General features: G+C 42.2%; 5 protein-coding genes and 1 long non-coding RNA gene across 8 annotated transcripts; 3 read left to right on the top strand and 3 right to left on the bottom strand.

Moving 5' to 3' along the window:
• Positions 1-6,594: 6,594 nt before the first annotated feature.
• On the bottom strand, positions 6,595-19,814 carry LOC310683102 (protein phosphatase 1 regulatory subunit 3E-like). The gene has a single exon (XM_083452641.1). It carries the CDS (start codon positions 18,076-18,078, stop codon positions 16,990-16,992), a length of 1,089 nt encoding a protein of 362 aa, XP_083308767.1. The 5' UTR covers positions 18,079-19,814; the 3' UTR covers positions 6,595-16,989.
• Positions 19,815-26,468: 6,654 nt separating this feature from the next.
• LOC310683092 (uncharacterized protein C16orf46 homolog) lies at positions 26,469-48,309 on the top strand. 2 transcript variants are annotated; one of them, XM_083452621.1, is made up of 4 exons: positions 26,469-26,767; positions 29,959-30,204; positions 35,737-36,846; positions 40,700-48,309. In XM_083452621.1, the coding sequence occupies exons 2-4, from the start codon at positions 29,995-29,997 to the stop codon at positions 41,393-41,395; spliced, it is 2,016 nt and encodes a 671-aa protein (XP_083308747.1). In that variant the 5' UTR covers positions 26,469-26,767; positions 29,959-29,994; the 3' UTR covers positions 41,396-48,309. The 2 variants fall into 2 exon arrangements, with proteins under 2 accessions (XP_083308747.1, XP_083308748.1); XM_083452622.1 differs by having other exon boundaries at positions 26,512-26,767; positions 35,737-36,405.
• ATMIN (ATM interactor) lies at positions 44,659-61,294 on the bottom strand. The gene is made up of 4 exons (XM_083452616.1): positions 60,742-61,294; positions 54,334-54,459; positions 53,127-53,326; positions 44,659-52,450 (listed from the first exon to the last, which is right to left on the bottom strand). The coding sequence occupies exons 1-4, from the start codon at positions 61,045-61,047 to the stop codon at positions 50,632-50,634; spliced, it is 2,451 nt and encodes an 816-aa protein (XP_083308742.1). The 5' UTR covers positions 61,048-61,294; the 3' UTR covers positions 44,659-50,631.
• A 1,202-nt stretch (positions 61,295-62,496) lies between these two features.
• CENPN (centromere protein N) lies at positions 62,497-75,719 on the bottom strand. Of its 2 annotated transcripts, none has more exons than XM_083452640.1 (11): positions 75,338-75,719; positions 73,100-73,280; positions 70,408-70,453; positions 68,898-68,957; positions 68,020-68,096; positions 67,469-67,645; positions 67,134-67,235; positions 66,118-66,175; positions 65,493-65,605; positions 63,995-64,118; positions 62,497-63,003 (listed from the first exon to the last, which is right to left on the bottom strand). In XM_083452640.1, exons 2-11 carry the CDS (start codon positions 73,268-73,270, stop codon positions 62,891-62,893), a joined length of 1,041 nt encoding a protein of 346 aa, XP_083308766.1. In that variant the 5' UTR covers positions 73,271-73,280; positions 75,338-75,719; the 3' UTR covers positions 62,497-62,890. The 2 variants fall into 2 exon arrangements, with proteins under 2 accessions (XP_083308766.1, XP_083308765.1); XM_083452639.1 differs by having other exon boundaries at positions 75,423-75,583.
• A 91-nt stretch (positions 75,720-75,810) lies between these two features.
• Positions 75,811-88,184, top strand: CMC2 (C-X9-C motif containing 2). Its single transcript, XM_083452644.1, has 4 exons — positions 75,811-75,869; positions 83,968-84,092; positions 86,910-86,981; positions 87,980-88,184. The coding sequence occupies exons 2-4, from the start codon at positions 84,012-84,014 to the stop codon at positions 88,052-88,054; spliced, it is 228 nt and encodes a 75-aa protein (XP_083308770.1). The 5' UTR covers positions 75,811-75,869; positions 83,968-84,011; the 3' UTR covers positions 88,055-88,184.
• Positions 88,185-88,949: 765 nt separating this feature from the next.
• Positions 88,950-101,818, top strand: LOC310683115. The gene is made up of 2 exons (XR_014514294.1): positions 88,950-91,172; positions 101,679-101,818. It is a non-coding gene; the product is annotated as an uncharacterized lncRNA (long non-coding RNA).
• The last annotated feature ends 6,650 nt before the right edge of the window (positions 101,819-108,468 follow it).

Below are 108,468 nucleotides of genomic sequence, written 5' to 3'. Positions count from 1 at the left end.
AAGGGGAATGTTTTACTCTGCTGATATTGGGAACTTGTTAGCACAAGTTGGATAAGGATATAATCAGTCAATATATCCTGTCCTGCATCCCTGAACATTCCCACACTTTTAAGCTCCTGCTGAAAACTTTTCTGTTCTGTCAGGCTTATGCAGGCAATTAAGAGTACGTTTTTCCACAATAGCTAGCTTGATTTCTGATTCTATGTTTTGAAATACGTTTTATTGCATTGATTTTTGAACAATTGTTGTAAACTGTTCTGTTGTGGGGGGTTTTATGAATATGGGCATATAAATAAAATAAATAATAAAACATCTTGAGGACACCAAGTTAGGGGAAGGCTGTAAATGTGACCACACTTTCTCTCACCCCTTTCCCCACTCAAGGGCAATCTGGGGTGAGGTGGGGAGGCTGATTACGATCAACATCGGCTTTGTGCCATGCAATCCTGGGGGGGGGGGGGGAGAGACACATTCACCACCAAAGTTTGCTGCAGGAAGGAAGCCAGTGTAGTGTAGTGGTTAGAATGCAGGACTAAAACCTTGGAGACCGGGGCTCAAATCCCTACTCATCTAGGAAGCTTGCTAAGTGACCTTGGTCCAGTCGCAGCCTCTTAGCCTAACCAGCCTCACAGGCTTCTTGTGGGAATTAAACAAGGGAGAGAACCAGGTATTCCACCTTGAGCTCCTTGGAGAAAAATGTGGAGTATATATGCAATAAATACACATGTGATGCAATACTGTTGAAAGCTACCGGTACTTTAAAAAGACAACAGGTATGTTAAATCACTCATTTAATTCTTTCTCACACAAACTAAACTGCTGTTAACCTGCTGGGGCATGACAGATGTCCTTGCATTTCTTTTCTTCAGCAAGTTTAGTAGTCCCAGGGCACAGATTTATAGTGGGTTGGAGCATTAACCTCTCCTTGTCCCCAGCACTGCTGCTCCAACTGAGAGTATCCACAGAAGAATGGAGTCAAGAGATCCAGAATGGACCTTCCATCGTTTGGAGGCTCCCAAGGTGTTCCTTTGTGCTTCGCTTTATTATAGGAAAGCTCAAGTTAAAAAGAGCAGCTCAGGATTGGCTTATGTGAAGCCCTCAAAACCACTTGGATGTGACAAATTCTATGGATGATTGTTGTCCTTGTGGTGAAGGGCAATTCATGGTGAATTGCTTGCATTAAAAAAAAAACCCTGTAAAAAAAACGCCTTTTCTTTCTATCCATTTCAGATCTGTTTTGGTGCACTGGGCACCATTTTTGAGGCGACACCAATGTTCAGTCGAAGTGGGAAATTGCCAGTTTAATTTCACAGTGCATACCAACTATGACCGGCCTACGTGACTTGTGCTTCATTAGACCATATTTTATTTAAGAGCTACACTGAGCTGCAAGCTAGACAATGCCTTTTTAAGTTCCTGCTCCAGGAGTCCTGGCTGCTGCTTAGAGCACAGGCTTTGAAAGTAGGGGTCTTCCTTGGCCCAAACATTTCATTCACAAATGACATTTGATTGAAGACCATTATTTGAGAGACTTGCCTTCAAGGGAATAGAGGTAATCTCCCCTCCTCTTGCTTTACTTAAAATGTGAGAGATGATTAACTAAAAGAAGGAGGGCACTGAAGTTCTCTGAATAAGAACTGAGATTAGTAGCTCACTTCTTCCCCCCCCCCCAAAGGCTTTGAGAGGTAAGAAGAATTGTGTTAAAGCAATTAAGTAAAAGGACACCATAATTAAAGTCATTGGAGCTCAATCACAGAGCTTTTGCTATTACAAACCAGGACTAAAAAGGCATGGATACTTCTTTTAAAGATGACACAGGGGGGGGGGCATGTGGGGAGGGAAGGTGTGTCACCCTTACCCCAAAAAATGTACATAGTGCTATGCTGCTTCAGACCATGGGAAGGGGAAAAGGGTGGGAGGCGGAAGAAGGCTGGCATTGCACTCTCTGGGTGATGAAGTTGAATGCTCAGAGGGAAAAAACATGAAAGATTTCCAAGTACAGTGGTACCTTGGGTTACAGACGCTTCAGGTTACAGACTCTGCTAACCCAGAAATAGTACCTAGGGTTAAGAAATTTGCTTCAGGATGAGAACAGAAATTGGGCAGAAGCACAGGAGGCCCCATTAGCTAAAGTGGTACCTCAGGTTAAGAACAGTTTCAGGTTTAAGAACTGACCTCCAGAACGAATTAAGTTCTTAACCCGAGGTACTATCAGAGGTCACAAAGAGAAAGGAAAAATATATGAAAATAACAACAAGAGATGTGGAAAAACAATAAGAAAGGACTGGATAGTACTGTGAACATCATATGGTTAGATTTGTGGACATTAAAACAGCAGCAAGAAGCAAGAAGTTGATTGGATCCCCTTCGGAACTTGAAATATGGGTACCCCCAACAAAAATTTAAAATTCGGCTGTGTAATTTGGAATTTATGTAATTTGGTTTGATTTGATGTGATTGGTCGGTTAATAAAAAATTATTCTTAAATTTTTTTTTTTAAAAAAATAAAAAGTTCTTAACCCGAGGTACCACTGTATTTGACTTCAACATTCAAGGCTGGCAATCGATTTGGAAGGGGGGGCAGCACTTTGGCGCTTTCCCAACAACAGCTGTGCTTACGTTTCTATTCCTTTTACTGCTTTAATACATTTGATTTCCCTGTGATTCAGCAAGGGGCATTCAGAGGCATGCTGCCTCCGAGAGGGAAGGCAGAACACAAGCATCATGGCTAGCCGCTGCTGATTGCCTTTCCGTCAATGAATTTGTTTAATCCTCTTTTGAAGCTGTCCAAGATGATGACGCCTTGCTTTTTATATAAATGGTCAGTCTCTGTGATAGGGCAACCTGAGAGGTAGTGAGTGACTAACCCAGAATCAGCCAATGAGCTTCACAGCTGTATCCAGGTCTCGTCTCAGCATGGTAGGATCCAGACGTTAGGGGCTACAATTTCCATCTTCTGCCCCAGGGGACTGCTCTGGTTCCAGTCTCACGGTACATATATAAAAAAGGACAATCCCTTCCTGAGAGGAAAAGGCCCAGGAGGTGAGGGGGGGGGGAGAAGGAGGCCTCCCCCCCCCCCGCTGGCCTCCTCCAAGCTAATAATATTGCCATAATTTTATGAGGCATTAAAAAACAGGCGAGGATAACAGATGCTTTTAAGACACTGTTATGGGTTTGTGCGATTTGATTACTGCTTTGCCTGAAGTGCTGCCTGACAGGAGTCAATGATTTGACAGAAATGCCCTTAATGTTCCTTTAGCGGCAGCCAATGCTCTCATGAATAAGCAAAGCGTGGGATCCGAGACCAGCATTTTGCAAGGCTGCAAGAGAAAAGCAGGCAGGGCTTGTTTTGGTTTTGCACATTGAACTTTGGGGACAGAAGCCAAAGCTCTGTGAGGTGAAATGCCCACTCTCTGGCGATCTGCTGCTCCACTGTGGGCATCCCTTGCTCCCAATATAATCTACTTGTCTATTTAGTAAACAAAGTTATGAAAGATGGTGTTGAAGCTCTACAGCAGCCTTCGCCAACCCGGTGCCCTCCCACCAGACAGAATGTGCTGGCTAGGGCTGATGGGAGTGGTAGTCCAAAGGATCTTGAGGGCACCAGGTTGGCGAAGGCTGCTGTAAGACTACAATGGGGAAACTCCAGGCCTGCAGATGTTGTTGGACTGCAGGTCTCAACAGCCAATCAGCATTTATTTAAGATTGTAAGAGCAGGAGGGTAACCTGAACATGCATTTGCAGAACAAGCACATTAGAAAAACAAAGTGGCACCTTAAATGCCATTTATTATTATGGCATATGCCAATGTGGGTTCGAGTCTTCCTCAGACTCAAGTAGACTCCAGCCCATGAAAGCTTATGCCATAATAACATTTCAACTTTTTTTTTCGTCTGCTGCAAAAAAGCTTAACATGAGTACCCCTCTGGGAAAAAAGAAATGTTTAAACAGCATTGTATCATGTCAGCATAGCCTATGTTAAGCCAACAAATACGGAAACATGTACAATGCTCTGTTTTAAAAGCAATGGGGTGAGGAAGGGTCTGGCATACACTCCAAAAGCCAGCTCTGAACACCGAATTTGCATAAAGGGTATTAGGAAGAAAGCAGGTGGTAATGTGGTTGTATAGCACTGAACTAGTGAAGCAGGGTGTGCGCTCTCTCTCTCTCTCTCGTGTGTGTGTGTGTGTGTGTGTGTGAGAGAGAGAGAGAGAGAGAGAGAGAGAAATCCTAACAGCAAAGCACCTTGGGAGGCCTCCATTTTATTACTGCAGAGAATGAGTCAGGAATTTTATAGGCTGCTGCAGTTGCTTGTTAAATCTCTGCTTCTGCCATTGTTGCCTTAACCGTGGCTTGCAATGGCAAAAATTGTACTTGGGGAAAAGAGGAGCATTGGAAAGTGCTCTGATCTCACCTTTGGAGAAAGGGAAGCCTAAACAACAGTGATGGTGCCCCCCCCCCACTGCACCCCAAACATAGCCTACACCTATGGGAACTCTTACCAGTACAGCTCAATTCATACATCACATCAAATCATGCCTAAGGAATCTGAACCATGTTAAGAGTGATGCAATGAACTGACAAAGTGCAGTTGCACATGAATGTATTTGCAAATTAGGGAGGGTTTGCAAAGTGGTGGGTGTTCATTGTGGCTTGGTGGGAAATACACATGTCACAGCTGTTGGTTCTGCTTCCAGAGCCCACCATACCTACAGACCACAAATGGAATATTTAAAGGAGAAGAAAAAACTCGCCCTCATAGTTGCCCTGGGAGAGCAATTTTCTGGATGCTGTTGTGGTTGGGAAAGGTTAGCCCTCCTCTGTCCCTGTGCTGAAGTTTGGCAGATACAATTAAGACCAAATGAAGATATAGCTGCACACGATGCATTAAGGGTAACATATAGTTTCACCCTTAGACGGGCATCAGACTAGAACCAGTTGTCAGACACAGCACACTACTGGTCTTCAGTGAGAACAGGCGAAGTCCCAGCAGACTGGAGGAGGGCAAATGTTGTCCCTATTTTCAAAAAGGGGAAAAGAGAGGACCCAAATAATTACCGCCCAGTCAGTCTGACATCAATACCAGGGAAGATTCTGGAGCAGATCATTAAGCGAACAGTCTGTGAGCACCTAGAAAGGAATGCTGTGATCACCAATAGTCAGCATGGATTTCTGAAAAATAAGTCATGTCAGACGAACCTGATCTCATTTTTTGACAGAATTACAAGCCTGGTAGATGAAGGGAACACAGTGGATGTAGCCTACCTTGATTTCAGCAAGGCATTTGACAAGGTGCCCCATGATATTCTTGTAAAGAAGCTGGTAAAATGCGGTCTTGACTCTGCTACCACTCAATGGATTTGTAACTGGCTGACTGACCGGACCCAAAGGGTGCTCATCAATGGTTCCTCTTCATCCTGGAGAAGAGTGACTAGTGGGGTGCCACAGGGTTCTGTCTTGGGCCCAGTCTTATTCAACATCTTTATCAATGACTTGGATGATGGACTCAAGGGCATCCTGATCAAATTTGCAGATGACACCAAACTGGGAGGGGTGGCTAACACCCCAGAGGACAGGATCACACTTCAAAATGACCTTGACAGATTAGAGAACTGGGCCAAAACAAACAAGATGAATTTTAACAGGGAGAAATGTAAAGTATTGCACTTGGGCAAAAAAAATGAGAGGCACAAATACAAGATGGGTGACACCTGGCTTGAGAGCAGTACATGTGAAAAGGATCTAGGAGTCTTGGTTGACCACAAACTTGACATGAGCCAACAGTGTGACGCGGCAGCTAAAAAAGCCAATGCAATTCTGGGCTGCATCAATAGGAGTATAGCATCTAGATCAAGGGAAGTTATAGTGCCACTGTATTCTGCTCTGGTCAGACCTCACCTGGAGTACTGTGTCCAGTTCTGGGCACCACAGTTCAAGAAGGACACTGACAAACTGGAACGTGTCCAGAGGAGGGCAACCAAAATGGTCAAAGGCCTGGAAACGATGCCTTATGAGGAACGGCTAAGGGAGCTGGGCATGTTTAGCCTGGAGAAGAGGAGGTTAAGGGGGGATATGATAGCCATGTTCAAATATATAAAAGGATGTCACATAGAGGAGGGAGAAAGGTTGTTTTCTGCTGCTCCAGAGAAGCGGACACGGAGCAATGGATGCAAACTACAAGAAAGAAGATTCCACCTAAACATTAGGAAGAACTTCCTGACAGTAAGAGCTGTTCGACAGTGGAATTTGCTGCCAAGGAGTGTGGTGGAGTCTCCTTCTTTGGAGGTCTTTAAGCAGAGGCTTGACAACCATATGTCAGGAGTGCTCTGATGGTGTTTCCTGCTTGGCAGGGGGTTGGACTCGATGGCCCTTGTGGTCTCTTCCAACTCTATGATTCTATGATTCTATGATTCTATATACATTCAGCCTCCGGGGCTGAGGTTCCCCATGCCTGCTTTAGAAATTCTGACCAAGAGAATCTCTGCCTTCCATCTAGAAAGTTTTTGAATGGATATGTTAGCGAGAAAGGCTAAATATAGATGTTACCCATGAACGTAGAATGCATACAGAACAGATATTTTCTCAGGATCACACTCCCATTTTGCACCATTCAAGTTTAATGACAATTAGTAATGACACATTTATAAATTCTACTTTTCACTATAATAGTACAACCAGTGACTGGCTAATTCTTTAGGTAGACAAGATATGTAATGTTGTCATAAGGCAAGATATATTACATTTGTATTCACTGGCTTCAGAAAGAGAAGAAGGCATTAATATCAAATGACATGAAGTATTTTTTTTTAACCAAAATAATACCAGTAATATTAATCTGAAAAAAACTACAAACCAAACAACATCTCAAGTACAAACATTACAGAATTCAGATACCAGTTTGCGTCCAGCAGTTAAGAAATAACTTTGAAGAAAGTCAAGATGTGTGGAAATAAATAACAAAAAAAGTTATACTATCACAACAGGAACATGTTGCTAAATAAGGACTCTTCTCCAAGTGCTAGTAATTTGGGCACAACCCACCCAGAGGCTTTTCTGTGCAAATCCTGCTGAAATGAATAGTAGCTTCAGGACTGAACGCGCTCTTGTACACACTTACCTGGGAGTAAGCCCCAGAGGACCCACTCTTGAGTAGACCTGCACAGGATTTCAGTGCTATGATGACTAGGGAGATAACTGCTTTAAACTAGGCTAGTTTGGTTTCAAAAAGCAGAATGTTGTCCTCAACCCCAGAACCAAATTACTGTGTTTATGTAAATGAAACAAAGCTTTGCAGTCCAATCCTATGGATGTTCCGAATAACATCCCACTTACTTCACCAGAACTTATAGCTGCTGTGGGCATGGGACTGGATCAGAAAAATTCACAGGGCAACCCCTATACCTGTGTACCCATAAGGAACCCCCTTTGAGTCCAATGAGGCTTACCTGCAGCCAGGTAACTGAGTACAGGATCACAACCTTAGCTTTGTCTGTCAAATACACTTTTGTAACCTTGGGATAGGCTTGCAAGACTTAGCCTGTGAGGTCGGAGTAAAAAACAACAAAAACTATTTGTCCAATATAAAAGTGTTCAATATTAAAATTAGTAATTTTAGTCATTGCTACAACAGTGGATGATTGCCAGATTATTTTTGTCTAGCATTAGCACTATCCACAGTACACACACACACAAACACACACACAGGATATAATAGGACTATAAATCCATATTATCAAAAAGGCAACAATGCATTTTGCATTGTAGAAAGGATCTCGTTTACCTTTCCTGGAGAAAAAAAATCAGTTTTCTACAGCACCCTACTGGTGTCTGCTTGAGTGTTAAGACTAATTGCGCTGCTATTAAGCTTTCTGAACCCTTTGCTGTAGGGAATCACAACACAGAAACAATTAACCCCTTGTCAACTTCAAATAAATTTAAAATGTAAGTTCAACAACAGAGCTTGCTGTACAATTGTATGCAAGTTTACTTAGGAGTATGTCTCCTTGTGTTCAATAGAACCAAGTATACATGCACAGAGCTGTAGTCTTAAAAGTGCTTAATTGCAATAGGGTCATGTCCTTTTCAAGTCCTCTCTCTTTTTTAAATAAAAAAACTGAAACACAGAAGCTGACTAGATTATTGCATAGAAAAAGCATTGGTAAATATATGCTTTTATTTTTAGAGATGGTATGTTTTGTGGAACTATGTTTAACTAGAACAAAGGCCAAGCATTCTAAAGTTGCACAAATTACATTTAAATGGAGAAAAGTTTACCTATGCTCTTTGGAACTGCTAGTGTACATACCATATTTCTAAATACATTTACTCTTTTTGCATGCTAACTTTTAGTCAATGACAAGACAATGCTAATGTTTTATGGTTTTGTGTAATGAACTCTTTACAGAAAGTTAAGCTAATCATTAAAGAAATATCCCCCCCCCCAAAAAAAGGGCTACAAAGGACAAGATCACAGCTACCACACTTGCAATGGGCTATGTGACAAACGGACTTGTGATTCAGCCTTTCCCACGACACACAGGGTGCACACAAGATACACTTACGACAGAAGTTTATTCAAGTTTTGCATAAGAGTCGTGCATATCAATTAAAAATGTAAAAGCAAATTCCTTCAGAGAAGAACTTCCGCTTTGTGTGAATGCTAAAAAATGTGCAAGAGAAATAATACCCACCCGGGAGTGCCAATGCAGCGTAAGATTACAACACATTTGTAAAATAAACTCTGCACAGAATCAACCCCATAAAAAAACCCTAAGATTTGATTACATATGTGTGTGTGTGTAAAAATACATCTGCATAAGAGTTGTGCAAATATATATTACGCTATGATCTATATTATTATTTTTTATGCTCAATATATGAATGTGGTTTATAGTGATGCACAAAAAGACATTTCTCACCGCTACATCTTTCACTACAATAAAAGCAAAAGTTTAAAAGCCCATTGGGCTTTTGAAAACACTGGCTCAAATGTCCAAAGGACATTGTTCTGACAGCAGGATGGGGGGAAACGCTAGTCCAGTTTCTGTGTTTACGATATAAACTCATCCTGAAGCCATAAAACATATTCTTTAAGAATTAAGAAAAGCATTTAAGGACCACATCCGACGTTGTAGTGATTATCCTTGGAAGGCACCTAAACAATCTGAATTCACTGCGGATTGACTTCTTTTTTGAGGATATAGATTTTGCAGATTTTTGCCTGCGAGCCTCATCAACCCATGCTTCAGCTGGCTGATAAAAGAACAATGTTATGCATGAACAAACATTTGTTCATGTGGTAGTTTATGAGCAAAAGCAACTGGGTGGCTCCCTTTTCAATAGGCAGCATAGGGGTGCAAGAACAGGAGCTCTCAAATCACTTTTACATAGCTAGGAGAAGCTCATGTTAAAGAGCATAATTTATATAGGGAGGTAGAGAGGGGGCACTCTACATTTTTATCACTCTTTTAAAAGCAATGCTCATGGGTTGACAACACATTTAGTTTAAAAAGGAGCAGCTAAAATCTTTACCTGAGTGCTGTATTTGTTGAGAGCGTTACTAAAGGTTTTCTATATGGATGAAAGGAACCAGGCGAAATATTGCACATTTCAATAAAACATGGCACATTTCATAAAGCTACATCATTACGCTGGCAGTAAGCTTATGAACACAAAAGCTAAACTACAAAGCATCTACAATGAGGAAGCGCACACACTTCGGCTACCTGCTAAGCCCAAGGATTTCAAACATTCCACCTTCAATATGGCACATCTCGCGGTCATCTATTACAGAGCCCCCACTTGGCTACAAAAGGATTCTGGAACATTCTCTAGGGCACCCACACATTCAGTCGTCGCCAGCAGTGGTGCAGTTAGGTAATTTCAGACTCTGGACTTAATGGAAGTCCACTTTAGAAGCAAAGTGCATTTACTTCACACTGTGGTGAGCCAATTGCACCTGCGGTTTAAGATCTCAAAATCCTGCCCTGACAGCTCTCTCCTAGCCAGATATTTTGGCCCTCACTGCTGCCCCTCATGGGCTGAGCAACATACCCAGCAGTCCTCAGAGGCTCTATGCTGTGTGAGTGAAGATTAGTCATGGTGAACAAGCTGTCTTTATCTGGGAAGCTTGCCCGCTATTGCTTCCTCTTCATGGAGGAACCCCTTATAAGCTTCCAAGGAAGCTAAAGGGTTTCACAGATTCAAACCACTGCTCAACATTCTTCTTTGGAGGAAGACATTCTAATGCTATGAGGAAAGGATGATTGGCGTGCGCTGGTTTGTGTTAAGATTAAGACAGATACAGCAGACAGTTTCTCTAAAAATATATTGCATTTAAAAACACTCATGTTTCCTTCCAGGGGAAAAATATATAGATCTATTATATATATATATATATATCTATTAGACTCTACCTTGGCAATATATAGCTTTATAGCTTTGCTTTATGAGAGTACTGTACACATTTGGTTCACATGAATAACTGGCTCGTACCTGGGTCCACAGAAGTTACAGTCAACAAAACCAGGTTTAAGTGTAGCTCCTTGAAAAGCTGTCAATATACAGAAAAGTGCTGCTCGCTGCTCTGTAGGTAACACCACTGAGTTCTAGCTCATTTATCTATCACAGTGCTAGGCAGCAACCTCTTGTAAGCATTTGACTACATACAGACTGCAGCATTATACATACACACAAACACACACAGAATTTGTTTTTAAAAGTGCTCCTCGTCAGTGTTACAGGGTTCTTAGCAGTGCTTAAAAGAAGCTATTTTACTAATGCTCTGTATACAAATAATAGGTCACGTCACTGATACAATATATGGGATTGCTAAGTATTAATGTTGTCGGCCAGTTTTGGTCTCCTTGTTTGGAAAGTAAAGCACAGATCTGCAGCGGTTCCCTGCCTGCTGCCCTGCACTTAAACATATACAGACTGTAGCTAGCTGTTACTTTTAGTCGTTTCCCATATATTCTCTTGGAAAACTGCTGGTTGCAATTTACATGCTGGGAACCCGATCCTGAAAATGTTTGCATGTAGGCTTAAAAATATAAGCATGGGCTCAGAGCATGTTTGAGTATGAAATCAGCCCTACCAGCTCACTTACTAAAAAAAGATCGCTGGGAGATCAAGAGACCCAATCCAGATTAAGTAACTCGAGCAACCTAAGTGGTCCGAGGACTCTTTCTGGAAGAAAAAGGGGAGGGGAGGAAAAGCATTGCCACCCCCTCTGAATACAGTTAGCACACAAGCTTAAAGCATGTGCTGGACCAAAAGCCAAGTATCTCAAAAGAATATTTGTTTCTAGGCTTGTTCCACGCATTATCATGCACACATAAATCCACTGACATTTGGAAAGCTACTGTAAGCATTGGAGAGATACTGTTAATGCAAGTACACGAGCAGCAGCACACAGCTCTCAAATAGTGCAACCTTTCCGCCCCCTTCCTAGTGTTGCTCCTGAGCCTTCAGAGGTGGCCAGGTTCAGAGAAATTAAGCAGTCAAGCTGTTCCTATCATTGCATCAGGATAGGATATCACTGGGCATTTACTAGTGCCCGGGTCCCAGTGGAAGGCTCAGCCTCTGAATTCTTGCTGTTGCTGCTTGTTGCTGGCACTGACTAGAGCAAAGGGAATGAACAGGAACTCCTGCATGCCCCTTCCAATATGGTATACACTGGGTCCAGAGGGAGCTGTAACTGAATGGACAGTGCAACTGCAGTGAAGCAGTGGAGAAGGGGGCTCACTGAGAATATCTTGTTCAACTGCCCCCCACCCCTCAGAAACAGACTGCTGCCATGCCAGGAACTGTACCACTTGCTTAATTTCTTATTGGCGTTAAAGGCACAGGCACAAAACAAAAAAAGGCGGCAACGCTGCTGCAAGGATACCCTTTAGAAACACAGGATTTAAAACAGCGGCATGAAGCATAATTGTTATTTGCTGGGCATTAACTGACTGGTGCAGTGCTGCGATTCTGCATTCAGTCTTCCTACCCAAAGCAACAGCTGTGAGAATGGCTGTTTTCCAAAACAGCTCCAAAGATGCGGCCATGCTAAAACTACTATAATATATTTTGCCTTTACAAGTTGCTTTATATCCCTCTCATAATTGCAAATTATTTGTACCATGTGTAGTTTTTTTTCTGCTTAAAAACGTACATTAAGCCAAAGCCCTCCCTTCCTAAGAACATTGGTCCTGATATGAACAGGCAGCAGTCAAAGGTGAGTTTCAAAAATAGCAGCATAAGGAATATTTACAAACTTATTTATTCTTATAGCCTAGGAGCATAGGAAGCTGCCTTAGGCTGAGTCATATCACTAGTTCATCCAGCCCACGACCATCCACAATGACCAGCAGTGGCTCTCCAGGGTTTCACATAAGGGTCCCAGCCCTTCCTGAAGATGCTGTGGACTAGAGACCTTCTGCATGCCAAGCAGATGCTCTACCACAGAGCTAACACAGCAGCCTGCCGTGTGCTTGACTTTTTCTGCAGTCCAGGGCAAGCAGAATTGCTTGGCATCTCTTGGGTTGCCATGCATGACTGCTGCATCATCAGAAGTGGTGCTAACTTGCTCAAAGGCCAAGCAACTCTCCCTCCATGAGGAATAGCTAGTGAGTTGCACTGAATAAGGGCTGAAGAAGTTCCAAGGAGAAAAGAAAGGAGATGGCTTGCAAAAATAAATAAATCTGAATGACATTCCATTAAAATATTCCATTAATTTTGCTCTCTTGTCTTAAGGCGCAAAGAAGTGACCCAAACATAAATAAATAAATAAACACAAAAAGACCCAGGCCACAATTCGCTGGAGAGTTCAGCCCTGCTGAAATGTCTCCTGCATCTCCAAGGAGTGCAACAGGAAAATTCCTCAGTGGATTATTCTCCCTCTTGACAGCGTCAGTGGCCCAGGCTCTATTTGTGGATATATTTTGTGCCCATCCATTGTGGGAGGGATTTTGATAAGGGAATAAAGTCAACACAACCAATGTCCATTGCAGCTAAGTCAATGGACTTAAAGTGAGGTTTAAGTTCTCACTGAAATTTATCCACCATCTTGCAACACACCTGAATAACAATCAAGATAAGGCCTCTTTTCTTCAGAAAAGCACACATGATTCACCCCGAAGAGCGAGCAATCTCACTTGAGTCAATAGGATTACAACTCATCACATCCCTGATAAGATATAGGGCAGGGGCGGGGAACATTTGACTCTCCAGATGTTGCTGAGCTCTCTCTCCCATCAACCGCAGCCAACATGGCCAATAGTCAAGGCTGAAGGGTGTTGAAGTTCAACACCATCTGGAGGGCCAAAGGTTCCCCATAAAAGGGCTTTCATAAAAGAAACATCTGTACCACCTCTGTACTGTACTGAGGGGGGGAATGAAAATTCAACACAGTATTTTTCTGTGTGTCCTTCCACACATAACTAAAAACAAACAGAAAGATTCTGAGTTTAATTTCTAGAGGGGACTAGGGTACAGCTAGAGTATCTGGCATCTGATGGGAAAGCCCTTGCCTAAAGAAAATTCTCATTCAATTCCTTTTCACTCTGTTTTCCAAATGTCAAGACTTTTTTTTTCATGTATCCGCATAACTCAGACCTGTGGTTTGCATGCCATACTCCCCTATCCAGTTCACAAGTAACACATAAACATGGCTTTAGCACTATGTGGAAGAAACGTCATGAGCCCGAGTGAAATGATGGATTTGTGCGCTCTCCCCTAGGGATGAGCAAGTACGGTATGTCGACAGTGCTTTCTTTCAATCTCCTGCTATAATACATTCTATGTTATTTTCATTAACAGATGCACTTTACCCTAGTATGTGCATTTTTGTTCACATTACTTGTCTGGGGAACTGTTCTGCAAAATTCATTGAAGTGTGAATTTCAAAGGATGGCTGCATTTCGGTTTGCAGATTGTTGTGGAAAGCACAGATGAGGTATGTTCACCTTGAAATGAACCACCATGTCTCTTCTTCTCCCACACAGGTGGGAGGACTTTTGCTGAGTTTTGTTTTGCCTCCACAGAAACTCAGTTCAGTGTTATGTACAAACCAGGGACCCTGCTTTACAACAAATGAGAGTAAGTTAAACAAGCAAGTTTCATGACCAATATCCTTGATTGGTACATAAAGCTAAGCCAATGTTTTGTTTTGTTTTTTAAAGCAAATCTAATCTTGATAGAACTGCTCCTTCCAACTGCAGGGGTGGAAGAGTGCATAAGCATGATGCTTCACTCTGGCTCATAGAGACTCATATCCATGTAGCACTAAATCATGGTTTAGTGTTATGTGTGGACACAGCCATTGTTTCCCATCCAACTTAAACATGGCTATACTGCATGCATTTCATGATAATAGTGGTTCACAGCATACAGAAGCTTCAGCAGTGACAGAATAACTCAAAGACATCTTTACAGGAATACCAGTTGCTCACCAAGTGTGCACATTTTGATGAAGCCAAAGACTGATGCACACGGAAAGCGAACACCTAAGTTTCAGTGGACTTTTAATAGGCTGATCCGGAAAGCAAGGCTGGAAAAAATATTTCAAAATCATAAGCAGTTACCCAAACTGTTAGGTGCCAGTCCTGAGAGAGCTCAGGAAAACATTCAATTCCCAGAGTGCCAGCATCAGATTCCTGTGGACAAGTGTTCAAGCTAAGAGGAAGCCATAACACCATCAGCTGGGTACAGGATTTGTAGATGAATCTCTAGTCATTTGGAATCAGCAGAACAACTGTTAGAGCACACATGCTTTCATTTTCAAATTCTTGGCCTAAGTCTGCATGCACACTGACTTGAGAGCAAGCCTCAATGCCCTTGCATCAGAACACATATACATAGGCCCAGGTTACATGTACAGCCAAAAAGCAGGTTAGGCTATATGCTTTTTTCACCATTTCCCTTGGGTGTCGTATCCTTTCTGATGCAGAACAGTTGTTTGCTTTTTCAGTCACAATTGGGACAATCTCAGGTAGCCTAAGCAATTACAATTTGAAATAATTATTCAGCCATCTGCAGCGCCGATGCCTCAAAATTTGACTCTAGCACCTAAAAATGGCAACACACTTAGGAATTGGAAATAGTTTTCCAGTTCTGCTCCAAACGCCTAGTCAAAAATAGTATCAAGCCACTGGTTTACACATCTTGTCACTCTGTTACAGTCTGGTGTAATATCTTAGTTTGTTATACTACAAGCAGCTGTTTCATAACAACTGAGAAATAAAGAGGAAGCTTACAGTGTAAGAAATCGTTGCCCTTGCAAGTTATTACAACACTACTTTCCCGTACTTTGCCTGCAAGTTGTTCCTCTGACGGAAGCTTGAAACAGCTCTTCCCCTCCCCCCAATATATTTCTCAAAATATAAAATATAAACCATCTGTATTTAACCTGGAAACACACAATTTTGAAAATATCATCTGATGGTGTATATAAATAAGGGAACATCTTACAATTCAAGACACAGCAAGTGAAGAACGGCAGAGGAGAAGGTACCCGCACGAGAACAGGAGACAAGGTCTCGTGGTCCAGACCAGCTTGAGGAAGAGAAGGCTGTGGGGCTTGAGTAAGTCAGGTGGTCTTCCCTGATCTGGAAAGAAACCTCACTGGATAACCTCTCAAAAGCAGACACATACCAAACCCTCAGTGGAACTGAGAGAGCAGCGCTGTGGTCTGCTCAATTCTAGCAATGAACAGACCACATCCCTACAGACTGGGGTTTCTGTGCAGATTCTTCTCACATCATGGTGAACTGAAACCACCCAGACCTAAACACATTTAACTAGGCGATACAAGTGGACGTGCAGATCATGTGTGTCCCCCAACACCCCCCCCTAGCAGCTTGAGCCTGGCTCACCCCTCCTCCCCCATTCGAAATGCAAGCAAATCAATTGTACTGATTCAGTAATCTGCATTCCCCTTTCCCACTGCTTCAGGCAGGCTACCTGACATCTTTTGAAAGATACTGCTTGCACATTGATTGGCTTAAACGTATATTCACTCCCTCTTTCCTCTTTTTAAAAAGAGGAGCAGATTTGTTTCTTTTTCTTGCTGAAAACCTATTTCAGCGAAAAGGGGAAATGTGGGCTAGTGATGTCACTTAGCTTTCAGCCAATCAGCACTGTGCACAGCCAGCTCTTGCTGCAAGTTGCAGGCTGGTTCTCCCTGATCCAGATATGGGAGAAGATTCTACACTTAAGCAAAACGCAGTGAGTGAGTTTCTACAGTGAGTTCTCTGTTTACGGTATAATGTATGTCACCTACTGTACTCCTCACTGAGGAAGCTAACCTATGTCTGGGCTGGACAGCCTCAAACTGCAGGAATGTCTCATATGATGGGAGTGTCTTTTTAAAATCCCTACACAGAAAACTAGCATGTGGGAGGGGGTTATATCATAACCTTCTCTCTGACATGCCAATTTTCATGGTGGTGGGGATTTCTTATTTAAAAAACAGGAGCATTCCATCATGCCTACCTTCATTGCAGTACTAGGTGTTACTATACCCAGCGATTGCTCTGCTTAAGTACTAAGCTGGAGTTGTCATGGTGCTTACCTCCGGTTAAATATCTAATTAGAACTGCAAGCCTCCTTGCCAAGAGAGATTTGATCAAGGCTGGTTGGAGGGCAACTCAAAGGTGGTTGGAGATGGATAAAGTGAGCCACAAACAAACAAAGCTATTACCTATTGCAATCCAATGGAGGCTAATTTGGAAAGGGGACATTCGGACTCTTGTTTCCACATCCACTGGCCATAAGGAAAGATCTGCGTAACAGAGAAGAGCCACCCCACGGCTCTGCCTTTAACGACGGGACATTTTCCTCCTTGGTCCTCACGACCGACCATGCGCCCTATCCTAAAAGAAACTCTCCTGGGTGTCGCCATATTCGTTGAGGGAAAGGAGCCTGCTGCTCTCCGCCAAGGTGGAGAGGAGGCCCCTCGAGCCGTCGGAGAACCTCGGCGGGGCGGCCGGCGCGCCTCCTTCCTCAGATGAAGTGGATCCAGGCGCCGGCGCCCGGCTCGTGGCCCGAGGCGGCCGCCGGCCTCTGCCTGGCGCGCAGCCGGTAGTTGTGGCCGTCGTTGTTGTCCCAGTACTCGGCGTCGGCCACGCGGTAGCGCACGGCGAACTCCAGCAGCGTGGTGCCCGCGCCCACGGGCAGGTGGAAGGCGAAGCGGTCGCTGTGGCCGCTGGGCGGCGGCGGCAGGTAGGCGGCGGGCACCTCGTTGCAGCTGGCCCAGCGGTTGAGCGTGTAGCGCACCGACACTTGCTTCTCGTAGGCCACGTTGAGGACGCGCACGGCGCCGCGCAGCCCCGACGCCTCGGGGCGCACCCACTCCAGCCGCACCTTGTGCTGCCGGACGCGCTCGGCGAAGCCCGCGCTGGCGCCCGGCTGCGGCGGGAAGAGCGGCTCCAGCACGGGCGCCGGCGGCCCGAAGAGCACCGGCTCCAGCTCGCCCAGCGACGGCGGCTTGCGCGTCTTGAGCAGGTCGGCGGCGCGCGGCGGCAGCGGGAAAGGCGAGGCGGCCAGCGGCGCCGGCGGCACCCGCGGCACGTCGGCCTGGCAGAAGTGGCGCACGGCGATCAGCTCCAGGCCCAGCGAGTCGGCGAAGCGCACCGTCTTGCGGCGGGACGGGCTCTGCTGCAGCGCCGGCCGTAAGCCCCGCTCGCCCGGCGTGGGCAGAGACTTGGCCCGGCGCCGGAGGGTCGGGCTGGGAGGCACCGACGGCAGCGTGGGCTCCCGGCCGCGGGAAGAGGGCGACGCGGGCGGAGGAGAGGTCGGCGGCGACGGGGAGCGAGGGGCGGGCAGCGGGGGTGGTTTCGGGGCGACAGCCGCGGCCCCCGCCTCTGGGGTCACCGGCGGGGAGGGCGGCGGCGGCGAGGAGCACGGCGGAGGAGACGACGACGACGGCGACAGCAGCGGCCCCTCGACAGGCTCGGGCTCCGGGCTGCAGCCGCCCTTGCACTGGTCGGCTAGGCTGCCGTAGAGGCAGGCGCTGCAGCTGAAGTTGCGCGGGAGGTAGAGGCGCGGCGGCGGCGTGGGCACCGACGCGTGCACGGAGCCGGCCTTGTCCATGGCGGCGGCAGTGGCGGGGCGCTCTCCTCGGAGGGGGCCGTCGGGCAGGAGCCTCCCTTCACCAAGCCGGTGGCAGCGGCGGCGGCTACAGCCGGCTCTCCGGCGGCGCCATGGCGCGCCTGGGCACCTTTCCCGCTACCTCGGGGCTGGGCTGCGGGGCTCACCTTGGCCGGCTTGCAGACGCGACGGGTCACGATCCAGCTCGGAGCCCCGCGCGGCGCGGCGCCTCTTCTCTCGCTCGGGGCTGGGAAGACCTTCCTCTTGTTCGCGGCCGCGGGAACAACCGAGCGCGCACGTCGCTGCTGTGACCGTGAGTTGCCCGCTGAGCTCCGCGTCTGGCGGTGGCAGCCCTACTCCCGCAGACCCCGGCACGATGGAGGTGGAGACCACCGTGACGCGCCGCGGCTCCCGGGCTGCTGCTGACGTCGTGGAGTCATGCAGCCGCCGCCGCCGCAGCAAAATATACGCATCCCGGGCCTCGTGTCATCTTTCCAATTCATCACCGCTCCGCTCTCCGCCCCTTCATCTCCGCCTCGCCTGCTCGCTCCTCTGCCCCCGCCGCCTCCCTCCTTGTCATCTCGGCTCACGATCAACCCCCCGCAAACTGTGACGATTGTGCCACCCGCCTTCCTTCCTCTTCTTCTTCCCCCTCACCCCCCCCCGCCGTGTCCTTAAGTACTTGATCCCAAAGCAAAGGGAGGGGGCGGCGGGAGGGATTCCCCCGGAGAAGGCTCCCTCCCTCCCCGCTCCAGTCTGTTACCGGAATAGCAGAACCAAAGGCTCCCTGGGAAACCTAAGTCCGCGGCGGAGAGGAGATGCAGCTGGCTTGTGCGCCGGATCTGGCAGCGTAGATTTAAAAAGGAGGAAATCCAGTTTAATCCCATGTAATGCATTTTTCAATAAATCGGCCGCGCTCGGGAGTGCAGAGCTGCTCAGTCACGGTCAAGAACAAAAGGTACTCATTAGGCGCCGAATGAGCTTGATTGGTTCCATTTTCTTGACAGAAAGTTAATTATGGTTTTAATAAGGAAGATCAGGGGAGGAAAATAATGCTAGTTCAATGGGAGCAGAAGGAATTTTGTCACCCGTTCAATATTCCTCGGTTAAAGATAATGCAGCCTCCGTGTTTTGATTTGTGAAGGAGATTTATGGAAATTGCATAAATAACGGAGAAATTAATCCTGTATTATAGTGAATGGGAGCAACTACGCAAATTGTGCTTGACTAAGCATAGGAAAGACCAAGCACCACTGCCATTTTGATGTCTCTCTGAGTTAAGATTGTTGTCGTTTCCACCTGAACCCTTAATCTAACAAAAATTTTTTAAACAGGATTCAGGCAGTGGACTCTGGAGGTGGCTAGAGCAGCAATAATTATGGAAATAATTATGGAAGAAAGAGACGTGACAACAAAGGAATTCCATATTATCTTCTATATTAGTGCAAATAACAACAAACCAAAATATCACTAAGTAGGTTTCTTATCCGCCATTCCTGGTCTAAATGCACGTATCAGAGGCAGATTTAGGGGTGCATGATCAGTTTGGTGGCACTGGGTGTGGAGCTTTGGGAACGCCACAAATATGCTTTGGGATGGAGTCTCAAATTTTGGCACTGCACAAAAAACTATAAAGGGTTAGCCGAGTCCTGTGTTCAGAGTCTTCAATTGCCTGAAGTTTATGCTGGTCATCTGCCAGAGGGAAGAAGGAAAGATTGATGATTTTAGGCTGATCCATGTGAGAAGTAACTTTTTTTTTTGTTTATTTTAATACAATTTCATGTTCTAGATATTCTAGATATTCTGTTAATAAAACAAACATTTGTTTAAAGTACAGCTTGTGTGGTTTGATCAAAGGGGAGTCTATACAACCTATATTATCCGGCATCACACCTTGGGCCTTTTAACCATGGTAGAGTTGAACTGCTCTTTATTCCGCAGGTGATGGTATCTGACTCTCTGATATGGTGGTTATTAAGCTGCTTGTGGAGAAGCTATCTAGAAAATCTCTGCACTTTTTGTAAAAAGGGTCATCCTTTCAGTGCTCAGGAGAGCAATTTGCACACAATGTACAAATAAAGCATAGGCTCTTAGGATTATTAGATGCCTGTGATAGCTCATGTAAAATTATGCATCCTCAGATAAAGAATAGCCAACGGTTTATGTCTGAAAACTCTTTTATGTCCACATACTTTGACAGAAAGAGCAGTGTTCCTTGGGGACTTCTCATTCTAAGCAAGGCATGCTTGCTGAAAGTGTGGAATCCATTATCTGGCAAAGGATTTTGCATCCTAAGGTGCCAAACATCAATACAATACTTAATTAAACTAATTAGGTTTTTGTAAACAATTGGTTATCCTTATTCAAACACTGAGAAACATGGTCAATTTTTAATGAATTTCAGATCATTTACAAAGCTGCTATCTTGTGTAAACCACTAAACTCTAATGTTAGTGTTTATGTCAGAAGAGGAATTGCAATATATGTAGAAAAGAAGCAGCTTTTAAAGCATGTTAAAATATTTCAGAATTAGTTAATAAAGTCCCCCCCCCCCCCCGTCTCTTACTTGCACTGTAATTTGGATAAATATAGAAGGAGAGAGGACTAAGTAAGTGTAATTATGTTTTTCCTTCTGTATTTTGGGGGCGGGGAGGGAAGGGATGTTGCCAAATTTCTGTGACAAAGATTCTCTCAGTTCTTGTATCTATTTGTTTCAGAAAGTAGTTTTTTTCCATTCATCTGTTCTCTATGCATTTGGACACCTTTTAAGCCATCATTACCAAATTTAGCATGATGATGTCTGTGATCAAGGAGCACATTTTGTTCTATGTTTGGGTATGATTGGATGCCATTTTGATTCAAGATGATGGACTGAATGTTTCTAAACCATTGCTTTTAACTACTGACTTCAAAACTGCACTGATTTTTTTAGTTTCTCAGAATTCTTGAGCAATGTCAGATACACTGTTGCCAAACCTCTATAACTGGAGAAATAATTTAGCAAAGGTAATCTCTGTGTATAACTATTTGAAACAGACACACACACGCAATTTAGAACATTTGTATCTTTCTTTTAAAAAGTTTGAGATGACTTCCAACAAAATAACACAATATTAACAAAACACAATTTAAAATTACATAAATGGCAACAGCCAAAAGCGGTGCATTCTGTAGCCGTGCTCTTGCAGAATCAGAAATGCCCACTTTGTCAGAGACTTTTGGGAAAGAGCTGGGTTTCATGGCCTTTCTGAAAGACAATCACAAGAACTGTGTGACTTCGGACTTTGGCGTAGTGATTTTATAACTTCAATGGCAGTGAAGTCCCTGCTCTCTGTCCCTGCTCACTTCATGTAGGCACATGGAGCTACCCACCTCATGTAGAAAATGGATATTTTTTTTGCGGGGTGGGTGGGTAGAAAGCAGAGTTTATTTGTGAGACAAACATTAGTGTAGCAGAGAAAGCAGTCTGCAGTAGATTACATTTGTTGTGTTTTGGTCCACTCCCATGGAGCAAGGCAGGTTGCAGGACCACTCATAGACCTGAGTCGGTGACTTGTTCTGAACTTCTGACAGAAGCCAAGATCACACTGGGGCCTTCTAAGCCTCTGCCTCCAGACTACCTTTTTGCCCACTTTTAGAGGCTTCAGATTCTTAAAGGACCAGCCCTCTAATCTGCCCTTCTCCACCCTTCCATCACCTTCTGCCTTGTGAGCACCCTGTCCTGCTGGAGCACTGAGGTACTGTGGGAGCCATTTGGTTCCCCAGGCTGAAGGGAAGGTGCCTGCCAGAATCCTGCCTCAACATCTAGTGTCTCTGATGGTCCTGGATATTCTTCTGAAGACTCCTATCTGACCTCCTTGGTGCAGTGGTCTCCTGACCTCCAGTCAGAGCCTTCAACTTGGTTGGTCTCCTCATCTGATGCCTCAGCAGCCTCTGACTCTTGTGTCTGGATTGCTGCTGGATTCAAGGGTTGTGACAAACTTAAATCCCGAGTTTCTGAAAAAACGTATCACCCTGCCTGTGCACAAATATCTCTAGTGGAAGCCCTGGGTGATCTCTTCACCCAGTGAGATCCATGGGGTGGGGACTAAGTGTGCTTTCTTAGTGCTGGCTCCCTGGCTCTGGAATGACCTCTCTTCTGAACTGCAACTCACCATGACATTGTTCTTGCTTTTTCATTGGGTGAAGATGCATCTCTTTGCTCAGGCTTTTGGGGAAGGGTGAGGTACACTGGACTGGATTTTTAAAAATTGCTGCTGCTGTTTTGTTTACACATAATTTATGTTGGCTTGTTTAAATATGATTGTTTAACTTCTGGTTTCAATTGTATGCATTTCCACCCTGCAACCTTTGGATGAAGGGCATACTATAAAAATGATAAATAAATAAATAATAAACAACTACAATACATTCTTTGTTTTGATAATACGTATCTTTAGCTCGGGGGAATATGAAGGCACTTCTTTCAGAGTTTCCTGAGTCACTCTGTTTTTTCACTGCAGTCTTGTGCTCATGCCCTTAGTGTGGTGATTATCATTTTCCTCTAGAGCTTGTTCCTGCTTAGACAGACATGCAGGATTTTAAAAAGAAAAATCTACAGATGAGCCAAGGAGGTTTAAATGGTCTCACTTCACTTTTGATTATGTCACACTGCTTTGATTAAAACAATGAACACCCTTTCTGCTGTGTAAATAACAGTCATGTTAATGTTCACTGAAATGACCTTATTGCAGAACACACCTGTTCATAACTGTTTATAAAAGTTCATAGCAGAAAATAAAATATTTGAAAAACTGAAGGACTGAGCACAGGGAATACAGTATATGATTGTCACTCTCAGTCACAGAAACATGTTTAGCATCTTTATTGACCAGACACTTCTAAATTGTAAGCCAGTTTTGTGATCATGAATAGATCACTCCATTTTTAGTAAGACGTTCAAAGAACAATTTTCTTTCTGAATTTTCAAACCTGTTATAAAAATAAAACATGCCCATGGACTCTTATTACAGCAACAAGTTACAGGTATGTGAATTCTTACCGTAAACTTTGTAACAATATGAACCTAACTTTGTATGTGCCAGAAATATCTAGTTATAAACCTTCTATAAACAGGAACCAGATTTCACACAGACAATATCTCTTTTAAGATTAAATTTATGATCCAGGAACTGTAAAGGTAAAGGTTGTGTCCTCTTCATTTCAAACTTGTGCCTCAGCAAGGTAGTAGTAAACCAGAAGTTATGTACAAACAACAGTTCAAAGGTTTTGGTGTTCTGTTATTCACTCACTAGGTAAGCCCCTTCCCTTCCCATAGAAGTTAGGTTTGATCGAAGTATACTTAAACCCCAAGCAAACAGCTCCAACCACTCTTCCTTTGCTACTTACCTTTACTTGACTGCAGACCAAAGGAACAGGTGAGAGATTTGTTTCCTTGCTGGTGTAGGATTCTGAGGAAGAGCCCAAGGTGACTTCACACCATACATTTAAAGCACAACTTAAAACAGTCGTGGCTTTTTCTAAATGGCCTTGGCCCAGTATACCTGAAGGAGCATCTCCACCCCCATCACTCAGCTGAGATGCTGAGGTCCTCCTCCAAGGGTCTTCTGCTGGTTCCTTCACTGTTTTTATTATTTTTTAGATATGCTATATCTAATGCATATATATATATATATATATATATATATGCTTTCGTAGATTTCCAAATTGCTCTTTAACATGGAACATCACCACAAGAGAATAATCATGGAAGCCATCGAGATAGAGAAACACCCTCACAACATGAACAAGCGTGACGACACATCCCGCTTGCCAGACATCTGGAAATTAGCCCTCCCCACAAAATCTGACACCAGATCCAGAGGCACACAGAACGCCATCACCAATCAACCACACCAGACCCAAACCCAGACCCTCTCCACAGATAAATTACAGACACCATCCAGTAGCCAAACCAGGGTGGCACCTCCGGATGCTGCACCCCCCTGCAATCCCTACACAGATTTGGCTGGCACAGGCCACAAAACCACAGCTCGCCCCTATACACGAAGCCAAGCCAGAGCACAACCAAGTGCAGTACAGCCATCTTCTCAGAAAAACTCTTCACAAAGTTCAAGAGTTCAAGACACGAAGGCTTTAGCAACTAATTCACACCTAATGACCCACCTAAGTGGGATTCAGGAAATCACTCAAGAAATCACTCAAGATATCCCTCAAGTAATTAAGGAACAAAAGAAGAAAAGGCACACTAGCCTGGGAACCTCCTCTCTGCCCAGAACATTGGAGGCTATACACCACACCTCCTCAACAGTATTTATAGGAACTCAAACACTAAGATCCTGCTCTGTTCCAGTAACAAGAAGCCGAAAGCACCAGCCTGAAGATGACGAGTGAGACCTCGTCGAAACGTCGCCTAGACACCCCAACTTTTACACGGGAAGACACCCGAGGACACCAAAACCTGCATATATATATATATATATATATATATCTATCTATCTAATATATGGGGTGTAGTGGTTAAGAGCAGTAGACTCGTAATCTGATGAACTGGGTTCGCGTCCCCACTCCTCCACATGCAGCTGCTGGGTGACCTTGGGCCAGACACACTTCTCTGAAGTCTCTCAGCCTCACTCACCTCACAGAGTGTTTGTTGCTGGGGAGGAAGGGAAAGGAGATTGTGAGCCGCTTTGAGACTCCTTAGGGTAGTGATAAAGCAGGATATCAAATCCAAACTCTTCTTCTGGAAACCCAGCCAGATGGGTGGGGTATAAATAATAAAATTATTATTCATTATTTATTTTCCTATAGGAAACACTGGGGATCGTAGATATGCGTGGGAAATAGGGGTCTCCTAACAATTCTTAGGACCCTTAACAAACTGTAGCTCCCAGAATTATTTGTGAAAAGCCATGACTGTTTAAAGTTGTATCACTGCTTTATATGTATGGTTGTGAATGTGGCCTGTCAGAAGGCACAGATTTCAAATTCTTGCTCATAAGATCAGTTACACTTCGACTCTTATTTTAATTTCTTTAATTTCTCTTTAGTGTGAATCTGTTTCTCATGCTCCAGGTTTTTGGATAGCTGGGAACTCTTTTTAAGACTAAGGTGTGTGACTATGAATCATATTGGCCACCTGCATAACTGTAAAACTTGCTGTCCAAAGCAATACCCATATACCCACTGTCTTTTGTTTCTGTGTAATAAACTAATATGCTTATACTTCCTGGTGTGACAAGTTCTTAGCTGAGTATATGGGTGAAAGGTATATATGCATTTTAAAAAGACACATGTCCTGACTCCACACAAAAGGCTTCATTTCTCTCAGTAGGGTATTGCTGGCTTCATAGACATGATGTGGGTTCAAACACACCTCATAACACACTTTTCTGATTTCTTCTGAGTGCACTGTGCTCACTGTATGAGTCAGCCACATAGGAAGCTGAACTGACATGTTTACTCCCAGGTGACGAATTATCTCGACATAGCGGAAAATTGCTAAAGAAGTGACTCTCTTGACCCTCGCTGCTAGTAGCAATACATTTTTGAAGCTGAATTTTGTTGCATGTGTGGCCTGTCCCATCTGTGTTTGCGATGGAAGCACATGTTCAGACTTCTGATGGGGAGCAGGGAGGGGCAGTTTTATGGGGCGAACAGTTGCCAGGGGAAGGGCTAAGCTCTCCTTTCCCTCTGGCTGCTGCAAAGCTCCCTCTCCTAACAACTCTCGACCAAGAAGGGCCATTGGTCTAGTAGTGTTACACGCAGAGTCTGGCCAAGATCATAGCTGTCAACTTTCAGATTTGAAAATAAGGGATCAGCAGCCTCACCTGTCCCGGGGACAGTCTACGGGATATCTAACAATCCGGAATAGCAGCGGGAAACGGCGCTGGAATAAGGGAATTTCCCGCAAAAAAAGGGAAGGTTGACAGCTATGGCCAAGATCATCTATGGTGGAGGGACTCTTTATCTTAATATTCTATCTTGGCTCATTTCTTGATGTGCTAGCTTTCAACTTGCAGAGCTTATGGGATGATGCTGATGCTGAGAGCCAGTGTGGTGTAACGGTCTGTTATCATGTGGGACTAGCACCAGGGAGACTGGGGGCCACACGGAAATCATACGCTGGGTGACTTGGTTCGGGCCAGTAACCAGCCCAACCCACCTCGCAGGGCTGTTGTGAGGATTAAATGAGAGCTAACCGTGTGGCCCACCTTGAATCCCTTGGAGGAAAAGGTGGGATATAAATGCAAAGAATAATACTGGTAATGAGCCCCTCTCGCCCCGCCCGCCCTCAGGCCTGGCTTCCTAATCGCCGCCTCCCCTTGGCCCCGCCCCCTCTCATCCCGCGCGCCGCGCCTTCCTCCCCTCCCTCACAACGACCGCTCCGGTCACCCGGGGCAACGGCTTTGAGGCGGGAGGGGGCGGGCGGTGACGGCGACAGAGGCGCGGGGCGGCGAGGGGACTGTGAGCGCAGCGGAGGCCCCACCCACCTCCCGGAGCAGCGCCGCCGCCGCCGCTCAACCCCCTGGTCCGTCCGTCGGTGTGCCCTCGTCGCCGTGTTCCCCTCCTTCCCTCTCTGGGTCCCGCGTGGGGGACTGGCAGGCGGAGGAGGAGGCTGAGGCGGGTCACAAGACTTGCGGGGGGAGGAGGAAGGGGCACGAGGAACGCCAAAAGGAGGCCTTATTATGGGGTGAGTCCGAGGGGGGGAACGGGCGGAGGACCCGGGGCGACACTGGAGCCACGCCACGGGGACAGTAAGGGAAAGCAAGGCGAGGCGAGGGACCTCTGAGCGCGTGCAGAGCGCCCCCACAAAGTAACTGGGACTCTTACTCTGCCCCGAGTGTCTAGCCCAGTGTTTGCCAAACTTGGGTCGCCAGCTGTGTGTTGGGCTACAACTCCCAGCATCCCTAGCTAGCAGGACCAGTGGTCAGGGATGGTGGAGATTGTAATTCAAAAACAGCTGGAGACCCAAGTTTGGGAAACACTAGTCTAGCCCAACCTTTCTCAACCTTGGGTCCACAGATGTTGTTGGACTACAACACCCAGCATTCTTAGCCAGCAAGACCAGTGGGCAAGGATGAGGAGAGCTGGAGTACAACATCTGTGGACCTAAGGTTGAGAAAGGTTGGGCTAGCCCAGTGTTTCCCAAACTCGGGTCTCCAGCTGTTTTTGAACTGCAGTTCTCGTCATCCCTGACCAATGTTTCTGCGAGCTAGGGATGGTGGGAGTTGTAGTCCAAAAACAGCTGGAGACCCAAGTTTGGGAAACACTGGGCTAGCCATACACAACTGGGATTTTTAAAAAGAAGGATGCTCCTGACTAGCCCCAATGTCTTCCCATAGGTAACTGGTGCTTTAAGACAAGGGTGCCCCTGACGGGTGCACAGTCTCTGCCTTCCACCCTCCTGCAGTTACTGGGACATGTCAGCATGTTCTGAAATGAGGGGCTGAACTATGGGCATGGTTGCTGTGAGAAAACTTGACAGCTTGTTTTCTGAACAACAGTGTAACTGAGGGAGGAATAGTCTTCTAAAAGAATATGAAATTGTATTAAATTATGGGAAGGAAGAACGTAAGGGGGAAGTAGGGAAAGACAGGTGAAGCTAAGGGTGAAGACAGCAATTCATTATACTGCAGGGTACTCAACGTTTTTGGGCCTGAGTATATTTGGAAATGGAAGAAACTCTCATGGGCACCACAAGCTACCCATTTCGCATAAGAACTGTCAGTGCTCAGACCCTGCTCCCTGTCCAATCCAGGCAAAACATCCCCAAAACTAATAAAACACTTTGCAGACCCCAGCATTATGTAAGGTGGTGAAAATTTTAATGCTCTTCTCTTCATTGAAGACAAATGCCTAGCAATGCAGTCTTTTCACTGGACTTTAGGAAACAGGTTTCCATCACACTTTAGAACTGATGTCTGCTTTCATTCTAAGGCAGGGGTGGACAACCTTACTGTTCCTCAGGGGCACATGTAGCTGATGGGCGATACTCAGGGAACTTGTGCCAGTTTGTGTGGCTGGTCCAGTCTTGGCAGTGGGCTGGAGCATTAACATCCACACACCCAACTTACACCCACATCAAACCACAGGATTTTTTTGGAAGATGGGGACAAAGTAATACAGTCGTAGCTTGGATCCCAAACGCCTTGTGATTTGAATGTTTTGGCTCCCAAACTCTGCAAACACGGAAGTGAGGGTTCTGGTTTGTGAATGTTCTTTGGAACCCGAGTATCCGAAGGCTTCTGATTGGCTGCAGAAGCTTCCTACAGCCAATCGGAAGCCACGCCTTGGTTTCCGAGCGTTTTAGAAGTTGAACGGACTTTTCAGAACAGATTCCGTTTGACTTCCGAGGTACCACTGTATAGGGATGATATCTGTAAATAAATCCCCATTTCTTTGATCTATTTGAAGCATCTTGGGCTACTGGGTGTAGTCTTTCTGAGGGAAAGGTCCCAGTTAATTAGTATAATGTGCCACCAGTGTGGAGAGCTTGCTGCCAGATTGCTCAAGGTCAGCATTCGGCAACCTAAGGCCCATGGGCCGGAAGCGGCCCACCAAGGCTGTTTAACAGGCCCACGAGCCAGCCACTTGGCAAGTCCCTGCGCGCTGTGCTAAACCGACGCGGTGCAGGGACTCTCTTCTGTGGCTCCGGAAATTGCTTCTGCGCATGCGCAGATGCCAGAAATAGCGTCTGCGCAGGCGTGCTTTTCGGCCTCTTGGCATGTGCAGAAGCGATTTCTGGTGCCACAGGCATGCACAGACATGATTTCTTGCATTGCACTGGCCTGGCCCACGGAGGATCTCCGCAGGAGTGATCCGGCACATGCCCGGTAAGCCTTGCTGACCCCTACTCAAGGTTGTAGAAATGGTGCAAAAATGAACTTTGTAGTAGCAGCTGGATAGTTTTCCAGTATGTACATTATCTATTGTTGGGAAAACTAGGCTGTGATTGGCAAAAATCTGCCTTGTAACCAGGCTTTTTGGTATTAAAAAGTAGCCTTTGATTTATTTTGGGGGGGCCCATTCAGATGAAGGATTGTGTTGCAATAACCTGGATGTAGCTTGCTGGTGGGATCTGTGACTATGGGGTTGGTGGTAGGGTGAGGCAAGCTAATGCTGTTCTTTTTGGTCTGTACCTGAATTCCCAAAAGTTTTTTTGTTTCTTAAATTGTAATTTTTAGTATGAAAAGGATTCTATTTTAGTCTTGTGGTCTCTTAATAAAGTATTTGTCTTTATCTATTGCTGTGGCTTCTTATGGTAGGCTTTTGTCTAAATCTGGCACATGGTTTTCACTACTGAGTAATTTGTGGGTTTGGGGCTTGGAGAACAAGGAGTGAATATTTGGCTCTTGGCTAGGTGAATTCCAAGGGCTCCAAAAAGAAATCTGAGTGTCCCCTGACTTAGATTTGGAAAACTTTTCAGGAGTGGAGGCTGGGCAGGATTGATTTTCCCTGGGCATCATTCAGCTTGGCTGCAGAGTTGAGAAATTAACCCTGGGTAGAGAGGAATAATACCTGCTCCTTTGTTCTGGGCTAGAAGGGGTGAGATAGGAATAAGGAATGCTTACCATCATAGCTCCCATCTCAAAACAAAATTTTATTCAATCCCTTCTTTATCATACAAGTCTAGAAATAATGTAGGTGCTGTGATCCAGAGCTGCTATGCAGTTCCTGAGTCAGCAGGACTTCTGTCCGATGGGGTAAAAAAGCATGTCCTTGTATTCTGTTAAAGGATTTTAGAGGTAAAAGTACTTATCACCCAGCAACAGCTGGTCAGTAAAAAAATAAACATACCAATTTGTTTCATTCATGCTATTATAAAATAAATTGTCTAACTGCAGTATTATTATTATTTTTTAAAAAATCCTTAAAACACAGGCAGAGCGTGTGTAACCTACAGAGTCAGCAAGTGTAATGACTTCCTCTGAACAGAAGCAAAATGAAATAGAGTCTGAAAGAGTCGCTGGAAATACAAGAATTGTGGAAACAGAATTGCGCTGCACCTACCCAAATGAGAGGCGGGAGAGGAATCAGATTTACACCCTTCTAAGCATCAGTAACAGCATAAATGAACAAGAGGAAAGGTCCTTGGATTGTACTAATGGAACAGGATGGGAGGAAGCTGTGAGTAAGAATTTTATGTTGTGAACATTTATACTCTCAGTCACCAATTATCCATTAAAAAGAATCTGCTATAATATAATGCAGTTTATAAATGGGCACCACTTGTCTCCTAGGGGCTGGTTCAAATGTAGTATCAGTTGAAGCATCTTGTGTTCAAATGTGCATTCTGATGAATATAAGAATTATACCCTTGGTTTCAAATCCATGAGGTGATACCGTTGCAGAAGTCCATTTAGTTATACAGGTCTCTCTTGCTGAATCTTTTTAATATACGGTAAATGTTTCAGCTGCACCTTCCCTCACCTTAAGTTGCAATGCTACCTATGGCCCTGCCTAGACAGAGTTAGCTTTGCCTTGTCCATACATGCTGTGGAAAATCCAAGTCTGACTACTATAGTGGACTTGGAGAGGCCTTTGGAAACTATTTGTTATCTTCAATTACTTCAGAATATGGCAACTAAACTGTTGACTGGAAGAAGCCACTTGGAATGTAGCTTGCCAATTTTCTGTGGCTTCTAATTTGATTCCAAGGATTTTCCAAGATACTGGTTGTAACAGGTTTTAACATATAAAGTCTCATATGGCTTCGGAGCAGAGTATCTGAAGGCTTGACTGCTCCTATATGAACCTGCTTGATTTTTAAGACATTCATCAGAGGCCTTGCTTTGGGTGCTTCCATTTTCAGATGGAAAGTGGGTGGCAAGCAGATAGTGGTATCCTGGTTTTGGAATATTTTCTCCAGGGACAAATTGACTGGCACCTACTCTTAGCCTTTAGAATAAGGTTGATTCAAATGTATTCTCCTGAATTTTTAATTAATTGTTTTAATACTTCCTTTGCTGCTGGGTACGTTTGTTGACATTCTTGTGGTTTGTATTGTTTCTGTATTGTAGTTCTTAAACTTTCTTAGCTGCTTAGAAAGTTTATATACTCAGATGTGGGAGAAAACTATTTTAAAGAAAATATTTAAAAACAAAACTCTTGTGACACGTTAAGTCCATTTAGCATGATAAAAACATTTGGGAGATAGACCTTCCTTTATCCATAAAAACTTATGCCATGATAAACGTGTTAATCTTTAAGGAATGGCAAGAATCTTGTTGATCTATTTATAAAGGAATTAATAAAAATAAATTATAGGTATTAATAATTTCACCCTGTTCAGACTAAAGTCAGTGGTGTTGGGTTCCTAAATTTACATAAAATATAATCCTTAAATTAGACAATGCTTTTGATGAAATTATTATAATTACAGTATTTGTGATTTGGTTCAGGTTAGTATATGAAGCCTGGGACACAGGTGGCACTGTGCGTTAAACCACAGAGCCTAGGGCTTGCCTATCGAAAGGTTGGCGGTTCGAATCCCTGTGATGGGGTGAGCTCCCGTTGCTCGGTCCCTGCTCCTGTCAACCTAGCAGTTCGAAAGCACGAAGTGCAAGTAGATAAATAGGTACTGCTCCAGTGGGAAGGTAAACAGCGTTTCCATGAGCTGCTCTGGTTCGCCAGAAGCGGCTTAGTCATTCTGGCCACATGACCCGGAAGCTGTACGCTGGCTCCCTCGGCCAATAAAGCAAGATGAGCGCTGCAACCCCAGAGTCGGTCACGGCTGAACCTAATGGTCAGGGGTCCCTTTACCCCTTTACCTTAGTATATGTAGCAATACTTTAATTCTTTGCTCAGGGTACTCTACACTTTCCCATTATATGTCATTTTAAAGATGTGCAGCTGGCGCTATGCATGGAAATAAGTCAGCCTGCATTTCCTGGGGCTTATGCCCAAGTAAGTCTTCATATGACTGCAGTTGTGTAATTACTTTTACAGTTTTCTTGTATTTTGGATTGTGAAGCAAATGTCAAAGCTTTTCTTCCTACTGCCATGCCATTGTTACTCTATTTTTAGGCTCATGTTTACTACATTTTTTTGAGCTCTGCTTTGTGTCCTGATTTCTGTATCTAATTGAGAAGCCCTGTGGTCATGTCCACATGGTACTTATTTTTAGGGCTGCAATCCTGCCAGTGGCTTCATCCAGTTTCCATCCTTTCCTTGTATACATGCTTTGCATTTCCTAGCTTATAACACCTTGCAAGTGTTGGGGGAAGAGAATGACCAGCAAGGTCTAGTGATGCTTTCTTGTGAGAGGGAGCAATCCGAGCCACTTGAAGGAAGCAGATATGTACCTTCTCTTAACCTGCAGACTGTTCCATCTATTGGTTGCTAATTTCTCATTTGTGAATAAAAGTTATCTAGCAGGTAATTATCACAACCCTGATTGCAACCCTGCTGTTTTTCCTAAATTTCTTAGCAGTTTTTGTTACCATAAGTTATGATATTATTCTGGTGTATATTTCCAGGGACATTGTGCTTCAGTTCCTATGTGGAGAGCCATTTTCAGAATGTGGTGCTGAGAGATCATCACTATTGTATTATGCAGGGATTTATTTTGTCTCTTATGCTGTTTAGAATCTCTTCTGTATGAAAATCCTGAGGTCCTTTGGAATCCTGGAGTAAGGTGCCATCTGTATGCTGCTGACATTTTTTTGTAAAATTCAGAAATGGTGGTGGATAAGATGAACTGATGTCTGAAATGAGTAATAATAATAATAATAAATTTATTATTTATACCCTGTCCATCTGGCTGGGTTGCATGAACTGGATGCATGCTAACTAACTGAAGCGCAATCCAAACAAGATGGAGGTACTGATTATAATTGATTTATAAGTGGTTTAGCCTGATATGTTGAGTCTATTTTGGGTGGTTTTGCATTTCCTTGAAGAATTAGATGCAGAGCTTGGAGATTTGTTTAGATCTGTTCTTATATCTGGATGCCCAAGTGAGATGTTGCATGAAGCACTTTCTGCCAGTTTCAGCTGCCATGCCAGTTTTCACCCCTCCTCTTGATGACTCTCTTATGTTAAGCTAATGCAATGTCTTCATAGAATCATAGAATTGTAGTGTTGGAAGTGACCCTGAGGATCATCTAGTCCAACCCCCTACAAAGCAGGAATATGCAGCTGTCCCATAAGGGGATCGAACCTGCAACCTTGGCATTATCATGCTCTAATCAACTGACCTATGCAGGCTCAGATGGAAAGGGATGCCTTAGAACACTACTAAGAAGCCACAACTAGCCCATAATATGTTTAGTCGAGTGGAATGCATTACACCAGTGCATAAACATATTCAGTGGTTAGATGTATATTTCCAAATACAATTCATAGTCCTGTTGTTAACCTTTAAAGCTGTGTAGCTCAGGTTGCAGATATCTGTAGGACTGCTGCCTGAATGCTGAGATTCTCTTCAGAGGCCCTTCTCTGGGTGTCCTTTGCCTGTTTATAGCCTACTTTTCGAGGCAAAATACATTTTTAAACCAACTTACAATGTAGCAGAGCAAGTATAACAATTTCAAAACAATAAAAATTCAGTTCTATTAACTAAGATTCTAGTTAGGAGATAATGCATCCTGATTCAGAGCAAAAATTGGACTGGATCATCTTTGAAGGAGTTTGCCATAGTGTGGTCTGGTTTTCTCATAATCAGGAATGTGGCAGTAGGCTACTATGCAATGGTTGTCTTTCATGGGCATGAGGATATAGTTTACGTTACTCCAGTGGACCAGGAATTATTGACCAAACAGCGAAGCTGTCCTTGAAGAACACTTTCACATAGTCAGGAGTACATGATCCAGCTTTCCATCTTGTATTCAAACTTGGGCTCATAACAGGCACCACTGGAGAAGTTACTGTGGAAGGCATTTATGCTGACAGACTAGTAGGTAGGTGGCAGCTTTCAGAACCATAACTGTTCCCAGAAGCAAAGCTAACATAACCTAAGGGTTTGCTTACAAGAGCTCAGCCTGACTGCTGTGATGGTACCTATTTTGGCTTTTATATGGTACACAGGACTCCATGCTAGCAATGCCACTATGCTTCAGTGTTTTGCCTGGCACAGATTATTCAGACTTTTTTTTGCTTTGGGTGAAGTTCTTTCTATTTATGACTGTCTTTACAGATAGACCAATCAGATTTCTGGACACCAAGTACAGGGCCTTTTCAGTGATAGTCCTGCATCTTTGGGACTCCCTCCCATAAGAACCTCCTGGCCTCCTGCTTCAGAGTTTTCAGAGGGCCTTAAAGAGTTTTCTTGGTTGTTGTGTGCAACTTTTTAGGGATGGTGTTGCTGGCTTTTATTTGTGTCATGTGCTCTATTCTGTTTTTGTTTATATTAATTGTGGTGTGGTTTTAGGATATTGGTTTAAATGTGATGGTACACTGCCTTAGGAGGACTTGTCCTTAAAACTGAATTGAAAATAACTTGTGAGTTTACTGCAAGGTGCTCTGAGAACTTCATGGTAGATATAATATTCACTATTTTTTAAAAAAACCCCTGAAAGGATTGATCAGAACACTTGTTGTGCCAGGGTGAGATTACGCAGCCTTCACACCTGACTTCCTACTACTGGCAATGGGGCTGTTCTGGAGAAAAGCAACTTGTGTTTTCTAGAGGTATAGCACTTCCAGTTGTGCACTGAAGTATAGTGTAGTGTAGTGTGTGTATGGAGCACTGAAGTACAGATAATTGCTTTAGCCCATTGTCTGCTTGTATGAAGTCTCTTCCTTTCTTCTATAAAATGATATTTTATACTTTATATTACTTAAAAAAAAAATTCAGTATTGAGGCTAGAATCCCATGGTCCCTGGGAGGGTGTGCCAGGGGGGCATTGGGTGTTTCAAATCTCCAAGTTGAGGGTGGAGAACCTCATAAGGCCTTTTCCAGCCACTATGGAAGTCACTGTGGCCATTTGTCTTACCAATGTCAGAGTTCAAATATTGGTTGGAGCAAAGAAAGGGGTTGGTTTGGATCTAAATCCTTTCCATATCCCTGACTCCACCCCTGCCCAATAAATAAATTGAGATAAATATATGTCAGCCTTGGAACTGACAGATGTATTTTCCTTTCTACTGGAAACATTAGGAAAGAAATAATAAAAACCTAGAAGACAAGCACTTAGAAGGGACAAATAAAAAAGAGCACCACGCTTTCCACCTTTTTGTTTTGCTACCATGTGCCCAGTAAACTGTCTTTGAGTTATTCAAATCCTCTGCCTTCTGCTGTCCCATTGGTAGGAATGCTGTGTTAGTGAAGAGCTCTAAAGAAACCATTAAGAACATGAATAATAGCTTTTGGTCCTCCCATTTGAGACTAAAAATTAGCCATAATATGATATGCACAGCTTTGTTATTTAAGTAGACTGGTATGAAACAAAAGTTGGGCGTTGACTTGTGCTGGACCTTCTTGTTTAGTACTAAACTATGATTTATTTAAGGTCTGCTCAGCAGTCTTATCTGACTTTCTTGATAATGGGGCATTATTTTAGAATGGTCTAGGAACCTCATTTCAATGACACTTTTTTTGAACAGAGAAGATCTTTTCTGCATATTGGCCCACAGTTAAAATTAGCAAAATATTACCAGTAAATCTAGTTGCTCTGCTGCTTAAAATACTAACTTATATTCACATCATTTTGCTCTCAGGTCCAAGGCTGGGGCAAAACAGCCCCATTTGCTTATCTTCAGCTACAGAAGAAAGCTAGAAAAGCAAAGACAAGTGAGTCTGTCAGTGGATGCCAGTCTGTCAGTGGATGCCTTTACTGCTTAGATCTGAATCAAGTTATTGACAAAAGTTTGGAACAAGACCCCAAGGGTACAGAACCATTGAAAACTGATTTCAAATTAAGTACATGTGCTGCCACAGATCGTATTCCAGAAAAACAACAGACTCTGCTTTTACAGAGTGCAACCATAGACTCTTCTGCAACAGAAGACTCTAAAAAGGAAAACTGTTATGGCAAAATATATTCTGGTCAGACATCCCAAGGAGAAAAGAAAAAAGTGTCCTTAAAGGATGCTCAAGCTACTTTAAGTGAAAGGAGATTTTTTCTAATGAAAGAGAGTTCTCTCTTCCAAGGAGAAAAGAGAACAGTGCCAATAAAGGAGTATAGTATACTGACTACAGGAAAACCCAAAACTCTAGAAACTGTGAAATACAAAGACACAAAAGGCTACGAGCCTCACATATGTAATCATGTTGGCACTGAAACTGCTACTGTTAAGCCATCATTAGTACTACCACCTCTGAAAGATGCAACTCTCAAAACCACCCTGGATCCTTCAGCAAAGAAAAGCAAGACTGTTACTTCCCAGGCAAGTGAAAAATCATTCCATGCTGTTTCTGAGACAAGTTGCTGTGCTCAGGTTTTTAAAACCAAAGAGCAAAAGAGTGAAAAAAGAATAGACACAATGTGTAATGCAGTGAAGGAGCAAATAAAAATGCATGAAATAGCCTCTTTTGACTCAAGGCTTTCCAAGACTTCATTCATCTCAAGAAACCCAGATCGTTGCTACTGGCATTGTGCATTTGCACCAGATACAAAAATGGCAACCATGTCTAATTCAATTGCACTGCGAAGACACAATCATCTCAACAGCATGCATTTTCTGCATACAAAAGGAGCGCGAATCAACAAAGCTAATGAGATGCAAGACCCTTGCACCAGAAGCAGGAGTCACACTGGAACCAAACAAGGAAATGAGTCAAAAACACAGGAGATCCCTCTGCTTTCTGGACTATTCCCTTCCTTAACGGTCAGCCGTGTTGCAATAGCTGCATTGCCCTTTAGGCTGACCTGATTTTTTAAATTGTAATTTCTTGTTGGGCTATTCATGGATTTGTTTGGAGCACTCTGTATAATGAGAAAAAATACTGAAAAGTCATTGTAAAGCAGACTGGGCAGATTTGTTAATTTGCATAGGTGCTATTTTGAATAGAGTTGACTGCCACTCATTTCTGTACAAAATTAAAATACCAATTGATTACCTCTTACAATATGATAATGGTTTCAGTAGATCCTTAAATATGTTTAGTTGAACTAGTAGAGTCTGCAGTGTAGACTCAGGCTCTCAGAGATGAGCCTTAATGTGCATTGTCTGGATGATGCCCCCAGTTTGCCGAAAACTTTTTGTCTTTAAAAGTACACCTAGCTAGTTCTTATTTAGAAAATTGGGCATAGCGTTTCAGTACTTGCAATCCCCACTGTATGTATGGTAAATGCAAGCTACTTTGGTCTGTTTTGTTCTTATTAGTCCTTTTGCTTGGGAAGGACCACTACAGAAGCACCATGACCTGTGTAGTTTGTCTTCTCAAGGAATACTTGAACTACTGCACCAAACTCAGAATAGATGGGCAAGGGATCAGATTTTGCCTAAATTAAGCCCGTACAATTTGGAAGTCATCGAGCCATACATAGCCACAATGCCTGTTTTTGCTCTCTGTCAAGGATGGCAATAGAAGGCTGTCAAATATCTGTCAGGCCAGACTAAGTTGCTCATGAGCTATATTTATCTCAATGAGTTGTACAGTTGTACAGGCCTAGACCAAGTGCTTCACCATATGGAACCTAGAAAAGTACCAAAAATTGTCTGCGTAGTCTCTGCCACAATGATGTACTATTTTCAAGCACCCTCCAATTTGTACAAAGCCTTAGCTGTTTTTAGATGTTGTAAAAAGTTTATTTTTAAAGTTTTCTTTTATGTTTAATGTTCAAACAATGTGTAGATAAGACTAAGGAAACAAAATTAATATTTAGTTATATTTGTGTGTGTAGAATTGACTGTATATACTTCTTGATTTGTTTATGTTAGCTAGGACTTGTCCCCCTCTGCAAAATTAGGTAACTCACATTGCTTTATAATCTAGATAGCTTCAATAAAATACTTTTCTGTATGCACAGTGACAGCATGTTCCTCAGTATTTCAATCCAAGAGATTTTCCTGTCAACATCTGCCATAATTATCCTACACCTTATCTGATGCATTTGGAGTAGCAGGAAGGTAATGACATTTCTGGATATCCAATTGCAAGAGTCCCAATGTCACTCACCCATGATTCATGGAATCCACTTATATTTGATCAACTGTACAGAAACTTGTTCAAGTAGTTTTATTATAAAATCTTGCCAAATTCTTTTTAGTTTCAAACAAACAAGTTTGCACATAAACTGATCGTAGCCCTTGAACCAAATATTTTGAGTTTTTATGCAAAAACAGTCTGAGAGCTGAGTGGCCCTTTCCTTTTTGGTTTTGGTGATGGTAGCAAAGGCTCTCATCAGGAATTCATGTGCATAAACCTCATGCAAGAACTCAGTAGGCTAGTTGAAAAAATGAACTTGCTTTCTTGTTCTTAAAACAGGCATGAAATTATTTAAAGCAAAAGTGTTCAATAGCATGACCATTTTTTCAGGATTCATCAGTGCCTACAAAGAAGGGATTAAAACAGTGACTGACAGAAATGTTGTAACAAACATGCAATATATTTAAGAAACCACACCTGTTTCTACAAGTGTAGGGCAAAGATTTTGGGGGTGAACCACCAATTAAATGGTGTCAATTCCTCACCACCACCACCCGTTATAGGAGACAAAATTGCTTGAACCATTATAAACTGTTAATTTGAACTGCCTTTTCTTGGATTGACTGCTAGACTTAACCCTTCCTCTTGCTCCTACTACCACTTCTGTAGAAATGCTGGTTTTAGTGAACACTGTTGAAGGGCTTCCTGCTACCCTCATTGCACATCATATTTACTGCTAAGAATTGTGAAACTCTGTGCTCCAATTTAAAACAAAACAAAACAGGGCTTAAGCAAAGTTTTGGATAATGGATGGATACAAGCAGTTGTTTACAAAGTGGTTGCTTAACCATGCTATAGCCGTAACCACTTGCTGAGTCAGTTACCTGTGTGATCCTGTTAGGCCAAGTGGATGAAAGTTTTATCTCTCATACAAAATACAGATATGTAGTTAAATGGTTGTCAGTCTTCACCTATGTAGACTTGTACCTTGTGAAATAATGGCTTTACGGAAAATAACATGTCATACTTAAGGACCAATTAATATGTGTTTTCATTTTTCAAAATTACAAGCAGAATAAAAATGTCAATAAATTTTAATTCTTTGTGAGCATAAATAAACTTGAAGTTGCTTTTCTAATGATTCCATTGATGAGTGAACCAAAATAAATAGCAGCTACTTTTCAGCGAATCTAAAATGATTGATCTTGTTACTTACCAGCTAAACCAAGTTAGTGAACTGAAAAGCTATGCTTGATAGTACTTACAAGTCATGCTTCCTGATGCTGCAGTTAGGAAAGCTTCAAAAAGGAATTTGGCATTACAATGAACAAAGTATGAATTTTGTATTACTTAGTCGAGGGTGTGGTGTGGGGGGAAGGCTGTGGCCCTCCGGAGACGGCTGGACTCCAGTTCCCCTCCATGAACACAGTGGGGCCCACTTCTGGGTAGGTATGTCCAGGGCCAGGCTGCATAGTCCACTGATTTCAGTGGGAAAGATTTAAGCATGTTCATAACGCTAACTGAAAATAAGTAGGGACTTTAAAAGTTTCTTAGCGTTGGTTGGGTAATGCCCTTTGTTTTAATTCTCCTTTTCTGCCCTGCACAAAGAGAACAGATGCCACAATCCAATACTCAATGGTTCGTGCTTCAAAATAAGTGTATATAGGATTACATACACAAGTAAATGTGTGTAGCATTACATACTAACACAAGTGTGTATTGCTAACTAGCTTTTAAAATACCATATATTATTTAACAGTTTTTTTCTTAGTTCTTCTGTGGACTTTGTCAATGATAACAGTGTGGAATTTAGCTGTGATTTCATTCTTTTTTAAAAAATTGTGTTTTTTTTTTAAAAAAAATCATACTATTGATTTTCTTTTAAACACTTGAGGTTTTTTTTAAAAAATCACCATTATATCAAATGTGGAAAAATAGGGGGATAACAGCATGGATAATGTACATCACAAAGAATGTGAGACTACAGCAGAATTTAATAATCATTTAGCTTTAAAAATATAGAGCCTTCTTTAGATACAAATAATCATTTGATTCCTCCCCAACCTCTGCAAATGCACCCCAAGACCCTCCTGAATTTATATCCATTTAAAAAAACTTGACCAGTTCTGTGGACACCCTACTGTGATTCTGTTATACCAGAATAGTTTTGGTGATTCTCCTGGGACTCCCATGCCGATGTATCCTTGAAAAAAGGACTACACCTGCTTTTACACTTTCGCCACTTTGGCAAGTGGCCCCCAGAGGGCTGACATTGGGTCTTTTTATAGGATTTCATTACTAACTTGGTTCAATAAATCATCACCAGCAGGACATATCCAATATAACATTTAGTGGAAAATTCCCACTTTTCAAATGCAAGTCCTAGATAGCATGGAAAAGTTACCTAACATGACATTGAAAAGTTTAAGAAGAATTTGACCAAAATTCACTAAAAGTTTTGTATAGAGGTTTGGTGAAATTCATTATATTAAGTGTTTTTTGTGAAAGTGAAAGATTCACATTTTTTGTGTGCCTGCGAGACTCTGAATTTAAAGGCACCATCTTTTCCCCTCCCTTCTTTCCTTCCAGGAACAAGGCTGGGGGAGAGCGACTCCTTTCACATGCTGTAAGATCCAAAAAGAGACCAAGAAACCAAGAGTAACCAAAACAGTCTCAAGCATCTCTCACCAGAATATGGTGCCTGCTAATAAGAAAAACATGGCCTGGGTAACACAGTTGGCAAGAGAGAGACAAAAAATGGACGACAAATTTACTGAAGGAGAACCAGTTTCAAGCAACAAAAAGATTGAAGTTTCGTGCATCAAACCATACAACTATGTCCCAATGATGACAGCCCATGCTGAGGGAGACAGAAAGAGAGGGAAATTAGACTCTATCCAAACATTCCTAGGTGAAAAAAGGAGCTTGCCAATAAAGGAATATGAAATCAAGTACTCACAACGGCAGACAGAACCTGACATCCTGAAATATAATGAGATTGGCCTGCCCAGAGTAATCCACGGCAATCCTCCTAACAGCTTGAGCTGTATAACCTTAAATGCATTTTTGGTCTTCAGACCAGACGAAGGCAATGTAATCAATTTGCATCTGGAGCCTCCTTCAAAGCATGAAGCAACGGCAGTCAAGAGAACTGAGGAAGAGGACAGCACGGACGCAGTCTCCTATAGCCACGTAATTAAAAAAGTAAAGCAGAAGAGTGAAAAAAAAGTTGGTATGAATAATACGGTGAAAAAGCAAATACAAAAATCATGTATCGCCCTTTGACTTGTCCATGGTGCTCAGCTATTTTGTCTCGTCTCCAAAGCTGTTTGACTTTTTCCTTTGCCCTGAATTAAGATTACATTCAAGCTATCTTCCATTCCAAATCATTGCTATTCTAAATGCAATACAAACATCTGCATGGTTTGTACTGCCCTTGTAAAATTGTGATAGTAGCAAGGGCAATTGCTTTAATTCAACAGGACTGATCATCTCAAATAATTGGTACTGACTAATTTTAAACCAGTGAGGCCAAAGAGCTGGGATTTAAGGGGTACTCTTGGTTTCTGAGGCTATTTTGGTTCTAGTAGGTTGCTATAATTCAGAATGACTATATATTAAGGTGGTTATTCTTTCTCCCAATATCTGGAGCCCCAAAGCACCATGGGTGGTTTTCACTTGGCACACCTGGCCTTCCCAACTGCCCCTTTGAGTGGTAGCACAAACAGCCAGAGAAGCTCATCCCATTGGGAAGCCCTCCAGAGCACACTCCTCTGGCCCCAGGATAAGAACAACTGCCACCAGAAGGAAATCCCTCCATTCCCTATGAATGAAAGCTTTTTGCAAGACCCAAATGCTACAGGCGATACTGAAATTACTGTCTCTGCAGCAGGTCAAGGAACCATGAAGTTAATCTTACAACAGTGGATGCCAGTTTTGTAAAGCAAGGATGCCTTGATTAGTTTTGATTGATACAGCACATCAGTTACAATTGTGCCAACCCTCCCAATTTCCTCAAAAAATTAGGAAAACCAGGACCAAATCATGGGACATAGTAATTGCTACAGTACAATAATAAGGGACAGTATTTTGAGTCCAACACAATTCAGCATTTGGGGGAGAAAGAAACCTATTTACAGGTAGTTTTCACAGGTTTATAGGGGGGAACCACTGAATTTCCTGTGTTTTAAATATTGCAAATTTCGATGTTACAATATATTATTATTATTAAATAAAAATGCAATATATTAAGACTGCAGACAGGGCACTGAATATTAGTGCTGTAAGGTTGCAGATTAGAATTGCAATCAAGCACAATCCAAAACACTTTTTTTGCAACACTGGGGCAATGATATTTTGAACGTCAGCTTATACCCTAAAACTAATTTACTGAGAATAGGGAGCCTTAGCATTAGAACTCTGGCTGGTTATGAAAATATAATTCTATTAATCCTTCGTGATTCTTCAGTTAGAAGAGTTATTCCCCAACTCCTGTGTTTGTTTGTTTTTTAAAAAGCTTAGAGTGGAATAATTATTTCCCTCCTCACCCCAAAACATAGGTCAATTGTGTGGCAGTATAGTTGTGCCGGGTGTGCCTACCTGAGATGCAGGTGCTTCCTACTGATGAGTAAAAAGCCCTCCCTGCTCAATGCCTACTGCATTTTATAGACTTTAAAAATAATATTCTTATAATGTGGAATTTTCCTTTACAGTAAACATGGGCTAAATATAGTACACAAACTTTTTTTTTAAAAAAATCACCAATTAAGTTAGGATACATCAAGTACAGCCTTCAAACTAGAATTATTCTGTTAGCATAGCAGCAAAATCTTATAATTATTTGGAGGCTTAGTTCTAAGAGGTATGATAACCATACATTAAAATGAGTAGCCTTTTCCTTTTACATGATCTCTAAGAACCTTCATGGGTTTGGTGTTTGTCCTTTAATAAATGGCGCTTTGAAACACAGGGCTTATCCACACTTCCTCTTGCCATGCTGCTTTCCCCCAGTGAAAACCCACTCCTCATCACTCGGAGCAAACAGCAATTTGGGTTTCCCCCAGATTGCCATTTGTTCCAAGCTAAAGAGCGGGTTTCCCCTTGAAAGTGAGCATGGCAAGGGGGAAGCCACTTGGACCTGAGATTTCTAGGTGTGGCACAAACAAAAGTGTGGATGAACCCCAAGGCTTCACAGAGGAGTCTGCAGAACTTTTTAATGTGTTCGAATTACTGTTCTTGCTGCCAATAAAGAGGCTAAAATAAAGACCTTTTTATTTTAGTGTAGACTATTAAGTAGTTTGGTGAAATAGCCAGAATTACACATAGAGGAGTCAGTCTTTGAAATGTTCAATTTGGTCATATTGTTAATTTTTTGGAAAAAATTCTTACCCACAAACGCCTGTATCAAAGAACATGACTGCCACCTGTGGGCAAATGTACCAGTCCCTTGCCATCCCTTCCAACATTTGAAGCTGCTTTGAACAAAACAGCTTCAAGCAGGCATTTGTACACGTGTGGTCAAGGCACAGAGGCTAAGGCACTCCTTCAGAGTGCCCTTGTAGGCCCTACACTCTCCAGATTGGCTCTTGCTGCTGCTGGAGACAGAAAAGTATGTAGGGGTCAGCCCCAGACACAGCAGCTAGCATGCCTGCCTATTGTGGCCCCCTTGTGATCAGGGAAGCATCAAGGTGGCGAAGCACGGGATCCCAGTTACAAAGAGGAGGTGCTGAGGGAGCTTTGGAGGCTGTATACAGCAAGCCTTTCATTTACTTTTGAGTGCATGGATGGGGTTGTGGATGCAGAGGTGGAGGGGCATAGCACAGGTGAGGGGAAAGAAGAGTAGATGGAGAGGGAGGCAAAAATAGCAACTAAGTGATAAAATAATATGATGAATGACAGAGAAACGAACAGAAAAACAGAATGGAAGAGAGGAAGGATAGCTGGTATGAGAGGGTTTGTTTATGTGTGTGTTTGAGACTGGATGGAGGATGGAAGCACGTCTGTTGTGTGTAAGGATGGAAGGGGTTGGCTTATGTGAGGAGGAATGGTTGATGAAATGGGGGAAAGCTGTGAGGAAAAAGGGGTGGGCTATCCGTTGGCTCCAGCCTTGCCTACTGCCGTTATGCGGCTTCTGACCACCTTTCCGCCATGGAATGCAGCCTCTGCATTCAGAACTGTTGGCCACCCCATATTAAACCATAGCCACGCTTGCATAGCCCTGGGAAAAGAATGCCAGCATGGCTACATCTCCTGCAGTCATGCCCCATCATTTGCAAACCCCTTGCTTCAGGGCAAAACCATACCCTTTATCACTACTTTGGTTTTAAGGCAAGGAATAAAAAAGAAATGCTATCTCCATCCACACAGCCAAAGGCTATTGCACTACAGCAATTTGACGGGGGCTAGTGAAAAGTATGACATTGCGTTTCTATTTCACAGTATAATCCACTTTCTAGACCCAACTATTTCTTTTCAATAGAGGAATGAAATGGCAAAGTGTTCAAGTAACCATTTAGTGTAAAACAAAAGAGGCAGGGGGAAAAAACTGGTGAGTTAAGGCAGAAAGACATTTATTTGTTCATCTTTGTGACATAAATGTGTTTCATTATATATACAGGTAGGCCCTTAACCTGAACAGTTTTATTCAAGACAGAGAGTTCATTTATTTAAAGCTCACAGTATTTGCAATTCTATGCATGCAGTTGTGTGTGCAAACACCTAATGGACAGAGAAGAGTCAGTTCTACCATTTTACTGTCTGAAAGCAGAGGAAACTGTGCACTTGCATGTTGGTCTAAATTGTCATTGCATGCACGTGTAAGATTAATGTGCTCTTTGGCATTTCATCTTGATTAGCTGCCTGAAGAGAATATGTATGCATCGGAGGAGAAAAAGGAGGCTTGTGGCTCCATAATGAATAACAGATTTAACTGTAGTTAGATACATTTGATCTTTAACAAAGTGGGCACAAATGAGAGGGGGGAAACCCCTAGAAAAAGAGGACTACTCTGTCCCTAAACATGGCAGAAAGGAGGGTGTAGTGAAAATTGCAGCTGCAAACGAGAATTAGATTTTTTCACTTACCCATATCCAGCCAGATATTAAAACTGTAATCATATGACAACCTCCTCTTAAAGGTAACAGGCCACAGTTTCATTTTTATTCAGGATTCCTCCAGCCCATCTGTTCCTTACCCCCTCAGTGATGAAATGGAAGTCATTCTCTTGGGGCTAGGAAACAGCAGGACTGTATTGTTTCCTTGCAAAAACTCCATAAAGTGCAAGAATTGGATACAGAAAATGTTCAATGATATACATGATCGATGCTGGAATTTAATACGGTGTCATTCAGATGTTTCATCTACATGCCAAGGTTCTGATACAACCCTTGTCCCTTTAATAGATAAACTGGGTTTATTGACTCATTTTCACATTTCAGGCAACTTGCAGTGGACAAAACCCCTTAGTTCACTGGTATTGTTCAATGACACGGTATTGCTTCTGACATGGTATACCCATGCTTAGGCTGCAGGTGGGGGCTCACATTATTGAATGCTCCTCCATACAAAAGGATTCCCTCTTATTTTCTATATGGAAAACTAGGTATTAGGGAATAAAAAAAAATGCAGGGGGGTTGAGGTGTAATCAAGCATACGTGTTCCCATCTGCAGCCCATACACAGCCTAGACACATATGTTTATTCACAGTGCAATCCTACATTTAGTCAGAAACAAGTCCCCAACCTCCAAAAACCCAAATCCCCATAAAGCATGCAGAGGCTCACAGAGTTGCATTTCCAGTGTCTGTGTACGCCATCTCAATCTGCAGTCAGAGGTGAAGCGTGTGTGTGTATGTATGCACACCTAGAATTTTTCTTGAAAATTAGCAAGCATAAGGAAATGAAATACCATACTTTGATCCAGCAAGAGTAAGACATCACACTAAGCTCTGCAACACAGGTTTTTTGTTTTTTAGTGCTATTTCGTGGTGCAAAATGTTATTCAAGAATGTTCCTTTAAAAGTTAATATAAGCTTTGCAAACAATTAAGAGGTGGTTGTCTATTTCCTGCATGCTCATCCTCTTTTACTATTTCATCCCTCTCGAACCAGCTACAATGACAGGCAAATATCCTGGGTGCATCTACTGCCACAGGTAACCTCTAACGCTGCCTTTGCCAACCTGGCTGTGTTGGCTAGGGCTCATGGGAACATCTGGAAGGCACCAGGTTGGCAAAGGCTACTGTACAGTGATTGTGAACGAGTTATTTTACTTTCTAAAATGATACTAAGCAACTCACCCAGTACAGTGAGTGTTAGGCCCTGTTTTCAGATGCTCGAAAAAGACAACTAAGCCCTCTAGAAGCAGGCGTGAGAAAGGAGGCAACCAAACCCTGGGAGGAACAGCTTGCCAAAGTTTCTTGTTGCTTGCCTGAGATGGGTAGTAACTTGTAGTACTTGCCTTATTATCATTGCCGAAAAACAAATATGGTTGGTTTTTAGTTCAAGTTAATTTTAACCCTTAACTGAAGAAAAAGTGAAGAATTTCAAGGATGAGTGTTTCCCTATAGAAGACAGGACTCAAGTTAGAGCTGATGTAAATGTCAGCTGACTATATGCACCATGCATGCTGTATTATACTTGGGATTGTAAGGAAGATCATGCCTGTATATATCAGCGTCCATCAGATTGACAGAAAGGATATCAGTATGTATATTAGCATCTTTCACCTTCTATGAAGTAGAAGATTAGTATGTAGAAGCTGAGCATTCTTAGTTTGCTTTTGACAACAACATGCTGAGTTTGATAGGTTGCAGAGGACTGGGTGGTTTAGATCTAACAAGGGATAATCTCCAGCTCAGAAGGAGGATATGTGGTATCAACCTCTATTCAGGTCAGCTGGTTCATGCTGACAGAAACTTACCTTCCTGTAGCTATTGTGTCATGCAAGTGGGCCCTCTGTGTCTAGGTCATGACAATCATGCTAAACACTTGTATATAAACAAATTCTTTAAAAATTCAAATCTGTTTACTGCTCCCTCATTAGCAGGTAGGTTACCCCGATTGCTAGAAAATACTATGGAATTGGAAAACCAAAGGCAGAAGATGTAGCTTATGCACCAAACTCCCTTTAATTAACTTATATTAATCAAATACAAGGATTGTGTGCAGACAGTTGCAAACATTCTGGTTCAATCACTCTGATGAAATGGTGGGGGGAAACAATCAATAGAAACAAAGAACAAAATGTTACACGATTCATTTCGAAGACAGGTTCAAAATCTCCTTTAAAAGGATGCCAGGAACGTGAAAGATGTTCAGAAACCAGGTCTTTTCTGCAAATATGACCAGGCTGAGTCAATATTTTCTCTCTATAGCAAATATATTCTTGGAATCTCATACTAAAGAAAGAAGATAGCCAAAGGTGGGGCATGCAGGAGATCTGCCATTCCTGGAGGAGAAAATAAGCTACTGTGGTTTTGTACACTGAGCTGTGGATGGCTTTTAAGTCTTCTTCTATGAGTCCAAGGAGTGTGGAACATTTCTTCCCCCACAAGCAGAAATCCATGGATTGATTTAGTCACAGCAGCAGTTCAAGGCGAGCTATTGCATAAGCACCCTATGTAGGATAAGATACCAGTAACAGAATAGAGCCCAAAGGTCAATCTGCACTATTGGCACTGGCAGTACCCATCTATAAGTAGCTGCTTAAAGACAATCACATCAACTTAAGAAGGCGATTATATACCAACATGATCTCCACTGCATTAGTGGTACTTTGTTTAAGGTGTGGGGGACCCAGAACAGCTGCCTGTTTTGTTTGTGGAAAAGCTTAATATATATGCTCATATTAGTGCCTGAACACCCTGACCACAGATACGCATCAACAATTCAAACCCACTTCAAGGTGTCAGTGGACACTTTAATCAAAAGTGCACCTAGGCTACTACATTCTGAACTGCAAGTACCAAGCTGTATACCACAGCAAGCCGGATGACACTAGCTTTGCACTGGAAGCACTAGGAGAGCACTAAGCTTCAGAGGGATAAGGGACTTTTTAGTTGCATCCCAACAAGAGTATAGTTAAATATCTGGAGTGCCATCTTTTTAATGTATTTTTGTAGCCTTCATTTTAAATTGTTGTGAACCAACCTGGGATCTTATGGTGGAAGGGCAAGTAATAAATCAAATAATAATAAATAATTCATGTGACCATGGAGAAATAACAGTACCACTCCTGACTTGCAATTGACCTTAGATCAAAACAACTTGCATGATACATAAAGAGTGCACCCTAGTGATGTCATTACTTCACTGCTGCCTGGGACTCTGACCAAACTGCATCATTTCAGCTTCACTGCTTGTTAAACAGCATCAATCTAGAGACTGATTGAAGAACAGTGTGTAACCTGCATCAACCTGGAAGTTGTTTGCCACTCTTTGGCTGAAGCAATCAGCTGGTGCATACCAAAGTGCTATGTACGTACAGGAGCCATCTTCCAAATGCTTATCCAAGGCTCAGTGGGAAATAGATGCTCAATTCTGCAGAATAAATGCTTGGAGAGAGAAAAAAATAAACCCTGCATACAATTAATGAAGATTGCAAATATCCAGTGTAGGATATTCTCTTCAACAAACAAAAAACAGAAATAGAAGTTTCTGAAGAACATCAACAGATAACACTGAGCAGTTGCTAACACTTTAGAATTTGCACAGAGTATGTTGGGTAAGAGTTAGAAGGTAAGACACAAAGTCAGTGTGGAAGTGATGGGTCTATGCTGACAGACCATTAGCAGCACTATACAAAGACAACAACAGGCCCTACCACTGAACATGGTGCTCTCCAGATGCTGCTGAACTCCCAACTCCCATCAGCCTCAGCCAGTAGGGACAATTGTCAGGGATGATAACAGTTGTAGCCTAGGAACATCTGGAGGACCACAGATCCTCCATCCAAGCCCTAAGTTTTTTTGCTCTTCAAAAGATAAGTTGTTCTTGGAGGAGCTGAGAGCTCAACATGAATTTAAAGAATTCAATCACAAACAGAACTTTATGTCCAACAGCAGGTAAAAGCTGTAGTTGAACACATGCCATCTGCTACTTTGATGAACAATTTCCTTTATCATTTGGTAGAAGAGCTTCCTAGTAATCTTGTCCTGAGCAGATAGGAACTCATGGCTTTCTCATAGTTTGCCTTGCAGCTATGTTTCCAAAGTGATTGTTTGACACAAGCTCTTAGGACAGATTAAAAAGAAAAAAGGTACATTGGAAATTTTAGTCAATAATCCCTTTTCAGAGGCAATAAAAACCAGCAGCTCTGAAGAGTTGCTGACACAAAATACACTGAATTAAATAACATATATCCAAGTGTATATTTGAAGTATTCCTCTCTCATTTCTGCATTGGTGCCTTCCTTTCTTTTCCTTACTTAATGTAGATTTTTGCAAGCCATTGAGCTTAATTCCAAACTGTTTGCTAGAACTTGGCAAGACTGTTCAGAAATGAAATGTCTTGCATGCTACTAACATTGTTTCAAGAAAATTGAATCCATGATCAACAAGGATTTACCCCTGTTAAACATGTTGGGTTGTATTCATCATTAGTCATACACTGAGCAGACCAACCAAAATTAATGGACATGACTAAATTAGATTAATTTCAAGAATCCTAGTCTGAGTATAGCTTAGTTGTACAGAATCCAAAGTGTACTGCTGCACATTTTTCTTAGCATGGTGATGTCAATATTCAGTTGTCCACCTACCCACAGTCACAAGTATGACGTCTTACTAAATTTATATGGATTAGAAGCCAGATGAGACAGAGAGAGAGAGAGAGAGAGAGAGAGCGCGCAAAAACTTGTTCTGTACTTTGGTTGGTTTTCTAGCAAGCAACAAGCTGCTGCAAGTATGTAGGGCACATTCCTGCCAAATTGTTAGCCTATGTCACAGCAACATGCGGAAGCGTGAATCTGTAGGAATTCTTGGGCACACCATGATGTAACCCCTGTAGAACTGAATTGCAACAAAGAACTCCAAAAACAAGAAGAAAAAAGAGAAAAGCTGCATTTCCAGGATTTGGGGAATGAGCCAGAATTTAAAGAAAATTAGGTTTTGGTCCATTAAAAAAAAAAACCTACAGCACAATTCCATGTTTGTTTAGTGGACTTCTTCCCAAATACAGGACTGCTGCGTTAATAGTCAAGATCAGAGGACAGGTATTACTAACAGCTATGAGTTTGGAACTTAAAAGAGTTTTTTTTAAAAATGTAACTCAGCATAGCAGAGAGCAGACACAAGATTACTACCAGTTATGAAGTGTTCAAACATACACAAACACACAGCAGTGAACATATGCACACGGGATTCATATTAGTAAACACAAAACAGTTAAAGTACCTTATAGTAGGACAGAGTTTGTAAACCAACCATATGTGGTCAATTACATTCAGTGGAGGTGACTTGAATGTCAGTTTCTCCTACCCACACATAACCTAATCCTCAAAGAAAAGAGAGTTTGAGAACAGCACTCAATGGTTTGATTTATCAGGACCCTGAAACAGAGAACACAATTCTGCACAAGTCTGTGTTTCGACTGAACTGAACTGTGACTCCATTGTATTCCAGGCCAAGTCAGCCAACAAAAAGTCATCCATAGCAGTCTGAGTCTCATTGCTAGTAAGAAATAAACTGCCAAGGGTTTCAAAGCAGCTATCCATGGTCTGTGTTTCAGCACTATTCAGCTGGACTTTGCTTTCTGCCATTTGGTTAGAGGAATTTTTTGCAGGAAAATGCACTTCTGTCTGTGTTTCTGTATCAGATGAGTCTGTGCTCATAGAGAAGGTAGACTGTTTCAAGATGCTCCCCAAAGGCAAATAGGGGCTGTCTAAAAAGAAATTTAAGTCTGTTTGGGTCTGTGTGTCAAACATCTCCAAACCTAAGAAATTGGGATTACCCCTGCAGCTATAGGACTGGGTGGCATTATCTGAAAATAAATCTGTCTGGGTTTCAATATCTAATAACTCCAAGACTGGCTCAGAGTTCAGTTGGGTCTCTTCTGTTTGTGTCTGGATATTGGAGGCTGTGAAGAAATCCTCAATGTCAAAATCAATTCCTGTGTTCTGCGTAGGGCCAGAAGGCAAGGGTGTGCCAGCATGCGAGCTAGTGTCAGTCAAAAGACTGCGGTTATCCAATGACTGACCCGCTGTGTTATTCGAAAAAATAGTTTCAAGATCGTTCAGTAACTCCATTGTCTGGGTCTGATTGTCTGTCATAACCTGCTGTGGGAGAATATTATTTTGTGCAGTGAAGCTGATAACTGGCTCACACTTAGTGTCTGGACTCAAAGATTTGCAGCTTCCTCTTTGCAGCAGACTTTGACCCAGATCTGCAGCCATCAAGTTGCTGCCTGGAAGTCCTACTGTGGTTGAATCACTGAATGATGAACTAACACTGTCAAAAATGTCATTGCACATTACAGCCTGGTCCATTTGTACTCTCCCATCAATATCTTTTTGTGACCTATTGGTCTGAGTCTCCCGAGAAATTCCACATGACTGAAAGCAAGCCTGTGCAAGTGCATCTGTCTGAGCAGCTATGGAAGAAGTCAACTTTGAACTGGGTAACAGTGTCTGTGTCTGCACATTAATTGGCAACAAAACCTGAGAGCTGAACGTCAGGTCTGTTTGAGAACAAGAGGACACTGATGAATCAGGAGTCCAGGCTGCAGATGTCACAAAGTTCTGCGAAATATAAGATAAGTCCGTCTGCACATTTGTTGAACAAATCCCGTTCTTGTAGCATATGGCTTCCAGATCTTGGATTGTATTATCTGATGCCCCTTTACCCAAATTGACCTGGATACCTGTGCTGACTGGCTCAACACTGCCAGCATTTTTGGTTTTTGAAAGGGGCAAGGTGCTTTTAAATGCAAGTGTTTCAGCCTCCAGTCCTGGTATCATAAATCCTACCGGCAGAGGCATTAAGTGAACAGTACTCATAACAGAGCCTTTGTCATCAACGGCAACTACAACGGGTTTGACAGAAGAGTCTGGTGCTGATACAAAGATAGGCAATTGAGTAAGCTGCATTACAGGGAGTTTAACCAAAGCCACTTTTGGCTTTGGCAGAAGCAACTTTGGTGAATTTTTTGGCTGCGTTTGTGTTTGCTTAGTAGTATAGGAACAGCTAGAATCTTCAAAGGAAGCTGCTGGCTTCATCTCAGAGGTCTCCAAGTCTTTAGTGCTAGTACATCTGGTCTGGACACTGGCAGAAGCTCCTTTAACTTTTTCTCCCACCAACTGATTGGATACAGAGGTTTCAATTTTCCTTTTCTTACTTGGTGGATCCCTGTAAATATTACAAAATCTTTGACTAGGTACAGCTGTAGTACATACTCTTTCAGTCCCTCCAAATCTTTCCCACCCCACCACTTTTACCATTTCTATAACAGAATTTAGAATAATGTGAATTGTTTGCCTTGAAAGCATACTTAGAGAAATCAAAATAGTAACACATTGAATTAAGGTAATTTTAAGAAGAAAACTGCATTGCTGGGTAAATAAGTCAAAGATACAGTTAAACTCTGTGCCCAAGCTATTCAACCAAAGCATAATCTTACAGCAGTTTAGCAGCCAACAATGCTGTCCTAAAAGTAAAACTTGCACTGCAATTCCACACAGTCTATAATACTGTGCATTAAGCATTTTCATAAAGGACTTCAAAAGCAGTAGTCACCCCGCCTCCCCACATTGAATGGAAATGCATTCTGAATTCTTAGATAGTTCAAACACAATCACTTTTACTGGTGGCAGCATGTTGGATAATAATTGATTGTATAAAAGCCTGGAAAAATCCCTGCCTCTTTAGTTATCCTTAAAAAATTTTTGTTGGTAAGATAAGGGAAGCTGTCAGTGGCAGTGATCTGCACAGAATGGTGTTAGAATTCCTCCCCCTTCCAATGTTTTAAGGCAAATATATGTGCACATATATGAAACAGTTAACAAAGGAAAAATGTTGCCCTTACCTATGTTCAACAGGGATCTCATGCTGTGTCCTATAAATATGAGACAATAATGCTGTCCTGCTAGCATAGGGGCATCCACAAGTACACTGGAAAGACTTGCCACAGTCCTCACTATGTCGCTTCAGATCCCATATGGTGCCATAGGAATTGCTGCATTTATCACATTTATGCTTCTTTTCAGCATGCATTTTCATAAAATGCTGAAATATAAAAACAAAAGTTAGGTAAGTTATAGGGAACTGCCTTGGACAGCACTGGTCCATCTAGGTCAGTATTGTCTACACTGACTGGCAGCGACTTCAGGATTTCAGACTGGGCTTTTTCTGAGCCCTACCTGGAGATGCCAGTGCTCTGTCACTGAGCGATGGTCCTTCCCAAACAAAAGAAAGTGGTACTATGTTTGAGACACAAAGCTGTTCAAGTTCCAGCCTTTTCTATCCAAGACAAGGCACTTTTAAGCATGCTGTCAACAACTGAATTTTCCATAATTTTTGATGCATTTTCATGCATTTTTAAATGACTGACTGGAGTTGATAGAGGGGGTTCAAGATTTTTCTGGAATTCCTGAAAATGGTTAAAACATGGGAATGAAAGTCTACATGCGCTATCTTGCTGCACCTCAACTCAGTAAATACTGCAACTGACTTTCAACAATTCCACTAGCTTAACTTTCAAAAGATATTAAGAATCAGAGAATGCATTTCTTAGAAGATCCAGACCTCTGACATTCAGCCTGCATGAAGTTTGCAGTTAAGGTTCTCAATAATCTACACAGGCCCATTATAAGTTTTACACAGTTATGTACTTCTGGGGAAAAGAGGGCATATTACAGAGAGTTAAGTCAAAGGAGTAATTGAATTAACTACTCAGAAATCTACAGCAAAATTAACCTCCGATTTGCTCCTTTCATTTTCAGCTACTGAAGGCATATCTCAGCACATTTAGTAAGTTTAATTTTCTAACAAAAGAGTAGCATATATAAAACCTGTGCAATGATGCTGCAAGCTCCCTAGTTCCATGAGAGCTCTTTCCCAACACACTGATCCCATAAACAATAGACAACTGACAATATGTATACCATTATGATTATAATGGTATACATTTACACAGGAATCTTGTAATTCAGAAAGATGCATGGCTCTTGAATAAGATGTTCCATATAAATTATATTGTTCTATTTATTGAATAGTGTAGTTAGAATACATACCTGTCTTACAAGAGAAAATTGTGAAAAAGGCCTTTCTGGTCCTCTAGGGCAACCTTCAATAGGACAGCAGTAGTATTTCTGTGGCGTTTTCAAGTCTTTCCTTATTGCAGGATTTATTTTTCCATCCTGTAGGAGAAGAATATTATTAAATTGTATCTAATGTTTGGGGTTCAGAAGTATCTGGAATACAAATAAAGCTTGTCTTTATACAGCATTTTGCCTGCCTGCATACTGAAGAGACTCTCCACTTGAAACTTCTGTACATGTTTCAGTTATTCCCTATATGGAATGAAAACTTTAGGTAGTTTACATCCCAGCTCACTCTAATTGCCTAGATTATGTGACAGGTAGTCGATTATTCACTAGCCCAGTTTGGGTCAATCCTGGCAAAATAAGCAGAGGTATGTACAAGGCTTTTGCTCATGTGCTCTATCTCATGTGCTCTGATTTAGAGAAGCTGTCCTGGTTTCTGATTTGATCTGATCCCAAAATGTCCCACTTTTCCTTAGGATATCCCTGTTTTCACTGGAGAAATGTTGGAGGGTATGGAGTTATCTAACCCCCGAGCTGTCTGAAGGCAATACTGTATAGGGAAGGTTTTTTAAATGTTTTATTATGTTTTCATATATGTTGGAAGCTGCCCAGAGTGGCTGGGGCAACCCAGTAAGATGTGTGGGGTATAAATAGTAAAATTATCATTATGGAATGGGATGTCCCTATTTTCATCAGAGAAATGTTTGAGGGTATGCTATCCTCATGCTGCCACTTTTTTCCTTGGCACGCTGTGAGAAGCAAGGCAATTTTCAATTAGCAATAGGTCCCAGCAGCACAGTTACAATGTTCCAAACCACCCAGGATTTTAAACCATGGTTTGAAAATGTTCCAAACCTAACCAGTTTCCTAGTGCTAGTGTAATAAGTGTAGATTTTGGGGCTAATTTTGGGGCACCAAGAAGGAGGGAAGGGTGTGTGTGCACACAAGGCTTATTCATATCTGGGCTTGTTAAACCAAGAAGATATGATTGAGTGAACACTGTCACTTAGGAAACAGAAACATTTTGCAGAAAACATTATGCTGAACTTTTAGACCAACCAATTTAGAACCAAACATCTTACAGCAAGAGAGTGTAATATTAAATTCAGAACAAACTGAAGCTAAGGAGACTAGTGCTATACCAATGACTTGTGATGTCAGAGCCATGAACCAGATCAAGGAACCACTGATTGCTCCAGTCTCTCGATAGCTGAACTTGAGCACGTTTTTAAGCATATTGTGATTCAGAGCAAGAATGGACAAAAACACAGAATAATGAGCATATTATTTCCTATAATATTATATTAAAAAACACAAAGTTTCTGGCACTTCTGGTTGGAAAGATTTGCTTGAAATATGTGTGGATATGGCTCCTAAAATCTCAGAAGCCAGAAGGAAATCAGTAGGATTTCCAGTAGCTTTGAGATAGGGCTTCATTCCAGTAGTTTGGGGACAGGGATTCAGTGCCCAACCTTACAAAATAGTTTGATTGCAGAAGTATATGGGTGTGGTTCAATTAATACAAAGAGACAGCTTTCCTTGGTGTAAAATTTGGACTGCAGAACTTTTAAAGGCTTTTTAAAGTGTGGCATTCTCTTTATACATTAAGGTCCCCAAGCATTCGTAATCCAAGGCTTTCCAAACCAGCTGAATTAGATACATGCTCAGACTGGCTGGAGTGTAAGTTTCATCATCGGTGCCCAACCTCTTCTCTAACTTCTTTTTATCTTCCCTTTCAAAAAGGAGTGGGGAAAGTGTGAGAGAACAGCCTAGAGATGCTAAAACCTGAAATGCAACGATTCAGTCCTGAAGAATGCAGGAAGACTCTCTCTACTCTTCAGGCCCTCCCTACCCTTCTGTTAATAAACAGCAGTGGTAGCATATATAAATCCCTAGGAATGAAAAATATTTCCAAACCTTAAGCAAAAGAATCTTTAAAAACAACAAAAAGCTGCCAGCATTTATTTATTACATTTTTCATCTCAGGCTTCCAGCCATCCATTTTATCTTCACAATTATTACATGAAGTAAGTTAGGCTGAAGAATAATGACTGCCTCAAGGTCACCTAGTGAGATCCATGGATGAGTGGTGACTTAAAACTGGCTCACAGACCCAGTAACTGGAGTCTTCCTGTTTATTTTACAGAGCTCAGTTTCTCCATATACAATGCAAGTCTCACTTCAAAATTCACTCACAACGGTATACAGATTTCCATATACAGTGGTACCTCGGGTTAAGTACTTAATTCGTTCCGGAGGTCCATTCTTAACCTGAAACTGTTCTTAACCTGAAGCGCCACTTTAGCTAATGGGGTCTCCTGCTGCCGCTGGAGCATGATTTCTGTTCTCATCCTGAAGCAAAGTTCTTAACCCGAGGTACTGTTTCTGGGTTAGCAGAGTCTGTAACCTGAAGCGTATGTAACCTGAAGCGTATGTAACCTGAGGTACCACTGTACTCATAGTTCTAAAGCACTATCAGGTATCTTACTGTCTACTGTAATATTGGCACTAAAATATGGAATATCATTTTGAGAAAAAAAATTGTTGGTTGGAGTGAAAATAAGTCTGAAAAGATATTTCTGAGGTAAAAGCCCAACAAGCCAATATGCCACCTTGGGATATGTAAAGGGATGAGGAGGGATCACAAGGAGTCCAAGTAGGACATGTTGCAATATTATTGTCACATTACTTCAAAATCTTAATTAAGTCAGTACTTTCCAAACAAAGTATCTGGCTGCAAGATGGAGGACATTGTTTTATAAACACTCGTTTTGCTCTAAATAGCTACAGCTTCCCATCAGAGGTTTATCAAGCACTTCTGGAAGGGATTTGGCGGAAGCCGCCAGCCACTTCCCATTAAAGGTCACATTTCAAATTTGGAAAGAGATTAAAACTTAAATAATATTATCAACAAAGTACAATCAGAAGCAGGAACCCAACCATAAAGGCAGTAGCAAAGATGTGAGTACTTCCCTTAAATACCAGGATTTTGAAAACAGCACCATGGGCTCAGGCACACAGCTCATTTTCAAGATAAGCACAAGAGAAGAGAAAGTTACAGGAGAAAAGAAAGATTAGCGGTAGGGATTCTGGCTTTGGTGAGAGGAGGTTTCTTTCCGTAGTCTGAAATACACAGAGCAGCTGAGGGAATCTGTAATTAAATACAGTGAGCCTTTCATAGATACAGTGATTAGGTTACTAGGGTTTCAGGCTAGGTCTGGGAAGGTTATGAAGTTGTCCTTACCTGGGGCATACTCAGAAATTTTAAGAAAGGTACAGTGGTAACTTGGTTCTCAACATCTTGGTACTCAAACAACTTGGAACCCAAACACTGCAAACCCAGCAGTAAGTGTTCTGGTTTGCGATTTCCCCCCGGCAGTTGAACATGCTCCGTTTTGAGTGCCACACTTCCGTTATGAGTGTTATGCTGAGGTCTGTCTGTTTTTGCTATTTATTTTGCATTTTTGTAGCTCTTTTTGTTTTGATTTTGTGACAGTGTGGAACCCAGTTCAGTTACTGATTGATTGGTTGTGTGACTGCAGTACATTGATTATTGCTTTCATTTTTTGGATCAATGATATCGTTAAGATAGTAAAATTCATTTTAAATTGCTGTTTTAGGGGTTGTTTTTAAAAGTCTGGAATGGATTAATCCATTTTGCATTACTTTCTCTGGGAAAGCACGCTTTGGTTTTGGAACGCTTTGGTTTTGGAACGGACTTCCAGAATGGATTAAGTTTGAGAACCAAGGTACCACTGTACAGAGAGAATTTGTGGAATGAAAGAGCACACAGGTTGCAGTAAAGCAATGTAGATGGTGAGGGGATACTGTTCATTGAACCTAGAAAGCTTAGATGAAGTGCAGTTTCAGAGCTTAGGAAGGGATTTCTAAATATTTTAAATGGGGATGCTCTTGCCTGATTTTAACAACAGCACAGCTTGGCGGGCTGGATGTTTGGCTGGAGTGAGGAATCAGGAAGAGCTGCAACAAGGCCACATAAAGCTGCCACATGTATCAGTGGGCCATAGTAGTTGAAGGATTCGGAGAGTTTGAAGAAACCCTGACCTGCACCTAGTACATTTATATAAGAGCCTACTGAGGACTCGGCTAAGAAAGAGATTTTAGGGTGGGTTCATTATTTGGACCTTCAAGAGGCGCCTCCTCATATTTGCTTACAGAAAAAGCTTTTTGTGTGTAAATATGTTTGTGTGAGAGCGTTTACAGGAGGACCATAGTGAGGGGATTTGTCAGATGCTTATGGTGAGGGTCACAGATTAGTGGTGCCACTACTTGTCTCCTTTTTGCAGAAAGACATATAATCATATGGGGCTAAATAGGTGGTGGCAGCAGCAAGTGTCTGGAAGGTCCAGTTCAAATTATGTAGTCACTTGAGACTTCTAGTTCGGGCTTTGGTTCTAAACCTGCTTACTATGAGGGAGAAAGATCAGTGGTTCTCCAATATTACAGGCATGTCTTCCCCAGCCCTGTTACTCAAACAACCCTTTACAGTGGTACCTCGGGTTACATATGCTTCAGGTTACATACGCTTCAGGTTACAGACTCTGCTAACCCAGAAATAGTACCTCGGGTTAAGAACTTTGCTTCAGGATGAGAACAGAAATCGTGCTCCTGCGGCGCAGCGGCAGCAGGAGGCCCCATTAGCTAAAGTGGTGGTTCAGGTTAAGAACAGTTTCAGGTTAAGAACAGACCTCCGGAACGAATTAAGTACTTAGCCCGAGGTACTACTGCACTTATGTTACACATTGTTCTAGGTCAAGCAGAATGTGTGGTGGATGATTACCAATTACGGTATGTATTGCAACTCTGTGAATGAATGGTTAGAATGGATACTTTCTGCTGAAAATTTACTAAAGGAAAGGAAGTAGGATGGCAGCTGAGCTGAACTGCTGAGTATCACAAATGAACAAAGCATTAGAATTCTGCCTCTACAGAATCATCATGAAGCTACAGAGCTAAGAACCCACAATAAGAGCCACAGTCCTTGGAAGTCACAGGCTAACCTATGATTAACAGAAATTCCAGAAGCATGAGAGGAAAATAACATTCCAGGGATAGCTGGTACCCAGTCTTCCCCAGGAAGAACAGAAAACATCCTGATAATACCAAAGCTACTTGCAATTATGATGCCAATCAACCAAGTTATGAACTAGAGAATTTTGGGAAGTACTAAGTGAACAGACGAAGAGGCTCAGATGATCAAGTTATTGAGGGATAAAAGGTATTAGAGGGACAGAACCATTTGGGGAGGGGCAAGATCTCTGCAGTGTAAAGCTTCCACCACAAACCCCACTCCATCACAGAGTGTTTGTGAGTGTATGAGACCTCTCTAACTTTGATTTCAATAAACCCAGTGTTTTGCCTCCCCCCCATAAGACCCTCACTAACTTATTTCAGGTTGAGTATACTCCCAACATTTGGAGATACTGATGACTGAACCTGAAACCTTCTACATTCAAAGAATATGAAATGAGGTTACAGTGGGTTGGGTTTCCATGGGTCTTCTCTGAGTAGAACTAACCTTGGATACAGCCCATTATACTCACTCAAAGGACACAGTATGGCACTTTCATATACCATATTCCTGGAGCTTTGTGCATGCAAAGGATGTGCATCACTTTAGCTATGGGCCCTCCCTAACATTTGCTTTATTTAAAAGGTATTTAATTATCATGGTTGTATGGTGTCCTGGCAGCTTTGCTACATATGCCTGAAACCTTTAAATAAAGCTAAGAAGTAATTGTGAGTGGGAAAGGGAGTCTCTGAGGTTTGATTTAACATTGTACTGGCATACCACTTTTCAAGCAAAGAAAATGAACTCAAAGTGGCTCACAACAACAACAACAACAGAGCATTAAAAAGATATTAAGAATGCCACTGGAGGGAGGGAGGGGAAAGGGGTATCTGAGGTAAATCAACCAAAAGGGGGTGGGGTGCGGAGAATAGGAAAAGGGCTTTTGTTGCTGTGATTATTATTAATAAACGAATGTCTATAGCTACCAGTTAATAATTATTGCCTGGGGTACGAGGAGGGGCTGAATATTATAATTAATAATTGAATTTTGTCAGCTACCCACCAATAACTACGACTTGGGAACGTTGTGAACAAAAGGTGCTGGAAGGGAGTGCTTATTAACATTAACATTTGAATTCAGATAGCCGCCATCAACGAAAATAATTGAATTCTGATAGCTACCCATCAGTAGTACATTGTTACCTGGGAAGCTTATAAAGTAACCGAATGCTAAAAAGTGGGGCTGATATGAAACGCCTCTCTGGCGCGCCACTGGAGGGAGAGGGAAGGCGCTGGGTCCCCGGAGGAGCGGGAGAGGGGAGGACGCCGCCGCCGCCGCTTACCTGCTGCTGCTGCACACCGTGGGCCTTGCTGAGGTGCATGCTCAGCGCCGGCGGGTTGGGCAGCACTTTGCCGCAGCCGGGCACCGTGCACAGGATGTTGCTCCTGACGGCCCGCGAGAGCTCCGTCACCGAGGGCCTCACCAGCTCCCACGGGCTCGACGGCCGCTCGCGGGGGCCGCGCGGCGCCGAGCGCGGAGGGCGGCCGAGCCCCAAGCCCAGGCCGGGCCGCCGAGCGGGCGGCGCCCGTGACACGGCTGCTGCCGCGGCTCCTCCTGCCGCCGCCGCCGCTGCTGCCGTAGCCGCCATGTTGCTCTCGGCCGTTCCCGATCCGCCGACCGGCGGGGCACTTCCGGTGGCGGGAGGAGAGGGAGAAAGAGCGTGGAAGGGAACTCGGCGGAGAGACTGACAGGCAGCTCATACATATTTATACCTGGCGTTTTCCATATTCATGAGGGGCGCGCGTTCTATGAAACAAGTCCCACACCCAGTTTGCTCTTAGTGCCTTCCAGATATTATCCGCGGCTGGAAATAAAAGTAGACCAGCATTTTCTATATGGCTTATTGATAAGAGTGTGGACAAAACAGGGTGGTGGTTACCCCCCGCCCCCATTCAGCATTCGCATATGAAAGATCTTGGGTTTTGAGGCCTGACCGCAACTGAGAACCGATAGGTAGAAATTCTTTTGTCATTTACAAAAGTTTGTTTGCAACTTGTGTACATCCATGGGCGTAGCCAGGGTTTATAGGTGGACAGGCTTCATGTTAGGGGGCAAATCCTGAGTTCGTTAACCCCTGCCTATGCCCATGTGTACATCCTCAGATTGTTAACCCCTGCCTTGTTGCCCCCTGCCTACGCCCATGTGTACATCCTCAGATGAACTCAATCCCATTTTACACAGGGACAAAGCAAAAAAAAAGAGTATTAATTTTACCAAATGTATGAAGCTATGGATGTCATTAACACTGGAATACAGATCTCTACATTCCAAATCTACTTGTTAAATGAACTCAAATTTATATGTACACACAGTGCTTTTTTCTGGGGGGGGGGGGGACCACAGGAGTGCACATACCCCTAAACATGTTGTGAATCTTTGTACTTTTGTCTATTTACTGTATTTATTTTTCCAAATTTGTACTATAAAATTGTGATTTTCTTCCAAGTCAAAATGAGAGTACATGTGAATTAACTTCAAAACAGGTTTGGACATTAAATAAGAATAGGAAGAAAATCTAAAAAAGGCTTATATTAAAGAAGAAGGAATACCGTTAACAGTTGGATTAAATATTCATTAATGTTAGTGTTTAACCTTTAAAAATTCAAAATAATGATTTTACATCTATAGTAAATAAATCTTTGATTCTCTAAAATATGCTGTCTCTCAATCTTCTTTGGAAATCTGATTCTAATTCAACAGAGGCACACATACTTGATATAAAAGAGATGCTACCAGTATAATGGGGCCAGTTACATGCTCAGACTTTGCAGTGCTTTGAATCAAGGTATTTTGTTATTCAGAGGGGGTGGCTGCTTCAGAGTTTGTCTCATTATACTGTACACAACTTGAGTTTTGTATGCATCATATCACTATCACTACAGATGACTACATTTGGGGGTAAAACAGCAAGAATGTGTAAGCCACTGGACTAGAGAACAAGGAAATGCATTACTAATTCCAGTTCTTCGATAAGCACACTACTGTATTAAATGTAATAGCTTTATTTACTCTTGTGAAAAAACTTGGACACAAGCAGTTATAAGCTTTCATTTATTTAATCACACAGCTATTTTAAAAACTAATATTACAAGCACCATGTTTATTATAATTTTAATACCATATCAATAAGAATTTTGAAAAGTTGCCTTTAAAGTTAAAAATAAGTAACACTTTCATTTGCTTAAACAATCAAGCACTTTGATATTACATCTAACTTCAGTTATTTGCTAAAGAAGTTCATCTACTCATTGTCCAGGAAGTACATACAGACTCTGGTCAACAGGTCACACCAGCTAGCAGGCTACAGCCTGCTAAGATGTCATATTGTAATCTGACCAACGGAAGTGTAAGAAGTTTATAGGAATACATTCCATGTTGTTTTATTTTGCTGAAGAGAAATAAGTAATCCACTCCTTTGTCTAAAAATGCCATTAGCTTGCAAGGGTTTGTGATAGTGCACTTTTTCTCTCATTAATTCTAAAATAGTTCCTGGCTTTTTGGGTGATGCAAGTAAGTAATGGTGAGGGGGGAACATCTGCCAGCCCTACAATAGAAGAAAACAAAATTAGAATCAGTTCTAAGTTTTGCATATGGTTCCATATTGCCTTGAAAGTACAGCTGTCCAAAGAACAAAACAGTTTGGTGGGACCTGTCTTTTAAGGGTCACATAAGCCTTTTCTTTTAAACACAGCTCTTCACTTGGTTTATGCACTTGCCTTTTATTCTAGATCACTATAATAGTCTATAATCCTCGGTATGTTACACTAGACCAGTACTGGAGAACTGATGACCCTTAATTAGCCATGCTTACTACAACTCTCATAATTTGCCTTACTTACTAGACGTCATGGGGGTTGGTCCAATAGTTCCCTACCCCACACTAGGGGACCTTTAGTCAAGTTCAGCCCCTAATGTCTCCTGCTAGCATAGTTTGATACATTTCAGTTTCTCACTCCCCTGTGCAAGTCAAGCGATAGGAACTGAAGTACGAACATTCAGCTGCAGTGCTTAAGGGCTCTGAAGATGTTATGGAATCATTTGCCTGGATCTTAGCTTATGCTGGAATGTTGGCACAGCCAATATTCCTCAAATCAATTTTTGGCACTTAAATACAGTAGAACCTATACTTACGACTGCCTCTACTTGGGCCTGATCCAAGTTGCGACCATGGCAAACCCGGAAGTAAATACCGGGTTTGCTGCGATTCATGCATGCACAAAAGCGGCTGCCACACACAACAGCGCTTCTACCAGCGACCCAGATTGACTTATGGACAGACCTCTGGAATTGATCACGTCGTAAGTAGAGGTTCCACTGTACTGACAAGTGAAACAGAGTATATTTTGCCAGTTGTCTGATTATCAGCTGTCATTTAAAGCCTAAACCAGTTTTAAAACTTTGAAAGATTAAAAATAGGTTTGGCAGTGGTGGTACTGAAACTCAGGAATTACTGCTTCTATGGAATCCATATGCACCAGATAAGCATACAAAACATAATACTATGAGTGTGCATTCTCAGACACTGGAACACTTACCGGCAGGTGCTAGGGATTTCAGTGACTCTAAAAGATGAGGACTAGAAAACTTGACCATACATCTAAACGGGTCTTTATTGTTCAAGGTACCATTTCCTTGTTCATTTCTAAACGTAGTCTCAAGCTGTAAGCCAAATCAATGAATGGGTTTATAAAAAAGCGCTCTTTGTAGCTTATAATAAGCCGATAATTATTTTTACAGTTCAAAGTGCTAAAACTACACTTTGTTTTCAGCCAACAGATTATTACACTCAGAATCCACTCAGAATTCAAAAGTTATCCTTTCCTGCACCTCATTTTAAAAGAGCTTTATGCATTTTCTTTAAGAAATCGACAAACAGGAACAGCAACTTTTTCAGATTTTACAATCTGATTTTTCAAAGTACTTATGTTTTCTTAAGTATTTGTGTGTATACACACACACAGAGCCAATCAGTGAAGATTGAGCTCAACATATGGAGAACTATATCACTCTGGTGGAATTCTACCTGTATTGTATCATGAAACTCTGCTTTACTTGGGCCTTCTGTCACAAAGACATTAAATAAAACAGGTTCAATAGATGTGCATTAAAAAAAAACCAAAGAGTGCCCCCCTGTGGCAAATAGGCAACAATGCCTAAAACAGCCTCATTCATAGTTTTATAGAACCCAAAACACCGGCAGCAATTTTGATTGCATTTTTATCACTGCACTAAGCTACATATTCTAATTTACTGTCTCAGTATTGCTACAGTATTGGCTCAATTAAAAAGCGTAAGAATTACTTCAGTCTCAGTACACGATCCTCTAGGGTTGTTGTGAATTGAGAAAAGTACTTTAACATTTCAAGACCATGATGTATCAATTACAACATCAAAGGAATATCACCATTCTGTATACAGGGTAATGATCTGCATGCACGGCTGGAAATCCCGTGTGCATGTAAAACAGTTCATTTAAGAAAAGTAAGCCATTTAAGCCCAGGGTTTTAGACTGTATTTCAAGCAGTCTATACAGTATTAGAATGGTCTCATGCAACACTGAGGAACAAATCAATACTCTTTCAGTTAGTACAATGAAATCTGCACGCTAACAGTTGGCCTATCTTTTAAAAATTGCAGGGCTGCTGCAGAAATAGAAAACTTAGTCAATTATATGAATTTTAGGCCACAAACAACTATAACTAAACATAGGAACTTACTTCTGAGTAAACAAATGGGATTGAAGTAGTAATAGAATAAACAGAATAAAAACTGAACTTGTTTCTGCATCTTACACAGGGAAGTACCTCCCCTGAGATGGTGTCTACCATATAGTTTCATGTATTTCTTTTTAATCTGATTAATGGCACCTTTTTCAGTTGATCAAATAGTCTTATTCAATTAATCTAAGTAGTTAACTGACACTTCAGCCCTAAGTATTGTTTTGTGCAAAAATAAATTCTATAGAATACATATACATAATAAATGTATATTTGTGCATTAAATTTATATAATATGCATTAAATATAATTTTACCTTGTATTGTGCAAACTCCAGTTTTGGCTGAGGACTATCACCAAAGGCTTCCTCATTAACTCTTTCAATTCTTTCCTTTTTAAGTTTATCTTCCTTTACTATATTTGGATCCACTGAAAGTACAGAACCATATAAAATCTCATGTAAAATGTTATCCTTTTCAAAGTAGCATTCAGAACTGAACAGAATTCCAAAGATGTAAAGGTCATGATGCAACAGAGTAAGACATACACACACAGTTCACTGTTGTGTGCTTGAAGTACTATATGAATTGTGCTGCAGTGCCCCCCCCATTCATTTACTCTATAACAAACATACTAAAAGTGAACAGATCAACACCAGAGAAAGCTATGAACCTCCAGCTGTGAGTTTAATGCATGCAAGATAAATATTAGCCACTATTTGAAGTTTCTGAATATTTATTTAAATATTTTAGAAGATTGATAAACCTCTCCAACTAGTGCACAACTTGCTGAACCACTTCCTGTGCACACACAGGGGATATGGGCACCCCAAAACCGATAGTCATGTGGTAAACATGGGCCTCCTTACAATGGCCAGACTTCTTAATATTTAAATAAACTGTTTTGCTATATAGAGTTTTAAACCAAGATATTATGGGTACCTCTTTGCAGAATGCAATTTCGTTCTTGTTGAGGTTGTGGGTGATGTGTTTGAAATTTCTGGAGGAGGGGGTCCATGGAGAGATAGAATAGTGATAGAACATTGTTAGTGTATTTTTTGCCTCTAATGAGTGATTGTATGAAACTGCATAGCATTCAATGCTTGTCCTACTTGGAGAAGACCCACTGAAGTGAATGGGCATGACCAAATTAGGTCCATCAATTTCAATGGGTCTACTCCAAGTAGGACTTTGTATACAACCAATATTCCAAGTTCACTGACTTAAGACCCAGTCTGCATGCCATGAGAAACTGTTAACTATATATTATGCTTAATGACTCCATCAGGGCTGTTTTGCTCCTCCTTCTAGTTTATGAAGAAACAAACCAAATCACTGGCTTAGCATCACAAAACTGCAATCTGATTTATATTAAAAATGCTGACTTCTTGTTGTGGTTTGTTTAGAGGAAAACAAACCACAACCTCTGCTTTGAACATTAGACTAAATCAAGTATTTTTCCTTCTCTCCAGTGCTCAGTGAAGGACCCTTGGCTCAATTCTCTCTTCAATAGCCATGAAATGTAGCCAAGAACAAACCTTGGCTACAGCTCATGGTTAGTGAACAGAGATCTTAACCACAAGCCACAGTTCAGACAGCACATCAAGCCAAACCTTGGCTCAGCACAATAGCAAAAAGGACAGGGGAGGAGCAAAGTGACTTAGCAAGGTTCAGCTTAGCATGTAATGCAAAGCAGTTCAATGGCATATTTGGAGATTAAGTGATAACAGACAGAAATGATAAAAACTCAATAATGGCTCTAAAAGCAGGAGGGAAACTAATTCTGGCCCTTATCATCTCTTCCTGATTGTAAGACTGTACAGCTCTGTAGCACTATAAGCAATCTCTTTGAAGGAGAAAATTTCCTTACCTCCTGAGAATTTTAGAAGCAGGCCTAAGATTTTAACCCCACCCCCCCGCCAAGATTTGACTTAGAATAGTATACTTAAATAACTCACCTGGCTACATCGCTTAAGTAAAATATCTTTAAGCGAGTCTAAATGACGACTTCGGAGGTCCATTTCATGGATGTCATTGTAACTGGCGGCAATCAGCAGAGCCTTTAATTAAAAATGAAGGTGCTAGTTTAGTTGGCGTTGAAAGAGTTGTTCCATTATTTTTGTTTTAGAATTGGAATTTGATATTGAATTTCAGAGTATACATCTCTGTAGGATATCATGCAACTGAGCAGTAATTTCTAGTTGCTTGTTCATTCACTCTTACTACATCTAAGTTTAGAAATTACCTTGAAGATGACAGAAAAACAAATCTTTACCAGACATAATGTATTTACCTGCAAAAGTAACGGTTTGCAGCTCTTATTTCTAGAGCTGGATATGAACACATAAGGCGTCTGTGAAATGTAAGCGACATAGGATGGCTTGTATTGGTTGGGCTTTGTATACTGTGTTCCCCATGCAATGCGAATCCAAATTGCATTGTCTTCAAACTCTTTAAAGCTGATAGTTACCTGAGGTAAAGATAAAGGAAAAATATATATTGCAGTCTGAACCCTATATTTAAAGGCCAAGAAGTATAGACATAGTTGTTTCTTATATGTGTGTTACAAAAGGCAGCAAACACATCATGAACTACTTTAACACAATGGTTTCTACAATGTATACAAAGAAGTTATGAGATATGAAGCACACCTAATTACCTTCCAATATGATACTAAATACTGCATTTAAAAAAAAAAAGAAACCCAATGATCACTGCTAAATTGGATAGATGGCAGACATTTCTCCATTTAGTTTCAAATTACTATAAATTTATATTATTTTTATACAACAGGATAACAAAACATTTAAGAGAACCTAAAATATTAGCATTGTTTATGCTCACATTTTTCAAAGCTGACTGAAGACTTCTTTTAAATTTCTTTTTAAAATCTGCCAAGTCAAAAATGTCATATTCATCACCTGCCAATAAAATAAAACATTTTAAAATAAGCTTCATTCCAAACATAACTTGCATTATTTTAGTTCAATCATGCAAAATACCAAATTATTTATTTATTATTAATAATTTTAAAATCCTGCTCTTTAGTTAAAAAACTTTTCTGAGACGGTCTCATATCCCTGCCCTCATGAATGCAATCAAAAATATGAAATACAAAACGAAAAAGGGTTGGGAGAGAAATAAAATTTAGTCACTGTTTCTCAGTTCTTATAACGATCACCTGGAATTACAGGAATTCAAGGAGAGAAGGGGCCAAAGTTTCTGATCTTCCAACAGAGTTTATGGAAAGATCCTGCAGTACCTTCTCCTATAGGATGGAATGGCTGTTGTAGACAATAGTTCTGGAAAGGGCATAATAAAGTTGCTCTTTCCTCAAAGCAAGTCTAGAGCTGGTGTAATGAAAACTAATCTGCCACCCTGGCTGGCATGAGTTGGTGAGGCTTAGGATATGGAGGTGGATCCATAAATACACACATCCCAGTTAGATTGCTCTGTTCATTTCCTGGGGGAAATGTTTTATTATGGAAGGAAGAAGTATATCTTGGCCTTTAAGTAGCATTAAGAAAAACCCAACCCTTTGAGCTCTGCTAAACAGTCAAAGGTCTGCAAGAAAAACAGCAAAATTTTAGATGTTTCCAGCAAGTTTTATAAGATAGCTGACATAATCCACTTTAAAGTGAGGATAAGCAAAATAACACTATAAGAGATAACTGGGCACTTCACTTATTTATATAATGCTTTTGATAATTATAAACACTTACCACCTTCTTTTGTCATTTGATAAACAGTCCAAAGCTTTTTGTCCCTGTATGTGTAGTTGTCTGAGGAAAAATATTTGACAATAAACAGCATTGCTTATTAACACAAGAATCCATAATTGTTATAAGCTAGCAACTCCTCCCTACACAATACAGGAATTTCATATTTCATTTTGCTGATTAGTCAACAGTTTTGCTCTTTGTTACAGAAAGGATGGCTAAGTTCTGTATGCTTGGGAACCGATATCTATTACACATTCTGGAGATTAGAACAATCCAACCCAACCCTTTTCATGGATGATCAGTTTCCATATAATAAAACTGGTTCCACCCAACAATTAAGAGCTTCACAGAAATAGGACATGTGTTTTCAAATGGTAAGATATAAACAGATTTCCAAATAGTGCAGATACATACTATTCTCATTGGCCACATTTGCAGATAACTCTAAGTCATACATTTTGGCTTACTAAACAATACTGTACACAGATACTCCCACTTTCCTCATCCCTTTATGCAGCCAAAATTTACTTCCCTAACAAGTATAATTGCCAGCAAATTTTAATATCATTCTGATTATATTTGCATAGGGCCATTTGTGCCCAAAATTTCTTCAGGAGCCAAATCCAACCTGCAAGTGACTAGTTATTTCTTCTTATTGTTATTTCTACCATAAAGCAGCTTACAAGAAATGTGAATACAATAAAGAGCAAATATTTACCCAAACATTTATTCCAAATTATGAGAGGAGGAGAAATTATGGTTCCTTAACTTGACATTGGATATAGATTCTTTCAACCTCCATTTACTTTTCAAAAATTGAAGCAAACTAGAAATCAATGCATGATCTGGGGTACTGTAGTTACATTTTAACATTTCACAATGTAAACTATAAATAGCTGCAATGTAAATGTTTACCAAATACTACTGATTTCAGATCACAAAGGAATTCAAACCTTCAGATTCTGACAAATATTCAATCTTGGATTTAGTGAGTTATGCAAATACCATTTAATAGTACTGTAATCCTATAAACACTTGTGGCAGTAAGCCAAATTAAACAGTGACACTTGTAAATAAACAGAGGATTAAGTTGAAAAGAGCATCCCATTTCTTTATCTGGCTCTAAATGTAATTCAAGCTACTATACTGCAAAGAAATGAAATCTTAGTCTAGTAGAAACTTCTTTGCTTTGGGAATGTTCATTGGGGAATACGATTACTGGCTAAACACAATTACTGGGTTGGAGAGGACTCTTGTCTTCTAAAGATGATACATGGATAGCTTGGCCTAGTATCACTATGTAATGAAAACAATAACATCAAATTAAGAGGAAAGGGGAGTGATCAGCTACCTTGTATTACCTAAAAGTTAAATGATTTATTTTTTCGACAAGACAAATATTAATTTAATCAAAAGGAAGTGCTGAGTGCTTATCCAAAATCTAACTGGTTTATACTAAAACAGAAACTAACAACAACAACAACAAAATATAAGAAAACACTTCACTTACAAATGATGTCTAGATCTGCTGCATGCTGGATAGTTGCATGGTTTTCCTTCAAGACAATAAGAACAACTAATCAAAAAAGTTAGACAATATTACATAGGCCCAAATTGCATACAATGGTAAGCCACGGCTTTTTCCAAATGTACTGGTGCATGCTGCTCCTTCACACCAGCCCCCTCCCCTCCATGTCATGTTAGGAGAAAACAAAGTAGAACAGCAACCTTGTATTACTTGCGAACCAGCATTAGTGGTTTGTTTTCGCTAAACAGGTAAGCAAATGTGTGAGCATTCGTTCCCACATAAAACCAAGTCTATGCCCTGATTTGTTTTCTCCAAGCATGGAGGAGGGGGTGGATGTGAAAGAGCTGCATGCACCAGCATGCTACTCATTCACAGTAAACCATGGTTCATGGCTTACTCTTATGTCCAGATCTGGTTAAAAACTGCATTTGTATTAAAATAATATTGTTTCATTATTAAGATCTGAATCTGTAAAATCTATTAGTCATTCATTAGTTGCTTCACTGACAAGAAACTGGGGGCACTCCATCACAGATCAACAAGGGCTGCAACAGTCATGGATTTTGTTGAAATTCTGCAGAATCATTATACAAATCAAAATGTATCTACAGCCAAAGTATCCCTGAGCCTCACCACAATTGCTCCAAGGACACATTTACCATACAACATGTACAATTTGTAACAGACTGTCAGCGGGAGGGGTTTTTGGCCCTGTCCCCAGGGTTCCAGTTACACAGCGCTGATTTCTGGATTAGGTGCTAAAAGGAGCTCCATCACATTGCCCTGCTATACTCCAGCACTGGAGCAAGAAGATACAGTATGCTCCAGTTCTCAGAACTGGAACAAGAAGATATGCACCCCAAAGGTCAAAGCCAGTGCTATTTTCTACATCAGGCTTCGTCAAGCCTGGCCCTTCAGATGTTTTGAGACTACAATTCCCATCATCCCTGTCCACTGGTTCTGCTAGCTAGGGATCATGGGAGTTATAGGCCAAAAAAACAACTGTAGGGCTGAGTTTGAGGAAGCCTGTTCTACATCATTGCTCATGCAAGGAATAATAGTGACTGAAAAAAGATGGGGTATAAATGTAAGAAAAATGTGCCCCCTCAAATGTGCATTCAAAATTCTCTCACTGCAAAGACCACTACTTTTCACACACGCTCCCATAATAATAATAATTTTTTTTATTTATACCCCGCCCTCCCCAGCCAAGGCCGGGCTCAGAGCGGCTTACAAGCAATAATAAAAACAAGATGAATGATTACAAATAAAAAACAAAAGTAAAATACAACATTAAAATAATGGAACATTAAAATATTAAAATGTAGCCTCATTGTAGGAGGAGAAGGAAAAGAAAAAAGAAAGAGAGGGAGGGAGGGAATCAAATTGGCTCCAAGCCAAAGGCCAGGCGGAACAACTCTGTCTTACAGGCCCTGCGGAAAGAAATCAGATCCTGCAGGGCCCTGGTCTCATGAGGCAGAGCGTTCCACCAGGCCGGAGCCAGAGTTGAAAAGGCCCTGGCTCTGGTTGAAGCCAATCTAACTTCCTTAGGGCCTGGGACCACTAGGGTGTTGTTATTTATGGACCTTGAGACTCTCCGTGGGGTATACCAGGAGAGGCGGTCCCGTAGGTACGAGGGTCCTAGGCCGCGAAGGGCTTTAAAGTTCAAAAGCAGCACCTTAAATCTGACCCTGTACTCCATCGGGAGCCAGTGCAGCTTGAAAAGCACTGGATGAATATGCTCCCATGGCAGAGACCCCGTGAGGAGCCTCGCTGCAGCATTCTGTACCCGCTGGAGTTTCTGGGACAGCTTCAAGGGCAGCCCTGCGTAGAGCGAATTACAGTAGTCAAGCCTGGAGATGACCGTCGTATGGATCACTGTGGCCAGGTCGGGACGGGAAAGGTAAGGGACCAACTGCTTGATGCGGCGAAGGTGGAAAAATGACGCCTTGGCTGTTGCTGTAACTTGCGCCTCCATGGAAAGGGAGGCGTCAAGGATTACACCCAAACTCTTAACGGAAGGCAATGGCACTAATTGGGCCCCCACAAAAGAAGGGAGTTGGTCCCTCATCCCCATGCTATCCCGACCTAGCCATAGGACCTCTGTCTTCGAAGGATTTAGTTTCAATCGGCTCCCACAAAACCATCCAGCTACAGCTTCCAAACATCTGGTCAGTGTGTTCGGGGCCGAGTCGGTGTGGCCATCCATCAGCAGATAGAGCTGAGTGTCATCAGCATATTGGTGACAGCCCAGCCCAAAGCTCCGGATAATCTGGGCAAGGGGGCGCATAAAGATGTTAAAAAGCATCGGGGAGAGAATTGCGCCCTGCGGCACTCCACACACCAAGGAGTGGCGCGATGACATTTCCCTCCCTAGTGCCACCCTCTGTCCCTGACCAGAGATACTCACATCACCGCCTCATCCTCTTATTAGGGTGAAGACATCACCAAAGCTCTGGTGGGTCCTCTATTAAAGGCACTTGAGAAAGATTTCAGTATTAAGAAACCAACTCCTATTAAAAGTAATTTAAAAACAAAGACCACCAATAGTACAGTCATAGTACTTAAATAGTACACTACTATGTTTCCCAGTAAGCATGTTTTTTATTTTATGCAGAAAAAAACACTGACATTTGTACAAATTTCACAATGATCCTTCAAATACTGTTCTCACCTCACATAGCCGAACTACTTCTTGGGACACATTTTCCTTTAGCTGATGGATGTTTAAAGACTGAAGCTGAGTTTCAGACAGAAACCCCCATGTGGCAAGCATTTTCCCCATTTCGGAACGTGGGATTCGCAGCACAGTTCTTCTAATGTATTCAGCTACTCTCTCATCCATAATGAAGACCCTTCAAAATAAAATAGAGATTAAACATTCAGATACAGTACACCTGGCATCCCCAATCTTCGGCCCTCCAGATGTTTTAGACTACAATTCCCATCATCCCTGACCACTGGTCCTGTTAGCCAGGGATCAATGGAGTTGTAGGCCAAAACATCTGGAGGACCGCAGGTTGGGGATGCCTGCATTACAGACTTAAGATAGACAGCATACAGCAGCTGTGAAAAAGGTAAATCCAATATTAACAATTAGTAGGAAAAAGATTGAAAATGGCAAAAACTGAAAGGCTACTATAAGTACAGTATTTGCTGCAGCCACATTTGGAATCCTGTTACAAGTCTGGCTTCATCTTAGAATGGTATCACAAAGCTTCAAAAACCCCAGCCACAACCCTAAAATAATTACAGGGTTGAAACACCTTCCAAATAAGAGATGAGCTAAAGTTTTAGAGGCTTAGGAGTTTTGAAAATATAATTAAGAGGGTAGGATAATAATATTTACAAAATTATGTTCACAAAAGTATAGGTTGAGAAAGCTCTCAGTGGTAAAGTATATAAAGTAGAACCTACTGTGAATCAGTCATCCTATCCACAACAGGTAGATATTAAATACTTATTTTCTCCTGTGTTTTGGCTACATCAACCTGCTTCAGAAGCCAGTACAGGACACACTACTACAACAGGGGTAATCAGTGTGGTACCTCCAGATCCTATTGGACTCCACCTCCCATCAACCCCAGTCAGCACCGCCAATAATCAGGGATGATGCAAGCTGCAGTTCAATTACATCTACATTCTATTTTTATCTTGCCATTCCTCCAAATACATGTTCCCCGCATTTTATCCTCACAGAACCTCTGTGAGGTAGACCAGGCTGAGAAAGGAAGTGACTGGTGCATGGTTACTCTCCGTGAGCTCTGTGGATGAATGAGGATGTGAATCTGGGACTATCAGATACCTGCTTTTAGTCTGGCACTGTAAGTGCCACTTTATACTGGCTTTTACTCTTGTGAGAGCAGTGCAACATAAGCGTACACTGGACCCTACTTTCTTCTGAGAGTTGTTGAAAGATATATTTTTGTAAGAGGGTATTTTGTTTTTACAATCAAGTGGTCTATAAATGTTATTGAATATAAAAATGCTTGAAGTATGCAAAATAACAGAGAGTCTCCGAGCATCTTGGTGGCAAGAGCCCATGGGGTCCTAGGCACACACATGGGGTCTATGTCCCTTTGGAGAATAGAAGACATGGCAGCGAATGTCATGCTTTATGAAATATGGTTTATTCACCTATTCACACCTTCAGTCTGCATGGAGGAAGTCCAGATTTTACAGCATAGTCATTTCAAAAGGCAGCAGCATAAGTAGCCTGCAGCCAGCACCCTCCAAATGATGGATCTCAGCTCTTTTATCCTTCTTCACCTAGCCCTCCCCCAGAGCTGTTACCCTGGCAACCTCCCAAATCCCCAGTCTCAGTTCACACCTGGGGGCAAGGGAGAAGTTTCGTTGTGTTGTTAACCGTCTCTACTGTACCTTTGATAGCCGTAGCTCCACCAGATTGGTTTGCATAAGCCAGTCCAGGAATTCCCTGCCTGGCACAGCTGTGAAGTTGGTGTCTTAATCCACATCCCATTTAATCAAACTCCTAATAGTTATTTATTCCTAGAGTTTGGGGGGATCCCCCCAGATCTATAACAATTTGGAAAATATCCTCATCAATGAGCAGCAACATTCTCCCACACTCCAACCCACTCACTGACATTACTTTGGGGATTACGGGGCGGGGCTCCAATGCCCTTTATCCCTGCTGGCTGGGGCTGATGGGAGCTGCAGTCTCAAACACCAGGAGGGCTCGACATCCGGCACCCCAGGCCCACAGGCCATGACTCGGGTTCAAACCCTCTCGGCCACGAAGCTCTCACTGGCTGCGACTTCCTCTCCCGGCCCTATCCTACCTCACAGGGTTGTCGCCAGGACGAAATGGGGATCCCACTATGTTAATGGCCGTCCCGAGCTCCTCGGAGGAAGAGCCGGATAAAAATAAACTGACTGATTTACAACGTACCGTTTCCCCGGCTCGCTTTCTTCTGAGGGAAAAGGGCAGCCCCTGTTACCTCAGCGGCGCTCCCCCACCCTCAAGTCGAACTTACTCGGCCCCGTCCTTCCCATCACTGGCGTTCAGCCGCCGCCTCTTTGCCATCTTCTTTATCGGCTTACGAAGCCCTCACGACTGCCGCCGCCCGCCGCGGCCGCCAAACCGTCCCCTCAGCTTTGAACCAGCCAATCAGCTGCCGCCTTCTCGTCCGCCAAAGCCAATCACCGCCCTAGCGGTGCCATGCACCGCGTTGGCGGCTGCGCAGAGCTCGAACCGCGATAGTCAACAGAAGCCCCCTAGCGTTCCTCGTCTCCTGTTTCGATTGTGCCGGCGTTAGTATAATGTGCTATCAGCTGCAGCAGGAGAAGGGGCGGGATTTCCGTGTGACGGAAGCGGCCAAGAAACAACAACTTCCGGGTCTGAACGAAGCTTACATCCGGGTTTTGCCCTTTCTTTGAATTTCCGTCTGTTCCAGGCGTGCAGGGAGTTTTGCAGAACTTAGGTAGGTAGGTGTGAAGCGGGGTCTTCAGTAAGCGGGTGTTTGTGTGACTTTGAGCGAAAATGTGAGAGAGGAGGAAGAATAAGAATGGCAAGGATGTTGAAGTCTGTTGACTGCTCGTTTATATCTATTGTATTATATCATGGGGAAGTTATGTAATGTATATATGTAATATAAGTTGAATTGTATCTGACCAATTCATATTCAGCGTAGATCCATTGAAATTAATGGAGTGGAGGGACACATTTATGCCGTTCGTATCTCCTCCAGCCCAGCGGAATGGGGAGTAGTAATATTTCTGGAATTTCAGTACTTTAGTTGTAATAGCAAATCAGGATTTTATTTATTTATTTTTTGCTGTTTAAGAGAATAAGAAGAGCCTGCTGGATCAGGCCAATGGCCTGTATATAGCATAACATCATTTTCTCTCAGTGGCAAACCAGATGCCTGTGGGAAGCCTGAAAGCAGGATCTGAATGGAGATCCTTTGACAGTGGAGATGGAACCCAGCTGTAGGTAGCCTTATTCAACATGAATTTGCTACCCGTGTTGATGATATAGTTTTATAGTTCCATAGTTTTAACTGTGTGCTATGCTTTTATAAAACCCAGTCTTAAAAAACAATACTGTATGCTGTGCGAAGATGTACTTTCAGTCCTTTCGTTCTTACATTTATGTATTTTTCTGTATACTTTGAAAATGGATTAGATTTATGATGTGTCCGTATGCTAGTATGTTCTCACTAAAACTGTGATTAAAAACAATATTAGGAACAGCAAAAAATCTCAAACTAGGCTTGCTCACTGCATTGTAGTGTTGTCCTAATAAAGCTCTCCCCTTCCTTGTCATATTGTGTTGGGAAATGGGTAGCTATGCTGGATTTGTACTTCTACCTTCTATTGTTCTTTCATTGACTAGTTTATGATTTTATATACTATAAGCAGGTTTTGGTGGGAGAGGGCATTCTCTGTGCCAGCCCTTAAGTTGTGGAATTAGCTCACCACAGAGGTGTGTCTTGCACTTACACTATATAGTTTTGATTGTATGTTGAAGATACATCACTTTACCCTCGCCTTTAGCACCTGAGCTATGTATTTTTAGGACCCACCCAGTTCTGTTGACTGTAATTTTTTTGTAATATTTCTATAATCCACCCTGGGACCTTATTGTGAAGGATGGCTAAGAAATCAAATCAACAACAACAACACTTTGTGCACCACATTCTACAGTATGACTGGCTTCTGAAACTGTAATTTTTGTGCAAAGGGTTGGGATCTTAAAGTAGCTTATGCTGTGGCTAAACCTTGTATATTGGACAAAAACTAACCTATGTATAAATTTGGGTCACTCTGAGCTTACCGGCAGCAGAATTCTACAAATGGAATAGAAGCACTGTTTGAATGAATGAATTTTATAGTGGTGGTTACTAGAAAAGCATCTTAATAGTTATGCTTGCTTTTCTTGGCCACGGCACCACCTTGTGGTCATTCTTATATACACTTTGTTGTTGTCATGTGGGTTGTAAATAGCTTCTATGTGCATTTAAATAGAAACCAACTCACAGCCTGCTTTTAGAGAGGGAAATATAATGGTGCTTATTAATCACACCAGGACTGGAAGATAAACCAGGCTTGGCGGAAGCTTTCCTACATTTATGCCATTTTCAGTGAGAAATGTTCCCATCTTACTTAAAAAGATGATGAAAACTCTTGCTGGTTAGCAAACAGTTGCTATGTAAACCTGTTCACCCACAGAAATGTCAGGCTTTCTGCAATCCCTCAGAGGCTTTTTTCACACTTCCCATCTTTAAAGTGTAGATTTTTCATGTCCTAACTATTCATTTTTAATCTGCCTTTCTTGTTTCTGTGGTGAAAGGAGCAAAGTCCGGCTGCAGCTGTAACACTGCTGGCTAAGTAACAATTGTGCTGCACAGTGAAATATCACAATACTGTACTATGTAAGTCTGACACCAGTGACTTGGAGTGCAAATTCTTCCAGTACTTCCTTTTACTGTGGAAGATTTTCCATTTCATAATTTCATTAGTAATGATTAATGCATGGCAACTGTGAATATATACAAAGAAATCTTGGCAGTTCAAAGTGTTTAGCTTTGTTTACTAAATGCAAATAAAATAAGCATGCTAAATTAGATCACCCTGTAGGACAACAGAAAATGTTCTGATGCAGACTGAAAAATTATCAATACAAATTTTTCTGTAATACCCATGTCACTGTCTGAGGCATGCAGTTTTTAAAAATAATTTTTGAGTTGTATAAGTCTGAGGGATTTCTGTATTTCTGCAAACCCCGAGGTTCCTCCGAAGTGCCTGATACCGTGTGTGTGTGTGTGTGTGTGTGTGTGTTTGTGGTGTCACTTATGCCACTTAAAGAACCTGATTCGGAGAACGAGTTCACTATTAGCCCATTTTGTCAAACCTATATACTGAGAGTAGACGGTTAGGTCTCCTTAGGGGACATAAGCTGTTCCATTCATTCTGTAAGAGAGTAAAAAAAACCCTGGCAGCCTACTATTTATTGAACAGCGCTCCCTCCTGAGGAAGAAGAGAAATGCCATTTCTGTGGGGGCTCCTTAATATCCTGAGGTTAAATGTATTGAGCCGAGATAATGCTGCTTTGTGATCAATATAAATAAATCATCTCTTGAAGTTTGACAGAACAGTCTTGTTCATTTTCTTCTGTGAACTCAGTGGTGCAGAATGATTTGACTGTGGAAAGAGAGAATGGTTAGAGCAAGGCACTGGCATAATAGCTCAGTAGCAGAGTGCAAACGGACATCTGGGGATGAAGCTGTGTGTGTGTATATGTGTATATGCAGTTGTTGTCGCCCCTTTTGCTTTGTATGATGAGAGGGCGATGCAGCCACTGCACACGTATAGATGCAATGTGGATAATACTTGCTCTGATACACCACTAATTATCCGAATATAGGAAGCTGCCTTATTCCCAGTTTTACCAGGAGATGCCAGGGACCGAACCTGCAAATGTCTGCGTGCAAAGCAGATGCCCTACCACTGAGCTACAACCCTTCACTTGTCAAAGGCTAAATATCTTCTAGCTCAGTGTTCATTTGTCTAGACCTGTGTTGTCTACACAGGCTTCCTCAACCTCAGCCCTCCAGATGTTTTGAAACTACAATTCCCATCATCCCTGACCACTGGTCCTGCTAGCTAGGGATCATGGGAGTTGTGGGCCAAAAACATCTGCAGGGCCAAGTTTGAGGAAGCCTGGTCTGCAGTGACTGGCAGCGGCTGTCTAGGGTTCCATGTGGAGTTCCTCCCAGCCCTACCTGAAGATGCCAGGGATTGAACCTGAGACGTTTTTCATCCAAAGTAGACATGCTACCACTGAGCTATGGCCCCTTTCCAAATTTATTTCATTACTGTTTTATTTTGCCTTTCTCTTGAGCAGCTCAGGAGAATACGCAGAGTCTCCAGCTTAATTTTATCCTCACAACAATCCGGAGAAGTATGTTGGCTGCAAGAGAGACTGGCCCTGGGTCACCCAATTAGCTCTATGACCAAGAGAGGATTTGAAACTGGGCCTCCTGAGCCTTGTAAAGGTAAAGGTCCCCTGACAGTTAAGTCCAGTCGCAAACGACTCTGGGGTTGTGGCGCTCATCTCGCTTTACTGGCCGAAGGAGCCAACATTTGTCCACAGGCAGTTTTTCTGGGTCATGTGGCCAGCATGACTAAGCCACTTCTGGCGAACCAGAGCAGCACACGGAAACACTGTTTACCTTCCCACCGGAGTGGTAACTATTTATCTACTTGCACTTTGACGTGCTTTCGAACTGCTAAGTTGGCAGGAGCTGGGACCAAGCAACGGGAGCTCACCCCGTCGCGGGGATTCAAACCTCTGACCTTCCAATCGGCAAGCCCAAGGCTTAGTGGTTTAGACCACAGTGCCACCTGACACTATCTACTAGGACCTTGGCCAGGGACAGCTATCGAAGTTGTGTGGGATCTTTTGCATGCAATGCTTGTGCTCTACCAGTGAGCTATGGCCTCTCTTTGTATTATAACAAATTAACAATGTTATGGTCAATAATTGCATCTCTGTGTGCCTTTTGCACCTTTATCCTGTCAGTGAGTGCAGTATAACACAGTACAGTAAACTTTTCTTGCTTTTCACTGCCCTGTGATCTTCAGATGAAGGGCAGTATACAAATTTAATAAATAATGGCAATAAAAATTTCACCAATCGCCATTGCATCTTTCCAAGAAATAATAGTTTCAGAAAAATGACACCCAGGGAATGTAGAAACCTATGCTGCAATGTTAACTTGATATTCTATGTATCTAATATTGTGTTGCAAAAACTATTATATATAAAAAATTATGCAGAGTATCAAATAGTTTTCTCACACATACATACGCACATGCATGTATACACAAACAATACTTTTGGTGTTGGTGACACACTTTTTAGACATGCATAATTTTGCAATACAGTAATTCAATTTTACTAGCAAAATGGAGGCTAAACTAACCCCTTTCTAGCCCTGGGAGAAGCATGGGGAGTGTTCCCGCAACACACCTACACACTGCAGCCGACATACTAGTGTGTCACAACAAACAGTTAGGAAAGCTCTTCCCTACACTGACTGGCAGCAGCTCTCCAATGTTTAAATTACTTACATATCCTCACAACAATGCTATGAAGTAAGTTGTCCTGGGAGACAGTGATTTGCCCAAGGCTATGCTATAAGCTTCACAGGTGAGCAGGGGTTTGTATTTATGTATCACATGCAAACCTTATATTTTGTTTTGTCAATGTAAAAAGTGTTTCAGCCATTTTTGCCTGCCAAAGAAGAAAATGAACTGAAGTTTTTCTTTCTTAAACAAATGAATTTTTTTAAAAAAGTTTGCTAGCTATTGGAACAGAGTCAAAACCCAGTTGTTATAGCTTTATATGTTTTGCCCTGAAAGTCCTTTATGTTATGCTGCATTGTCCACTACAAATGTTTATCCTCTTTATTCTATGCATCCAAACCCACTGCATTTTATTTTCTGCATGTAAATTTTACAATTTTGATGGTTGTATTTGATAGATTGCAGGCGTTGGAACTACGTTACTAATACCAGTTCTTAAAATGTGTTAAGCTTGAAGGCGTTGTTTAAAATCTCCTTTTAAATAATAATATAAAAAACATGGCGGTAGTTATAGTCACGCTGGTTCTATGCACTTCCAGTATCAGGAGGAAGCATTTGTCTGAATAGTAGTTCTTAGGCTTCACAAGAGAAGAGTGCTATTGCTTCTGATTGGTCACCGTGGGACACAGGAAACTGGGCTAGATCAGGCCTTTTGGTCTGACCCAGGAGGTTTATTTTTACGTTCTGACCCAGGCTCTTACTTTCTTTCTTGTTCTCTTTGGTTCTTCCCCCTCCCTCCCTGGAGAGAAATGAGTACAAGGCAATGCTTTGTGATAGATGCTCTATCTATCTGTGATAGTTTTATCTATATTTTTATCTATATTATCTATATTTATCTTTATTTCCAGTTTATCTATATTTTTTCCTTTCCCATCCTCAAACATAAGACACTCTTCGGCTCTTAACCGCTCCAAAGGCTTCTAAGCCTGATGGCTGTGCTCTGCCCCTGCTCAGAAATAACATGCTTCTGAATACCCGGTGCTGGAAACTGCAGGAGGGGAGAGGGCTCTTGTGCTCAGCTCCTGCTTGCGGGCTTCTCACAGGCCTCTGGTTGGCCGCTGTGAGAAGAGGGTGCTGGTCTAGATAGGCCACTGACCTGATCCTTCAGTGTTCTTATATTCTTGTACCTTCTGAATTTGGTCTGAAGTTTCGGGCGCTACCAAATTATCTTTGGGCTACTTTATAGAAGCCATTCTTCATGTCTGTTCAAAATCTCTCCAAAAGGGGCTTTGTCCAAAGCGGAGGCCCACACATTGTGCTTCTGCCTTGCTTTTGGCCTTCTCACTGGCATGGGTGCGAAACCTAAACAGGCCTTTGTTCTTACCTTCTCAGGTTTTCACATTCTTATCTGTTCCATTTACCACTTTGGTATATGTCTTCTTGGCCAGCTAGCTTCTGATTTCTCGCTCACCCTAAAAGCTCAGAGGGGTGTGACAGCCCTTCCTTATCTCATTTTGGAGGTTGCCTCTAACTTGCCAAAGCTGAATAGCTTTCAAGATGGGCTACAGGAAAATTATCCCAAGGTCGTGCTCCCTTCTCTATATACTATACAATCACAAAAACACCTGATAGATCAGGTTTATTAAAGTTGGTTGTTCAGGCTTGGTATTTCTGATACTCTGGGCTTATGGCTAGACCCTTAAGGTCAACCTTGAAAGCCTTGCAGGAAGATTTACTTCTTGATTACTTTTTGAAGCAGTTGCGCACCTTGATGCCTAGAGATACGTGTTGAAAGCACGGTTAGTGGTGCACATACCCAGGCAGCTAGAAGCTGAGACATTTACTGCTGCTCTATTCCTGTATAGTTAACAGAGATGAGGTGGAAATAGAGCTTCAGCTTTGAAAAAATGATTAATGGAAGCTGAGGTGTGGCAGAGCAGAAACTAGTAGCAAAAAGTCATCCCAAAGAAGCTGCATTGGGCAAGAGACACACAGAGAAGCCCAACAGATACTGGGGATAAATGTACTGATGCCCGACGTATGAATTTCAACATATTTTGAACAAATTGTGCTTTATCAGGCAACTGTGTTCTCTGCCATTTTTTTTTTAAAGTCTTTCTTCAAAAGGAGTCATTGCCTACTGATTCTCTTCATCATTATGTATGTGGGGCTCAGAGGATCCTGTTCTATTTAAAACTAAATTTGCAGTGATTTATGGCTAGAATCCAAAGAGCCAGTCCTGTAGCGCAGACTTTTGCACAAGTATTCAGGAATGAGTTACCCTCAGTTCAATGGGACTTAAGCTCAAATGTGCCTATTAGGATTGCAGCTGTGGGTTCATACAAGGGGCTTAAACTAGCCCAATGGGACTGATTTACTTGGGCAGCTGATGCTCTCCCCATTCCCTGCGTGTCTGGGATGCATCATAAACTATATGAAACTCCCCATGGCTTCAAAACCAATTTGCTGCTCTTTGAGCTCACAGAACCAGTTTCCTAATTTGTTGGCTCCTGGCCCATTTGATCTGTTGATAAGTGAGTAAGTATGGTTTTTCCACTATGTAGAACCTTTAATTGGGCAAAAAGGAAAAAGAGGAATTGCTCTCAGTTGATGAGCTGAACTAAAACCACCAGCCCATTGTAGAACATGAACTAAATTATTTTGTTCTGGTTGTTGTGTTGTTGTTGTTGTCATCGTCATTGTACTGTTGTGGTATGATTCATTGCTTATCCGTATTGTACATCTACAAGTAGGGTCAGGTTTTACTTTTGTTGTTGGATGAACTCCTCAATACATCTCTGTTCTATTATGTGTTATTCTATGTATTTGGGTTTAAATTATGCCCAGGCAGTTGTGTATTTTATATAATGTAAGTTGCTTAAAGAAACTGTCCGGTAAAGGTAAAGAACCCCTGATAGTTAAGTCCAGTCGCAGGCGACTCTGGGGTTGCGGCGTTCATCTCGCTTTACTGGCCGAGGGACCCAATGTTTGTCCGAAGGCGGTTTTTCTGGGTCATGTGGCCAGCATGACTAAGCGGCTTCTGGCGAAACCAGAGCAGCGCACAGAAACGCCGTTTACATTCCCACCAGAGCGTTACCTATTTACTTGCACTTTGACGTGCTTTCGAACTGCTAGGTTGGCAGGAGCTGGGACTGAACAACGGGAACTCACCCCGTTGCAGGGATTTGAATTGCCGACCTTCCGATCAGCAAGCCCTAGGCTCTGTGGTTTAGACCACAGTGCCACCTGCTTCCCTAACTGTCTTGTAGGAAGCAGTTAATAAATGAAAAATATTATCGTTATTAAACTTATTAATTAATCGCTCTCTACAGATTTTCTGATTTTACAAAAGATTAAGAGCCAAATGCAAATAGTGCTTTACTGTATAATCATGCTTTGGTTCTGATCTTTTCGCTAAGAAATATACCCAGGGCAAGATGCCCTATCTGGCATTCTCTTGGATATAAAAATGTATCACAATATTGACAGGTGGAAGACTTCAGATTTTGCTCATGAGCTCTCCTTAATTTGCGATGCACCCTGATCTGTCTCCTCATCTGCACAGCGAAGAATGCAACCTTATTATCCGTCTGCTCAAGGAATGCCACAAAGAGGTAGGACTTCTGCCTAAACCCAAAGCACACTGAAATGTATCCTGATAGAAAGGGCTTATCCCAGAACTCTACAGATAGAGGAGACGGCCTTCAGGCAGTATGACCATGAAATAGCTAAATACATCCTAAAGAGCAGCTCTCACTCACTCTTCTTTCTTTCTCTGTCTCTCTCTCCTTGGCTCAGCAGCACACACAGTGTAGCTGAAGGTGCCTTTAGAAAGTTCAGCAGGTTAAACTGATTCATCAGCTGTGCAGGTTTGTCCATTTTCACAAGAGACAATTTTGTTTACCCTTTTCTTTCTCAATATAATGTAACATCCAGAAGCATCCATATTACTGCAGGTACATACAGACGGGTTTATCAGCTGGTGCATTAAGAGCAATCAAAGTGCTGGGCTTGCCACACAATCCTTTTCAAAATTAATGCTGAGAGATTTTGCCTATAAGGCAGTTGCTGGGTTAGGTTTTGGGTGGGAGGGAGTTGCTAGGTGCTTACAATTCTCAAATATGATGGAGGAGTCAGATTGCAAGGGTGTCCTGTAGCCATGGGCCTTGTATCACCCATCCGACTCCTCGGCTGCAGTTGTTCTCTTTAAGCAATGAGAACTTTGCTGCTGCTGCTGCTACCACCTAATTACGCCATGGTGGGTAATTAAGAGCTGCCTTTTGTTGCTCGGTAGAATTCATCTGCGGTAACATTCCTGCCTGGCCATGGCTGCAAGGGAGCCTTTTTTCAGAATTAATATTCATGAACAGCTCTAATCCTTTCATGTTTTAGAAAGGCTAGGTGAAATGTTACATATAATTATAGGTTAACAAGATGTGGTTTATGATCAGTCCTACTTGAAACCTATATTTGATTGCTGGAAGAAGAGAAATGGAAGCACAGCCAAGGAAGGAAGGAAGGATCTTTTACTCTCAGTATAAAGATGCAGATGATGCATCTGACACTTTAAAAATTGCTAACTGTTCCCTAGCTGTGCATGTAGAAGCAACAATAAAGAGTTAATTAGTTGAAAATAAATTTCCCGAAAATAAATTTCTTTATTTTCTAAATACTACTTACAAAAGAACTTCCCTCTGTTTCTTAGTTAACTTATATGGTCCATTGATTGTTTCATGTTAGAACTTTGGAAACATGCTTTTATTGAGATTAATTCAAGGCAAGTATAGGAAGTGGGGTGGAAACCAGCATACAAATACAATGCAGCTGCTAATAATTTTGAAACAGTTATACAGTCCTGTACTGAACTGGTGCCTAGGCTCCTAAAGGCTTTTGTGACTTACTGCTGTAGTAAGCACTGAACTGGTTGTGGTTAGGATTGAGCCAAATTGGAGGGGGAAGTGGTTCAAACAAACAGACAAACAATCCAGTAAATACGTGTGTGTGAATACGTAAAAATGACATTAGCTTGTTTAGAGGGGGGCAGGAAGCATTGCTCTGGCTCTGTGACATGAGGTAACTAAATTTAATAGTTTATGCAGCATAACCAAGGTTTGTCCTATGTTTACAATACATGGTTTGTCTGAGAGAGCTAAACCACGAGCCCATTAAGCTTAGTGCATCAGCCCAATGACCAACCAAGAGCAAAGTGACTGCTCTTTGAGCCTGCATGTTGCGCTTCCACACTATACTGTGGTTTGATATGTGAACCAGACAGCTTCCTATGTATTCTATGGGTGCAGCATCTAAAGATGAGAGTCTTTAGATTTGGGTTGGGGGAAATTTATCAACTGCTCGCTCAACTACTCAAGGCCTCTCTTGGGATGCGTGTCCAGGAACAATGCCTACACTCCACCCCCACCCCCCACTTCCCGTCCTTTCCCTTCCCAATGATTGGCAGGGGGAGTGTTAATCACGAGGTGAAAAGAAAATAAGTAGCTGTTACTGTTAGTATTCTCTTATATCCCACTTAATACCAAAATAGGCTTCTAAGCGGTTTACAAGTATAAAAACACAAGCATGGTGTCATACAGCTGTTGGTGATGACAACAGGAAGTTAGGAAGCCAGGCCCAGGGTTAACCACTAGCTCCTGAAGGAACCAGCAATGACCTGATAGGAGTGGGGTGGCAGCCCCACCCTCTTATGCCCCACCTTTCTTTCAGCAAATTAAGACCTGGGTGCTCTGAGGGAAGCAAGAAGTGAGTAAGCCTGGGCTAGGGAGTGAAAGTCCTGAAGTCGGCTGGAGAATATTTTGTACTGTGGGTTTGTTTTCATATTTTAAATTGTTAACTACTTTGGCAGAAAGGTATGTATGCAATGAATAAAAAACAAAACACTGACGTCGTAGCCTTGGTCAACTAATTAACATACACAGTCATGAAACAAATGCCTTTGTCTTGGTTTGACCCATGTTGTCAGAAGTGCCACAACCTCCATTTTACAGATTTTTTGGGGGGAGGGGGAGTTGGAAAGGCAATCCTGCATGACTGATTATGGATTACCATAAATTTCAACATAAATTATCATCTTCAGTTTGAACCCCCTTCCCACATCCATCAACACTTTGTATTATTTCATTGGCAACATAAGGGGGGAAATGACTATAGTCTAAGCACAACCACAAGGGCTCCTGTTTAGGTGTGCAATATTAAATGTTATCTGTTAACCCTGTTCTATCCTCTTTCCCCTTCACTTTTGCCTTTGTTTAATCCAATTCACAAACCAATAACTTGTACATTGACCGCTAATAATGAATCATATCTTGTAGATACTACTTCAAAACTATTATGCTGTTTTTTTTGTCATATACAAATGACATGAGAAGACTTGTATTATTTGTATAATTTATTATTACTGTGGTCCTGTTTCTCAGCACTCCATCATGAGATATTTTGGTCGTTGCAATGATTTTGACAAAGAAATGAGGCGATGCTTAAAGAAAGAGGTAAGCCACAGACAATGAGGCCAGACCACTGAAATATTCCCAAACACCCCTTTCAGTTTTGTGCCTTCCTATTGACAAGTGGTTCCCAAGGTGGGCTGTACCAATCCCAGGAAGGGCAGTGGGATTATCTATGGGGGTACTAAGAGGCAAGGGGATAGAGGTGTAAATGACTAACAGACTTTGAAATGTTGGTATCACTGGATCAAGTTTCGTTGAATTAATTGAACTAAATAGTTTTAATTTGGTTTTGAATAAATGTGCAATTAGTTATTACTGTTTTGAATTTTATGGTGTTGTTATATTTAGTAGATCATGCAAACAGCTCTTCTGAATAATGCTTTTTGTAGGGCCGGGTAGGGGGCATTGGGGATGAGTTTATGAAACCAAGCATGGCCTGAAAAAGTTTGGGAACCCCTGCTCTTGAGTCTAGGGGTCCTGCTGGAATTTTACAAAAGCATTTGAACCGATATTCCCCTAAACTGTCTCCCATCAGAAATCATCCACCTAGGGGACCACACTCAGTGAAATCCAGGCTGGAGAGGATCTAGACAATTTGTTTAACCCACCCACACCCATCCCACAGAACCTGCATTGCCACAACCTGCTCACACACCTCGCTCCAAAAATGGATACTGGGCAATCGTTGTTCAGATCCTTTGGCAAGGTTTGTTAGCCCTCCTGGTTTAAAAATGTACACAGAGTGTTCCCTTGAAGTCTCAGAAAGCATATGGAGCTGTGGATAGAGCTGCGTTGTTGCTGTTCACTTTTGAAAACTCTGTACAACCTAAAACAATTGGAGGAGCTAAAGATGCAAATTAAATAATAACCTTAGTGGGCTGCTTTGGTGGTGGTCCCCGCCCCAACCAATGCAAATGTAATTTGTGTTCTACAAAAAAAAACCCATGTATTTCCTTTTCGAGTGATAAACCCATGCTGCATTTTTAATGTAGTGACATGACTTATCTATTATTCATTTATCGCCTTGTTTTTCCTGCCAGTATCAAGAAAACAGAGCCAGGAGCCAAGCACACGCAGAAGAGATAAGACGAAAAATGAGAACTTCAGAACCATAGATAGAGCTGAGGACTGGGCAACATACGGATGGCCAAAGGAGTGTGTTGTCTCATGTCTTCTGGGTACCTAAATAAAGAAAATTATTTAAATCCAAAACATTTGCAATAAAAATGGCTGCGATGTTGGCAACTGTGCACTTTAATTATTTGGTTGAGACTTAACATTTTTTAAAGAGCCCTGCTAGATCAAGCTATTTATTCCATCATCCTCTGTCCTGCAGTGGCCAACCCACAAATAGGATGCCAAGACAATAACTCTGTCCTACTCATTCTCCCCAACAGTAGGTATTTAGAGACATGCTACTTTGAACCTTGAGGGTAGCATATGGCCATCCTGACTAGAAGCCATTGATAGCCTTGGTGGAGTATACATTGGCGCCCCGCAAGACGAATGCCTCGCAAGACGGAAAACCCGCTAGACGAAAGGGTTTTCCATTTTGGAGGTGCTTCGCAAAACGAATTTGCTATGGGCTTGCTTCGCAAGACGAAAATGTCTTGCGAGTTCTGCAGATTTTTTCCCCCTCCCCCCCTTTTCCCCCAGCCCCTAAGCCGCTTAACAGCTGTTCTCTAAGCCGCTTAACAGCTGATGCTAAGCCGCTTGACAGCTGATCTAAGCCGCTTATCAGCTGATCCACTAAGCCGCTAATAGCCTTTTAGCAGCTAATTCGCTAACCCCTTAATAGCCACTAATCCCTTAATAGCCTCTAATCCCTTAATAGCCGCTAATCCCTTAATAGCGGCTAATCCCTTAATAGCCGCTAATAGCCACTAAATCGCTAATAGCACTAATAGCGCTAATCCGCTAATGGGCTTGCTTCGCAAGACAAAAAAAACCGCAAGATGAAGAGACTCGCGGAACGGATTCTTTTCGTCTTGCGAGGCACCACTGTAATTGCTTCTCGAGTTTTTCTGCAGAGAGGAATGATAGTTCAGTGGGTGAGTGCATGACTTGCATGTGGAAGGTCCCAGGTTCAGTCCATGGTATCTCATATTAAAAGGATCTCTTGGGAGCAAGTCTGGGAAGAGCTTTTCCCTGAGACTTTTGGAGGCTGTTTTAAAAAAGAAAACAAGAAAGCAGAGACTAGGGAATCTTGCAGCCAGTACAACAGAGTGCATTTCTTTGCTGGCGTATACACATGTCCTTGGTTTTAACTGATATGTTAGGAGCTTCAGATCTCACTCCATTTCCTTTTGGAAATAAAAGCTCTAAGAGAAATGCCTGATTATCTGCAAATTGCTTTCAAAAAATATCAAGTCAGATGGTCAGAGGCATAAAGAACCATCCTATTTGCTCAGCACACCTGTCAAAACACGACCCTGAAACATCATGTGTGCAACCCCAGCAGGAGGTGCAAACAAACAGCTGAGTGCATTAATGCTCCTGTGTTTGGTGGGAAATGAACTTAACTCTGATGATACTGGATTGGGGGCGGTGGATGACCAGCAAAAAAGTATTTGATGGGCTCTGAAGTCACACACTTTTAAATAATGCTTAGTTTATCCACAAGATAAAAAAGTTAAATAGAAAAGAAAAGGATGAATGGACATATATTAACACAGCACGACCCATTTCACTCAGAGTAGACCCACTGGAATTAATGGACCTAACTTTGTAATTAATTTCAAAAGGGCTGCTCTGACTAAAACTTAGTTGAATACCACCCCCGTGTATTCAACCCACCACTGTAATTTCATCTGCCTTCAAGAAACAGTTTTGACTTATAAACAGCCTTTGAGTGCTAGTCTGCTTGACCTTGCTTACATATTGTCCTGCTTGGTCTATATATTTATAAACTGGATAATACGAAAAAGCCTATAATCTTTTGCAAAGAAAGCTCTTGTGTTTTGTTGATTTCTTATAATCTAGCTCTGAGTTCTTCACACTTAGAACATATTCATACTTTGCAACATAGAAAACTTACCTTAAACTAAATTGGACTGTTGGTCCAGCCAGCTCAGTGTTGTCCACACTGGCTTTCAGCAACTTTCCAGGGTTTTTAGGCAGGAGGCTTTCTCAGCCTGACCCGGAGGTGCTGGGCATTCAACCTGGGGCCTTCTGCCAGAAAAGCAGGTGCTGTACCACTGAGCTGCAGCTCTTCTCCTTAAACTTCATGGTTTGGGGCTGCTGCCTTTTTCTCAACCCATTTGCAATCTTAAGTTTTCGCAGGCTCTTTTCCCGTCCTCAGTTTCTCGCTTCTAATTCTAATGTCAACGCTAATAAAATCCCATCGTAAAGGTGTTTTATACATGAGCTGTGCTACGTTATGGTGCTTGCAATATCATGCTCCCCGGATCACCACATTAAATCAAGATATTGGCATTTATGGCACACTATACTGCCATCATGTGAGGTTATAATTTGGAGATGCTGCAGCTCATGATTGTATCTGAAATGGGAATCCACAGCAATAAAATGAAACGTCTTATAATAGGGCACTGTGAGAACTGTATGTGTGTGTGTGATGTGGAGTTACAGACAACTCTTTTGGAATAAATCTGGGTAGCTAATGGGATGCGCTCCAGATGTTGATGGACTACAACTCCCGTCACCCCCTGCCAGCATGGCCAAGGGCAGGGATGTTAGGATTTGTAGTCCAACATCATCTGGAGGGCACCATCAATTGTCTGCAAAGCCATGTTTCCCTGTCAGTGAAGCCTTACACATCTTGGAACCTTTTTAAATGAATATTTTGTACTGTTTTAAGTGTGTTTTATTGTATATATAAAGTTGTTGTGAACTGCCCTGATCATTTTTGATACTGTGGTATATAAATACTTTTATAAATAGATGAACGTAAGGAGTATTATATGGCGATAAAAAATAAATCCCAAACAGGCAAAGTTGTCCTTAGAAGATGCTTTAAATGTGCAAGAATTTAATGTGGTATAGTAACTGCACCTGACAGTTTCAACTTGCAAAGTTCCTTGCCTGAAGTGTGCCCATATCCTTTATAAAGCTTGTGTGTTGGGTAGGAGAGACCAACTTGCTTGCTGATGTGTATGTGTGACACATAAGGATAGGTTTTCAGATGGGCAGGCTTTCAGGCAAGCAAACTGACCAGCGTCTTTGGTTCTGACTGCAAGAGCTGTTCAACATTGGAAAAGACTCCTATGAGAGGTGGTGGACTCTCCTTTCTCGTAAGATTTTAAGTAGAGGTTGGATGGTCATCTGTCCTGTATGATCTACTCCTTGCCTTGCAAAGAGTTGGACTAAATGACCCTCAAATCCTTCCAACTCTATAGTTCTATGATTCTAAGTCTCTCTCTCTCTCTCTCTCTCTCTCTCTCTCTCTCTCTCTCTCTGTGTGTGTGTGTGTGTGTGTGTGCACACATACACATACATAGATGCATGCAAGGCTGGTTTGCATATTGTATTTATTTACAAAGAAGCAGTGGTTGGCACACTTCACATTGTTGCGAGGGAGCCTGGTATTGAGTTCGTCATTCCTGGGCCAGCAGCCAGTAGCTGGCAGAGTTATGAATTAAAAATAAAATGGATATTTATAGATATGCTACATAATACTCCTTTTATGTGAGCTACTTATGTCGGATTCAGCTTGTGCGTAGCCTTGTCCAGTCCAGTAAAGTAATGAGGTGAAGTGCACCTATTAATATAAACAGCTGGTCGCTTTCCCTTGATTCACTGCATTCCTCATGAAGAAAAACATAAAATATTGGACCGAGGATCATTGGCTCAGTGGTAGAGCAAACACTTTGCCTGCAAAAGGTCCCAAGTACCATCGCTGAGTAGAGCTGTGGAAGATTCCCATCTGAAACTCTGGAGACTCACTGCCAGTAAGTGTATGTAGACAATACTGAGTGAAATAGACCCCTTCAGAATTTAAGATTCACCTGCTTAGGAGCCGGACAAAACAGAGACATTCTGTTAAATGGAAGTATAGAGTTCAGATCAAAGGAAGTAATAGTAATAATACGATTCTATTCTGCCTTGGTCAGACCACTCCTGGACTACTGTGTCTGGTTTGGGGCATCTCATTTTGAGAAGGATATTGACAAAATGATAAAGGGTCTGGAAACACAACTTTATGTCGAACAATTGAAGGAACTGGGAAAAGAGGAGGCTGAGAGGATATATGATAGCCATCTTCAAATATCTAAAGGGCTGTCACATGAAAGATGGAGCAAGCTTGTTTTCTCCTCCAGAGGGTAGGACCCAAACCAGTGGATTCAAATTACAAGAAAGGAGATTCCAACTAAACCTTAGGAAGAACTTTGTGACAATTGTTACAATGCATTGTACGTACTTCGCCAAACCTTTATTAGGCATTACAAATATAGGCCATCATAGAACATCTATATATAAAATTTTAAAATATATACAAATAAACAGCCATGTAAAAATATGTAATAACAAGGATTTTCATTGGAGTTTCTTCCCGCTAAATACTGCCATTCACCACTCTAAGAAATACTAGTGATAAAAACTCAGCCACCCTTGCAGTTACTTCTGGGATAATGTCAGACAGATAGAATCTGATATTTTCATTGTGCTGTGATGTTAGACTACCCAGAAAATGGGATAGCATGCATCAGCGTAGCTGGTTGTGGAATGGACAGTAGAAAATTATATGTTCTACTGTGTCTGGCACATTCAAAAAACATCCGCAATGGGACAGCTGATTGGTTGCCAGCTTCCAGACCTCCATATACTATCAACCAAAATGATTTGTTATTTTTGTTTTGGATTGAGTCAGGTAATTAGGACCATTTTGGGGTGGCATATTTTTATTTCTTTTCGGCCAGAACAAGGTGATGTTTCCTTGTTTCATTGAAGTAGAAAGGTTCTAGTTTGGTACGGTTATTTTTGAAAATTTGGTGCAATTTTCTTTTAAGTTAAGACATTCATCATTGAACCAGGGACTAGCTCTGTTTTTAAGTGACCTGACTTTTGGTGGAGTGTTTTGAAGATTTCACTATACAGTGGTACCTCTGGATGCGAATGGGATCCGTTCCGGAGCCCCGTTCGCATCATGAGCAGAACGCAACCTGCGTCTGCACATGCGTGTGTTGTCATTCTGAGTGTCTGTGCATGCGCGAGCGGTGAAACCTGGAAGTAACCCATTCTGTTACTTCTGGGTCGCCGCAGGACGCAACCTGAAAACGTTCAACCTGAAGCGACTTTAACCCGAGGTATGACTGTATACTTCCAGAATGTCACTACAAGAATTAATGTTCTTTAGATTAAAGATTGAGAAGTAGAGACGTCACCTTGCCAACAAAGGTTTGTATAGTTAAAGCTATGGTTTTCCCAGTAGTGATGTATGGAAGTGAGAGCTGGACCATAAAGAAGGCTGATCGCCAAAGAATTGATGCTTTTGAATTATGGTGCTGGAGGAGACTCTTGAGAGTCCCATGGACTGCAAGAAGATCAAACCTATCCATTCTTAAGGAAATCAGCCCTGAGTGCTCACTGGAAGGACAGATCGTGAAGCTGAGGCTCCAATACTTTGGCCACCTCATGAGAAGAGAAGACTCCCTGGAGAAGACCCTGATGTTGGGAAAGATGGAGGGCACAAGGAGAAGGGGACAACAGAGGATGAGATGGTTGGATAGTGTTTTCGAGGTTACCAGCATGAGTTTGACCAAACTGCGGGAGGCAGTGGAGGACAGAGATGCCTGGCATGCTCTGGTCCATGGGGTCACGAAGAGTTGGACACGACTAAACGACATAACAACAACAAAGATTAAAGATTACCTGGTTTGTAAAATCAACTGTAAGTTTTTGCCCCACTGCTACACTCATTTCCTGGGACCATTTTAATTGGATCATTTGCTCAATAATTTGTGTTGTTACGATTAGTTATTTCTAAATCAAAGTTTAAATTTACAGACATCACCAATGGTTGGTTATCACTTTTGGTGCATGTTTCAATTCTAAAGTCCATTATCAGATTTACAATGTCGCAATGGACCAGCATATAGTCAATGACAATGCATCCTCAGGGGGACAATGCACTGTAACACATTATTGACAATGTAACACAATGTGTTGTCCACATTTTCCAGCAAAGATTCTCCATCAGCTAACAACAATTGATGACGTTATCATAAATATATATTTCTGTCTTCAGTTTCTGATCTTGCTTTTAAATTTGCAATCCAAGGTTTAAAACAAAATCCTGGGTTCCCTGTGCAGGTCCAAAGACACTTTAGAATGGAAATTGGAAAATCGGTGATAAGAATAGCTGACTTGAGCCATAACCTTCCAAATTTGCTCTTGTGTTTGCTGCTGGGTTAACAGTGTAGAAATCACCTCATTATTCCTGGGTCAAACAAATGTTATTGTTGGGGGTGGGGTTCAAATAAGAAAAAGTTTCACCAGTAAAATGTATATCTGTCATGCAACTGTTATAAGCATAGGAGCCCCGTTAGGAGAAGGTTCAAAAACATGTATGCACTCTATGTTTGTTCCTCGTTCAAAATCCAAAACCTATATTGTTGTGGACAACCCAGTGATCTGGATTCAGCAGATGAAGTTGGCAGGAGTCTAGAGTTTCTATTACCAATTAGCTTTGTCACGTAACAGGGGTTAATTCCCCCCTGAAAAGATCGCTTCCCCTGATGCTGTTGGTAGGTTTGTATATGCAAAGTGGGAAGGGGTCTTAAGGAGGATGACTGAAATTCTACCTGCACCTACAAATGTCTCAACTTCTGCACAGTCTGACAACAAAAGACAGAGGGTTCAATTCTAAAATGGGAAAACTCATAAAAGCACAGAATCATGAAAACTGATGAGGTTGGTAGAGCCATCTAAACTAGTTTGCTGTCATAAAGGAGGAACATCCACATACATGGCATTGAGAGAGTGGATAGAGATAATTTTTTCCTTTTCTCCCATAATACTAGGTGTATTATTGAAATGAAAATAATTAACAGTATCTTCTGCACATATCAAAGAAATCACTTCTTCACACAATGTCCATAAAATGTGTTGGCCACAAGCTTAGATGACCTTAAAAGTGACATAGACAAAATTCAGGCAAGTTAGGGATGGTTGATAGTGATTGACGTGGCAGAGGGCTGTTGATGCCCTGTCATGCTTGTGGCTTTCCTAAAAGCACATGGCTGCCCACAAGATAATAGAGCCTTAGTCTATCTTCGTGTTCACCAGCTCTAGACTATAAGATCCACTTTCACCATCGGTAGGGATGGGAAAAATCTGTCAATTGCAGTTTCTCTTGGTTTCTCATTTTTCCAATCTTAAATCCAGTTCTTCTCATTTCCTCATCAGTTTTTTTAAAAGTCCTCATGAAAATCCATCAGCATTTTGGTGTTAATTTCTCCTAATATACACATTTGCATGCAATTTTGCTAATATACTTTCCTCCCAAAACCAATGACCCCTAATATATGCGTTTTGTTTGTTCATTTCACAAATATTTGCACTTCTATGTACATTTTACCCTAATGACGTGCCTTGACTAGAGAACTGCATTGCAAAATTCAGAGACCTGAATTTAAAGGATGGCTGTGTTTCAGTTCCTGTATTGTTTCAGAAAGTGTGAATTAGTTAGATTGGCTTTTATATGCGAACTCCATTGAATTTGTCCCTCATCCCTAACCACCAGTAATAGCTCGTCTGGAGAAGCAGTGGCTGCTGCAGAGCTACTATTTTTTTTTTCTGGATCCTTGGAGGATTGAGTCCCAGTGTATAATTTCAGAAAATAATAGTCTCAGTGAAATGCTCTAATTGGGGACAGGTTGGGTTTTCTCCAGAGTGTGGTCTCTTGCGAGCACCTCGCTGATTATCTACAGCCCGTTAAAGAGAAAGAGACACTACGCTCCTCCCCAATTTGATTTCTGCCGGGCTTGGGAGCCCAGAAGATGTCGAGCGTATTCCCCACACGACAAGGCTTCCCGTTCTTGCCTTCAAGACTCCTGATTGTAAAGGGGTGAGGAAAAAAGAAAGCGCATCGTCACAAATTATAAATGCAAATGCAAGTTCCATCTATTTAAGCAGTTACTACATTCATGCCACATCTTTCTTCCAAGGAACTCAAGGTAGTTTACATGTGTTCTTCTTCAGGCCCATTTTATTCTCACAGTAACCCTGTGAGGTAGGTTAGGCTGAGAAAAAGCCACTGGAGCAAGGTCACCAAGTGAGTTTCATGACTGGGTAGGATTTGAATCTGGGTCTCACCAAAACGGCTCTCCAGAACTATGGTTCCTAGTTAAGTGTCATAAACTTTTCCCATCGTGATGATGTAAACTGGGTAAAATTAAACAATACTGAACAGAATAATAGAGTTGTGGAGCTGGAAGGGACCATGAGGGTCATGTTGTCCAACCCCCTGCACTTCAGGGATCTTTTGCCCAACGTGGGGCTCGAACCCATGACCCTGAGTCTCATCCTCTACCAACATAGCTATCCCTAAGTTTTGTTCTACCCATTAGCAGGAATTTCCAGAGCTTCTGTTTAATGAGCCTTTCAGAGGCCACATTCCAGTGGATAGTGGGGCCAAGACATAAGTAAGCACCGCAATGGATGTGGTTCTTGCCTTTATGCACTGCCACCCCTTTTAACTCTGAATGGACATCTTGGTGATGCTGCTGTTTAAACTGCATTCCTGAGGGTACATTCCTGCTCCTCATCCCTCCAAAAGCATTAATTTCCATGGACACAACCCAGGCTAAATTAACTGCAAAGAACCATTCATTGTCAATGGCAGTTTAAAAAGAGCCATCTTTATATTTCTCTTACCGAATAGCCGTGACACTAGGTGAGCCTATGCAACCCCTGAGAATCAGAGCAACCTTGCAGCTTGTAAAGTTCTGCACAGTGGGCTGTGTAGAAGAACAATACAGCTGTCAGGTGGTGGTGTGGTTGCTCGAGAGCAAACAGGCAAGACTCCGACCTGTCTTTTTCAGGCTTTATTATTAGTGCAAACTAATAATACAGTGAAGAGCATCGCAAGTTCATGTCTGGCTCACTCACTAGCAGAATCTGGGAATGGGCGGTCCTTATACCTCCTCCAGCATAACAGTCGCGTGACCCCCAACCTTCTCCTCCCTTCCCTTCCCTTCGCCTAAACCTACTGCGCAGCATGGGTGCTGGCAAAGGGGTACTTCCCTCCCCGCCGGTTTGCTCAGGCTCGGTGTTGCGGCTCTCCCTAGCATCCCCTGCTCCCACCACTTCCTCTCCACTGGAGGTGGGGCTTCCCTCCTCGCCAGAGGAGAAACTGCTTCGCAAGATTTTTGGAGGTTCCCTATAACACAACTGCCCTTCCACCTCTCGCCTCTGAGCTGATAGCAGTTCCCTGACAACAGCAATAGCATTTATTTCCGTTAAAGTGACAGGTAAAAGCAGCATTAAAACCACAATCTTTTCGGATTAAAAGCCCTTAACAGACATGGGGAATTTGGTGCCCAAAGGACGATGATGTAGGTTCCAGGCAAGCCTTCCTGAAGTTTTTGTTTGTTTATAAAGTATTTTTATCCCTCTTTTCAGCTGAAAAGGCTCCCAGAGTGGCTTAGATAAGATCAAGAACAAACCAGGCAGCATAGTCGTCCTACTTTACAAAGGAACATAAGACGAGCCCTGCAGCTGGATCTGGCCAAAGGCCCAGTCCAGTATCCTGTTCTCAGAGCGGCCAAGCAGATGCCTATGGGATGCCCACAAACTGCATCCTGTAGTTGAAGGACTGTCTACCCAAAATCCGTCTTAAAGATAAAGAACCAAAAGAAGGGAGATCAAGAAGGGTCCTGAAGTTGCCCACCAGTAGCTAGCTAACAGACACACCAGGTCACAGTCTTCCTTCTTTGGTGGGATGGGGTGTATTTCTCTCTAAATTATAGTAGTAGTAATAATAATAATGCTATTATTTATTATTTGTACCCCACCCATCTGGCTGGGTCTCCCCAACCACTCTGGGCGGCTTCCAACAAAGATTAAAAATACTGGAGGAAATTTAAAGACTATTTACAGAAACATTATAAGATAATGAATGTTTGATGACATCGGATTGATGGTGAATGGTTATTAGCTGAAAAGTGAATAGAGAAAGATCCAATACTTTTATCAGATTTAAGGAAATGCAACTATCTATTAGACTATAAGATTATTAGAAAATCAAAATATGACAGAGGGAAAGAATTTGCAGATAGAATATTTGATTTGGAATACAGGAAAGGGAGGTCTGGGGAAGTCAGAGAAACAAGATAATGCAAAGAATACAAGGAGACAAAAACTGTTTTTAATATGTTTATTTTTCTTTTTGTATTTTTGTGTTTGTGTGTTGTAGTGTTTCTTCTTTTGTTCCTTTATTGTGATGCTGTTAGTTTATTGTTGTTATATGTCTGTTGTAAAACTCAATAAAATATTAATATATATATAAAAAGACATTAAAATGTTACACATTAAAAACTTCCCTAAACAGGGCTGCCTTCAGATGTCTTCTAAATGTCAGGTAGTTGTTCTCTCTTTGACATCTGATGGGAGGGCGTTCCACAGGGTGGGCGCCACTACCGAGAAGGCCCTCTGCCTGGTTCCCTGTAACTTGGCTTCTCGCAGTGAGGGAACTTCCAGAAGGCCCTTGACACTGGACCTCAGTGTCTGGGCAGAACGATGGTGGAGACGCTCCTTCAGGTAACTATTCCCATGTTTGCATCTATACAAATATACACCAGCATATGCAAATAGCTATCTTCTTTTTTGGTAGAGCATTTCCTCTTTTGCAGAGGTGCATATGTAAGCAGCCTCCCAACAAAATGGTCCCTGCCTGTAGACTTGCAATCTAAATGTTATGGCCAAAAATTAAAAAAGGGAGGAAGAGACTGCAAGGAGATTCCTGCATTGCAGGGGTTGGACTAGATGACCGTTGGGGTCCCTTCCAGTTCTATGATCATAACTCCTGTGGTAGAGCATTTGCTTTGCATGCAAAGTGTTCCAGATTCGATACCTGGTACCTCCATGTAGGTATGGGAATGCCCCCTGACCTAGAAAAGAAGAGAAGAGTTTGAATTTGATGTCCCACTTTATCACTACCCGAAGGAATCTCAAAGCAGCTAACATTCTCCTTTCCCTTCCTTCCCCACAACAAACACTCTGTGAGGTGAGTGAGGCTGAGAAACTTCAAAGAAATGTGACTAGCCCAAGGTCACCCAGCAGCTGCATGTGGAGGAGCGGAGACGCGAACCTGGTTCACCAGATTACGAGTCTACCGCTCTTAACCACTACACCACACTGGCCACTCAGTCATTGTAGAGAATTCTGAGCTAGATGGACCCAAGGGTTTGACTCAGTATCAGGCAGTTAGTTCCCTATGTTCCTAAGAAGAAAACAAGCAAACCCAGGCATCCACTCTTAAAGTTACTAAGTTCTCTTACTAGCAGTTCAGGATGTGAAGCAGCTAAATGGAGCTTTGCAATCAAATGTGTTGACAGAAAGAATTCCGATTCCCTTCTCTCCTTTGACTGTAGCCTCATAGAATGTCTGCTTCTAGATTCATAGTTGAGGGAGAGAAAGAATCAAAGAGCACCCTGATCCCAACAGAATTCTAGCTTCCTTTAAAAGGCTATGCATGTGCATTCTTGTTTGCTGGATCAGCCCAGGGTATTATGAGTGCAGTGCCAGCTTGCTCAGGCAATTCACCATTAAAAGTGATGGAGAAATTCTGTTCAGTGTGCATTTAAACATGAACTTACCTGACTGGCCCTTTCTGAAATAATATGTGAAGTAAAACACAGCCATCCTTCAAAACTTGCACTTCTCTGATTTTTACAATGCAGAGGGTGGCTAGTCTAGCCATTACATCTTATTTCAATACTGCATCCAAGGACAATAGCTGCTGCCTTCCAGCATTTGCCGCCCAAGGCAGTGTCTCACTCTCCCTAATGGTAGGGCTGGCCCTGAAGGTGCCCGTATGCAATACTTCTTATAAAACCACCAATCCACTTTTGAGAAAAGAAAAAGTAGCATTTGAGCTAGGAAATGAGAATGAAAGAGCCTGCCTTGGAGGTTTGGAGATTAATAACACTATAATGACTCATCCTGGCATTTCCCCCCTCCACAACAAAGCCAAATTAACAGTCTCCCTAGGTAATGACTTTAGAAGAACAGTGCAACGTCTGAGAGATTTAAACCCCTCTTTAATGACCACCCTTCTGCCCTTGGCCAAAAATAGTGATACCAACAGCAGAGGCGTAAACTAATCTGGAAAGGGGTCTAAAGGTGATAGAATGTCCCTTATTTTGCAGCCCACATGATGGTTAGGCTTAGGAAATCAGATTGCAAAGCAGAACAGGCAGAGAAAAGGCTTAAGGTCCAACTATGAGTTGTTAGGATTTTCCCCCCGTTTCCCCTCATAGAGCTACAATTGCCAGAGTGATTTAACAATCAATCCTTCATTGCTGGGCATTCTGAAAATTTTAGCTCTGTGAATGGGTGAATTGTGGTCTCCTAACAACTCTCAGTACCCTTAACAAACTACAGTTCCCAGGATTCTTTGGGAGAAGCCATGACTGTTTAAAGTGGTACCATACTGTGTAGTGCAGATGGAGCCTAAGTGAGAATGTCCATGTGTGGAACTTATCACGATGTTACAGGCATTGTGTGATGATCCTTCATATGTGGACCAGCCACACACATTTAAATTGAGACAGTCCTACAGATGTTTCTTTTACTGAAAGAATAATGACGAACTGAAACCAGCTAGGCAGGTCCAACTGAAACACTAGCAGGATGAGCTAAAAAATTGTTTTGTTTTGCTAGTCACACAGAATGTTTTAATTGAAGCAGCAGTAATTGCCCTAGTTCTGATCATCGTACGACTCGGTCACTAGGAAAGCCAAGGAAGAACATTTTGTGACCCTTTTTTAAAAAGCTAAAAACCCCAGTAAGGGACACTGAGGTGTTATCAGTTTCCTGCTGTGTTCAGTTGCAATTGCAAATATGTGTTGGCTCAAAATATTATATTATATTATATTAATACCTTGTAACAGAGTTTCAACTGCTGTTTTACATTGGATGTATGATGTGGCATCTGATCCATTACACAGAATGGGCCACTGCCCCACCAACATTAGTCTGCCCTCCTTTCTATGCCTCTACCTTCCTGCCCACCTACCGGGGGCGTGGATCTGCCTGCCAGCTTCCTCCTTGTCTCAGTGTTGCCCTTGTAGAACTCGCCAGGGAGGAGGAGGGGGACAAAACTAGAATCAGTTGACACCTCCATCTGAGCAAAGGCTCCATCTACTGTCAGCCTTCCACCCTAAAAGTTTCAATAGGCACCAACCACCGCTGTGCCTATCAGTAACCATACTTGCAATGAAACCTGCACTATAAAAGTTGGAAAGATGGTTAAAAGCCAAGAGTGCTCTTAACCATCCCTTTTCTAGCCACAGACCTCAAAGCACACATGATTAGTTAAGAGACAAAATCTTTTTGGTCAAAGTTAAACTTTTTATTCAGCATACATCTGGGTATAATACACTTGCGTTTTGCCTGTATTTTTAAGAGGGATGGGTGCGGAGAGTTGCAAAACTTCAATTAATACTATTAACAATGAACATTTTATTACTATGTTTCTTCCACTAATCTGATGTTGCTGTTTTTCTCTCCCTCTCTCTTCAATTTCCTGGCGTTTGCCTTTTATCTCTTCCACAGGATATTATGCTACCTTGCAAGATGGAGAATGCGTTTTTGATATTAAACTGAAGCAGGGCTGGGAATGGAACAAATGCTCACCCACAAGCCAAGAGACAACAATCTTCTTTTTTGAGATGAATTAAAGGAAGTGAAATTCACCAGTAATCCATTGACACCATCTGACCTGAAGCCTGGCAGGGACCCTTCCTTATCTTTTCTTCCAGCTTCAATGAATTTGCTAAATGCTTTTATATCAGAATAAGATCCTGATCCCACTGGTTTGGGAAAGAACGCAGGCAAATGAATTGGTTTGGGAGGCAATTAGATTGGAGGTGGAACCTGAGTCGGTCCAGGCACTATCTGAGCTGACTGAGGAACAGAGCACTGTCAAAAGTCTAGGCCAAGCGTGGGGAACCTCAGGTAAACTGATGTAAACTGATTCACAGCAGTCCTTCAAAATCTGCACTTCCCTGAATTTTGAGCCTCCAATCAAATAAACATGTACACCAATTCGTATACCAGGAGAAAGTGTCCATTAAGATGCATATATTTGTTAAAATAACATTAAAATTTATTATGCTATGGAAACTCACATGTAATAATGTGCTTATTACAAGAAATGCACACTAAAATGCTGATTATTGCAGAAATAATAATAATAATAATAATAATAATAATAAGAAGGAGGAGGAGGAGGAGGAAATGTGGAGAATCTAAGATTGGGAAAAATGAGTAGCTGAGAGAAGACGAAACTGACAGAAGCGAAAGCTGACAGATCCTTCTACCCCTCTGGTCCCTCCTGCCTTTAGCTATGGCCTCACCCATTATTGCTGCTGGCCCTGCCCACTTTTCACTTTGGTCCTGCCAGTGGCTGCTAAAGGGGTGGGGAAGCTTTCACAGCCTAAGGGCCACATTCCCTTCTAGGCAACCTCTCAGGGGCCGCGTGCCAGTGGTGGGTGGGGCCAGAAGCAAAAGTGGGCGGTGTATCAAATATCAATTGACTTATGCACCATTTTCTGACTTCCACCCAGGCAAGGCAGAAGCACTGTCAGAGTTCAGGACATATTCCAACCAGGTAAAGGAGGCTCCAAGGCAGAGTCAGTGAAGGGCTGGGGAGGAGCTGTGGTCTGGGGGACAGTTCCGAGTGACAGAAAGGTCAACATTTGGCCCTGGCTCCTGGCCCTGAGAGTCCTTGTCCCAGAAGTACAGTCAAACCTTGGTTGTTGAACGTAATCCGTTCCAGAAGCCCATTCGACTTCTGAAATGCTTGACATCCGAGGCGTGGCTTCCGATTGGTTGGAGGAGCTTCCTGCACTCAAGCGGAAGCTGCGTAAGACTTTTGGCTTCCGAAAAACGTTAAAAAACCAGAGCATTTACTTCCGGGTTTTCAGTGTTCAGGAGCCAAAACGTTCCAAAACGGAGGCATTCAGAATCCGAGTCTGTTTCTAGTGAGACAAAGCATCACTCTCTCTACCACACATTTTCTCTTTTTTGTTATTTATTTTCCTGTCAGAAGGTGGTTTCTGCTGCTTCCTGTTTTACAGTATATCGCCTATGGCTAAACACTATTTCCTTCTCAAAAGCTGCCCAAACTCAGCTGACCAGCATAGGCATATGCAAGCATTTTTTTTAAAAAAAACAAACACAACCCCCCCCCCCAAAAAACCTTGCCTGCTTCCCTAACAAACTCAGCATCACTACCTATTCTGCTATTCTGTACACTAGGCCACTGGCGGAGGAAGAGGCATGCAGGGGGAGGGCACCGCCCCCGGCAGTGCAATCCCGGCAGGGTGCCATTGCGGCTGGTCCCCCACCTGCGTTGGGCGCCACGCCCCTATGGGTGGCACACCACACCCCCAAGAAGCACACCACTCCCCTACGGGAGGTGCGCCATGCCCCCAGGACACACGCCAGCCCCAGCCCCGCCTGCTCTCCGCCCCCTGGTGCTGGAGCATGAAGCTCCGCCACTGCACTAGGCATACAGCGTGGAGAGAGGAATCTAGTGTAGGAACTGGGATATCTGTGACTTCCCTAAAGTAGCCTAAGACTGCAATCCTGTGCGTGTTTGCATCAGGGGAAGTCCCACTGAAATCAATGGGTTTGCAGGCATAGCTAGGACTGTGCAATAAGGCAGCTTGTGGTTTGCTGCTATGCTTCTGTGTTCTGCTGTCTTTTTAGTTATTTATTCATATCAGCAATCCCATGTATGTATGTATGTATGTATGTATGTACATACATTTATATGCTGCCCTCCTGGTGCAAAAGCACCACAACATTTAAAATTACAGTTGTATACTCAGTTTCTCTGAGTATGTCTAGCAGTAGATGACACGCAGTGTGCGTATGTATGTATGTATTTAAAAAAACAATCTCCTGCCTTCTTAATCAGGGCACTATTATTTTAAAACATTACTTTTAAAAAAAAATTTTTAAGCATTTCTGCCTCACTCTTCAGCGAAAAATGCTCCTGTAATGGCTTGCCGATCAATAAAAATAAAAATGACAGTCCCTGCCCTTGGCCTTATAAACCGTAAGATACACATACATACAAAGGGAAAAGGGGATGCTTTATGTGTGGAGTGGAGTGGAGTGGGAGGAGGAAACACAGGCAACCAGCTGTTAAAATTACAGAATATGTAAACATTTAATTCGCAGCCAGTCTCAGAAAAACATTTTGGAAAACATGGGGGTACCTTTTAGTTGATTAAAATGTTTTTAATCAAATGAATTGTACCAATTAATTGACTCAACACTGCAGCCTTATATCAGTCAAAGATATTAGAAGAGGTACACTGCCTTATCTATCCAGCCTTCTGGTTACGGATTACATAGCCTTCCAAACAAGCTCCAGGGTATCCGTTTTCTATAAGAGGTCATTAAATGGATAATGGCATCACTGAAAAACTCACTCCCCATGCCTAATTAGTCAAGAGCGGCATTATGCGAATCCTTCATCTCCTGGTCTCCTGTGCAGCTGGAGTGAGCTGTTTGACAGAGATTGAAAGTCAGGCGTAACCTCCTCCTCGATAATTGTTTGCCCACCAGACTCATAATGGGCAAGAACTCAAGAAGAACACGCCACATCCCCCACCAAGAGGCTCTGCCATTGCTTCAAAGACATGTGACTGCTGACCGCCACTCGGAAGGTGCTTCCAGACTGTAAACACAACGCATACTATAGAACTCGCTCCCACAGAAAGCAATGATGGCCACCATTTTGGATGGCTTTAAAAGAGGATTAGACCAATTCATGCTATTGATGGCCACTAGCCATGATAGCTATCCTCTGCCTCCACATTCAGAGGCAGTAGGCTTCTGAAAACCAGAGGAGGCGAGAATGTTCTTCGCTCTAATCCTGCTTGCTGCTTTCCTACAGGCCTCTGGTTGGCCACTGTGAGAACAGGATGCTGGACTAGAATGGGCCATTGGCCTGATCCAGCAATATCTTTTTATGTTCTTAACTATTTGGGGGTTTTTTTGGATTCAACCACATACCAGCAAATTCAGGTTGTACAATTAAGGGTTTCTGTGTAATTGCAGGCTTCTAGTAATTGTCCTTGTTTTGAAGCCTGCACACCAAATCCTTTTAATTGTGAAAGTGTCTTTCTGTTTGCCGTCTTTCCCTCCTCTTTGCGAAGGTTAAGTCATAAGAACTGATAATGATACCTCCATTCTTGGATTTATCACTGATTGGTTTATTAAGCACCTATGATCACCTTGCTCATAGGATGATATAAGTGAATATTTGAATATTTTTATAAATACTGTTATGTTCCCACACAGTTTGAATTTCAATGCAAATTAGACTAAAAGGTCTAAAGAAGATGGGACAATGAAGGATCCATACACTAATCTCCTATCTATTTAAGTTTTTCTTTTAAAAATAGCTGTGGGCAGTAGGTAGTGTAATGTTTCTGGGTCCAATAACAGGCACCAAGAATAAGGATGAGTTTCATTAAAAGAGCTTTATTCAAACAAATACACCACAGAGCATCTTGTTCTGCCATGTGCTCCAGCACAAAAACCTTAAAAAGATTGGATTCCTGTCATATGATAGACAATCCCTGTGTTTCTAAACCCGCACAATCTCTGGACACAAACAGCAGGATAAAAAGCCTATGGACAGCATGAATCCTGTCAGGATTTTCAAATTTTCTAAAAAGCTTTAAAAACTTTATATTAATGTATCTATCCATCTGTCTACCTGTCATACAATTACTATAACTGAAGTAGGTGAAAGTAAATCGAAACAGACAGGAAAGTATCTTGATGGGAAGTAAAGACTCAGAGATATCATTCACTACTTGACGTGTCAAGGAGCTATGGAGAAGTTCATAGAATTCAAATGGAATCCAATAAACCATTTCCAGAAAATCTTAAACGAACACATCTTCTTTTGAAATTTTAGAAGTTTCAATGCACCAGTTTGAAAATATGCATAGTTACTCACTATGGATTTTGAGCATATTAGGAACTTAATAATGTATATACATGCAGTTGAGGAGGAGATGGAATAAGGAGACTGTAAATTTGTTTAGTAGACTAAGAATAAGGAGGTCTTATTAGCATACAATACAGCTTTCTGATTAACAAGACAGTGCTTGTCCACCATTCAGTTATTCAATAATTATTCACACAGGGTGTGTGTGTGTGTGTGTGTGCCTCATCTTTGTCTCTTTGGTACCATTGGTAACTGAATCTCCTTTGGGGACGCCAGCTGGAACTAAAGGGAAATTAATATCAGGGAAGGGTCGTAGCTCAATGGAAGAGCATCTGCTTGGCATACAGAACCTCCCAAGTTTGACCCCCAGTATCTCCAGGTAGGGCAGGGACTAACTCACCCCAGAACCCCCAGAGAACCATCACCAGTCAGTTGGCAATACTCAGCAAAATGGACTAATGATCTGATTTGGTATGGCAGTCTCGTGTTTTCTTAAGAAACAACTGACATGATCAGAAAGGAGCACTTGGTAAGGAATCATAGAAACATATGTATGTATGTATGTATGTATGTATGTATGCATGCTGATAGATTTGATACAGAGCACACTGGTGGATAGATAGAACAAGAATGCCAGGGTTTGAACAACTTCTACTGGGATTGCTATACTAGTCTCGGTTGGCAGGTGTTGAGGGCTGTCCTGTGCATCCTCTCCTTCCTCTCCTGATGCTGCTGGTCTTGACTTAGTCTATTTGCAGGCACCAGCAGCTGCAAGTGACTTTGGCAGGAAGCATTGGGAAGCTACAGGCCACCCCCAAATTTGGCTTGCATTATTGGAAGGTGAGGAGGTATCTAAATCCTGATTGTCAGGAGGATGGAGTGTCGAACATGGAACGGGAGATGGTGGGAGACTTGAGGATGTAGAGAGGGAGTTAAGGAGGCAGCAATGGATGAGGAGGAAGGAGAGAACAAGGCTGAGGGAATTGGAGCAATTAGGAAAATGATGGGTTGTATCTCGGTGGCAGAACGCATACTTTGAATCCCTGGCACCTCAAGTTAAAAGGACTGGGTAGTTAAAGGATTGGCATCTTCAGTTAAAAGGTGACAGCAAAAACCCCAGCCCCAAACCCCAGAGAGCTGCTGTCAGTGTTGACCATCCTAAACTAGATTAACCAATCAGTTGACTGAATTGGGTTCATTTCTGTCACTTACACATAAAGGTAAAGGTAACCCTGACCATTAGGTCCAGTCGTGGCCGACTCTGGGGTTGCAGTGCTCATCTCGCTTTATTGGCCGAGGGAGCCAGCATATAGCTTCCGGGTCATGTGGCCAGCATGACAAAGCCGCTTCTGGTGAACCAGAGCAGAGCACAGAAATGCCGTTTACCTTCCTGCCGGAGCAGTACCTATTTATCTACTTGCACTTTTGGGCGTGCTTTCGAACTGCTAGGTTGGCAGGAGCAGGGACCGAGCAACGGGAGCTCACCCTGTCGCGGGGATTCGAACCGCTGACCTTCTGATCAGCAAGTTCTAGGCTCTGTGGTTTAACCTACAGCGCCACCCTTACGCATATCTTTTCCTTAAAACTCCATTATTTTTTCTGTCTTAAAAACAAAACACTTTAGACTGTTTCATAAACCTGGTGTGGTGTCTTGTTTTAACCCTCTCACAGGAGCTATAATACCACATTACTTTAAAAGGCTTCAGGAGGGCCTTGGGGGGAATTTGGAGGCTGATTGATAAGGGGCAGCCTTGTGGAAATAACGAACCCATCTCATGGCAGCAGTTTTTTTTCAAAGCGGAAGAGTGGGCTGAGCAGAGGGAGATACTCTGTGTTACCTAAGGACACTCTCCTGCCCATGGTACAGGCCCCAGGGAGGCTGGGGGTGGGTGCTGCTACAAGGAAGCATTGCATGGACTGACCCACCATGAATGGCACTGGATGGAGCCGGTTGTTTCATTTTGATAATCCTTCCCCTGGCTCCTTCACTCGTATGAAATGGTTTTCACGTTATGAACTCCTTTTTTTTTAATGGCCTGCATGATTGTAAAGCAAAGCATTTCCTTATGATAGCACATAAATGTTTTACAGCGCTTTCATTTAAATTTAGCGTCTGCTTTAGAATGACAAATGAAACAAAAGGAAGCACCAACGTAAAATATTGTTTTGACACCTTTGGAGCTGAGCAAGGAAATTACACCGAATACGTTTATCCTGCTCCAGCACATTTCAGCACCTTTCAGCAATCTTTTCTTTAGAACAAAGTCACGCTGCAGTCGGCGTGTAAATAATGCATACAGGTAAAATATTATTATACCTGCACATTGATGTAAAATTCCCTGTAACTGCAGGAAATATGGAACATCT

This window comes from Podarcis tiliguerta, assembly GCF_965153285.1.
Source record: "Podarcis tiliguerta genome assembly, chromosome: 8".
Taxonomy (NCBI): Eukaryota; Metazoa; Chordata; class Lepidosauria; order Squamata; family Lacertidae; genus Podarcis; species Podarcis tiliguerta.
Note: the sequence above shows the minus strand (reverse complement) of the source record. Positions and strands in the feature narration are given on the sequence as shown.

Coding starts and splice junctions, on each gene's coding strand:
- LOC310683102 (XM_083452641.1), bottom strand. CDS start 18,078: ATGGACAAGGCCGGCTCCGTGCACGCGTCGGTGCCCACGCCGCCGCCG.
- LOC310683092 (XM_083452621.1), top strand. CDS start 29,995: ATGACTTCCTCTGAACAGAAGCAAAATGAAATAGAGTCTGAAAGAGTC. Junction 30,205..35,736: donor GAACAGGATGGGAGGAAGCT/GTGAGTAAGAAT, acceptor TTTTGCTCTCAG/GTCCAAGGCTGGGGCAAAAC. Junction 36,847..40,699: donor GACTATTCCCTTCCTTAACG/GTCAGCCGTGTT, acceptor CTTTCCTTCCAG/GAACAAGGCTGGGGGAGAGC.
- ATMIN (XM_083452616.1), bottom strand. CDS start 61,047: ATGGCGGCTACGGCAGCAGCGGCGGCGGCGGCAGGAGGAGCCGCGGCA. Junction 53,327..54,333: donor AATTTTCTCTTGTAAGACAG/GTATGTATTCTA, acceptor TTTATATTTCAG/CATTTTATGAAAATGCATGC. Junction 52,451..53,126: donor GAGATCCCTGTTGAACATAG/GTAAGGGCAACA, acceptor TAATATTTACAG/GGATCCACCAAGTAAGAAAA.
- CENPN (XM_083452639.1), bottom strand. CDS start 75,472: ATGGCAAAGAGGCGGCGGCTGAACGCCAGTGATGGGAAGGACGGGGCC. Junction 68,958..70,407: donor AGCAGATCTAGACATCATTT/GTAAGTGAAGTG, acceptor ATTTTTCCTCAG/ACAACTACACATACAGGGAC. Junction 67,646..68,019: donor TTCAGTCAGCTTTGAAAAAT/GTGAGCATAAAC, acceptor TCTTTACCTCAG/GTAACTATCAGCTTTAAAGA.
- CMC2 (XM_083452644.1), top strand. CDS start 84,012: ATGCACCCTGATCTGTCTCCTCATCTGCACAGCGAAGAATGCAACCTT. Junction 84,093..86,909: donor TCAAGGAATGCCACAAAGAG/GTAGGACTTCTG, acceptor CCTGTTTCTCAG/CACTCCATCATGAGATATTT. Junction 86,982..87,979: donor GGCGATGCTTAAAGAAAGAG/GTAAGCCACAGA, acceptor TTTTCCTGCCAG/TATCAAGAAAACAGAGCCAG.